Source organism: Monodon monoceros, unplaced genomic scaffold (assembly GCF_005190385.1).
Source record: "Monodon monoceros isolate NGI ecotype Baffin Bay Population unplaced genomic scaffold, NGI_Narwhal_1 Super_Scaffold_7, whole genome shotgun sequence".
Taxonomy (NCBI): domain Eukaryota; kingdom Metazoa; phylum Chordata; class Mammalia; order Artiodactyla; family Monodontidae; genus Monodon; species Monodon monoceros.
This window is the reverse complement of record NW_021703784.1, coordinates 105,265,238-105,395,714: the sequence shown is the minus strand read 5'-3', so window position 1 is coordinate 105,395,714 and position 130,477 is coordinate 105,265,238. Positions and strand designations below refer to the sequence as shown.

Sequence of the window (130,477 nt, the reverse complement as noted above, 5' to 3'; positions counted from 1 at the left end):
TCCGGGTGGGACCACGGCGCTAGCCGCTGGCCGCTCACCAGGAGACTCTGATGAGCAGCCTGGGCCCGGGGACCTGGGTGGGAGGGGGTACTGCCTTTGTCACAATTCCGGCCTTGGCAGGGCTCCCTGGCCAGACAGTGAGCCCAACTCCCCCGCTTCCCAAGCCCAGCTCCCTTCCACCGAATGGCTTGGTCTGAGCCCTTTCTCCTCTCCTTGGCAGCCAGGTACCTTGCTGCCCTCGTCATAACATAGGTGACGACCATCTCTCCCTTGGAGAGTTGGTGCTGGGGCAATGAGAGAGCAGTTGAAATCCTTAGCACGCGGGGCACAGAGCAGCTGCTGGTGCCACCTCTCCTCCCACTGGCTCTCCCAAGAGAGGCATGTGTTTGTTCAACAAATGCTCGCAGGTACTCTGAGCACCTGGTCTCAGAACTCAGAATACCGCAGAGTGCAAAGTGCGCCCTTGCCGCTGGCGGTCCTGGGTGTTGGTGACGCCCACCGGCATAGTTAGGCTGTGCTGCAGGAAGGGCGCTGGGGGTGCCGAGGAGCGTGGCAGGTTCGGGGTCAGCAAGGCCTCCCTGAGAAGGCGGCCCTGAGCGAAGCCTTAAAAGAGACACGGGAGCGAGCTAGCCAGTGCAAAGGCCGTGGGGCAGTAGTGGGACAAGTGCTGGAGAGGGGAGAAGGAGCTGAGCCCAGGAGTTGCTGATGGATGGGATACAGGTGTGCAAAAGACGGGGGGCTCAGGGATGACACTGCGGATTTGGACCTGAGCCCTTGGAAGGGTGGAAGCATCAACGGTGGAGCAGAGGAGCTGGTCTTGGAGGGAGACCGGGAGTCAGTTCTGGACATGCTGAGCTCCAGGTGCTTTTAGACACCACGTGCAGAGCCAGAGTAGAATGGGATTTGCCCTCGCCCATCTGAGGTGAACCCCAAAGAGGGGAAGGAGGGGCCCGCAACTGCCTGCACTGAGTACCGAGTCCCTGGAGTCTGGACCCAAAGCCCCTGTTGGGCTCCCCGCTACAAGATAAGCAGCCGGTTACCCCAGGGCCGCTGAGTGCCAGGTGCACTGCGGAGTGGTCAGAGCCAGGCCCTCAATCCCCTCCCACCCTGCTCAGGGCTACCCCTCCTACGCCCTGCCCATGGAGGACCCCAGACTACAGATGCTGGGGTCCCTCCAGGCCCTCCCCATGGACCCCGCCTATGTTTCAGTACCTGTCCCGGAGGCTGGGCCTGGACTCTGTTGCCTTCGGCTACCAGCAGACCATCTTTGGCGTGCTTCAGCTGTTGGGCGGGCCCGTGTTTGGCAGGTACCATGGGGCAGGGAAGTTTGGGGGCCCTCACCCCATGATGATCCAGGCCCGCCCTTTGGAGGTCATGGCCTGGGTTATGCCAGGTTCCCAAACCTCACACTGGGCCCCACTAGAGAGATGGCAGCCGCTGCTTCACGGACGGCCAGCCCGAAGCACAGAGCGGCTTTAGTCCCTTTAAGACTGGGTTAAGCCCCTGCTCCCAGGGTATCTCCACCCCTAACTTCCACGAATCCTGGTTTGTGGCCAGACCCAGAGAGAGGATTTAATTGGTGAGACCCTCATGGCTATAAATGCCCCGCCCCACTGAGCCGGGGGGTCCCACCAGCAACTTTTCTGGAAAAGAATATTCTGGGGACTGGAACCCCCCAGACTCCTGCTAGCCTCAGCGGGGGCACTGGGCTCAGGGACGTGACAGCAGACATCCTCTCGCAAAGCCTGCCATGGACAGATCAACGTGGCAGGAGTCAGATTTCTAGAGTTACTCCACAGAAAAGAAGGGTCTCCAGACCCGGTAACATCGGACAGAACAGAGGCCCCGGGGTGGGGGGGGGGTGCGGTTTCCCAGGCTTGAGCCTGGGAAGCACTTTCTGTAAAATAAGCACATGCCCTTGGTACATTTGCATCCCACAAGTTATTCACATAGGCGTGGGAATGACCGTGTGGGTCAGACCCCCCCCCGAGGTCACTGAAAACTGTCCCGCTGGAAGGATGGAGAAACAGGCCCTGAGAGGAGGCAGCCCAGCAGCCCAGCAGGGCCCTGGGCGCCCCTGCCCACCCTTGCAGCACCGGGCCTCCCTGATCAGCGCCGTGGGGGCACTGCGGCCCGGTTCCCCGGCAGTCCCAAGGGGTTGTTGTGGGGCCGAGGAGCGGGAAGCCTGCCTCACACCTGTGAGGGTCACAGGTGTGGGGCCCCCAGGTTCGCAGACCAGCGCGGGGCGCGGGCAGCGTTCACGCTCTCCTTCCTGGCGTCCTCAGCGCTCTACCTGCTCCTGGCTGCCGCCTGCAGCCCGGCCCTGCCCGGCGTGCCCTTACTCTTTGCCTCGCGCCTGCCCGGCGCCCTCATGCACACGCTGCCAGGTAGGGCCAGGTAGGGCGCCTTCCGGCCTGCTTGCTGGAGGACTATGAGTGGGGGGCGGGAACGGGCCGGAATAGCCAGGGCCAAGGGTGGGACCGGAGGGAGGCGGGGGAGCTTGGTGTGGGCGTGGCCTGAGCCAGGGGTCGGGGCGGAGACCACTCCCAGGGTGCCGGTCTAGTCTGGAGCACAGGACCGGGATGGAGGGGTGATGCGGGGGCGTAGCCCGCGGAAGGGGGCAGGTCCGAGGTGAGGAATAATGGGGTGTGGCCTGTGCCGCGACCAGGGTGGGGAGCACGCGGCCTGGGGACACGTCGGGGTCCCGCGGGTGATGTGGGGGGGGGGCTGGGGGGGGGGGCAGGTCAGAGGAGTGGAGTGGTGTGAGGGCGTGGCCTGTGACTTGGGTCTGGGGTGCGGGAATGGCGAGGCGTGGCCTGGGTCCGTAGGCCACAAGACGGTCGGCGAGGGGGCCGCGCTTGTCAGCACCCCCGTCCCACCCCGTAGCCGCCCAGATGGCCATCACGGACCTGTCTGCGCCTGAGGAGCGGCCCGCGGCCCTGGGCCGGTTGGGTCTGTGCTTCGGCGTTGGCGTCATCTTCGGCTCCCTGCTCGGCGGGACCCTGAGCAGCACGTGCGGGTGAGTGTCCGGGGCGGGGACCCGGTCGTGGGGGGGCGGGGCGGGCCGACGAGGCGGGGTGTGGGTACGGGTCAGGACGGCCAAGGCTGGGTCGGTTCTGCGCCGCGCTCCAGCCCTCAGCCCAGCCCCGCCACTTCTCCGGGCCTTGGTTTCCCCATGTGCACGCTGAGCGGGTGGGGTACATGGGAGGGTGACCTGCAGGAACCTACAGCTGGGGGTGGCCATCCGGGGCGTGGCCTTGCGGTGGGCGGGGTCCGAGGGCTTAGCTAGGAGTGGTGGGCAGGGCCCGCGGGGACGCGGCCCGCAGGGGGCAGTGCAGCCAGCAAATGAGGGAGTGGCCAGCAGGGGGCAGTGCGGTCGGCAGACGTGAGCGTGGCCAGCAGGGGGCAGCGCGGCCGGCAGACGGGCGTGGCCAGCAGTGGGGTTGCGGCCGGAAGACGTGGGCGGGGCAGGAAGACATGGACGGGGCAGGAAGACGTGGGCGGGGCCGTCGCCGCATGCTGCAGGGGCACCAGGTCCGTGCGCTCGGGCTGCTCATTCCTGGGAGGTCCCACACTGAACCTAAAGGAACCAGACGGCAGGCCTTGGGGGCGGGGTGATGGTGCCTTCACCTCCCTGCGATGGGGATGCTGTGGGCAGCCAGACCCCTTGCCTCCGGAAGGAGCGAGGGTGGCTTGCGGGGGGTAAAAAGCTAGCGTGTGTGAACTAAAGGTCTCTATTGCCCTCACTGCCCCCCCCCCGAGTTTTGCGCACCCAGGGGTCCGGGGGCTAAACTCAACTCCTGCCCAGCGTCCTGAGAGCCTGTGGGCGGCAGCTCTCACATGTGGTCTGCAGAGTGGACCCCATTCCAGGGACAGACCCTGCAGTGGGACTGCACAGAGCCGTCTGTTCCAGTGGCCCTAGGCGTGCATACCCTTGGACTTAGGACACCTGGCCCTGGAGAGGCCTTGCCTGGCCAGGGAGAAAGCTTCTGCTGCTGCCCCCTATGCTGCCCCACCCCCGTTCCTCCCCCAGGCGCTCCAACACCCACTCAAAGCTAGCTTCCTACATAGGAATGGACTTTGCACCTTACCTTCATTCAGGCCCAAGACCTTGGTTTTGCTCTGGGGATCCAGGTGCCCGGCCCAGCTGTGGGTGGAGGCCCTGTGCCAGCTGGTGACCCGCCCACCCTGCCTGGGCCTGGATGAGCTGCCCTGGGCCTCCATTCAGCCGAGGGGCCTTCCTGGTGTCTGAACCACACATGCACGCGCTCAGCATGAGGCCAGCACCTGGCCCTGCCATCTTGAACGACCATATGCCGGGGCCCCTGGGGGCCTGAGTTTCCCCAGGTTCCCTGAGTGCCCCCAGACCAGCCCCAGACTTGAGAGTCGATGATGGCTGAGCCCCAGGGATTGGGGGACAGGAGGGCACAGTGGCCTTGTCAAGGCAGCTCCCTCTCTCGAGGGAGGTCTGTTCAAGGCCTCCGCCCCCCACCCCCGCCCCATCATTTCCTCAGAGCTGGGTTGGGGGTGGCCGGCTCCGCTAAGTGCTGTGAGCAGGAGGGTGGGGTGCAGAGGGCAGGACTGCTTCATTCATTTCCCCATCGATGTTTATTGAACACCTATTAAGTGCCCCTGGGATTCCAGGTTCTGGGATACAGTGGTGAACAGGACAGGCGAGTCCTCAGATGAAATGAACATGATGTGTATTCCTATAACGTCAGGCTGGCGGACATCTGGGGAGGCAAAGAGATAGCAAGTGCAAAGGCCCTGAGGTTGGGGAAGCGAGAAGACCCGTGTGGCTGGAGTGGAGGAGAAGGGGTGGGCAGTGGGTCAGGCCATGGAGCCCTGGGAGGCATGAGCAGGGGCAGGGGATGACCTGGCTGCTGTGTCGAGAATGTGGAGGCTAGGGCCACCTCAGGGAGACCAGAGAGGTGGCTACTGAATCAGTCCAGGTGGGAGAGGACGGCAGGTGGACAAGGGATGGCCGTGCTGGGGAGAGGGCAGGGGCAGGTTCTGGCTTGGTTTTGCTGATGGCTGGGGTGTAAGTGTGAACTCAAGGCCGTGCCCAGACTCTGGGGCTGGCCCTGGGGGAGTCGAGGGCCTCGCTGAGGTCTGAGCTGCCAGGGTGCCAGCAGGAGTTGGGTCTCCGTCAGGATGAGTCTGGTGCTCAGCACACACTTGAAGGAACCCCAGAGTGGGTGGCTGGGTGGGGGAGTCTGAGTTGGAGGACGGTGGGGCTGTGTCCTCGAGTGGGTGGCTTCTTAGCCCTGGGAACTGCTTAAGATGGAGGCTGGTGCCCGGCACTTCATGTTAGAAGCCGGGGATCAGGAAAAGGTACCAGGAGGACCAGAAGGGAGGGCGATCCAGGCGTGTGGGTCAAGGATGGAACCCTGCGCCCGTGACGGATTCCGCCTGCACCAGGGCTGCCTCTCTCCATGTGCGATGAGGGCGGAGCCTGATTTGGTAGATGGACCAGGGTCAGGAGAAAGAGGACCTCTGTCCCCCGGGAGGAAAGAAAGAGGGTCAGCGGCTGCAGAGTAAGGAGGGGCACCAGGGGCGTGAGGAGGGTGCTGGGAAGGGAGAGACGACGCAGGGAGGAGCCCCGCTAGCTGCCCCTCACAACGGGGCTCTCAGCGCCCAGACTCGGAGTTCACCTCCCAGCCCAGCCACCTGCTACTGTGGGCCGTGGGCAACCTTCCTCACCTTGCCAGCGCCCCTCCCGCTCCCCCCACCACCACACACAGAGGCCTCCTCTGGCCAGCCCCACCCCACGTTCCCTCCTGCCCTCTGCTCCAGCCCAGCTGCTGACCCAGAAGGCACTCTCACTTCCCTCTCCCTCCCAGTAGCCTCCAAATTCACCCCCACCCCTGCCCTCACCTTCCTGAGCATCCCACTAGCTTCCCTTCTTTCATCCCAAGATCTAAGGTGCTGTATACACTTCCTTTGACAGGTGGGGAGACCGAGACCCCGGAGAGGGTAAGACTCCCCCATGGAGCCCCCAGTCTCCATCCAAGGCCCAGGGAAGGTGGGCTCCGGGACCCTGATGCCCCAAGGCAAGGGCAGATGCCCCATCTCCCTTGTCCAGCCTCTCTGCTGGCCCACAGCCTGCTCTGCCTCTTGGCAAGGCCCAGGCAAGATGTAAAGGCCACATTCCCACCCCAGCCTTCTTCAATCAAAACTGAGGCATGGTGTGAGGTCTCCCTGGCTGTTCCTCCCTGCCCATCTCCACCCCGGCCCCCTAAAGGCCCCTAAAGTCCCAGCCGTGCCCCACCCCCTGCTGGGAAGCAGGTGGAAGGAGGAAGTGGCCTTGGCAGCCACTGCCGTGGGCTGGGTAGTGGTATAACTGGTTTGGGCCCAGTCTGGAGCTCAGGGCTGGGAGGCCTAGCTCCCATGGAGGACCCAGACCTGGGTCCTGAGTCATTTAGCAGGTGAGGGGGCAGCTCTGTGACTCATGTCCCCGAGCCTGGCACCTCACAGCCTGCGGAGGCCTCTATCATCCCCTCCCCCAAGTGGGCCGTTTGCCTCTGGGGTGGGCGGCACCAACCTGCTAAGCCCACCAGAGTTGGGTCCCGGGTCGGGGGTGCTCAGGGATTTGAGAAGTGGGGGGCCACCTGTCAGACGCCGCTGATGGTGGGGTCAGGCAGAGCCCAGGCCTGATGGCTGGACTTAGTGTGTGTGGGGGGGTCTTTGCAGGACCCCCTGCTCCTCTGAGCGCTGAGGTGCTGCACACAGGCCACAGGTACAGCTGGGCCCGCAGTCCAGCCCCCAAAGGCTCTGTCCCCCGGAGGTGGCCCACCAGGGTGGCCGCTCCTTTAGGTCCAGCCACAGACCCTTGAGGTCAGGCAAACCGGGGCCTCAGTGTCACCGGCTGGCCCTCCTGGGCACTCACTGGCCGGCTTGTGGCCCCGCTCTGACTGCAGCCCTGCGCCGCACCCAGCAGGCCCTGGTGACTCGGCTGGTGTGACCCCACTGCTTATCTGGAGGCCTGGGGGGAGCCAGTCGACCCGAGAACCGTATCTCGGCCCTTGGTCCGGGCGAGGGAATGGGAAACCCTTATCCTGCTGACGGAAGGTTTCCACCCCAGTGACACGGCAGTGTCCCTGGAGTTAATGAGTAGACATCTAGGGCTGCCCTGAGTGGCTTTGGGACAGGGGTGACTCACGGGTCACCCAGGCTGCCTACCCCACTTGGTGCTGGAGATGGCTCACCGAGGGTGCGCGGGGCCTCCTGGGTGACCCTCCACCCGAGGGCGTGGAGGTCTCCCCCCACCCCGGGGCTCGCGCCGCCCCTGCAGACAGAACCCGGGTGTTTCAGGCACTAGGAGGTCCATGGACAGGGCACAAATGGCTGAGAGCAGTGGGGCTGGGAACCTCAGCCTAGACCTGTCAGCTGGACGGTGTTCCGGGCAGAGGGGAAGCCCATGCAAAGGCCCCGGGGCAGGAAGGAGGTTGGGGCTTGCCTGGAGGCCTGTGTGGGCAGATGCTCAGGGGACACAGAGGGCTGCAGAGGGTTAGGCCGGACACAGCGTTAGGGCCTTTTTCTGGGACTCGGAAACCAGAGGGGGGCTGACGTCCCACAAGATGGGGTGGACCCACAAGACGTCCATTTTCAGACACCCTTCTAGCCACAGGGCCAGGGACTGTGGATCAGGAGAGGCAGGGGGACTTCTCCCCCGCAAGCTCAGGCTGGATGCCCGGTGCCTCTCAGGATCCCCGCACGGCCAGACATCCCATGAAGCCAGCTGACCCCAGCCTGCCCTTCAGTTTGGACAGGACAGGGGTACGCAGCCCAGGAGGCCCTGAGCCCCACCTGCGGCCAGGCCTGGGGACCTTGGCCGAGTGCCATCCCCTCTGGGAGCCCCGGAGCACGCGGGGAGACAGGGCAGCTCCAGCTGCAGGAGGAGTTGTCCCCTCCAAGCCGGGCAGGAGATGGACGGCGTCCGGCTCAGAGTCCGCACCGGGTGGGCAGATGGCCAGGCCTGCCACCCTCCTGATAACGTCACGTCGGCAACTTCCGGGCCCTCGAGATAAGGATAAAAGTGGCGTCTGTGTCCGCTGCCATTTGACCAGCGCCGGTGGCAGCCGTGGTCAGTTCCACATGCCTCCCATCGGCTGGACTCGGGGTGGGCTGCCTCCAGGACAGCCTTGGCGTGGGACAGGGGGTCCCTGGAGGGTGACCCCTGTGAGTCTAGCCCTCATTTGCATCTGAGGAAAGGAGGTCACCCAGCAGGGTAGCTACAGAGAAGGGACAGAGAATTCGGGTGCCCTGAGTCTGGCCCGGGGCCCTTTCAGGGTGTCCATGGGTCCATCCGTCCAGTCTCCCGTCCATGCATTCAACCAAAAATAAAAGGGGGTGGGTAGACAAAGACACGCTAACAGTGCCTGCCTCATGGTCAGTGCCCAGTTTGTAAAAACAGTCCAGTGAGCCAGTGGACAGGTGGCCCAGAGCCCCATCCTGCGCGATTGGCGTCCCAGAGGTCCCCAGGGCCAGAGGCAGACTCTGGGGGTGGGCTGACTGGAGGCCCCCGGGGAGGGGCTCCCGAGCTGTGTCTCGGACGACAGAGCAGCAGTGGGTAGGGGCACGAGGCTGGAGGGCGTCCCCACCGAGAAGGCCCCCGTGTGGGACCCGGGGCTGCCACGCTTTGCTGCCGTCTGTCCACTTTCCTTTCTGCCATTTTGTCTGGGGGAGTCGGAGAGCACTCTGGGTGGGGAAGGACACCCAAGCCTCCCCTGGGGCAGCTGTGGGCCCCGACACCCTCCCGGGGCCCCCGAGGGTCCCCGTGTCCCCTTCGGTTCACTGGCCGCCACACAGGGACAGGAGAGGTCTCTGGAGAAGGGGCCTGGCTCCCTGCCACCACCCCTCACTTGTCACCAGCCTCCCAAAATAGCCATCTAAGTGTCCGCCTCTGCTCTCACGCACTTCCGGGGCATCTGGCAAAGAAAGCTGGTTTTGTCCCTGCCCAGGCAGGCCCGGAGCAGTGACGTGCGGGCCTGTGAGGCCACAGTCCTGAAGAAAGGGCCCCTCTCTCTGACGGTGGCCTGTGGGGCCCGTACCCGGCCTCATGCCTCCCCTGGGTCTGAGCAGAGGCCTCACTCTGGGGTCCAGTGCCCTCTGACCCTTCCCACCTGGCAGCCAATGGACTCGCCCACTTGTCCGGAACCCCTGCCGCCAGAAAGCCCAAATGTCCAGCATCCTGGGCAGTGGGTATCGGCTTGGGGGCCAGAGATGGGCCCGTCTGGGAGGGGAGAGGTCGGTGGCACATGCAGACTGGACAGTGCCGGCTGCAGCACTGACCAACTGTGTGAGCCCGGGCAGGTCCCAGCCCCAGAAACAAGGGGCTGCCGAGGCCCATTCTCTGGTGCTAGAGTCCCCACTGGCTTCCCTGCCTGGGGTTCCCGCAGGAGCCATGCATGTGTATGTGTGCAGGTGTGTGCGCGTGTGTGCACCTGTGGTGGAGTGGGGGCGGGGGAGTCCTCTCCTTGAACTCGGAGGAAGGTCACAGGCAGCTTATGGCTGCCTCACGTGAAAGTGCGGAGGGCGTCTCCCAGGACACTGACAAGGTCTGGGGCAGGACTTTTGTCGTCCATTTAGTCCACGCTCTGATGCCCACTGGGGTCTCCGCACAGGGTCCCACCCAGGCCCACCTGCCCTCGGGGGTGGATACTGGCCCTGGAGTAGAGCAAGCCCTTCTCAGAGGACAGGGCGCCCACTGGGGAAGAGGGGCAGGGCCTCACAGAGAGGGCCTTTGCAGGATGTATAGGAGTTTTCCGTGCTTCAGAGGGGCAGGGTGTTCGGCTGTGCACAGGCCTGGCGGTCGAAGCAGCCCGGCTCAGTATGAATCTTCTGTTTCACTCTTTGTCTTCCTCCAGCCCTCAGGGGGAAACGGTGACAATCAGAGGGGCTGGGCCCCAGTGCCTTTGTCCCCAGGTGACACGGGCTGCCTGGAGCTGGAGGCCGAGAGGTCTGCCCGTGCGGTCCAGAGAGGTTGAGGGCTGAGTTTCCATGTAGTGACTCATGGAGGGGAAATGCTCCCTCAGAAGTGACAGCTGAGTGCCTGAGTCACAACCCTTGGTGCCGCTGTGGGCAGGCGGGAAGGCACCCTGAGGGCTGTGTCCTAGGTTTATCGGGGGGCCAAACGCCCCCCTACCCCATGGGCCCAGCCTGCCCCGCCCCCTCCAGGAAGTGGTGGTGGGGTGCTCCTGAGGCCCCCTAAGGGCAGGCCTGTCCTCCCCCAGGAGGAGAAAGAGGCATGACAATCCCCAGGACGCAGATGGGGCTGCAGGGGGTCCCACAGTCTTCCATGTGGGTGCGTGGAGCTGAGATTCAAACCCAAGCCCCTGCCCACCGGGCACGTCAGCCCCCGTCTCTCCAGCCCCTCTTGGCGCCCTGGCCCCAGTGCCACCTGGCATTTTGCTCACCGTGAGCCAGCACCCTACCTCACCTGAGCCACTGAGGGCAATGGTCACTTTCTCAGCTGCCCTCCTCCACCCCAGGCGGCCCCTCCAGTCCCACCAGAGCCCGGAGGACTGAGGGTTCTGGGGACGGGGCCCTTTCCCCCGGGAGCCTCAGTCTCCTGCTCTACAGGGTGCGGAGGACCCTTGGCGCTGCCAGGGCTGTCTGGGGAGCATCCTCCCTGCTGGTTCCAATTCCGCGGAACACAGCCCCCAGGCCTCTAACACCCCCGTCCAAGCCGGGAGCAGTGGGTGCACACCACACAGCAGCCCGGTCCTTCGGGGGCCTTTCTCACCCCTCAGCAGCCTGGGAGCCAAACGTCCCCTGGAGAATCGCCACCCGCCCCAGGCCCCTGCCCAGCCCTTCTGGGGCTCACATTCTGGCTCCCACTGCCACCCATGCTCAGAGGCCGCCAGGACGCATATGCTGTATCCACAGCCTGAGGGTCGGGAAGGCAAGAGCTTCCTCTGTTTCTTCATCCATCACCTCATTGATGTGCCCTGAGGGTCCCGTGGCCTGGCTTCCAGTTCGAAGCCTGCGAGGACATGAGTGGTGGGGTTTGAGCTGTCCTCAGCTGTCAGAGCCTGAGTGTGCCTGAAGGGGCAGGTGGGGGAGATGCCGCAGGCGACACCTGTGCCCTGGGGCCTGAGCCCTGTGTGACCACAACTGTCGCTCACAGGATTCAGTGTCCGGTCATCGTGGCTCTTGTGGTCAACCTCCTGGGAGCCATCCTCAGCTTCACCTGCATCCCCACCAGCACCAAAGGGGCCAGCGCCCGTGCCCAGGCTGCCCTGCCAGGTAAGCTACACCAGACACACCCCAGCAGATACACACAAGTAGGCCCCACCAGGTACATCCCGCTGGGTCTACCCTACCAGACACACCTCACCGGTTACACCCCACCAGGTATGCCACTTCCGGATGCTTGGCCAGAGTGAAGTGTGAGCCCTCCCCTCCCACCAGCCAGCACCCTGGACCTCAGGCTAGGCCTCCCCCAGCCCGGCCCACCCTTCAGGGAGGCTTTGCCAAGACCACGATGTGCCAAAGCATCCCCGGTGGCTTCTCATCTGCGGGGGGCAGAGGGGATGTGCTCCAGACAATGGGCCTGGGGCATTCGGGGCCACTCAAGCCGTCTTTCCTTCCTTGGGCCCCTCCAGGATGCTGGGCATCTCCCACTGGAGCTGAGCCTGGAAAGGACCAGGAGGGACCTGGGGTGGGGCGGGCATGGTGAACCAGGATCCTGAGGCCCAGAGCAGTCGGTCACTGAGCTGTATGGGGGGACGTGAGGGTGCCGGCTTCAGGAGCACAGCTCCCGGGGCGGGGTGCCGAGGCGGGGGGCAGAGCACAGTCAGGTTAGAGCTTGTGGGCTCAACGTGCCTCCCAGGCCCCACGAGGAGCGGTCAGGGCTCGAGAGGGGGGTCCCCTCCAGGGCGTCCCAGCCCAGCCACTTTGGCCTGGCACAGGGACCCCATGCCTCCTGGCCGGGTGACCGAGAGCTCTGGAGAGACCCACCTGGGACAGGAGGCCCCTGAGCCCTGGCTGTGATGGAACAGCCCAGAAAGAGTCAAGAGGGAGGGCCTGGGTGGGGGCCTGGCCTGCAAAGAGACAGAGGAAAAGGGCCGAGGCATAGGAGAACCTGGGAGAGGCAAGCAGGGGGCACCGCCGCACCCAGCTGGGAGGCTATGACGTGGCACCCAAGCGTCCTCCGGATCAGGGTAAGGTGGCCGCTCGCAGCCACCAAGAGCGGCCGCTCCTGGCCGACGGCTGCCTCACCAGCCTTGTCATGCCGTCGCCCAGATCCAGGGCCAGGCAGGCAGCAGCTGCCCTGGTCATGCGGGTTTGGGGAGTGAGAGCCTCCATCACTTGGAGCCCGGGTCCAGGCCAGGCCGCCCCCTGAATTCAGAGGTCCCCAGGGTCAGCAGGGCCCGAGGCCCAGTCCTGAGTGTGATGAGCTGCCCGGGGCTCACGGTGGGGGGGGGGGGGAGGGTGCTGGTGGGAGGCACGCTGAGCACGAGCTCACATCCCCGGTGGGTGTGGGGCGCCGGGCAGCCGGAGTGCTTCCTCCGCACCCAGTGGGCCCTGGGGCGCGGGCTGTCCGGTGCTACCGTGGCCTCTCCGGGTGCCTCAGGGAAACCCAAGGCCAGCGTGTTTGACCTGAAGGCCATCACCTGCCTGCTGCTGCAGCCCGGCGTCCTGCCGGTGTTTCTGGTCAAGGTCATCTGCGGCTTCCCCTCAGGTGAGTCCCGGCCGCCCGGCCAGCGTCCAGAGCCCTGTGTGGCTGAGAATTCGGGGCCGCGGAGACGGAGGTCTGCAGCCCGCGCGTCACCCCTTCGCGCTGCCTTGTGCCCCACGCTCCGAGACTCCACTGGGCCCTGTCCAGTCACATCTGTCCCAGAGAGGGTGACAGCCCACTGGTTCATGCAGATGTGGCTGCACAGGCCAGAAGGAGGAAGAAGTGAGGGTCTCCGTCCTTCCCTCCTGCCCCCCAGGGCCCTGCTCGGGTCCCAGTTACCCCTGCTCTACAGAAGGTCTCGCTGCCCCGGCCTGTGGCTTCCAGGGCCTCTCAGGACAGTCCGGGAGGTGGGAAAGACGGTACGTCTGCAGGTGGACGCACACATTCTCGGTGGAACTGAGGGCAGCCCTGACCACAGTCATGCCCAGTAGTGACTGCTCAGAGCCCCCATCTGGGGTCCTCCAACCAGGGGAGCAGTGCAGAGGACAAGTCAGCGAGGCAGGGTTGACAGGCGCTCAGGTGCCCCCACACTGGCGCTAAAGGGTTAGTCCCTCAGCCCAGGAAGTTCTCTGTCCAGGCAAACTGGGCAAGCCCCCCGTCCAGCTCCATCTGTGACTCAGGATGGCTCAGTGGGGCACAGTGACGGGAACCCAGGTCACCGACGTCAGTTCTGGGGCCAAATCCTCCTACATTATCAGCCCAGGGTCCCCCATCTCCCAGCCTCCACCCCCAGACGGCCTTGGGCTGTGGCCACCCTGTGCATGGGGCAGCTTCCGGCACCTTCCTGTTCACGGCCCACAGCAGCTGTGTGGGGTGGACCTGCCAGGGGCAACCTCGGAGAGGGTTCACGTTGGTCTTCCCTGAGCCGGTCACCGCGGCCAAGCCCCGGCACCGTGATGGTCACCTGATGGGGGGAGCAGGTGTGGGCACAACTGCGCAGCCCTGACCCCTCACCCCTGACCCCCCACCTCGCCCAGGGCTCTTCATGGTCATGTTCTCCCTCATCTCCATGGACTTCTTTCAGCTGGAGGCCGCCCAGGCCGGCTACCTCATGTCCTTCTTCGGGGTCCTCCAGATGGTGAGTGGATGCTGGGCGCACAGGGTGGGCGGGGGTTCGGCACTCCACGCTCTGTGGGCTCCCTGCCCTCCCAGGGTCCTCTGGGCAGTCGGCCTGTGTTGGGGTCCCAGGACCTCACAGACCACCGGCACCCGGTTTCTCCGCAGCGCAGGTGCCGTCCTGCATGCCCGCCTTTTGGGTGTTGCATCCACACCTTAGCTTCTGGCTTGTCCTCCTCTCCCTGCTCGCGGCTCCCACGCCTGGGTCTGTCTGCCCACCCATCTGCCCGGAGGTCCCGTCTGAGAGGGGAGAGGGGAGACCCATCCGCAGTGGAGGCTGGCGAGCCCTTGGCCTCCCATTGGGAAACACGGCGGAGGCCCGTGGTCCGCCGCGTGTCCATCTGGGCGCCGGCGGTGGACAGGTCGGGAAGGGGGCAGACCCCAGTGGTGGGGCGCGTTACAAGGAGAATGGCCGGGCTCTGCGTCCCACCCGCCTGCCCGCCAGTCGCGTGAGCATGGCGGGGACAGGTGGCGACGTGCAGCCGCCACCCGGGACATCTGCCTGACAGCCGGAGCGCAGGAGGGGCTATTCCGGGACCTGCCTGGGCGGGGGAGAGAGCTCACGCTCTCCGGAAGCGAGTGGCATTCCCAGCACCTCCAGGCCATCTGCTGCCCGTGCCTCTGGGCCCAGGACTGGTCTAGACTCTGGTTCTAAAATAGCCACTCCTGGGAGGGGCTGGCCCCCCACCCCACCGTGGGCCAAGATGGCCTAGCTGGGTGGGCTGGGAAGTGCCAGCCTGGTGGAGGAAAAGAGATAAACAGAAAGCAACAACAACAATAATAGTACTCTAAATTGGGGGCCACTGGAGCTTTCTTCTAAACGGCTCCTCCTGGGACGTCCCTGGAGGTCCAGTGGTTAGGACTCCATGCTTCCACTGCAGGGGGCACGGGTTCGATCTCTGGTCAGGGAGCTAAGATCCGCGCAGGCGGTGCATTGCGGCCAAAAAGAAATAAATAACAATCTTAAAAATAAAAAATAATTTTTAAAATAAAATAAACGGCTGCTCCTGCCTGCCTGGGACCAGAGCACCAGCCTGAGCTTGTCCTGGGCTCCCTGGGACCAGGAGACCAAGCCTATACCCTGGTTGAAGCCGGCAGACCCCTCGAGGCCCTCAGGGACAGACCCTGGTAGCCTCTGGCCTGGTCAGGCATGAGGGTGGGCCTGCCCGAGACGGACCTGGGCTCCAGCACCTGTGAGGATGGTGGTGGACAGGGTTGGAGAGCAGCGGTGGGATTCGGGAAAGTGCCTGGGGGTGGGGGGCTGGGGACCCCAACACAGGCCGACCGGGTGGAGGAGCCTGGGGAGGGCAGGGAGCCCACGGAGCGGTGTGGGGTGCCAGGCCCCAGGCCCTAAGTCCAGCGGAGGGAAGGTGGAGGCGGCTGAGGGCCTGAGATGCGTCTGCAGGGGAGGCCCAAGCCACCTTCGTCGGGTGCCTCCCTCCCCGCCCCGCCAGGGTAGAGCTGGTCACCGAGGGTCTGGGGAGGCGGCCCTGCCGCTGGGTGAGCCATGCCTCCCACCTGGCCCCCCACAGCGGCTCTTGCACCTGCTGCTTCCGTTGCAGACCATTTCCTGCCCCACCTGAGGTGTGGTTGCCACCTGATCCCAAGGGCGACCCCCCACCAGCATCCCCTTCCAGCCCCCTGGGTACAGGGATCATTGGGGTTGGGGTCTCAGGGGGTGGCAGCCCGGATGGTCCTAACACGAGGGGATGGTGGTCACCCTTCCCCCGGGGGGCTGGCAGCCCTCTGTCCCTCTAGGACCCTCCTGTGAGGGCCCCCCACTCGGCCTTCATCTGTGCCCCAGGCACAGCGCCACTGCAGTGATAGGGAGCTTCCGTCGTATGGGGTGGGGGAGACGGAGGCAAGCCCCCAACCACTGGCGCATCTGGTGTGTCAGGGGCGACAAAACCTCAAAGGAGAATCAGGGCCCTTGGAGGGGCAGAAATGCTGCTTCAGATGGGGTAAGGGTTGGGGTTAGGGTTAGGGCTGGTAGGCTCTCCACTGGCCCATGGAGAGGCTTGGAGGGAGAGAACTTCAGACAGGGAGGGGCTGCAGGTGCAAAGGCCCTGGGGTGGCTGGGCCGGCCTGAGGGGAGAGGACTGCCCTCTGAAGACGTGTGGGGCATGGTCTGCAAGGCCAAGAAGGACCCAGATTTACTCAGATTTACTTGGAGTGGGTGGAACCATTTGGAGGCTGGATGTGGTCTTACTAGCCCCCTGCTGGGGAACTGGGTGCTTGTGGCCGATGTGACCTCCGGGGAGGTGGAGGTGGCTCGGGCCAGGGCAGCGGGGAGCAGGACAGGTGAGCAGACAGGGTCTCCAGATGGGAGGGTTGGGAGAAAGTGAAATTTCTGGTGTGCTTGGTAGCTCTAGTTTCATGTAATAACCCGTAAGGCACGAAAGTTTAGGCTTTGTTTAAGTTAATGGGAAAATGGAAAGACGACCCCAGTCCATTAGGGTCCTGGTCTCTGGCTCTGTATGAAAAGCTGAGGCAGATTGAAACCTCTCTCCTGGTTTGGTGGTTTCCTCTCGGGGTGTAGGGCACTACAAGACGCTTGCCAAGTAGATCTTCCCTTTAAACAAACGAAAACGAAGATAAGCAAGTGTGAAAGTAGGATTTTTTTTTTTAAAGAAGGACATCTTTGGTGCTGGTTTGAGACAGTTTCGTTTTGCCAGGCAGGCAGCTCGGAGTGGCCCGTCCTGTTCCGCAGGGGTGGGCCCGCCCCGTCACAGGGTGAAGCCCCGGCCTGACCCGAGCCCCAGGGGGTGCTGCTCCAAACCCACTGTGCCCCGGGCACTTCCTGTCTGCCTGGTGGAGGTGGCAGGGGACCAGGTAGGGAGCCTCCTCCCCCTGGCCTGGGGATGGCCGAGGGCTGGGTTTGCCCTCTGAGTCACATCCCCAGCGTCAAGGGTGTCCCTGCTCTGGGCCGTTCCTCCCACCCCCACGAGGGCAGGAAGGGGAGCCTTAACCTTAACCTGGCTCCTGGCTGGCTGACCCTGGGGCCGGGGGAGGGGGCTGCGGCCAGGAGGACAGAGCTGGGAGTGGAGGGCGGAGCAACAGTGGGGGTTATCTGGGGAGACTGGTTGCCCCCTGCTTACCTGCCCAGGCTCAGGACAAGCCCACTGCCCTGGGCTCCAGCCCCACTCCTGGCCAGCTCTGGGACCTCAGGCAAGTGACATCCACCCTCTGGGCCTCAGTTTACCCAGTTGTAACTGGAGCTGTGGCCTCCTGAGATGTGGAGGACACAAGGCTCCTGGCCCAGTCCCTGGCCCCAGTTGACAGTAGCTGGTGTGCCCGCCTGCTGGGGCCAGGCCTCCACAGGGCCAGCTGGGAGGGCGACCCCACATGGGCACCAGGGCTCTGAGCTCGGGTTCCAATCCAGCCCCCCTCTCCTCTGTGCCCTGGTCTCCCCATCTGTGAATGGGGCAGGTCCCACCTCCCAGAGGAGACAGCCAAAGAGGGGGCTGAGGACGAGTGATTGGCCAGGATGGGGCACATGGGGGCCAGGTGACACGGTAGGGGGCTTCCCAGGGCCCCAAGGGTCCCCAGGGTTGGAGTCGGGGCCACACTGGGAGCATTTTCCTATCAAAGAAGCTTTTTGCACCGTAAGCCGTGGCCTCCCCACCCCCACCAGGAGTTAACCGGCCCTTCGATTAAAATGCGTTTATCACGCCTGAAACTGCAGGGATTAGTTTTGAATGTGGAACTCGGACCTCTGAGTGGCTGGCTGTGCACGCGTGTGTGCGCGCAGGTGCATGTACATGTACGTATGCGTGTGCGTGCATGTATGCGTGCACGTGCGTGGGTGCGTGTGCGTGCGCGCGTGTGTGAGAGGCGCCCAGGCTGCTGGCCCCGTCTCCCCTGGGACTTTGAGGCCATCGTGGGTACCACAGGCTCACCCCTGTGCCCTGCGCCTGGAGCCTGCTGTGGCTGGTGGCAGCGGCCCCAGGGGCTGCAGGTGGTGGGGGAGGTCCCGCAGCTGGCCGCAGCCCAGCCCCCCTCCCCAGGCCCGGCTGCGCCCACCTCCACCCTCTCGCCCTCACCTAGGTCTTCCAGGGTCTGGTCATCGGGTGGCTGAGCAGCCACTTCTCTGAGGGAGCCCTGCTCCGGGCCAGCGTGCTGGTGTTCAGCGTGGTGGGACTGGCCATGGTGAGAGCTCCCGCCTCTGGCTGCCCCGCAAAGAGCAGGGTCCCAGGCCCGCTCCCCTGACCCTCTGCCGGTGCCCAGTTTGCACTTGAGCCCCTGGGACCCCTGGCCCCCTCTACCCCAACCCAGGGCCACCTCAGTGGGACCTCAGGGATGGGCAGTTCCACCCTGGTCCCGCGAGGCCCTGCAAGGCCCCCGTGACCGTGACCCCTGCTCTGCCCCTCGGCAGGCGCTGATGGCCAACGTCTTCCACTTGTGCCTGCTCATGCCCGGCCTGGTCTTCAGCCTGTGTGCCCTCAACGTGGTCACCGACAGCATGCTGACCAATGCCGTCTCGGCCTCAGACACGGGTGAGTGCGGCATCCCGGGCCGGGTGACGGGCAGGCCCTGGGGAGACCCCGGCCCTCCTCTCTGGGAAGCTTGCTGAGCAGTTTGCGGCAAAGCAGCTGCCTTAATGTGGGACCTGCCTGGACTCAGTGGGCATTGAGTAGGGTGGGCGGCTGGGGGTCTGAGTGGGCAGGATGGGGATGGCGGGCTGCAAGAGGGCTCAGGAGAGAATCCTGCCCACCACCCAGCCCAGCCAGACCCAGCCAACCCTGCACCAGGCCCTGCTGATCGGTCCAGGGCCAGGCCTGGGGGACGGGAGGAGGGCTTCCTGGAGGTGGCGTCTGGCTTGGCTCTGAAGCATGGGCAGAGAATGGCTAGAGGCCAGAGGGGGTGGCTAGCATGGGGAGCACCTCCTGTTCCCTCCCTGCGCACGGGATGTGCAGGTGCCTCCTGAGTGAACGAGTGAGGGAGTGAGTGCTGCCCCCGGGCCACCCAGTGGGACTCAGGCGCCCCCAGAGGTGGACCCGCAGTCCCCCCACTCTGCACCTGGCCTTCTTTCTTGAGGCCAAGGAGTCTCGCATCCAGACTGGGGGTCCCTGGGCCCGATGCTGCCCAGGCTTCTGCCCCCGTGCTGCCCCGGGCATGGTGCAGGTCAAGGTCAAGGGCTCCTGTGGGCCGGTTGAGGTCAAGGACCTCCCTCCTTGGCAGCAGGGCCAGAAAGTTCAGGGCCCTGGCTGACCCTCCGTCCATCTACCTGCCTGTCTGGGAAGGTCAGACTGAGGTCTAGAGGCCCTGATGAAAATGGGGAGGCTGCTGGTCAAGACCTCTTCTCAGGACTGCCTTGGGGACCCCAAGGCCGGCCAGACCTGCGTGCGGCTCTGTGGTCCTGGGAGGCTAGACTGGTCCTGGAGGGCTTCCTGGAGGCTGTGGGCTGGCAGATGTGAGAGGCCAGGAGGGGAGAGGAGGGGAGCAAGGCCTCGAGAGATGAGGGCAGGGCCTGAGAGGGAGGAGGGCGGAGCCTGAGAGGGAGCAAGGCGGGGCAGATCCAGTCCACCAGGGCCCCATGTGCCAGAGGCACCATCCCTCAGCTTGGAAGGAGCCAAGAGCCGGTTCCCAGCACCAGCCTGGGAACCGGAAACCACAGAGGGGGCGGTAATTGCTCCCTGGTGTCTGCAGGGCATGTGGGCGTTGGGAGAGGCTGCTCTGAAGGAGAGAGGGCATGTGGGCGTCGGGAGAGGCTGGCCACGCCCAGCTGACCCAAGGGCAGGCCTTTCCAGCTCCCAGAGCGAGGGCTGTGAAGCCCTTGGAGCCTGGGGCCCTCGGGGCAGACGGCAGTGTTGACAGGAGCCACACGCTTGGTGGCCCTCATAGGGCACAGCTGACAAGAGGGGCGTGGAGGTAGGGGTGTCAGGTAAGAGGGGTGCAGGCAGCGAGGCGAGCCCGGGAAGTGGGTGCAGAGAAGCAGGTGCGGGCCCTTCGAGCGCCCTAAAGCCCCTCCCCCGCCCTGGGGGGAGTTCCCTGCAGTCCACGTGAGGGCGGGAGCCAGGTGACAGGGGTGTGTGGTGGCCCAGCCCTCACCGCGGTGCTTCGGGAGGCCCCTGGCTGGGATGCCACCTCTCAGGCAGGCCTGGTGCGGGGGGGGGGGGGGGGGCCTGGCCCACAACCTGGAGCAGGGCAGAGGCTCAGATCCTCATCCGAGAGGGCCCCGCGCTCCCCCTGCGTGGCTGGGGGCTCTGCAGGGAGGGAGCGGGCGGGGGCGTGGAGGGCGGCGGGGGAGACAGGGAGGCTGTAGCTGTGTCAAGGCCGTGGGCGGCTGGGGCAGTGATGCTGAGAGACCCTCCCCTCCCCTGCCGTAGGAACCATGCTGGGCCTCTGCGCCTCTGTGCAGCCGCTGACCAGAACCCTGGGGCCCACCCTGGGAGGCCTCCTGTACCACAGCTTCGGAGTCCCTGTTTTCGGCCACGTGCAGTTCGCCGTCAACTTCCTTGTCCTGCTGGTCCTCTGGAGGCAGCCTGTGCCCCCAAAGATGGACAAAGCCTGGTGACCGTGGCCCCCAGGCACAGACTGGCAATAAACTCCCTTAGGACCTCTTCCAGCCTGATTTCTATCAGTTGGGCAGGGGGCCTGGGGACGAGGGCAGGATGGAGCCTTGGATGCTGGAGGGCTTCCTGGAGGAGAGGGCCTGCAGCTGTGCCCCAGGGCTCCAGGGAGAGCAGAATCGCCCAAGTTCATCCCCGTGGGAGGTGGGTCCTGCCCCCCGGAGTCCGCCACCAAGGCCAGTGAGGAGTACCCCCTGCTGCCACCCAGATAGCTCTGCCCATGACGTCCCCAGAGACAGGGAGCTCCGTGCTCACCCCTTCACACCCCCCACCCCACACCAACCCCCGGCCTGGGGCCGAGCACGCGCTGCCCGCACCCTCCTCAGGCCTTGAAATTGCTTCCACTCATGAACAGAAGGAGGACGTGGTTGTTTGAAAAGATCAGGACTTTTGAGGCTTGGGAAGAGATCTAGGAAAAGAACCCTCATTTCACTGCTGGGGAGCCCAGTGGGGAGGACCAGGCATCCAGGCTTGAGAACTGGGGAGCTGTGCCTCCCCCTCCCCCCGCCTCCCAGCTCAGGTGCTACAGAGAAGGGGTACCAGACACAGGGAGGCCAGCAGGCTGCCGTGCCCCATGACCAGTATGGAAAGGACAACCTTGTCAGGTGTCTACAGACGCCCTTGAGACCAGGAAGGCTACCCCTCCCCCACAGGCTGCCTTTAAAAGAAGCTGTTAAACTCAGAAACCCCAACCTCAGAATTTCACGTCCCAACTGGAGGGGCCTCAGAGAGCCAAGGTCCGCCCACCCTCCCGGCCCAAGGGCTCAGGCCAGACCCTGACTCCACTTGAGCCCCGCCAGGAACTGGGGTCCCACCCTCTGACTTTGGTCATTCACCCAGAGGGTCTGGTGGGAGGGGTCTCCAGGGTAGGGCAGCATGGGGGTGCACCCTGGGGTTGGTCTTTTCTACTCTCTGAAGAAGCCCCCTCCCCATTTGCACAGGGGCTTCACAGTGCTGTTCAGGAGAAAATTCATGGCAGGAATGGTTTCTTCTCTGGACCCAGCACCCAGGCTCCTGCAGGCCTCCCAGCAGAGGGACTGCCCCTCCCCAGTCTGACCCCTGCCACCCGGTTAGGAGGCCTGTAATGGTGCCCCCCCCCCTCCGCATCAAGGGTAAGTGACTGACATTAGGGCCCAATTTTGGTCCTTCACTCCCCTCACCTCTGCCCCCTACACCTGGCTCCCTCCAGCCACAAAGGTGAAATGAAGGTCCCCTGGCTAGGCCAGGATCAGCGTCCTGTCCCTTTCTTCCATGCTAGGCTTCTTCATCACCCACAGCCCTTCCAGGTGGAGGGGCACACCTCCCCTCCGGAGCCTGGGGGTTTGGGGGCGACCCTGGATGCACAGGGTCCCAGCGGGCAGGAAGGGCAGAAGCTGGGCCTCCCCATCCTGATGTCACATCCTGGGCCACTCGGGGGCCTCAGCCTCCTGCCACGCCGGCAGAAATGGTGCAGGCCTGTCTCCCGTTGGCCCAGAAGCACTGCCCACCTTGCTGGCCCAGCACGTCAGGCACTGGCTGGCAGCATGTTAAGAGGAGTGCGGCCGGTGGGCAGCCAGAGGCCTGAAGGCTTCCTTTCAGGGGGCTGGGCAGGGGCGGGAGGGGGCAGCTAGGGTCGGGTACCCCACCGAGGGCCAGAGCAGCTCAGATGGGGGAGGCGTGATGACCTCACAGGGGCATTTTGTGAGTGGCTTCCGGGAGCAAGCCGGGGGCCCTGTCCTCCCCATTCCACACCCCGGAGCGGAAGTCAGAGCCACTCCCAGGGCACTTCCCCGCCTCCAGCGATGGTGCGGCCAGGGTCCAGCGGATAACGGTGTTCATTCAAAGAGCATTTCCTTGCCCTTCGGACACCTGGGGCGGCCTGGCCGCTCCCCCCAACTAACACACACCGAATGAAGGGGCCACCCACTCGCCTCCCACAGGAAGCTCACTGCACCACACCGGCTGGTAGAAAAGAGAACAAGTCAGGTAGTTTATTTGGAATGGACACATTGATTACACACACACACACACACACACACACACACACACATATATATATATATATACACACACACATATATACACATATATATATGTATATATATTAAGACAGATGGTTTTAACACAAATACCATCAAAATAAATACATAGATAGTCCAATAATTTAATGCACCCGCACAGCGGGGGCGAGGCTCTGCGGCTCCGCACGGGAGGGTCCTTCTCTGCCGGGCAGGACGCAGCCCCGGCCTTTGTCCTCGCCGTGGTCAGTGGCTGGGCGCCGCCGGGGCTTCTGCCGCTCCGGGCATTCCCTGAGCTCCTGCCGGCGCGGCCCGCGTCCGGCCCGACCCGTCCAGTGTGTGGTTCCTGTGGGGAGAGCGGGGAGGTTCAGGGAGCTGTGCCCGAGCCCGGTGGCTGAGCGAGCCGGTCCAGCTGGTGGGTCTCCCGAGGCCCGGACACGGAAGGGGCAAGCGACGGCTCCTGCCGCGCGCCCCAGCCGCGCCGCGTTGTCGAGGCCCCCAGTCCCCTCTCGACAGCGTTCCCTAGACGGGGCAGGACCTCCCCCCGACGTCCGAGGTCGACATCAGCCTCGCCGAGGACCGCGTCCAGCGGGCGGGCGGGCGGGCGGCACTCACCGCGGCGGCGCTCAGGGCGCGCGGGCCGTCCCGGCCTCGGGCTGCCCGACGGGCGCGGCGCGCTCCTGGCGGCTGCGGAAGTCCTCCAGGGCGCGGCGGTTCTGGAAGTCGATGAGCGCCAGTGTGATGGCCGCGTTCCAGCAGCTCTCGCCCGCGCAGCGGAAGTCGATCTCCTTGCGGTCGGTGGTGACGATGGTGAAATAGACGTACTTGCCCGTACGCTCCACGCAGTCCACCTTGAGGATGGAGTGGAAGCGCAGCTCCTTGGGGCGCGCGCCGGGACCGGTGGGGAACAGGCTCAGGCAGTCAGGGGTGAGCACGCCGCGCTTCTTCTTCCACAGCTGGAACAGGCTGTCGCTGCGCTTCTCCAGCTCGCCCTCGCGCAACACCTCCCCGGGGGTCTTCATGTCGGCCGGGTGCAGCTCGCAGAAGCGAAGGCGCTCCGCTGGTGGCAGCCTCTGCAATGCGCCCCGGCGCCCCGGCGCCGTCTTTATAGCGGCCCCGCCCCACGCGCTCGGTCCGGCCCGCCCCGGGCACGCCCCCTCTCGGCCACGCCCCGCGCCCCCTTCCTGGGCCCAGCCCGCCCCGGTCCCCCCAGCCTGGCCACCCCGGTGCTGCGCGCCGCACCCTCACCCCGGGTCGCCGTGGTCGCCCCCCCTTCGCCTTGTCTGCAGCCCGTTCCCCCGGCGCCCCAGACCCGTGGCCCCGTGGAGCGACTCAATGGCCCCCACCCCGCCCCGGACGCCGGCCCCACGGAGGAATGCGCTGCGGCCCGCCCTGCCCGCGGTGACTCACTGCCGGGGAGCCGCGGGAAGCGCCCGAGGCCGGGGACGGGGCTCAGACCCCCACCCTCCAGGCGCGCCGACACCCAGCCCTGCCGCTCGTGGGGCAGATGCAGTCGCGGCCCCAGTTCCTCCCAGGCCCCCGGGGAGACCCTTCGGTGGCCCTGCCCCAGCCGGCCTTATCTCCCATCTTGCCACCCGCCGGCCGGCGCGCCTGGGACGACCTGCCCTCTTCCCCCTGGGTCGTCGGGCCGACCGGGAGAGCAGATGTTCTGAACTTCAGTTTTCTCTTCTGTAAAATGGGGGACGATGACACTTGTTGGATTAGGCAACGCACGGAAAATGCTAGAACAGCTCCCCTTAGTGTTCAGTAAGTGTGAGGGCCGCTCCCAGCTCCCTTCCCGGGGGCCTGTCCCGCTCCCTGGGCCCTCCTGGCGGCTGTACGTGGGGGGAGGGAGGACGCACCGGCGGACCCGCCAGAGGTACTGGGAGCCGAGGGGGCGCGGAGCGCGCTGGTGCGTGGGGGGCAGAGGGGCCTTCGGCCTGGGCCGGGCCGGGGGCGGCTGAGTCATGCCCTGCCAGCAGGACAAGTCTTTTTATTTACCCTCTTCCTTTTTTTTTTTTTTTTACCCTCTTCCTTTAAAGGGTTTGACAGGAAGTGATCGCTGGCTCCTCCAGGGTTCCCGGGGGGCGGGGGGCGGTGGCGGCAGAAGGGAATCTACGGGGGCCCCAGCCGCTCCGGGGCCAGCACCTTCCAACACCCCGCCGGGCTGTGACCTGGGCAGGTGGTGCAAAGCAAGGGGGAGCAAGGAGGGCACGAGTCCGTTGGGGCTGTGAGAGCCACGCCCCCTCCTGGTGCAAGATGGAAACGCAGGTACCCTGGTTCAAAAAGTATTAATGATATTTTCAGGACTGTGAAGGCAGAGCATAAAGCCAATGTGGGACCTTCTGGGTGCGGGCCCGTCCGGCCGGCCGTGGAGCCAACCCTGCCCCACCTGCCCCCGCTCTGAGGCCTTGGGCAAGTCCCAACCCTGGCGCTTCAGGGTCACCGTGAGGAATAAGGTGCACCGCTAGCTCAGACGAGTGGCTTGGGCCAGGCCTCTGCAGATGGACACACCCACCTGTGCATCCAGGGCAACTGTCAGCGGTGTGGCAGAGGGCAGGGGGTGCCCAGGACTCTGGCCTGCGGGAGGGAGCACAGGACAAGCATAGGGATGCTGGTCAGTGTTGGGGGAAGGGGCGGAGCTGGAATCGGCAGGCCCGTGGGGTGGCAGGCCAGAGGGTGAAGGGAGCACAGGGTGGGTGGGTGGGGAGACAGATCTCCCCTCAAGGCAACACAGGGCAGACTTATAAGGGGGCGATCTCCCCATCACTACAGGCATCCCAGCAGAGCTGGTAAAGGGGTTTCCAGCATCAGGCAGGGTGAGACTGCTGACCCGCCTTCCCGCAGGCTCTCTGTCCTGAGGGGGCCCTGGGCTGTCGGGGCCACGGGAGAGGCAGCCCAGGGGCCAGGCTGCTGCCTCTAGGAAGCCACTGTGAGCCCCCTGGGTGTCCAGCGCTCTGCCGGGACCCCTCCGAGGCCCACCAGCCCGTTTCCCCCACCCGGGGGCCAGTCATCGGAACCTCAGGGCCAGGCAAACCACAGACACTCAGCACTGCTTAAGCACCTACTGTGTGCCTGTAAGCCTGGCTGGTGCTAGGACCCCGAGGAGAGGGGAGAGGGGAGAAGCCCTGCCTGCCCTGGGGAGTACGGGGTTGGGGGTGAGCAAGAGGACAGCTTGGAGGTCTCCATGGGGAGGGCGGGGTGCCACAGGGGGATTCCCAAGGAGCCCAGGTGAGCGAGGCCCAAGGTGGGCATTCTTCCAGCCCCCTTTCACAGACGTGGTAGCGGAGGCCCCAGGGAGGGCGGGGCAAGAGAGACAGGAAGGGATGTGAGAGGCCTTGAAAACCAGGTGAGGCCAGGTGAGGTGCACTTCGCCATGCCCACCCAGCACTCCTCTCTTTGTCCCCAACAGCCAGGCCTTTCTGGGGAGAGTCAGTCGGTGACCAATGACCTGGGGGGGCGGGGCGTGGCCTGACAGGTGGGCGTCCGCGGGAGCTGGGAAAGCAGGTCACAGGGGGTGGGGAGCCCACTGCCACTCTCCCCGGAGGATGGGGATGGGCTGGTGGAAATCCCCCCCAGGCAGCTTCACCACCAACGCCCCTGCCCCGGGGGGCCTGGAAACCCCTCCAGCCAGAGGCCCGTGGGCCGCCTGGCCAAACCAGCAGGAACCCAGAGCAAGGAGGGGACCCTGTCCCCACGCCTGAAGCAGGCCCGTCTGAGGGTCCCTCTGGAACATGAGGAGGAAGCAAAGCGCTGACCTTGCAACCCCAGCGAAGGCCTCTCGGGGAGACACCCCTGAGCCATTTGATAGCTAGGAGCCCAGAGGACCCACCAGACTGGCTTCCTGCAGGGGACCGAGGCCCCGGGTGCGGATGCGGGCTGCGGCCCATCAGGGTGCCAGGCCAGGTTGGTGCTGGGGAGGGAGGAGCCCCAGCCTGAGGGTCAGGGGCCTGGCACCCTCGGGGAGGCCCGTGTGGGCCCTGCTTTCGTCCTCAGGGTCACCCCATGAGGCGGGGGCCGCTGGGTTGCTTTCTTGGTGTTTGCAAGGAACGGGTGGGGCTCCTCAGAGAAGTTAAGTGGCTCAGCAGAGGTCACCCAGCCCGCCAGTAGGATTCAGATTCATCCTATTGCATCCCGAGCCTGGGGGCAGGAACCAGCCTCTGCCTGAAGGGCTGAGCAGGTTCTGGGCTGGGGATGTTCGGTGGCTGCTTCTCAGACGGGGAGGGGCCAGTGCGGGGCCTTGCCTCGAGACAGTGGCATCAGAGAGCGTAGGTCTGAGCCAAGTTTACTAATATTTATCCAAGGGCCGCATCCGGGATTCACGCGGAGCCTGAGGAGACCCCCTCCCCCCACCCCCCATCCCACCAGGCAGACGAGACTGGTCCCCAGACATCCGGCTGGGGACACCTGTCATCCCTTCCAGCTGGGTGAGGATGTCAGGCAGCTGGGGCAGAGAGAGGACACCTCTTCGAAACTCCCCGAGTGAGGTCATTTCCCCAGCGGTGACGAGGCCAGGCCCTCCAGGCTCTGGCCCAACCAGCCTGGCGAAAGAAAGATGAGGAAGCTGTGCATCACGGGCAGCCCCTGTGCCTGGGGCTCTTCCTGTGAGTGGCAGTGCTCAGGGACAGCCCTGAGGACAGGCCCCCTGCTCCCCTGCCTGGAAGACACCCCCCCCCACCTCTTGCCTCTTCCAGGAAGCCTTCTGGGATTGCCGGGGCACACCCTCGGGCCTGCTCCCAACAGCCACGTGACTGCCAGGCCTTGGAGTTCCATTGCCTGCTCCATGCAAGCCTGGGGAGGGCCGGGGGCAGCGGGGATGGGGGGGAGGCCCCAGCTGCCCGGAGTTGCAGCACCTGAGAAGTGGCCTGATGTCACCTGACCTGAGCCCAACATAGCCCATTGGCCGTGGCCTGTGACTCAGGCCTGCCCTCAGTCCCTCTCCCCAAAGCTGCAGCCTGGGAAAAGTGAGAGGTCCAAGGGCGGGAGGCAGGCCACCTGTCCCCACCTGGTTTCAGGCTCTCACTGTCAGCCTGGCCTTGGTCTCTCAGGTTCATCCCTCTGTCTGGCTCCCTGAGCCCCTCAGCTGGAGTCCGACAGGCAGGCCCCACCTCACAAGGCGCTGGGGATCGAATGAGAAACAGTGACACACCACCCAGAGCGCCTTTACTTCTTGGGTCCTGGCAAGCGCCCATTCATCCCTCAGTACCCTGCTCAGAAGTCACTACCAGCTCCTAAAATGCAGTGACAATGTCTTAGTCTTTGGGGCCCTCAGGGCTCAGCCCAGGCACTCGCGAAGTGTTTTTGGAAATGAGTGGGCCTAAAAAGCATCTACCTCCCTGTCCAAGAGACCCAGCTCTCTGCTCAGAGCAACTGATGTCGGTGGAGACTGTTTGCTTGTCTGTGAAACCAGAACACCTCGGGGCGGGATGGGGGGGGTCTGGTGGCGGGGACAGGGCCAGGCTGGTCCAGGCCTGGGGGAGCTGAGAGGAGGGGCCTCTCCCATCATCACAGAATGCGGAGCGGGTAGGGGAGCCAGCTGTCATTCCTGTCACTCAGCAGAGACTGCCCAGGGCCTGGTTCACGGGGACAAGGGACCTTTCTGGAATCTCGGATGAATGTATGAACAAAATACAGGAAAGGGGGGAGGGCGAGTGGGCAAGGCATGGCCACCACCTTCTGGACGGTGCTCAGCCCTTGCAACTGCCTGGGCTGCGTCATCACAGGACAGAACATCTTGCTCCCGCCCACCCTGACCCCAGAGTCTGTGCAGCAGGTCTGGGGTGGGACCCTGTCATGTGTATTTTTGTTTTCTCTTTTCGGTCATGTGTATTTTTTTTTTTTCCTTAAAGATTTATTTATTTATTTATTTATTTATTTAGGCCGTGCTGTGCAGCATGCAGGATCTTAGTTCCCCAACCAGGGATCGGATCCGTGCCCCCTGCAGTGGAAGCACGGAGTCTCAACCACTGGACCGCCAGGGCAGTCCCTGTCATGTGTATTGTAATCAAGTTCTTTACTACTTTAAACATTTACCAAAATAGTTACCAATTGTTGACATAAAAAGTAAAAACTGGCTGAAATGATTTCAAAGCTCTATTTCAAAGTTCTGAGCGCTCCTCTCTCGCGACCCCACCTCAGGTCCACTCTTGATGCGGTTAAGTGACCTTTGATCCTTTTTACTGGGTTGGCCAAAGTGTTCGTTTTTTTTCCGTGAGATGGCTCTGGTAGCGCTCAGTTGTCTTTAACTGTATCCAAAACAATTTTGTTAGGTTGTATTGTGACAGCTGTCATATCAGCGTGCATTTAAAAAACTTATCAAAATTGGTGAATTTTTCTGTAGCCATTTTAATACTGAAGATGGAAGAAAAACAACATTTTCGGCATATTATGCTTTATTATTTCAAGAAAGGTAAAAATGCAACTGAAAGGCATAAAATGATCTGTGCAGTGTATGGAGACGGTGCTGTGACTGATGGAACGTGTCAAAAGTGGTTTGCGAAGTTTCGTGCTGGAGATTTCTCGCTGGGCGATGCTCCACGGTCAGGCAGACCCGTTGAAGTTGAGAGCGATCAAATCGAGACATTAATTTAGAACAAATCAATGTTATACCACGCGGGAGATAGGCGACATACTCAAAATATGCCGACAGACTCAAAATACCCAAATCAAGCGCTGAAAATCATGTGCACCAGCTTGGTTATGTGAATCGCTTTGATGTTTGGGTTCCACATAAGCGAAGAAAACCTTGACCGTATTTCCGCGTGCGATTCTCCACATAAACGTAACGAAAACGTCCCGTTTTTAAAACAAGTTGTGACGGGCGATGACAAGTGGATACTGTACGATAACGTGGAACGGAAGAGATCGTGGGGCAGCGAAATGAACCACCACCAACCACACCGAAGGCCGGTCTTCATCCAAAGAAGGTGATGTTGTGTATAGGGTGGGATTGGAAGGGAGTCCTCTGTTCTGAGCTCCTTGCAGAATGCCAAACGATTAATTCCAACAGATACTGCTCTCAATTGATGAAAAGTGTCCAAGAAGTTCTGATTCATCCGCTTTATTCACCAGACATTGCACCTTCGGATTTCCATTTATTTCGGTCTTTACAAAATTCCCTTAATGGAAAAAAATTTCAATTCATTAGGAGACTGTAAAAGGCACCTGGAATAGTTCTTTGCTCGAAAAGATAAAAAGTCTTGGGAAGATGGAATTATGAAGTTGCCTGAAAAACGGCAGAAGGTAAATGGAACGAAACGGTGAATACGTTGTTCAATAAAGTTCTTGGTGAAAATGAAAAATGTGTTTTTACTTAAAAACCAAAAGAACTTTTTGGCCAACCCAATAAAAAATGCATTGGCGTTTCCTCAAAAGATTAAGAATAGCATTATAATGTGATCCAGCAATTCCACTTCCAGGTCTGTCCCCAAAAGAAGCAAGCAGAGACTTGAGATGGTTGCACACCCGTGTTCACAGCAGCCAAAGGTGGAAGCACGTGCCCGTCCATGGATGAACGGATACACAAAACGTGGTCCATGTACACAATGGAGTATTACTCAGCCTTAAAAAGGAAGGAAATCGTGACGCAGGCTACAACGTGCATGAGCCTTGGGGACATTATGCTCAGTGAAATAAGCCAGACGTAGAAGGCCAAATTCTGTCTGATTCCACTCACACGAGGTCCCTGGAGTCGTCAAATCCATAGAGACAGGAAGCAGGACGTTGGGGGCCAGGGGCTGGGGGAGGGGAGAGGAGTGAGTGTTTCATGGGGACAGAGTGTCAGTTTGGGAAGGTGGAAAGTTCTGGAGACGGATGGTGGGGATGGCTGTCCAGTATCATGAATGAACTTCATGCCACTGAGCTGGCTAACCTTCTAGAAATGGTCAAGATGCTAAATTGTATGTAATGTGTATTCTAGCACAACTGAGAAAATGTGAATATCCATGTCTGCAGACACAAGCTTGCATTTTTAATCTGTTTGATAGAAAGGGGGACAGGTCTTGTTTTCTTCTAGGTCGTGGGTGTCCCCCATGAGTCCGCCTCCCTTCCACCGGCCACACTCTCATCTAATCACCTCCTGTGCTGGGCCTCAGGCTGCAGTTCCCGTGGGCAATGTTGCCGGAGTGTCTGTGTGACGCTGACCATACCCATGTGTGCGGCGTTTCACCAGGACAGCTGGGAGGACATGAACTGCTGAGTTAAACATGTCACAACTCTGACAAGATTGCCTGCCAACCAATTTACAGCCCTCCTGGCAGTCAGGGTGCCCGTTTCCCCAAAGCTGGCCGAACAATGGATGCTCTGTATTACCAACTGTGGCCCAAAACGGGGTCCAGTCTCCAGGGGCGTTTCTCTGAGCCCCATGTGTCTGCCGTCTTTGCTCTTCACATGCTTGTGTCTGTCTGAACAGCTTCTGTAGGGGGTGACGGTGGCCCTCCCCCAACAGATGTGTCCGTCGTCATCCCAGAACCTGTGAATGTGACCTTATACAGTAAAAGAGTGAATAGGGTCCCACTCACGTGAGGTCCCCAGAGTTGTCATTCACAGAGACAGGAAGTAGACTGTCTGGGGACAGTCTGGGGGAGCTGGGGGAGGGGAGGGGCGTGAGTGTTTAACGGGGACAGAGCGTCAGTTTGAGAAGATGGAAAGTTCTGGAGATGGATGGAGGTGATGACCTTATATGGCAAAAGATGCGATTAAATTCATGACCTTGAGAGGAGGAGCTGCTCCTGGATTATCGAGGGGCCTGAATGCCAGCACACGTGCCCTCATCAGAGACACAGGAGAAGAGGAGGCCACGCGACAACAGAGAGAAGCTGGCGGGACGCGGCCACAGCCCAGAGATGCCTGGAGCCCCAGAAGCTGGAAAGGGCAGGAGCACCCTTCCCTAGAGCCACTGGAGGGAGCGTGGCCCTGCCAACACCTTGATTTTGGATTTCTGGCCTCCAGAACCGTAAAAGTGTAAGTTTCTGTTTGTTTTAAGCCACCCAGCTTGTGGTCAGTTACAGCAGCCCCTGGACACTGATACAGCCCCCAGGGAGTCTGGTGCTGAGCCTGCCCCGCCCTCCCATCCACACCTTCTCACCCTCTCCTGGGCCTGCAGCCCAGTCTGATGGCAGATGGGGACCGGACAAGAGTGATGGGGTCGTTAGCTGACCATGGGTGGTGAGGTGCAGGCTTCCCAGGGACCACCGGTGAGCTCTGAGCTGGGTTTTCAAGGATGAGTAGAAGTTCTCCACATCACCTGGTTTCCCCAGGCATAGACAAGGAGACGGAGCTCCTCGGATGTCTGGAAATCCAGATGGAAGTACTTCCTGGCCAGGAGGAGAGCCAGAGGCCAGGAGAGCAGGTTTGGGATGTTCAGAGGGGCCTGAGCCGGTGGGACCTGGTTAGGGGGTCCCCTCGGCCCCTCCTCTGGTTAGAGACTGTGCTTTCTTTGGACAATCAGCCCCTCACCAGGCACCGCAGTCTCGGGGCTGGTCTGTGCCCGTGGCCCCTCCCATCCACCAGCCCCATCCTGGCCCCCCCACCCATGAGCTGCTGAGGGGCTGGGCGTCCTGGCCCAGGGTCTCCAGGCCCCCCTACACACCACCCCAGGTATCTCATGCTCTAAACAGTGTCCCCTTGTGCCTCCCACTTTGAAGGCCAGAGGCCAGGCACTCTCTTCCCTGCTTCCTGAAGTCCACCCTCCTGCTTCTGTACCACCACCTGCCCGCCGGCGCAACTCCTGTCCCAGCCTCTAGCCCGGCTGCCTATGGCCATCTGCACGAGTGTTCTGGGGCTACTATAACAAATGACCACACACTGTGAAGAACACAGGTCTATTACCTTCCAGTTCTGGAGATCAGAAAGGCTGTGCTGAAAGCCTGAGGAAAGACCCTGGCCCAGCCCCTTCCTCAGGGCCAGTCTCCTCCCATCGTCCTTGGAGCCCCTCAGCCCTGCCCTGTGACGGGACCCCAAGGACCGGGCCTGGGGGTGCCTCTCACGGTTCCCTCCCCCACTTCCACTGCAGAGCTGGGAAAGGTGACCTCTCTGGGTCACAGCCTGGGGGCTGGGCTCCATCCTCTACTTGGTTCTCCTCCTTCTCAGGAGGTCAGGGTCCTGGTCCCTGGGAGGGCAGCTCCAGGAGCTCTGCTGGGACCTTCCAGCCCCCTGCCAAAAACGGGGCCATGGCAGAAGAGCCCAGACTACGCTGGCCCAGTGCCTGCCCGTCCCCCGAGACGCACGCTCCAGGCTCGCTGAGGCCCAGAGCTCCCAACTGGCAGGCACTGGGGAGGTGGCGTGGGCAGCCCTACCCCGTGCCCGGGGTCGGAGTAGGAGGGCGGCTCTGGCCTCACGCACAGGCTTCCTCTCCCGTATCCCCAGGGTGGCAAGTGATGGGTCTCCTCACAGCCCAGATGCGTGAGCCGGGGAGGCTGAGGCTTGGTGGACACCCCCAGACTTGCAGAGGGGCCCTGGAGAAAGTCCCCGGCCCGAGAGGGAAGAGCCCGCAGAGGGCGTGTCTGTGGGGTCTCCTGTCCCTGTCCTCCTGGGCCTGGGCAAGGTCCACAGACCCCACGAGCCTGGAGCCCAGCTGGGGCCGGGCCAGGCCAGGCCTGTTAGGTTGCCATGGAAAGTCACATCCGGCCACCGCCCTGGAGCTGAGTCTGCGTGGCCAGGCTGGCTCAGTGACTGGCCGGGTGGAGACACCTCGGGGCGGACGGGGGCTCCACCCAGGCATACCAACGTTGACTTGGCCTCGGGGTGTGTGCGAGCCTCACCCTCCCGGCGGCCTGAGGAGGCAGGGCTGAAGGGGGTCTCCAGGGTCAGCGCCCAGTGGGAATCCACAGACAGAGGGTCCCAGGCTCCGAGGCTGTGAGGCGGATCCCAGGCAGACAAGGTACCCGGAGAATCACACCAAGTTCAGAGGGACCGAAAGCTCAGCCAGGGCCGGGCAGGGGTTCTGGAGGTCCTGCTGTCAGGGGCCTGAATGGCTGGGTTTGAGGTCATGGGCTCCCGCCCCCAACGGGGCTCTGCCCTCTGAGCTTGGGGCTGGGAGGACGTGTCCGCCTCCACAGGAAGGAAGCTGCTCGGAAGGACTCGGAAGCAGGGGCCAAAAGCCCAGGTGTGGCTGTGCCGGGCAGGCCGTTGGCAGGGAGCCGGGGGCCACCCACGCTTGGGACAGTGCCCTCCAGCAGAGCCCCAGCCCCGGAGACAGCCCCTGCTGCAACCAGGGGCTTGGCTGGTGGCCAGGGGCCCCCTCAGGGTGCAGCTGGAGGTGGCCCCTTTCCCACCGGGCCTCTGCAGCCCACCCAGCGTTGCCCAGCCCACTGGGCACTCAGAGGTGGGGGGGGGGGCGGTGCTGGGAGGTGTGGAGGAGACAGTCTGAGCAGAGGGCAGATCAGAGGTCAGCAGCACTACCAAGACAGCCCAGCTGCCCACCTCTGGGGCAAGGCTTGGAGGGAACCCCACCCCACCCCCCACGGCCCCCACAAAAGCGCTCAGGGAGCAGAAGCCCAGCTTGGCCCGTGACAGCCTGGGCTTAAAGAAGGGAGCCCTTGGGCTTCCCTGGTGGCACAGCGGTTAAGAATCTGCCTGCCAATGCAGGGGACACGGGTTCGAGCCCTGGTCCAGGAAGATCCCACATGCCACAGAGCAACTAAGCCCGTGAGCCACAACTACTGAGCCCACATGCCACAACTACTGAGCCCGCATGCCACAACTACTGAAGCCTGCACGCCTAGAGCCTGTGCTCCACAAGAGAAGCCACCGCAATGAGAAGCCCGTGCACAAGAGCAGCCCCTGCTCACTGCAACTAGAGAAAAGCCCTCGCAGCAACCAAGACCCAAGACAGCCAAAAATAAATACATAAACAAATTTTTAAAAAAAAGAAGAGAGCCCTTGGGCCTGGGGGGACTGCGGGGCCCTGGAATGGGGGGGTCGGGTCTCTGCTTGGCCCCTGCCCCACCAAGTGGGAGCCATGGACCAGCAGAGCAGGCTGGGCACTGGGGGCGGAGGGGCCTGGGAGGCTTTGTCGCCACCCCAGGCCCTAGGTGCCACAACTCCCAACTCCTAAAGGGGAAAACCAGAGTTTTAAGTGGAATCTCCCCAACTTGTGGGGCTTTTGAAAAATCAGCCTCCCTAAAGTATAATTTACATACGTAAAACCAAACGTCCCCACGTGAGGGACTTTGAGGAGTTTGACAAGCGAACACGCAACCCAGACAGCGCCCTGGACAGCCCCAGGCCCACCCCCAGGCAGCCGTGGTCACTGTGCGGCCTGGAAGGTTTGGAAGTCAGAGATACGTCGTGGAAGGCCCCGCTCAGGTGATGCTTTCGAGAGCCCCGTGCTGCTGGGCTCCTATGGCCAAGGATTAGTCCGTGTGGGGTACAGACACTGCTGCCGCCCCACCTTCAGGCAGGGAGCCCCTGCTCCCCAAGGCCGGGGCACTAGGCCACATGCCACCCGGAAGTCAGGATGCCGAGGCTAGCGGGCGGGGGGGGGGGGGGGCTCAGGATGGCAGCTGGGCCTGGAGTCGTCCCTGGTTTTTTTGGGTTTAATAAATTTATTCATTTTTGGTTGCATTGGGTCTTCGCTGCTGTGCGCAGGCTTTCTCTAGTTGCAGCGAGCAGGGGCTGCTCTTCATTGTGGTGCGCGGGCTTACTGCGGTGGCTTGTCTTGTTGTGGAGCACGGGCTCTAGGTGCGCGGGCTCAGCAGTTGTGCCACAAGGGCTCAGTAGTTGCGGCTCGCAGGCTCTAAAGCGCAGGCTCAGTAGCTGTGGCACATGGGCTTAGTTGATCCGTGGCATGTGGGATCGTCCCAGACCAGGGCTCAAACCCGTGCCCCCCACGTTGGCAGGCAGATTCTTAACCGCTGTGTGGCCAGGGAAGTCCTAGCCCTTTGGTTTTGAGCGTGTGTGACAGACAAGACCCAGGCCCTGTGGGAGAGGCATCGAACCAGGCCCTGCGGCCTGCGACAGAACAAGGGCGGCCTGGGGAGAGTAACCCAGGGAGGGGGGCAGGCAGGGGTGGCAGAGGCCACGGGAGGGAGGTGGCCCCTCACGAGCAACGTGAAGGCCAGGCCCAGAGGGGGCCCCGAAGCAGGGCTGGGGAGGCCTGGTCATCAAAGCCCTCCCCAGCTTGCGGCAGTCCAGAGGCTCAGTGGGGACGGAGGCCAAGCAGGCAGGCAGTGCTGCAGTCCCGTGGTGACAGCAGCCTGGGCCCCAGGAAGCTGCAGCTCCCAGGCAGAGCCGGCCACCAGGAGTGCTACCCTCCCGCTGCCTCCAGGCTGACGGCTCCGGGCAAACCTACTGGACGCTCCGTGACCTTCCAGCACAAGTGGCAAGGACTGATGGAGCCCTGGAGCCTGTGAGCACCCAGGGTGAAACAGGGCGCTCCGAGGCACCGGAGGGTCCAACAGGAGGGTGCATGGCTGTGGGGTCAGAGCCACAGCGCGTGGCTGGGGAGGGCACAGCCTCAGGGCTTCGTGCTGCAGCCTTACCACCAAGTGTACCCAGAACAGCTGAGTGGCAGACTGAGGCCCCAGCGCCCCAGGCGAGCGTGGCACCCTCGCCCACCCTTCTTACCCATGGGGGAAATAAACCTGGTGCCACAATGTGAGCAATCTGAACACCCCTCCCTCTGCCCCCGTTTACACTGGTCTGACGTAAAACCACTGTGTCTGGTCACTACGTCACACGGCTGCCCACAGAGAACGCAGAAAGGGGTCCACCAAAGCCTGGTATTCCCCCAGGCACACAGCTCCTCTGACTGGGAACCCACATGCAGCTGTGTTCACGCAGGTGTGCACTCACGCACAGGTGCGCTCACCATACAGGTTCTGCTCCTCTCAACACATCCCAGAAGACATTCCCCATTGGCAGGCAGGTGCGCTTGTCCTCTGTGGCCACAAAGTCCACTGTGGGCATGGGACTTTTTCCTTTTTTTAAATGTTTATCTGGCTGCATCGGGATCTTTTTATTTAGTCGCAGCACGCGGGATCTTTCGCTGTGGTGCGCGGGCTTCTCTAGTTGAGGTGTGCGGGATCTTAGTTCCCCGACCAGGGATTGAACCTGCATCCCCTGCATTGCAAGGCGGATTCTTTTTTTTTTAGATATTGGGGGTAGGAAGTTTTTTTTATTAATTAATTAATTTTTGCTGTGTTGGGTCTTCGTTTCTTTGCGAGGGCTTTCTCTAGTTGTGGCAAGTGGGGGCCACTCTTCATTGTGGTGTGCAGGCCTCTCACTATTGTGGCCTCTCTTGTTGCGGAGCACAGGCTCCAGGCGCGCAGGCTCAGTAGCTGTGGCTCACGGGCCTAGCTGCTCTGCAGCATGTGGGATCCTCCCAGACCGGGGCTCGAACCCGTGTCCCCTGCATTAGCAGGCAGATTCTCAACCACTGCGCCACCAGGGAAGCCCGCAAGGTGGATTCTTAACCACTGGACCACCAGAGAAGTCCCTGGGTGTGGGACCTGACTCATCGTGTCTCCTGGGGGGTGAGCGAGGGCCTCCCCCACCCCCTGGCCATCTCAAACTGCGGCGACACCTACCGTCCACCCGCTGGCACATGGGTGACACACGCCTCCTCTCCTGAAGCCCCAAAGACTGCTGGGCGGAGGCCCCAACAGTCTCCTCAGGCTCTCGTCACACCACCTGCCAAACCTTCACTGCCCCCGACCGATCGGCGCGAAGACAGCCAGCCTCTCACCTGACTCGCCAGCACCCTGCACGTGCCTGAGTGCAGGGTCACTGCCCTGGGCATGAACCCGGCACCGCCACCCGTTGGTGACAGTCAGGAGAGGGACAGGCGCTCCCGGCACTAAACTGTCCCCGCTCTCCCCCTGCAAGTTACCTGCGCACGTCACTTTGTGCAACCGTATCTGACCCCATAGGTACCTGTCAACTCCGCTGTCCTAAACGCGGTCACTCTGAGGGCCTGGGGTCAGCAGGGATGGTAGCTCTGCTGGAGGCCCGAGGGGACTGGGTGGGGGGCGTGCAGGCCTCCGAGCACCCTCCAAGGATGGGGTTTTTGTTGCGTGTCTGCAGGAACGAGGCCCCCCTGGTGCCCCCGTCTCTTCTCGGTGGCCGTCGGGGCAGGCCCGGGAGAGGCTCACCACCGCCCACCTCTGGGGGGTCTTGACCCGGCCGGCCCGGGGGCCTCAGGAGTGGACGACGTTCTGGCTCTATGGTCGTCTTGGACACCCCGAAAGCACGTTTCTTTCTAAGCCTTGCTTGGCCCTTCTCGTGGCCCCCGGTGTGCTCTCTCTGACCGCTCCCGGGAGAAGCCAGCCCCGCCGGCAGGAAGCACCGGGCGAGCTGGGCACCGGCTTCTGTGCTGCATGCGGGTTGGGCCGATCCCCAGATGGGCAGCTGGAGCGAGAGCCCGGGCACCAGGTGTCTCCCCACTAATGAAGGGAAGCAGGGAGGGCGCAAGCACCAGAAGAGCGCCAGCGAGAAGACACGCCGAACGTGGCCAAGGCGCAGCAGGTGTCCCTCCTGGAACCTTCTCATCGGAAAGGCCCAGCCCCGCACACGTGGAGAAACGACTCTGCTGGGGGAAGGAGCAGACGCTCTCTCGGGGCAGCAAAGGGCCGACCCGGGGACCCCAGACCCACCCCGACGGTGAAGTGGGCCTGCAAGCCTAACTCAAGATGGGCTTTAAAGCCTCAAAATCAAAACAGAAGACCAGGAGCCCGGAAGTCCCGGATCTGCCCACGCCCGGGGCTCCAGAGACCCGACCCGGGGTCTGGGAGGCTGCGCAACCACATCCAAGCCCCACCCGCCCCAAGTGCCCCAACCCGCCGGGCCTCCTGCAATGAAGACACACACAGCACTGGGCTCGCAGTTCACAACTTTAATAGAATATTCTAACTAGTCTGTACAAATTGAAAACACCGTGTTCAGTTACAAATGTATCTTAAGTAAGGCTGAGCAGTCTACAGCCTGGCCACAGCGTGGATGCCCCTGGGGCCAGAGGTCACACACTCGACACCCACATTCCAGCCAAGAACGGGTCGCTCGGAACCCAGGGCTTTTAAGACAAGGTGAATGTGAGGCTGAGAAACTGGAGCTACCGAGAAAGCAAGACATTTTACACACTACGTGGGAAAGCTGTACTTTCCTGCCCGAGCCCCTCCCCGCGAAGCCTGGCAAACCTGGCTCTGCCCATAGCCCCACCCCCCCGTCCTCAGCGCCAAGCATGGTCCGTGCGTCCCGAGAACCAGCCCTGGCCCACGGCTGGCAGGAGGGAGGCCTTCTTCCATGCGGGCGGACCACCAACTCTTGCTCGGGGCACCGGGTCTCTGGTGCCCACAGGGTCTCAGAAACTCGAAGGACAGCTCACGTCCCAAGCCCTCACAAGCGTGAGAGAAATAAATACGAGATGAATCACACAAGCTCGCGCCTCAGGCTCAGTGGGCGCCGCGACCCTCACCCCAGCCCCGAGGAAAATAAAGCCAAAGGGCGAGCGGGATGAGTGCCAACCCCGGCCGGCTCTCCCGAGACAACTGGAAACTGCATGTGGGTTTCTTCCAAAGAAACAGGAATCCCGTCTGATGGCGGGAGGGGTGAACTGGATCTACACACCCTGGAACTGCGCCCTGGACACGTGCCCCCAGCGTCAAGTGATCCGCCCCCACCCCACCGCCCCAGCGGTCTGCGAGGCCCTCCCTAAGGCAGGGCTGGGCGGGTCCACTGAGCTGCACCCAAGGCCGTAGGGCGTGCTGGAATTAAACCTCCTATTTCTGAAATGCATCTGAGTTGCCACTGTACAGGTTAAGCAAAATAATAAAGTAAAAGGAGAAGTTAAAGTGAAAATCATGCACTTGAAAACAAGTTAGGCGTAAGCACTTGTCCACACGAGCGAGCGGCGCCTCACTGCTGCTTGCACTCCGAGGGCTGGCTGGGCTCCTTCTGTCAATGAGAGAGAACAAGACTTGTAGAGAACCGAGCAATTCCATCAACCAGGCATCTCCAACCAACAATGAAAACAAAGACTCAAGTATTCACTTGTTCTTGCTGAAAACATGGCCACTACAAATACACTTTAAAAATAGTAACAAATAAGCAGCTAACTTCCCAGTAACAAGGTCACAGCGGGGCTGCCTCTCTCTATATAAAGACATTCTAATTCTCAGTGGGAGGGTCTCCGGGTGAGGGAGGTCCTCGGGTGGCAGACAGTAATTAAACGCACAGCAGTGCCCTCGTCCCAAAGCTGGCAGGCGCCTCAGCTCTGGGGTGAGCAGGCCGGGAACAGCGCTGGCTCCCCTCCATCCCCGAGGTGAACAAGGCTCCCGGCGCTGCCTGGAGCACACCTGCCCCAAGGTCGGGCCCTGAAGCAAAGCCTCTCCTGCACTGGCCCGTGGCGCCCCGACAAAGGATGAGAGGCCACCAAGAACTCCACAGCCAGGCCCCAGTCCTCCCAGGAGCCCCCTCGGCTGGGAATTCCGTCCTTTCAGAGAAGGCGCGAGCGAGACAAGGAGGAGACGCACTTCCGTGTGGTCTGGCAGCTGCGTCTCCTGTCGCTGAAACCCACTTAGCGACCCCATGAATGCTGTGTGGAGGCCAACAGCAGCCTGAGAGACAGGTAACGATTTACCAGTACTTCTTAGCAAATGAATTTACTCGTCAGTCACCTATGGTCTTGGCTGCGAAGACGACAGATTACTCTTGAATACAACTTGGCACATCTACGGAGTCTTAAGAAAAACCCGCACCACACAGTTCAGAAGAACCATCTGGGATAACACAACTGACACCTTGCATGGAATAAGCTGGGCTACAGTTCATTCCTTGGGAAATCACACCTAAGGGATGAAAAAGATGATGTGTAAAGGGTGCATAAAGACAAAACAATAATCTGGGGCCCTGGGCTAAGCTCCTTGTTTGTAAGTGTAACAGCACAGGGACAAGCTGGGACTTCCAGGTCTGGCTCGGGTCTCGGCCCAGCACTGCCCAGCACTGGGCCAATGGCACCGGCCCATCACACGCTCACCGGAAACACTGCTGAAGAAAGAGCCTGGGCACCAAAACAAATACCCCAACGAGAAATCCTAGTTGAAAGAGACCTAACTCAAACTCTGTCGTCTCAAGGGGAGACCTGGAGGTGGCCCAGACTGTGGCCCCAGACTCTCTGGGGAGGTGCAGAGGTGCCCCAGGACTGGGACATTACTGGCAGGGGCTCGGGCAGTGGCGTGCAGCCTTTTGTGGACGGGGGAGAAGTGTGTGGGTTTCCATAACTGGATCTGCAGAAAGGAAGGAGGTGAGAGAAGCTGAAGCTGAGGGAGTGGGACGGTGTCATGGCTGTGGTATGGCGGGGCGGGCGGCACAGGGCGGTGGGCTTGCTGCTCTACAGCCTCTGGGTAAATACATACGCGGGACGTACAGGACGCCATGAATGCAGAGTGGCACACGGTTTACAATGTGCTGTCTCAGTGACATCACATCTATCTTTAACCAGGAGAAGGCATCAACCATCTGTCTGTTGACAACGAACTCCTTCCTCGGGTGCTGAAGACTGCTAGAGGGACGGGTCCTCGCCAAAACCAAGACCAGGACGGGCTGTTGTGAGGGTGGGAGCCGGGTGGGGACGCTGTGTTTAGAAGGAGGCAGAAGGTGGGGCTTGCCAGGCAGCATCCCACCTCCCGAGGGCCACGTTCAGCCCAGCCTGGCACCAGCGCAGAAGCCTGGAGCCACGCATGTGAGCTTCATCACCGGGACACCACAGTTTCGGCCCGTGACAGAGGGCAGAGCAACACTGCACTAAACCCGAGCGCCCTCTGCCCCACGGCACGAAGCTGTTGGAAGCCCAGTCTCTCACGCTGCCGCTCGTCAAGGGACGGGAGTCGGTGCTTCAAAGGCACAAACTAACACTCAACACCCTGCCTGGTGGGGGCAGGCACTGAAAAGAAGGGCTTGCACTGATGGTAGCAAGCACACGCCACCACCATGGCCTCAGGGCTGGGGGCCCGAGGCCCGAGCGCCTGCCCAACAGCCCATGACACGACCCCCTCCACGGGGCGCCTGACGACACAGGCGAGACGGCACGGCTGTGGTTCTGCCACAGAAGAGTCCTCCTCGCCCAGAGGTACAGGCTGGACCATTTATGGATGCTTCGCAGTCACGGGTAGAGTGGGGAGCAGTGGGGCTTCGGGCCAAACCAGCCTGGCTGACACGTTCTTCAGACACACAGGGCAGCAGGAATCAGACAGTAAGCAGACACAATTCTAAATGATCAGATCTGACCCTTTAAAACAGAAAAGATCCCAGGTGTACATTCACTTCATCTAATTAAAATGCTTCCTTTAGCCCAAGTCTGCCCACCTGCCCGTTAGTCTTCTAAGAAAGCCAGCCGCCCGAGTAAGACAGGAAGGCGATGCAGATGGACCCTCGAAGGCATGGGGCTAACAGACCCCCAGACCACGGCTCTGCGGTGCAGAGACACAGCTCTGCTCTCCCAGGAGCCGCTCCCACACTGCTGGCCTGCTTAGCTCAACGCGGGCAGCCCCTGCTCTCTCCTAGATGCTAACACTGCCGCCCTGGCTTCTCACAGGCTCTCCTGTTTGCACCTTCCTCCGTTGCTCCACAAAAGCCGACGGTGTCGTACGAGAGGGACTTAATGACTGGGGCAGAGCTACGAGGACCCATGACCCCCGGAGGGGGACAGGGCGGCTCCTGGGACTTGCAGCGCTCACTTGGATCTACAACAGGTCCTTTGCTTGTTCGAGCAGTACGCCCCTCAGCAGCACTTACTAACGCTGCTGTGAAAACCGGTGCCAGCAGCTTCTGAGAGAGAAGATCCTGGCGCGTTCAAGTTACCCCTTTATTATCTATCGGTCTGCAAAGCACCTGAATTTAAAAAGTATAAACAAGCAACAGACACACGTCGAGAAGAATCACAGCAGGCAGCAGACCTCGTCCTGCTGAGGCCAGCATGGCTGGGGGACCTGTGCATCCTGGTCCCAGGGCCCTCCTGTTCTGTCCTCTTCCCGGGTGTGGGGGGTGTGGGGAGGGGGGCGGCAGCCCCATCACCAACAAAGCTTTCACACCAGTTACATCTCTGTTACTTGGTCAGCGACAAACACTGGGCTCAGCAAGTAGGAGCCAGACGTGGTTTCTGTCGGTTTTAAAAGCACACACGACAGACACCTGCACAAAAACACTGCTCTTCAGAAAGCCCTTGTCCAGGCCCGCACGTGCTGAGTGCGCCCGGACGCTCCACCGAGTCACGACAACATGGCATTGCTACAAAGCACAGACCAGAAGTTTGGAAGTTAGGAATGAATGGAATTCCACCTTACCTAGAAACGTATGAATGATTAACAGACAAAAATTACACCTAAATGGGGAAAAAAATTGAAAGGAACTGTCAGCATGAAAGAAAATGAAATGCACAAAATTATACAGGAGGAAAGGAGCCACCATTTCTCATGATACAAAGGGCTGCAAAAATATCGACCTCGAGATGGGAAACCTCAACACCCAGATCTGTACCTTTAATACCGCAACACTTCTTCCTGATCTTCCTGTGCTTGTACAGACTGTGATGTGACTGCGCCCTCTGCGGAGGTGCACATGGAGGAACAGAAGTGTCACGTCACGACCCCAGGGGACAGGACTAGGGCATTTCGACTGCACGTGGCTGACCGAAGGGCCCTCCTCAGGCACCTCGCCCACTCCCAGCCAACACAACAGACCGAAGGCTTCACGAAGGCTTACTACTGACATGTCTCTACTTTCTGTTAAGCTATCTGTGATCACTTGGTGAGAATTCTCTTCTAGAAAACCCAGACGTGAGAGGAGACAGAAGGTTTGGCAAGGGGAGAGAGAGGACAGACAACAGGAGGAAACAACAAGAAATGGGGAACAGAGCAGCCGCTGTCAGTGAGACAAGCGACCAGAGACAGGGCGCTTGAGTCCAGCAGTGGACGCGGTAACCAGCCGTCTCTGCTCTAGAAACCCCACCGTGAGCGTGTGCATCAGTGCCCCCAGCGCAGAGCCGCCAGATACAGACACCTGGGGCCGGGCACGGCGCGGTTCTGTCACTACCCGACAGCGAAGGGCGACCCCCTCAAAGCAGGGCCCTAGGCTCGCAGCCCAGGAACTGAGCACAGGTGCGCCGTCCATACGGCGACGCCCCGACAGACAGGCTGGCTTTGAAAACATGAACATGCCCGAGCCCACTCCCAGAGCAGTATCTATAAGGCACACTGAGGATTTAAACCCACCACGAATTCTTCCCCAGAAGGAACTACTGCTGTAAGCATGCATTCATAGGAACATCTGGTGCTATAAAGTGATCAGACCCAGCTATACAATGACAGCTTAGTGCACGGTCCACTTCAGGCACAACGGGGGTAAACAAACAAACAAACAACGTCTACTTAAATAGAGATAAAGATTCTACAATGCCAAGTGATGTTAGTATTCTGACAGCCCGTGATACATTTGGTCCTAAGAGTCAGGTGAACTATAAATTTCACGTGAGCAATTACAGCTTCAGGACAGCGTTAGAACAGTTCTGTATTTAAAATATGTGTCAAGTGGCAAAAAGTCCCTGATGTACGCTCAGCTGAGTCCGTAAGTAAAAACTCAGACAGGCGTAAGATTAATGGGACCGCCCACTCATCCTAATTGGTTGTTTTGTTTTGTTTCTTTGCAAAGCTTCCTAATTTATTTCAAATTATCTGAGCTATCGAGCCATGTCTTTTGAGTATTCTCAGCCCATGTACAATTGTAAAATTATGCCTACAACTCCATTATCCTATCATTAACAAAACAAAACAAGCCCCCCACCAGGCCCCGTCTCTGTACCTTTTCCAAAAACAAACACACAAAACAAAAAAGCTTATTCACGTTGTCAGTTAAATCATTATCCTAAGAGTTAAAGATATGGAATGTAGAGCCGCTCTACTGAGCAAGTTTATACAAGTGAGATGCAGCTTGGGCGAGCAGTTTAGCACTCATATAACGCTCAAATTATATGCCAGGTGTCTAAATGGCTCCCCATTCAAGTGTTTTCCTGGTACATTTTAACTTTCCTAATTAGAGAATGACAGGTACATATTTGTAACACCACTACCTCAAAGCGGGGAACGGGTTTTAAGAGGTCCACAGTGTAGCATACACAGGCGTGGGAAGCCCCAAATAACTAACCTTGGGGTTAATTTCGGCATCGTCCTCATCTTCTCCCTCCTCATCACCTTCTAATTCCTGCATTAAAAGGAGTGAGAGCTAGTTGAACAGACAGGACTTAAGTTCTTGTGGATCCACCAGCCACAAATAAAGCAATACTCTGATTCTGAAGGAAAGCAATTACAATCATTGCTAGCCATACTTCTTTAAATCCCCTCCTTTGGACACTTCTTGTTCTAGCAAATAACCCTGAAATAAACATACTGCTGAAAGAGTGGATTTGGTTTGCTAAATGGTTATTTTCTAAGATGCATTTTCATAAGCCAACTGCAGGGTCAAACCGGACACTGCTACCCATCTGCCGTGTCTTTCCATAGTATTCAATAGGGCTGAAAGCTTCAAAGGCAGCTTCCCACGAGACGAGTCTAAAGTGGTCCCCTGACTTCAAAACCTTCATCCACTCAAACAGAGAAGGCCTAAAGCAACCTCGGGGTATGATGTCTCACAAAAACCATGTCTTACCTCCTCCTCTCCTTCCTCACCTTCTTCAAACTGAAAAGAAAGGAAACAGGTTTTTAGGTTTTGGGGTTTTTTTTTGCGGTACGCGGGCCTCTCACTGTTGTGGCCTCTCCCGTTGCGGAGCACAGGCTCCGGACCCGCAGGCTCAGCGGCCATGGCTCACGGGCCCAGCCGCTCCGCAGCACGTGGGATCTTCCCGGACCGGGGCACGAACCCATGTCCCCTGCGTCGGCAGGCGGACTCTCAACCACTGCGCCACCAGGGAAGCCCGTTTTTAGGTTTTATAAAGCGTGATGGCAACCTGACCCAGACACAGCCCGTCAAGCGCCCACAGGGGGGTATAGGGCCTAAGGAGAGCGGGAAGTGGCCTGGCCTCTCAGCAGAGGCCAGTCTGCCGCCGGCACCTCTGCTCCAAGCCAGGGCCAGAACTGCGGGGCCGCTTGCTCACAAGCCCTGCCATGTTAATAGGATACCAGGTATCCGAAAACCACTCAAAACGAAGACTACCGATGGAGATGGGGTGAAGAAAGGAAACCGTTGGCTTGGGTGTGCGCTGGGTCCAACTGGGAAACTGGTTGATCTAAGCAAACCAGTAGCGTAATTTTATCACATACTGGACTTTCAATGTCATTTTATAACTCAGACAAGGGGAAATCTTTAATCTGCATTTAGAAATGTAATAAAATCTTGGTGTTTAATCTTTAAAATAAGTCAGAAAAAGTGTGCATGGGAGAAACTCCAACACTGTAGCTGAACGAACGTCTCAATTCAATGTCTTGTGTGTCCAAAGACACTGCTGGCCAGGCTCTCAGCCAAGTCCCGAATATCAGACTACTGTCAAAAGCTAAACAAAACGAAATAACCCTCGTCCCTGGTGGCTGCACTGACACACACACATGAAGAGTCAGCAAGCTTTCTCTTATAACCCTTTCTTCTTGGAGCCCCCCGCCCCCCCCCTCGTCAGCAACGACTCAAAGGGAACTCAGAAGAGCGCAGTGTGGGCAGGGCCTGGTGCGGTCGGCCTGGGATCTGACCGTGTCTTGGCACCTTTTCCTCCAGGCCTCTGACAAAGAAGACCTTTCAGTGTCTTGCAGTCGACAAGACTCTCACTGCAGCATTTCAGGTCGCACTGGAATCAGCCTCACACAGGCTCAAGTGCCCATTTTCTGAGGTTCTAAGTCCATCATTTCACCCTGGCCCCATCTTCTGAGCGAGCTCTGTGCGGGCATCTCACACTCGGGCAGAGCAGAGGCTCCAGAGTGGGGTGTGCAGCCCGTGGGACGAGTGAGGTGACCCACGTTGAGTGTGGAAGACGAAACCGGGACTCCTCCTCCGCCCACTTCACCCCATAACGATGCCCAGTGTCCACATCGTCCCTAGCGTGTCTGACGTCAGTGCACTCATCTCTGTCCCAGTACCACCGAGCCTCCTCTGCCGGAGCCTGAGGAGCAGCTGGAGTGACGACCACCAGCCCCGGTCCACGCGTGGCAACTGGCAGAGCTGGGGCTGCAGCAGACGCAGGCTGACGTGAGCCCCTGGACCACACTGCGCACCTGCGGTGCCTGCACCTGCGGTACCTGCACCAAAGGCATTATGAATGAGCATGGACACGGATGTTACAGGCAAACACACTGTATTGCTCACCAGGAGTTGCTATGCTGCCTACACTATAAATAAATATACATGAGCTGCTAATTAAGTTTTTACACTGATGGGTGTATGATCAAAAAAGTTTGAGACCACTGGTCTAGAGCTGAGTTTCCCATTGTGTGTAGCCACTCGATCTTTTTTGGTCAAATTAGATAAATGCAAACCCTGGTTCCTCAGCTGCCAAGGGCCGCACCTTCAATCTCCCAGCGTCACGTGGTGCCAGTCCTGCTGCAGCAGATGGGGCAGAGCACAGCTCCCTCATCACAGAAGGTGCGCTGGACAGCGCTGGTCCAGAATTTGCTGCATAACCAGCATTTCCTAAAACTTAAGTCTGAGCAACTACCTGAGCGCTAAGATGACCCCAAACTGCGCTGTGCTGTGTGTGTCCGTGTTCCCGGATTCCCACAAGTACCTCCCAGCCCGGGGATGGACAGGCCGCACCTGAGAAGCTCACCAGTGTCAGGCGATGTAGCCAGTACGCCCTGGGCTGGCCCACTCCCGCTGCGTGGGGGCCTTCAGCACAAAGGAGGGCACGAAGCAGCTCGGACCTGTCCAGCAGCCACAACAGACCTCGCCAGAAAGGAACCTCAGAGCACTCAACACAAGGGAGCAAACAGCACCTAAGCACACTTCCAGCAACACGCCACAGGACAGACCTTTATCTCCACACAAGAGGGCCCGCGGCAACCGGGCCTTGGTCACGATGGAGAACCATTTCAGGTGACAGCCCGGGGCAGCTGGCCAGGCTGTGCTCAGGGGTCCTGCCCCCAAGTTCTGACTGTGGGAGGGCGAGTTCCTTCAAGCAGAGGGGAAGGTGGCCTGCGCAGCCGGGCTGTTTTTCTGTGGAGTGTGGGGTTCTATTTCTTTGGGGTCGATATGCCACATGCCGGCACGACTCGGCTGTGCTGGCCGTTGCTTGGTGAACAGGAGTTTCCCCGTGTTCAGAAGTCACCCAAAGCCACAGACCTCGTGTGCAGCAGCGAACCCCTGGGTCCTTAGAGGACATTCGGAAACAAGTCACTGGCCGGGCCCACGTGGGCGTGTGGTGCTCAGATGCCTCAGAGAGACCTGCTTCTCCCGCCTCTGCCATCTCCCTGCCCAGTCTATTTCCTCCAAACTCCAGAGGGCAGTGCCCCGTGGACCTGGTGGAGGATGTCATGAAAATCTCGGCTGGGCTTCCCAAGCCAGCACCCGCTCTGACCCCAGCGGCTCCCACAGGCCACCTACGTTGTCGTCGTCCTCTATGGCCTCCCCCGTGAAGTAGAGCACAGCGCGCGGCACGATCCGCTCACGGAAGAAGTGTCCAATCTCAAAGTCGGAGGCTAACGTGAATTCGGAGTCTTCATCCTGAGGGGAAAAGAGAAGTGCTAACTTGCTTCAGCGGGGTAAACATCACATTCCCTTGCCCATGCTTGACCCCTCCCCCCCACTTCCAGTGACTCGGCTTATAAAGCACCCAGTGCGGGCACTGCTGGGTGACAGGCATCTCTGAGGTTAGGCCGCATTAAAGGAACCCTTGCAGCCAAATGGCAGGAAAGCGTAGGGCCCAGAGCCACATGTGCGAGGGGGTGAGGCTCAAGGATACGCCTGCCCTCAGGTCCACCCACGGAACATGCGCTTCTATCCCACCCCCACGGTGCAGTGAATACAAATTCACCCTTGGTTTTTAGGCAGTAAGAACAGATTAAAAAGAAAGTAGCAAACTACTCAGGAAATAAGGACCTTAACAGCAAAACAACATACTTTTTTGATAATGACACACAACTTACCAGTGATTCTCCATCCCCTGATGCTAGAAAAAAAGACAAAACACATCTGCGTTACATCGACAACCAAAACCTTCTAAAGCCCACGCAGGAAGCTCAGCTGACAAATAAAATGGAACATCTCACTAGAAATTGCCTAAGCGTTGTGCCTCCCCTTGGCCGGCTCCCCACTCCCCTACCTGCTGCAGGCTGAAGCTGTGGCCCCAGCACCACCAGGCCCCCTTCCCTCCCCCCACCCCCAATCAAGGGCCAAAGGCCAGTACCCAGTAATGCTCACAGGCCCAGCTGGAGAAGGCCACTTTCAGAAGAGAATTTACAGACATTTAAAGCATTAGCAGATGGAAAGGTGCACCGGCTGCCCAGACTGTGGCCGTTCAGGGCATTTTTGTTTTAAGCGGAGTTTTAACTCGTGTCCTACAAAACTATAAGCAACATTTCGGTAGAGAAACAGGAAGCACTTTAAGGCTGTAAGTCCTCAGTGTGACTGAGGCGCTGCATCTCAGCTAGGTGGAAGCTGCATCCCTGCTTGCTTGCAAAGGGGAAGGAGAAGGTAGTGAGGAGCCGCTCCTCCCGCAAACACTGCAGCACGCAGGGCAACGTTACTCACCGACACCCACAGCAGAGGCCCGCGCTCCACACAAAAGGTGAGCTGAGATTCGGTTCCAGCACCCACGGCCCTACAGACCTTGGTGCCGAACTACAGCCCAACACGGAACCAAGAAAACACAGACTTAAAACCACGCTCAGTGAAGCCCAGTGGCGCTTCGCCAGGCATCGCGTCCCCTTTGCCGGGCTCACCCTGCCTTTGTGTCTTCCCTGTCGCCCCTCTGCTGCAAGGTCTGTCTCCGTGGCCAGCACAGAGAGGGGCACGCGCCATCTCAGCCACGGCGGAGCGGGTGCTGGTGTGAGCACCCCTCCCCGTGGGCGGTGGGGGGCCCGAGCCTCAGCGTGTAAGAGCCCCACCTGCTGTTTAAGATGCAGGCTCGGGGCCTCTGGACTCAGGGGCGGCAACAATCACAGCAAGGACTTCCTCACCTGACTTCTGGGCCAGTTTGTAGGATTAAAGCCAAACAGGTTGCTGGACTAGCCATCTTTTATTTCCTTCATTTCAAAAAGCATTTCAGCAGTTTGGGTTTTTTTCCTTGACCACTCCATCACCCCTCCCCCACTGTCATCCTCTATTCCTTTTCATAGAGCATATCACTTGATATTATGTTTATTCAATTACTTTAAAAATAGTGATATACCATAAAATTCACCCACTTTAAGTATACAATCCAATGACTTCTCATACATTTTTAGACTTGTGCAACCACAATACAGTTTTAGAACCCCCCAAATCACCCCCAAATTCTTGAATCCATTTGATTCCATTTTAATTGTTATTAATTATTTAAAACATCCAAAAAAGCCACTGAATTTAGGAATCAAAGCCCCTTTGCTTCACAGTGAATTCACACAGGAAGCCTCCCATATGTGAGGCTCTGAAAGGGATCTTCCCAAAAAAGGAAATTTAAGAACTACATTTATGGCTGTTCTTGTCCCCAAAACTGATATACATCGGCATCTTCCAGGTTCAAAGACAAAGTCACGGAAAATAGCCACAACAGTGAAAAACGATGGACTGCATGGTGATGGGCAGCTTGATAACTCGGCACGAGAGTCAGAGTGAAGACGGAAGCCACCCCGTGGCCCCGACAAACAACCCAAAGGGCCACCAATGGCCTAGATCAGAGCTGCCATTTATCTCCAACTGTTTTTTGTTCACGGAAAATAAAGAGAAAATGTTTTCCCCTCATATCAATATTTTAACGCTGCCAGCGGGTCTGGTCTTCGAATTCTCAGGATTAGGAAATTATGTGAAGACTTCCAAGTAATTTTCCTCAAAACCAGCGGCTGAGCCATTACTACTTCCATCTCTCTTTTACTGGGGGGTGGGAGCAGGGAGCAGAGAACAAGCGTCCAAGCTATGATTCTGTCCTAAGTCTGTGTTTGTCACAATATGTAAGTTCCCAAACCCCTTGTGCTCTACACCAAGGCTCGAAGAGAAAACCAAAAACCCACCTGAGAGGGAGGGGAGAGGGAGGGGTGGGCCGACGCCCTGCAGGCTGTAGGGGTGTGAGCAGAGCAGCCACACGGACCCCTCCCCCTGGGGGCGGGGGCATGCAGCTCCGACAGCTGCCCAGGCTCACCCTCCTGCCAGGACAGGCACCCGTGGGCCCGCCCGCACAGCCACGGCTCCGCCCCTCAACGCTTGCCAGAGGACCAGAACCGCCTTCCTGATGTTAACAGTCATTCTGTGTGTAACCTGGAGTCACAACCCAGCCCACTCACCTTTCAGCGGACTGAAGAAGTTGAAAAAGGAATCGTTGGGGACTTGTTTGGTGATTGTTCTGACGGTGCCTCGGCCCTTATGTTTCTGCTTTTTCTTGATGGTTTTGACTGTTACATTTTTTCCTTTCTTCCAGTCAATGGTACACCTACAGGGACAAGACCGTGATCACGGGGGTACACACTTCATGAGAAAAACTGGTCACACGTGTGTCCAGCAAGCAAATCACAGCTCTGTGCTTAACCCCAAAACAACTTAACGACCTGCGAGCGAGCACTCGGCACACGGTGAGCTCACGCGAAGGCCAGTGAAGGCGGAGGGCCCCGCCAGGCAGGCTGTCAGCGCGGCAGCTCCCGGAGCTGCACAGCTTTAACCCCCAGACGTTTCGCAGGGATCCTCCAACATTCTTCCCGTGACCACACCCGCTCAAGGGCTTGTCACCTGCTGCCCCGTCACAGACCCCACAGCGCACAGGAAGCCACCCACTCAGGCGCCTGAATTCTCAAGACAACTAGCTAAGCGAGTGGGACAAGCTGGAGAAAGCAAGCAGGTGGCTACCGCAAATACGGGTGACTGGAGCAGGACACAATGTTCCAAGTGTGCTGAGCGGCCCTTGGTGGGGACCGCGCTCTGAATCACCCTGGACCAACAGGTAAGCCCTGGCAGTGTCTGAATAGCGTCTGCTCAAGGACATGCCTGGAAAGGCAGGCCTTCTTACCCGATGGCCTGGCCGTGGGAAACAATCTACATTACTCTGGCCATTTAAGTCTAGCAGGATTTTAAGAGAGTTCTGTATTACTCACACAGGGAGATTCATCAGGATAAGTACTTGGTTCAGTGAATAAGGATAACTGTTTCAATCAAGAATAAAACAATTTCCCAAACCGTCTCAAACCACCCAAGAGGAGTGAACTCCAAGCCACTCTCCTTGGTGGTCCACAGGCTGCAATCACCAAGGCGCTCAGCCCTGAGGCCAACCACGCTCATGCTGCCTCACCGTGGTCAGTGCTGCCCTGCACTGACTCATTCATTCACTCAACAAATACCCGCTGAGAGGAATTTATCAGTTCAATGATCACTGCTTCACTTACGGTGACTGGAGATCCCAATGCCCTCATTAAAACGAGGAAATCGGGCCACCACCCCAAACCCTGGCCCACGTAACCACATGATACATTTCCCAGCGCCAGTCATCATATTCCCAGAGAGACTCTTTAATTTCCATCTTTGTCTTTTGGGCTTTTAAACAGATTAAAGGCTTTCTGCTTTATTCCTAACTTCCATCTTACTTGTAAAGTTGTAAAACCACCTCCTGCTTTTGTTTCAGAAAAAGAAGTTGCAATGGCATTTCCTTACCCGTCACAGTCAACTATTTCAGGACCTTCAAAGGAAAAGGGATCGGCCTTATCTGGCTCTGACTTCATCTTGTACGTTTTTGTCAGGACTGAATTGGTAAAGTAGTCGTTGGATTCAAAGTGGAACTCTAATACAAAAGACTGGAAAAAAAGACAAAAACTGGGCTAAGCACCACTTAAAATCTATGACTAATTAGCGACCGACTTTATGAATCACACAGTACTTACTGGAACCCAGCTCTTCCCTAAGCATGACACCACAGGCAGAAACCATGACTGAAAAGCTCAACAGGTGTTGCCACATAAGAACTTGCTGACTGCAAAAGCACCAGCACAGAGTTAAAGCAAGGCAGCAGGCGGGCAAATACCCATCACCCTTCGGGCCCCACCACCTCCCCTCCCAGGGAGGACAAGCTCTCCTGAGGAGTGTGGCTTCTCCCTGCCGCCCCACCCTCCCTTCCCCAAGAGCACAGCAGGGCGGGGGTCTGGAGGCAGAAGGCGGCAGCAGAACCCTGTCTCCCTCTCCTTTCTCTTGGGCAGAGCAGCTCCTTCTCTGCCGCGCAGCAAAAGGGCCAAGACTCCACGTGGGGAGAGAAGGGGAGGCACTGACTGGGCCTCTTCAAACCACACCAAGGACAAGTTCACCCTTCACTCACAAAGCACTCTTCAGACCTAGAGACACGCATGGGAGGAATGGACAAACGGGTGTACAGAGCAGTAGTAACAAATCAGAAGATATTCGTGTGCACAGTAACAAAATAAATGAAAAATAAAATGAGACGGCCCCTTTCTGTGCAAAATGTCCAAAGAACACATGGTACTGGCAAGTGTTTTGGGAAGCCAGGAGCACTCATATACTGTAAAGGGCTTTGTGAAGGGCAATTTGGCAATATCAAAAAATTAACAAAATAAAAAACATTCTGGGACCCAATAATTCTGTTTTGAGGAATGTGTCCTATTTCAGGAAGATGCCTGGATGGATGCAGCAGCATGTGCAAAGATACTGACCTCAGCCCTTCTGACAAGACAACCTGGGGGAAGTAAGTAACAGTCTAAAGGACCGGCTCTGGGTCTGGCCAGCCTCTGCCTGTCAGTGCTGCGTGATTCTGGGAAGCTATTCCACGTCCCTATGCTTTCGTTTCCTCACCTGCAAAATGGAATAAACAACCCTTTCTCTCCATGAGTTCACTTGAGGATTAATCTATGGAAGCACTTAGAACAGGGCCAGGTTTACAGGCATTACTTGCTAAATGTTAGCTATTTCTATTTCTAAAAGAAGACTAAAAACAAGCCACTTCCACAAGGGGAAGTGAAATAAGAACTCCCCCAAGAGGGGGATGAGGAAAAGAAGGGCCGCAAGGGCCTGGGAAGTACAGACACAAGTGGCCAAGAGGATTGGAGGCAGTCCTGTCAGTGTTCAGAAGGGATGGCAGGGATCTGGCCAGGTCTCCACTGACCCCTGCCAGCGTGGTGTGGGCTGGAGGGGAAGGGAGGTCAACACCCACAAGTCACTAGGCTGGCAAAACCAAAGTGCAGCGAGGACAGGAAGGCAGCTATAGGGAATCAGAACATCGGCGGAATCCCTCTCCGTGGCTCTCCTGAACCTGACCCCAGGCCCCATAAACCCGATCTTTATCTTGGACTTCAGTCAGTGGAGACTGCTATTACTTGAAAACTGTTGAGGTGGTGACCACAGATGTGGATGGCCCACCTTGGGGACTGGGCTGGGCTAACGAATGGCACTGTTCTATCCCGTCCTTCACTGCGTCCATACAGATATGGACAGAATTATTTATTTCCCTCTCTCTCTCCCCATTTCCTTCTCCTGCCATTTCTCCAAACCAAGGGTGCTACTTCCTTTCTTCATATTTTCCTACTTTTCCTTCTTTCCCTAGGCCTCTTTTTAGTCAAGAACGAGTCAAACACAACTGGGGATGATTTAAAGAAAGTGTCTAACAGTCCAACAGAAAAGGGCCCAAGGACGAAGCGACCTCATTCACACCCCGCTACAGCCAAGTCAGCCATGAACATATGACAAATGCCCAGCCACACTCGCAATTAAGTGTACAATTCCATTTCTTCCGCCCAGCAAAGTAAACACGGCTGCTACTGTCTTTGCCGACACTTGTGCTGAGAAGAGAGGAGGCGGTCCCCAGGCAATGCTGCCCATGTGGTCAAAGCAGACAACTCAAGTCCAGGCAAACGACATACGGGGATTCTCTGTACTGTTGCTGCAGTGCTGCTCTAAGCTTGAAATTATTTCAACATAGAAAGAAACCAAAAAATGTTATTACAAAAAGAAAAGTGTAAAAAGATACCACTAGCATCATCAGGAGTGTAAATTGAACCACCTTTGGGACTTATAAAGGTTTGCCTCCTTCGACCCAGTCATTATACTAAAAGGAACCTAAACTGAGGAAATCATCAGAAATTTAAACAAAAGCTTGGGGCACAAGTAAGCTGATCATAACGCAACAATTTATAACGGGGTGGTGGTGGCAGTGGCATATTCTGGGGAATGTTGAACCTTTTTTTTTTTTTGCGGTACACAGGCCTCTCACCGCTGTGGCCTCTCCTGTTGCGGAGCACAGGCTCCGGACGTGCAGGCTCAGCGGCCATGGCTCACAGGCCCAGACACTCCGCGGCATATGGGATCTTCTCGGACCGGGGCACGAACCTGCGTCCCCCACGTCGGCAGGTGGACTCTCAACCACTGCGCCACCATGGAAGCCCTGTTGAACCTTTTTACAGCCAACAGATGCAGCAACTATTTTCCACCCTGCAGGGCCTACATGAGGTGAAGAGAGCAGTGCAACACTGTCCACACACTGGGATTCCACTTCGCTGAGGTACAAACATGGTGACCCTGGAGAGTGACCCTGAGGAGGGGCAAACACCCTGGCTGTGTTTCCCTCTGAAGTAAGGTGGTTTCATTTTATTTTCTTTAGACCTTTTATTTATTTGTTGATTGACTGATTGACTGCTGCGTTGGGTCTCTGTTGCTGTGCGGGCTTTCTCTAGTTGCGGTGAGTGGGGGCTGCTCTTGGTTGTGGTGCGCGGGCTTCTCATTGCGGTGGCTTCTCGTTGAGGAGCATAGGTTCTAGGCGCGCAGGCTCAGTAGTTGTGGCACACGGGCTCAGTAGTTGTGGCTCGCGGGCTCTAGAGCGCAGGCTCAGTAGTTGTGGCACAGGGGCTCAGTAGTTGTGGCTCGCGGGCCCTAGAGAGCAGGCTCAGTAGTTGTGGCTCGTGGGCTCTAGAGCGCAGGGTCAGTAGTTGTGGCGCATGGGCTTAGTTGCTCCACGGCATGTGGAAGCAGGGAAGACCCCGTTCCATAACAATTTTAAAAAGCGCAGAGACTATGGGTAAATTCACTAAGCTGCTGACAGTTATCTCTAAAAGAGTGCGCAGCGTCCTGTACGCTTCTCTGTACCGTCTAACTTTTCTTATGCAAGCACGCATGACTTTCACAATGACTCAGTCTACCACAGCTAGGGCTCCAGCCTGTCTATGGGCCACAGAAGAGACCGAGGAAAATATAAGACAGATGGGTTGAGGAAGAAAGGGAATGGACCAAGGAAATCATCAAACAGGTGCGAGCGTGTGTGTGTGCGTGCAACACACACACAACACACACACACACACACACACGGAAAGAGAATTCACACCCATCACAGCAAACTACAGCACTCTGCCACAGGAGGCCTCTAGGGGACGCTGTGGCCAAGCCTCGCACAGGTGAGGAGCGATTACTGGGAAAAAACTGACAAGAGGAAGGCGCTGCAATAACCTGGGTGCCGTAGGAAAGAAGGGGCTCCCTCAGCTACCAGAGTGACCCCCAACCTGTGAGCAGGCATCACTCTGGCTGGTGTCCACACCCCACCTGCTGCGGAGGGATGAGTGAATGTCACCTCCAGAGTGGAGCAGACCAGGAAAGGGACAGATACAGGTGTGTGTGCCCCCACCCCTTGCCCCCAGCAGACATCACCCGCAGGCCAGGGTAGAGGGAATCCCGCTCACACTGCTCTGTGGTGGGGAAGTGGGAAGAGACCGGGCCTCAGCCCCACGGCCCTCAGGCACTGTGTCTTCAAAACCTGAAACCAAGAGCCACCAGGCAGGCAGTCAGTTGTGTGGTGCTGGAATTGCTGTGGCACTGGAATGGAACCCACCAGCCACAGGCAGACTGGGAGGTCACGAACAGTGCTCCCTGAGGACCCCAGCTCAGGCACCACCGTCTCAAGGCTGCTTCACAGAAAAGGACAGGCTGGCTTAGGTCAAACTCCCCTCACTAACTGGTAGGCAGCCTACGAGAGCAAGTATTCTGGATAGATGTGTTTCAAGACAAATCAAAGAGCAGGGAAACATTTTTTCAGTCTTATCTATCCGCAGTGACTCCTGAAGGTGAAACCTAGTACATTTCCTTCACTCGTATCCTGGGTTTCTGTTAAAGTGCTGCTTATATCTGAATACGTACCAACCACCCTTTGCAGCCTGTTTTACATACATTCCACCCTCACAAACCTGGGAGACGCTTAGGAGAAGGAGGACATCGCCCCATCTGACAGAGGAAACAAATTAGCCCAGAAACCACAGCATGGCACAGTGGAGGCCGCGCCGGAGGAGGCCCCTCCTGCGCCTGCCCCCGAACAGCTGGAGGACTGAGTGACTGTCCGGCTGTGCACACTGCCGGGTGACGCCCAGGGGTGCAATGTGAGAACACACGTCTCACTCCAGTCACCCAGCAAGTGAATGGCCGGGTGTGGATTTCTGGCTCTAAGCCCTTTACCCTTAGTGGCCTGACCCTTTCTGACACCAGCCAGGAGTTCAAACAATCAGTACTCACCATAGGCTGCCCAGGGTCTGAAAACTTCACTTTGATGTCCTGCAGGTGCTTCAGAATTGGCTCATCATATTCCTAACCATGAAGAGCAGAAAAGAAAGTTCTGCTGAGCTTTTACAGACAACACACATGTTCTCACTGAGTCACTGTTGCACCTACTCCGAGACACTGGATAATTAGCCCTGTTGGAATTCTGTCCTTGTCACTCCCAGGAAGCCACCCAAATTTGTTCAGTCACTAGCAGTCTTAGGGTGGCAGCAATGAGGTGCCACCTTAGTCTGGCACGGAGCACTGGTAACCACCAATGCCAAGCCAGAAGGTCATCGCGCTCATTGCCAGGGGCAAGAGCCCTGACTGATTTCACAGCCCCACCAGCTGCCAGTATAGACAGGGTCGGAAATGCCATCAATTAAGACTGCTGGTCCTCAGCATCTCCTAAGAGACAGAATCAGAAGAAATGCCTGGACAAGCTACTGACCTTGGCAGCCAATTCCCCTCGCTTAGGGCACGTGGTGATAAATATCCCAAATCCAACAACACACACAGTCAAGGACACTCACAAAGCAAGTCTGAGACCTGATGGCAGGCACTACGGAAGAGCCTCTAACGATGGCTCTATGCCTTTACGAGTCATCGTTATGCAAACACAGTTCACCAGGGCCTGTCGTTTGAGAAAGACCAACTGAGAAAAACTCAGAAAAAAAAAAATCACAGGACCTGAAACCCAGTGACCACATACTCACGAGAGGTGCTTTATTTGTGAAACAGTCACTTCACCCTGGAAGTCTGGGGACTGGACCGAAAGGATTTTCTGAGGTTCCGCTGAGCCTGATAACTACCAACTTCCCAATTTTAAATTCTTTCTACATCACAGGCAGACCTCGTTTAATGCACTTCACTTTACTGTGCTTCACAGATATTTTGGTGGGGTTTTTGGGGTTTTTTTTGTTGTTGTTCTTGTTGCAACTTGAAGGTTTGTGACAACCCTGCATTGTCAGACAACGGTTAGGACTTTTTAGCAATGAAGTATTTTTAAATTAAGGTACGTACATTTTTGAGACATAATGCTATCGCACACTTAGTAGACAGATTACAGTATAGTGTAAACCTAACTTTTATGACGCACCGGGGAACCAAAAAATTCATGTGACTCACTTTAATGCTACATTCACTTTATTGCAGGGGTCTGGAACCAAACCCACAATGTCTCCGAGGTCTGCCTGCATAGAACAAACCAAAAAAAAGCAGTAACAAAGGCACCTTCCAAGTCTCTAGACAGAAAGTCCAAAGCAGTTTTCAAAGAAGGCCACATCAGTCTGAGATGTCAAATCCTAAATTTTAGAACCAGAAAACACTTGGCTCCAAGATCACGTGTATCACTGACTGAGCACGTATGCCTAGTTCTAGAATCACCAAGGCGAATGTATCACCAGTATGTTTTCCAAATACGCGGCACTGGGACCTTCAAGCCCACTGCAGTCAAGCTAGCAGCACCACTGGTGCCGCCCCATAGCCAGGAGACGGCCACGATGCTCTTGATCTCCTCCAACAGCCTCATGCCTTGAGGGCCAAGGACCTTCTGTGGTCCAGACCACAACGGAAAGCCCTAAGTTAGCAGGCTCAAAACTCAGGGCCAACAATGGAAGCAACTCAGGGACTGACTTAAAGCTGCTCTCCCTAAGTTTCAAAACTCTGCTTTTGGACCTATCTTGGCCACCACCAACAGAGAACCCAAGGACCTACAGCCAAACCCACCTTTGGGATTTAACATCTGACCAAAATGGAACCTACTACCATTACTTGCTTCAGGTTATAAACGGCCCGAACCAGATTTCATCACTCCCTGCATACTGCATGAGTACTCAAGAAAGGACACCTTTTGACAACTGTAAGACAAAAAGCAGCGAGACACCCTGCGGCATAAATGCTGAAGCACTGATACTAAGACAGAGGTGCTGGGAGAATGGAAGAGACATCTCATTCAGGCACAGCTGACTGTACTTGAAACCAGAGAAATGCTACAGATGAAGCAGCAGCGCCATCCCTGGGTTACTAACTGGCTGGCCGGGCAACACCAGGAGCCAGGTCTCCCAATCAAGTCGCCTAACGGCACCAAAAAGCCTACCTCATGACACCCCTGCCACCACTCACAGTGTGCCCCCAACCTGCAGCATGGGCATCACCTGGGGGACACATCAGAAACGAAGATCCTCAGGCCCCACCCAGACCTACTGACTCAGAGCCTGCACTTCCACGAGACGTCCCAGTGACAGGTACACACACCCTTCTCCATCTGCTCCGCCGGCATGGGGATTTTCAACCCTTGGGGGTACATCGGAATCATGAGAGAGCTTCTAAGAACACCTCAAACTCTCGCTGACCTGTGGGTGGGGAGGCACTGATGCTGCTATTTAGTTTTAAAAGTTGCCCAAGTGACTAACCTATAGGCAGGGTGAGAATCTGGTTCTAGCATATATTACTCAATTTTCCCAATAAATTTCTGGCTCATGGCGTTCTAGTCGTCTAGTATTCTTGGTCTAGTATGCTTTCTTTCTTTTCTTTTTTTTGGCCACGCCGCTCGGCTTATGGGATCTTAGTTCCCGAACCAAGGACTGAGCCCGGGCCCTGGCAGTAAAAGCGCCAAGTCCTAACCACTGGACCGCCGGGAATTCCCAACAGTCTAGTATTCTTAAACCGCACCTTTTCACATGAGACAAGAAAACACAGGCTATTGTTAAGTCATGTATTTTAAATGTTCCCCCCCGTCTGGAAGGGGAGTAAGAAACGCATCCCCTCCACCTTTTCTTCAGTTCTGGCTTACAGATAAGTACTGAACAAGGCAGGCAGCAGACGTAGCAACGCAGCAACTCTCTGAGCCATTCTAACTGCAGCTGTGAAACCTCTGCAAACTGCAGGAGAGTGAGCTAGCTGCACGCCACCTGTGGCCGTGCTCTGATATAAAAGCACTGTGCTGACCCGTCTGGAATAAGTCCAAATGCAGAGATGGCCCCCTCTGTGGACTTCTGAGCAGTACCTGTTTCTGAATTCTGGAAACTTCTACCATAACTGAGCTCAGGGAAAGTCACATTTGTTACCTTTTAATTGGTTCACCATTTCATTAGAGAAAGCTCAACAAGGCAAGACAAAGTTTGACCATTCCCATTAAAAAAAAAAAAAGACTTTTTCAAGGAAAATGATTAGAAATTATTAGCAACTTGTTAAATACTTGTACAACTAGCAAGGTGGCACAATAGGCCCATTTCAAATTTCAAAAATCAATCAAAACAGAAGACTGCGTGCCAGCGAGCGTGCGCCTGTGTGTAAACGCGCTCATGGGTACGTGTGTACACACACACGCACACTTCACCACTCAGTATCAACTCCTCCACTCTCGCCCTTCGTCCTCACGCTTCTCGCTTGTCCACATCACTGTGAGGTAGAGAAGGGTCTGGAATCTGTTAACAAGCTTCCTGGGGACACTTTACAGGAGACAAAGCGACCCTAAGCTCGGCTGAGGTTCCGCGTGGCAGGCCTTTCCGTGAGGGCCGCTACACGAGGGTGCACGGGGGCTCCAGCTGCAGCCAGGCCTCCCGGGGACCCTGACTCCTCTGAGTTATGGTCACAGAAGGCGCCTTTCCACCCACAATCAACAACTGCTAGACATGCGGTTGAAAGTTCACAAATAAATAATGTCTTCTTCTAAAGTGGGAATGTGCCTCTGCTTACCTGAACTAATTCACTTAGCATATCTACATTTCTGAAGATGGTAAACCAGAACTCTGGAATTCCTTTTGGGTTTGGCTCTTCTGCTGCTGCTGCTTCTTTTTCCGCTATGACTGCTTTATTCTTTATGTCTCCCTAGAAAAATAAGATGCAAAACTGGATACTTATCATGAAGCAACAACTTTACAAATAATTGAATGGCTTAATACAGACCATATTTTCAGAATCCCATGTAAACTTCTATCAAAAACCCTTGCTCTTTGAAACTGCATCTCCAAGACCACTGTGCCCATCACAGTTTCCAACGTCTCTGAGGAACAAAGCATTTAAGGCATTCCAGCCAGATGTAACTCCCGACCAAGGGGAAAAGAGCTGAAGAGCTGATACAATGCCCACCCGACTTGGGGGGCACTTGGGGGGTGGTTATCCTGGGATAACCACCAGAGGGATACTCCAGGATCTCCAGCAACAAGAAACTGCCCCGCAAGCTGCACGTCCAATGATACGGAGACGTCGGGACAGAGGCACCATGCGAAGATCAGGGGGGTGACGAGAAAGGCGATGTAGCCAAGAGGAGGGTAGTCTTTTCTAACATCACAGGCCTGACATGTGATTCTTAGGAGGACATGATGACAAGGGGCTTTTTAAGTTAACAGGGGCAGATTTTCCTCGCACAATGAAGAACTGAGTCACAACTATATCGATCCACAGATATGGCTTCAACTACGCCAGATTCTACATGTTTTTAAAAGATCAGAAAGATGTATAGCTACCAAAACTAACATACACTTAAAAAAACAAAAACAAAAAAACCCCGGAAGTTTATACTATAGGATAGAAAAGCCACTCCCAAATGTAAAATCAGGTCAACAAAGTTCACCTTGTCGTTTTGGGACTTTCCGTGGCACTGGAATGATACCCGTCACCAAAAAAAAGGCTGCAAGCAGGTGATGGACAGGGCACATCACCAAAAGGACCATTTACCAATGTAAAGTGGCGAGATGCACTGGGGCTACTTCACTGTCACTGCTGGTCCCCGAGTGGGATGGCACGGATGTTTCCAGTATGCTCTCCCCACCACAGCCCACCCTCTAGTATCTGCCCTTCTACAGACACAGCTGTGCTCTCCCTTATGGGTTTTTGCTTTCTCTCGACTAAGACTTTTTCTGATGTTTCAATCTCCACTCCCCTGATCCCTTACCTCACCGCACCACTGTGCAGAGGTGCCACAGACGGCTGAGAAAGGGGGCTGTGTCTGGCTCACCACATTAACTAACAGAACCAAGCTGTCCAGTTTCACTGTCATAAAGAAATCTAAACAACCAACCTAAGGCTGAAACCGCACCTACTGTTAGGAGCTCTTTTCTTTGTAAAAGAAAACCATCAAATTTCTTTTTTTTCCCCACCAGCCGCGCTGCACGGGGTATCAGTTCCCCAGAGCAGGGATTTAACCCAGGCCACAGCAGTGAAAGTGCAAAATCCTAACCACTAGATCACCACCCCAAACCATCTTATTTCTAACAGCATTGAAACAGAACACAAGTGGCACTCATTAAAAAAAACTTACGGCCAATTTGTCCTCCTCTTCATTCTCACTGTGCCATTCGGATTCTGCGTCTGTCGGCTCAGCATCACCAGTGATGAATTCCCTTCTCTAAGTAAAAACGAGATCTTCTTACCATTACATTCAGTTACTCAGAAACTTGAGAGTAAAGACAGTGAAACTGTAAATAATGTGTATAAAAAGACTGAAAACTGGATGCTTTTATAGCTTAAGATTCTAAGTTTTGGGGCTTAAAGAATAACATTCGGGGAGACATTCAAGATGGCAGAGGAGTAAGACACAGAGATCACCTTCCTCCCCACAAAGACATCAAAAATACATCTACATATGGAACAACTCCTACTGAACGCTGGCAGAAGACCTCAGACTTCCCAAAAGGCAAGAAACTCCCCACGTACCTGGGTAGGGCAAAAGAAAAAAGGAAAAACAAAGACAAAAGAATAGGGATGGGACCTGCACCTCGGGGAGGGAGCTGTGAAGGAGGAAAGGTTTCCACACCCTAGGAAGCCCCTTCGTGGGCGGAGACTGCAGGTGGCGGAGGGGGGAAGCTTCAGAGCCATGGAGGAGAGCGCAGCCACAGGGGTGCGGAGGGCAAAGCGGAGAGATTCCCGCACAGAGGATCAGGGCTGACCGGCACTCACCAGCCCAAGAGGCTTGCCTGCTCACCGCCGGACGGGTGGGGGCTTCGGTCAGAGTGCAGGGAGAGGACTGGGGTTGGCTGCGTGAACACAGCCTGCAGGGGGCTAATGCACCACAGCTAGCCGGGAGGGAGTCCGAGAAAAAGTCTGGACCTGCCTAAGAGGCAAGAGACCATTGTTTCGGGGTGCGCGAGGAGAGGGGATTCAGAGCACTGCCTAAGCGAGCTCCAGAGACGGCTGTGAGCCGCAGCTATCTGCGGGGACCCCAGAGACGGGCATGGGACGCAAAGGCTGCTGCTGCCACCCAGAAGCCTGTATGCAAGCACAGGTCACTATCCACACCGTCCCTCCCGGGAGCCTGGGCAGCCCGCCACTGTCAGGGTCCTGTGATCCAGGGACAACTTCCCCGGGAGAACACACAGTGTGCCTCAGGCTGTTGTAATGTCACCTCACATTCCGTATCCCTCCCTGTATCCCTCCCTCTACCCAGCCTGAGTGAGCCAGAGCCCCCTAACGAGTGGCTCCTTTAGCCCTGTCCTGTATGAGCGACACGCCCTCAGGCGACCTATATGCAGAAGCGGGGCCTAAACAAAGCTGAACCCCGGGAGCTGTGCGAACAAAGAAGAGAAAGGGAAATCTCTCCCAGCAGTCTCAGGAGCAGCAGATTAAAGCTCCACAATCAACTTGATGCACCCTGCATCTGTGGAATACCTGAACAGACAACAAATCATCCCAAAATTGAGGGGATGGACTTTGGGAGCAACTGTAGACTTGGGGTTTGCTTTCTGCATCTAATTTGTTTCTGGTTTTATGTTTATCTTAGTTTAGTATTTAGAGTTTATTATCATTGGTAGATTTGTTTATTCATTTGGTTGCTGTCTTCCTTCTTTTTTAATATATGTAGATATATTTTTTTTTTTTTTTCCTTTTTCTCCTCTTGTGAGTGTGTATGTGCTTCTTTGTGTGATTTTGTCTGTATAGCTTTGCTATTACCATTTGTCCTAGGGTTCTGTCTGTCCTTTTTTTTTTTAAAGTACAGATTTTAACGCTTACTATCATTGATGGATTTGTTTTTTGGTTTGGTTGCTCTCTTCTTTCTTGTTTTCTTCTTCTTTTTAAATTAAACATTTTTTAATTTTTAATAATTTAATTTTAATAAATCTCTCTCTCTCTGTGTGTCTCTTTCTTTTTCTTTCTTTTTTTCTCCCTTTTCTTCTGAGCCGTGTGGCTGTCAGGGTCTTGGTGCTCCAGCTGGGTGTCAGACCTGGGCCTCTGAGGTAGGAGAGTTCAGGACACTGGTCCACCAGAGACCTCACGGGCTCACGTAATATCAAACGGCGAAAGCTCTCCCAGAGATCTCCATCTCAACGCTAAGGCCCACCTCCACTCAACGACCAGGAAGCTCCAGTGCTGGACACCCTATGCCAAACAACTAGCCAGACAGGAACGCAACCACACCCATCAGCAGAGAGGCTGCCCCAAATCATAAAAAAGTCACAGACACCCCAAAACACACCACCAGATGCGGTCCTGCCCACCAGAAAGACAAGATCCAGCCTCATCCACCAGAACACAGTCACCAGTCCCCTCCACCAGAAAGTCTACACAGCTCACTGAAGCAATCCTACCCACTGGGGACAGACACCAAAAACAACAGGAACTACGAACCTGCAGCCTGAGAAAAGGAGACCCCAAACACAGTAAGCTAAGCAAAATGAGAAGACAGAGGAATACACAGCAGATGAAGAAGGTAAAAACCCACCAGACCAAACAAATGAAGAGGAAATAGGCAGTCTACCTGAAAAAGAATTCAGAGTAATGATAGTAAAGATGATCCAAAATCTTGGAACTAGAATGGGGAAAATACAAAAAACGTTTAACAAGGAACTAGAAGAACTAAAGAGCAAACAAACACTGATGAACAACACAATAAATGAAATTAAAAATTCTCTAGAAGGAATCAATAGCAGAATAACTGAGGCAGAAGAACGGATAAGTGACCTGGAAGATAAAATAGTGGAAATAGCTACTGCAGAGCAGAACAAAGAAAAAAGAATGAAAAGAATTGAGGACAGTCTCAGAGACCTCTGGGACAACATTAAACGCATCAACATTCGAATTATAGGGGTCGCAGAAGAAGAGAAAAAGAAAGAGACTGAGAAAATATTTGGAGAGATTATAGTTGAAAACTTCCCTAATATGGGGAAGGAAATAGTCAATCAAGTCCAGGAAGTGCAGAGTCCCATACAGGATAAACCCAAGGAGAAACACGCCAAGACACATATTAATCAAACTATCAGAAATTAAATACAAAGAAAAAAATATTAAAAGCAGCAAGGGAAGAACAACAAATAACATACAAGGGAATCCCCATAAGGTTAACAGCTGATCTTTCAGCAGAAACTCTGCAAGCCAGAAGGGAGTGGCAGGACATATTTAAAGTGATGAAAGAGAAAAACCTACAACCAAGATTACTCTTCCCGGCAAGGATCTCATTCAGATTTGACAGAGAAATTAAAACCTTTACAGACAAGCAAAAGCGAAGAGAATTCAGCACCACCAAACCAGCTTTACAACAAATGCTAAAAGAACTTCTCTAGGCATGAACACAAGAGAAGGAAAAGACCTACAATAACAAACCCAAAACAATTAAGAAAATGGTAATAGGAACATACATATCGATACCTACCTTAAATGTAAATGGATTAAATGCTCCAACCAAAAGACACAGACTGGTTGAATGGATATGAAAACAAGACCTGTATACATGCTGTCTACAAGAGACCCACTTCAGACCTAGGGACACATTCAGACTGGAAGTGAGGGGATGGAAAAAGATATTCCATGCAAATGGAAATCAAAAGAAAGCTGGAGTAGCAATTCTCATATCAGACAAAATAGACTTTAAAATAAAGACTATTACAAGAGACAAAGAAGAACACTACATAATGATCAAGGGATCAATCCAAGAAGATATAACAACTGTAAATACTTATGCACCCAACACAGGAGCACCTCAATACATAAGGCAAATGCTAACAGCCATAAAGGGGAAATCGACAGTAACACAATCATAGCAGGGGACTTTAACACCTCACTTTCACCAATTGACAGAAGATCATCCAAAATGAAAATAAATAAGGAAATACAAGCTTTAAATGATACATTAAACAAGATGGACTTGATATTTATAGGACATTCCATCCAAAAACAACAGAATACACTTTCATCTCAAGTGCTCATGGAACATTCTCCAGGATAGATCATATCTTGGGTCACAAATCAAGCCTTGGTAAATTTAAGAAAACTGAAATTATATCAAGTATATTTTCCAACCACAACGCTATGAGACTAGATATCAATTACAGGGAAAAATATGTAAAAAAAACCCAAATACATGGAGGCTAAACAATACGCTACTAAATAACCAAGAGATCACTGAAGAAATCAAAGAGGGAATAAAACAATACGTAGCAACAAATGACAATGAAAACACGACGACCCAAAACCTATGGGATGCAGCAAAAGCAGTTCTAAGAGGGAAGTTTATAGCAATACAATCCTACCTCAAGAAACAAGAAACAGGGCTTCCCTGGTGGCGCAGTGGTTGAGAGTCCGCCTGCCGATGATGCAGGGGACACAGGTTTGTGCCCCGGCTCAGGAAGATCCCACATGCCGCGGAGCGGCTGGGCCGGTGAGCCATGGCCGCTGAGCCTGCACGTCCGGAGCCTGTGCTCCACAACGGGAGAGGCCACAACAGCGAGAGGCCCGCGTACCACAAAGAAAAAGAAAAAGAAAAAGAAACAAGAAACATCTCAAATAAACAGCCGAACCTTACACCTAAAGCAATTAGACAAAGAACAAAAAACCCCCCAAAATTAGCAGAAGGAAAGAAATCATAAAGATCAGATCAGAAATAAATGAAAAAGAAATGAAGGAAACCATAGCAAAGATCAATAAAACTAAAAGCTGGTTCTCTGAGAAGATAAACTTGTAAAACCATTAGCCAGGCTCATCAAGAAAAAAAGGGAGAAGACTGAAATCAACAGAATTAGAAATGAAAAAGGAGAACAACAACTGACACTGCAGAATTACAAAGGATCATGAGACATTACTATAAGCAACCATATGCCAATAAAATGGACAACCTGGAAGAAATGGAAACGTTCTTAGAAAAGCACAACCTTCCGAGACTGTACCAGGATGAAATAGAAAATATAAACAGACCAATCACAAGCACTGAAATTGAAACTGTGATTTAAAATCTTCCAACAAACAAAAGCCCAGGACCAGATGGCTTCACATGCAAATTCTATCAAACATTTAGAGAAAAGCTAACACCTATCCTTCTCAAAATCTTCCAAAATATAGCAGAGGGATGAATACTCCCAAACTCATTCTATGAGGCCACCATCACCCTGATACCAAAACCAGACAAACATGTCACAGAGAAAAAAAACTACAGGCCAATATCACTGATGAACATAGATGCAAAAATCCTCAACAAAATACTAGCAAACAATCCAACAGAACATTAAAAGGATCATACACCATGATCAAGTGGGGTTTACCCCAGGGATGCAAGGATTCTTCAATATATGCAAATCAATCAATGTGATAGACCATATTAACAAATTGAAGGAGAAAAACCATATGATCATCTCAATAGATGCAGAAAAAGCTTTCAACAAAATTCAACACCCACTTTTGATAAAAACTCTCCAAAAGCAGGCATAGAGGGAACTTAACTCAACATAATAAAGGCCATATATGACAAACCCACAGCCAACATCATTCTCAATGGTGAAAAACTGAAACCATTTCCTTGAAGATGAGGAAAAAGACAAGGTTGTCCACTCTCACCATTATTCAACATAGCTTTGGAAGTTTTAGCTACATCAGAGTAGAAAAAGAAATAAAAGGAATCCTAACTGGAAAAGAAGAAGTAAAGCTGTCACTGTTTGCAGATGACGTGATACGATACGTAGAGAATCCAAAAGATGCTACCAGAGAACTACTAGAGCTAATCAATGAATTTGGTAAAGTAGCAGGATACAAAATTAACACACAGAAATCTCTTGCATTCCTATGCACTAGTGATGAAAAATCTGAAAGAGAAATTAAGGAAACACTCCCATTTACCACTGCAACAAAAAGAAGAAAATACCTAGGAATAAACCTATCAAATGAGACAAAAGACCTGTATGCAGAAAACTATAAGACGATGAAAGAAATTAAAGATGATACAAACAGATGGCGAGATATACTGTGTTCTTGGATTGGAAGAATCAACATTATTAAAATGACTATACTACACAAAGTAATCTACAGATTCAATGCAATCCCTATCAAACTACCAATGGCATTTTTCACAGAACTAGAACAAAAAATTTCACAATTTGTATGGAAACACAAAAGACCCCAAATAGCCAAAGCAACCTTGAGAAAGAAAAACGGAGGTGGAGGAATCAGGCTCCCTGGCTTCAGACTATACTACAAAGCTACAGTAATCAAGACAGTATGGTACTGGCACAGAATCAGAAATACAGATCAACGGAACAGGATAGAAAGCCCAGAGGTAAACCCACGCACCTACGGTCACCTTGTTTTTGATAAAGGAGGCAAGAATATACAATGGAGAAAAGACAGCCTCTTCAGTAAGTGGTGCTGGGAAAACTGGACAGCTACATGCAAAAGAATGAAATTAGAACACTCCCTAACACCATACACAAAAATAAACTCAAAATGGATTAAAGACCTAAATGTAAGGACAGACACTATCAAACTCTTATGGGAAAACATAGGCAGAACACTCTACGACATCAATCATAGCAAGATCCTTTTTGACCCACCTCCTAGAGAAATGAAAATAAAAACAAAAATAAAGAAATGGGACCTAATGAAACTTAAAAGCTTTTGCACAGCAAAGGAAAACATAAACAAGATGAAAAGACAACCCTCAGAATGGGAGAAAGTATTTGCAAATGAAGCAACTGACAAAGGATTAATCTCCAAAATTTACAAGCAGTTCATGCAGCTCAATATCAAAAAAAAACAGGCTTCCCTGGTGCGCAGTGGTTGAGAGTCCACCTGCCGATGCAGGGGACATGGGTTCGTGCCCCAGTCCGGGAAGATCCCACATGCCGTGGAGCGGCTGGGCCCGTGAGCCATGGCCGCTGAGCTTGTGCTCCACAACGGGAGAGGTCACAACAGTGAGAGGCCCGCGTACCGCATAAAAAAACAAAAAAAAACCAACCCAATCCAAAAATGGGCAGAAGACCTAAATAGACATTTCTCCAAAGAAGAATATACAGATTGCCAACAAACACATGAAAGGATGCTCAACATCACTAATTATTAGAGAAATGCAAATCAAAACTACAATGAGGTATCACCTCACACCAGTCAAAATGGCCATCACCAAAAAATCTACAAACAATAAATGTGGAGAAAAGGGAACCCTCTTGCACTGTTGGTGGGAATGTAAATTGATACAGTCACTATGGAAAACAGCAAGGAGCTTCCTTAAAAAACTAAAAATAGAATTACCATACGACCCAGCAATCCCACTACCGGGCATATACCCTGAGAAAACCATAATTCAAAGAGTCAGTACCACAATGTTCACTGCAGCTCTATTTACAATAGCCAGGACATGGAAGCAATATAAGTGTCCATCAACAGATGAATGGATAAAGAAGATGTGGCACATTTATACAATGGAATATCACTCAGCCATAAAAAGAAACGAAATTGAGTTATTTGTAGTGAGGTGGATGGACCTAGAGTCTGTCATACAGAGTGAAGTAAGTCAGAAAGAGAAAAACAAATACCGTACACTAACACATATATATGGAATCTAAAAAAAAAAATGGGTTCTGAGGAACCTAGGGGCAGGACAGAAATAAAGACGCAGACATAGAGAATGGAGTTGAGGACACTGCGAGGGGGAAGGGTAAGCTGGGACGACGTGAGAGAGTGGCATGGACATATATACACTACGAAATGTAAAACATAGCTAGTGGGAAGCAGCCACATAGCACATGGAGATCAGCTCGGTGCTTTGTGTCCACCTAGAGGGGTGGGATAGGGAGGGTGGGAGGGAGGGAGACGCAAGAGGGAAGAGATATGGGAACATATGTATATGTAAAACTGATTCACTTTGTTATACAGCAGAAACTAACACATCATTGTAAAGCAATTATACTCCAATAAAGATGTCAAAAAAAAAAAAAAGAGTAACATTCAACGATTCACTGGGTACATCTGGATGTTTTGCCTGAAGAACTTTCTGAAATATACTAATTAAGTTTACTGACAAGAGTTCCCTACCTTGTCAAAGAGAGGCTGGTATAATGCTGCGTACTTTCTTTCCAAGTCATGAACTTCTTCATAGAACTTGGCTTCTATATGAGCACATTTCACCTGAAGTTGTTTCAGTGCGTTGATTCTTCTTTTTACTGCTTTAGGTAAACTAAAAGAGAGGGAATAAAAAATAAAACATCCATATGCCTGCAAAATAAGGCGGCATGCTTATTTTTTACTAAAATAAATTAACATTAACATAGAATTAACACCCGTACCATGAAAAAGAGCTCCTAAAAATCATTAAGGACAAACACCACCTCCCCGCCCCCCCCACCAAAAGCAGGGTGGTGGCAGAGGAGGAAGCTGAAAGATAATTCACAAAAAATACAAATAATGAAACACGGAAGAAAGGTCCAATCTCATGAAATATCCAAAAGAATGTAAATTTAAAAGAACTGCTATCTCTTCCTTACCAAATTGGCAATTAAAAAATAATTCCCAGGGGAACTTCCCTGGCGGTCCAGTGCTAAGGACTCTGCACTGTCACTGCCGAGGGCCTGGTTCAACCCCTGGTCGGGGAAGTAAGATCCCGCAAGCCTCGAGGTGCAGCCAAAAAATTTTTTTTAAATAAAGGAGAGAAGAAAATTTTAGAAATTCCCAGGTTTGATGAGGCTGAGGGCAGAGGCCCTCTAATTGACTCATCTTTCTTAAGGGTAAACAAGAACCTTGAAAATATTCTTTGCATCTACTTCTAAGAATTTATCCTAAGGAAATAACCAAATGTTTATGTGCTAGAGTGACCACTGATGTATTATTTGTAAAAGTGAAAGACTGGAAACAATGACAAGATGAGCAGGATTAAAACAGGGCCTGTCCACAACCGTGTCCTCAAGGAATACTCAGCACCACAGGATGAGCTCCTGCTGACACAGCAAGGGAAAAACCAGAGACGACAGAGACAAGGCGTGCATTCTAGTCTAGTCAGACACGGCAAGGGAAAAACCAGAGACGACAGAGACAAGGCGTGCATTCTAGTCTAGAGTCAGACAACTACCAGCTCCTTAGCCCTTTGATACTTTTTACCTTCTAAGAAACATTTTAGTTTGTATGCCTTACTTTTATAAATCAGAAGGGAAAAAACATTTTAAACCCATTAAAATCATTTGTTTAACCTGAAGTCCTGAGTCACAATCTGGAACAAAGAGCAGACTGCTGCGGACTTCCCTGGTGGTGCAGTGGTTAGTTAAGACTCTGCTCTCCCAATGCAGGGGGCCCAGGTTCCATCGCTGGTCAGGAACTAGATCCCACATGCCGCAACTAAGGAGCCCGCCTGCCGCAACTAAGACCCGGTGCAACCAAATAAATTAATTTTTTTAAAAAAAGAGCAGACTCCTGGGCCCCACAAAGACCCACACTATCCCCCTTGGTGGGCCTGGGTCCTGCCCTCTGAGTCCTCCTCCACGTGGGCTGACTCCTCAAGGGCAGGGCTGGCATTAGTCTAATGGTATACAGTACCAGGCAGCTCCCAAGCACAGCACTGTTTAGAAAATACCATCAAGGGGGACTGGTTCCAGAACCCTGTGAATATCAAAACGCATGGATGCTCAAGTCCCTTATATAAAATGGTACAGTGTTTGCACACTAGGCACCTCCTCCCGTATACTATACCTCAGCACTAGATTGCTTACCACACCTAATACAATGTAAATGTTATGTAAATAGTTGCTGGCGTGAGGCAAATTCAAGTTTTGCTTTCTGGAACTTTCTGGAAAAGTTTTCCCCCAATATTTTTGATCCGCAGTTGGTTGAATCTGCAAATCTACAACCCAGGGAACCCGTGGATACAGAGGGTCAAGTGTAGTGGAAAAGCCCTGAATCACGAAGGACCCTGTCCTGGTAATAATCATACCCACGGCAACCTCAGTTTGGACAAAGGTCCTTCACTACAGACTGCCAACTACAGAAACCGTTCTAGAACTACTGCTAGTTAGAGAACAAGGAAAAAGCAGAGTAAGAATTTAGTAACACTGAATACATTAACATCTGTACTTCTTTTCTACATTAATTACACAACCTAACGTTATTTCCTAACTTTCTAATCTTCCTAATGGAGTAAAAATACAAGGACCTCTAAGCCAACTGAACCCAGATATCCTCTCCAGCCAGCCTCCAGACAGTAAGAGTAACTACACACCATTCTTCTCCCCACAACAGGCACGTCACGTACAGCATGGAACGTGGAACTAATTCTATCGCACAAAACCTTGTTCCCCTACCCCATTTCCTCTCAGTGAATGCCACCCATCCCATTCACCCAGTTTCTGAAGCCAGAAACTAGAAAGCACCACTTACACTCAGCTCTCCTACCTGCACCCAGCATCACCACACCCCACCTTCCCCACTAGGTCACCCCCCCGAAGAACCCTCTCTACGGGCAGAGCAGACCCCAAGCGTGCCCCCTCTGTGCCCCCTTGTCCCCAGCCCCGCGTGGGCCAGCTAGTGTGTGCGCAGGGTGACTCTCTGAGACGCAGCCGTGCACTGACCGGAGGAGGGAAGCCCGGAGCAGCTGAGGCCCCGAGACGAGCAGTCCAAGGGCCTGGAGGGCGGGCATCCTTACGGTGTTCACTGTGCAGTACAACAAAGACACAGACCTCGTCCAAATAAGCCACGTTTCGCTGTTGCAGGCTCACGTAGGTGAGCCAGGCAGGACTGGGTCTCTTAGCGAACCAGGAGCCACCATGAAGAGAAAGCACTGCCCCATCTGCCTGTACCTCCGCCCCCTGCTGACGCCCCAGTCCACCTGCTCACGGGACCTGTGAAGGCCTCTCACCCTGCAGGCTGGCACCGTACACTCGCCCATAACTTGACACACCGCACTACCCTGGCCCTCACAGGCCTGTGGCCTCTACCAGGCTCTGACCCCAGCAGTCACCTTCGGGACCCCAGAGCCTGGCTCTCAGCAGGCAAGGTCTACTGAATGAAAAACATACTTATTCCTAGTCTAAGGAACCAGGAGAGGTTTCCTCTTTGTCTCTTAAAGTTGTGTCGTCTCGCTCACAGCGCACTTACGTCTCGATGTAGCTCGAAGGAGTGTGGGAGACACTGTCAAGTCGTTCCTGCAAAGCTGCCAAAACTTGAGGATTCTGCATCACCTGGTCTGCGAGCTTTTCTATCAAGAGTTAAAAAGAAACAACATCTGTTTCAAAAACATTTACTTGTAAAGGCATTCGATCCTCCGTGTTAATCACCGAGGGGATGGTTACAAACACACCGGGGGTACCTGGAGAGTTCTGCTCCTCACCTTAGCGGCACAAGCCCCAGTCCCCGCCGAGGACACTGTCACTTGCTAAGTTCAGGCAGTCTACCTCCCTTCTGGAAGCCGAGGACGGGGACAAGGTGCCCGTGGCTCAGGAAATCAGCGCGCACTTGTGCCCCAGCTCAGGAAAGCGCGACTCCCACCAGCTCCCTGGGGGCACCAGACCTTCCAGGCGCTCTCTGCCTCCACCTTCACCCACCTTGCCCTCCTGCTCAAACCCGCCTCCTCCCAGGAGCCCCCGCCCCTCTGCCCTGCGACCTCGACAGCTCACACACACTGTACCGACTCCCGAAGAACAAACACGATGCTGAGAGGGAGGTCAGCTGTGCCGCAGACTGGCTCACACCTGGCTCGCGGCACAGGCTCTGTGTTGAAAAGATTCCCTCTCAGCGACACTGTATGGAAACCCAAACTTAGGGCCCTCGCCCAACTCAAAAGGCAGCGCAGACCTAGAGTTCTCCCCCACCTTTTACCTACAATCCCAATCATTAACATGAAGCACCGTGTATGTGTATAAAACATATGTAACTGTGTATATACAAAACTGTATGTAAATACTAAACATATACACAAACACACATCGCTAGTTCTGGCCACTGAAAGGTCTAGAAATAATGGCAGATGGGATTTATATTTTGGTTTTTAAATTTCTGTCCCAACTAAAAGATACAGGCCTCCTTGCATAAATGTAGATTCCAGGTCTGGGGAAAGGAAAGTTCAAGGGAAAATGGACCATCGCCTATGCCACAAAGCTACAGAGAACTCAAAATGGACGGGGACGCAGCAAAAGGACACAGAAGCCAGCTTACAGGGACCCCATTGGCAAATGGGACAATCTGCACACAAAAAAGAATAACGATGGACAGTGAGGGAAGATGGCGGAGCAGAAGGAGGTGCGCTCACTCCCTCCTGCGAGGACACCAGAATCACAACTAACTACTGAACAGTGATCGACAAGAAGACGCTGGAGCTCACCAAAAACACCCATATCCACAAAGGAGAAGCCACTACGAGATGGTAGGAGGGGTGCAATCACAGTAAAATCAAATCCCATAATCGCTGGGTGGGTGACTCACAAACTGGAGAACACTTATACCACAGAAGTCCACCCACCGGAGTGAAGGTTCTGAGCCCCACGTCAGGCTTCCCAACCTGGGGGTCCGGCAACAGAAGGAGGAATTCCTAGAGAATCAGACTTTGAAGGGTAGCAGGATTTGATTACAGGACTCTGACAGGACTGGGGGAAACAGAGACTCCACTCTGGGAGGCCACACACAAAGTAGTGTGCGCATCGAGACCCAGGGGAAGGAGCAGTGACCCCAGGGGAGACTGAATCAGACCTACCTGCTAGTGTTGGAGGGTCTCCTGCAGAGGTGGGGGATGGCTGTGGCTCACCAGGGGAACAAGGACACTGGCAGTAGAAGTTCTGGGAAGTACTCCTTGGGGTGAGCCCTCCCAGAGTCCACCATTAGCCGCACCAAAGAGCCTGGGTAGGCTCCAGTGCTGGGTCTCCTGAGGCCAAACAACCAACAGGAGGGAACCCAGCCCAACCCATCAGCAAACAAGCGGATTAAAGTTTTACTGAGCTCTGCCCACCAGAGCAACACCCAGCTATACCCACCACCAGTCCCTCCCATCAGGAAACTGGCACAAGCCTCTTAGATAGCCTCATCCACCAGAGGGCAGACAGCAGAAGCAAGAAGAACTACAATCCTGCAGCCTGTGGAACAAAAACCACATTCACAGAAAGACAGACAAGATGAAAAGGCAGAGGGCTATGTACCAGATGAAGGAACAAGATAAAACCCCAGAAAAACAACTAAATGAAGTGGAGATAGGCAACCTTCCAGAAAAAGAATTCAGAATAATGATAGTGAAGATGATCCAGGACCTCGGAAAAAGAATGGAGGCAAAGATCGAGGAGATGCAAGAAATGTTTAACAAAGATCTAGAACAATTAAAGAACGAACAAACAGAGATGAACAACACCATAACTGAAACGAAAACTACACTAGAAGGAATCAACAGCAGAATAACTGAGGCAGAAGAACGGATAAGTGACCTGGAAGACAGAATGGTGGAATTCACTGCTGCGGAACAGAATAAAGAAAAAAGAATGAAAAGAAATGAAGACTGCCTAGGAGACCTCTGGGACAACAGTAAATGCAACAACATTCGCATTATAGGCGTCCCAGAAGGAGAAGAGAGAGAGAAAGGACCCGAGAAAATATTTGAAGAGATTATAGTCGAAAACTTCCCGAACATGGGAAAGGAAATAGCCACCGAAGTCCAGGAAGCACAGAGGGTCCCATACAGGATAAACCCAAGGAGAAATATGCCGAGACACACGGTAATCAAATTGGTAAAAATTAAAGACAAAAAAAATTGACTGAAAGCAGCAAGGGAAAAACGACAAATAACATACAAGGAAACTCCCATAAGGTTAACAGCTGATTTCTCAGCAGAAACTCTACAAGCCAGAAGGGAGTGACATGATATATTTAAAGTGATGAAAGGGAAGAACCTACAGCCAAGATTACTCTACCCCACAAGGATCTCATTCAGATTTGATAGAGAAATCAAAGGTTTTACAGACAAGCAAAAGCTAAGAGAATTCAGTACCACGAAACCAGCTCTACAACAATTGCTAAAGGAACTTCTCAAAGTGGGAAACACAAGAGAAGGACCTACAAAAACAAACCCAAGACAATTAAGAAAATGGTAATAAGAACATACATATCGATAATTACCTTAAACGTGAATGGATTAAATGCTCCAACCAAAAGACAGAGGCTCGCTGAATAGATACAAAAACAAGACCCATATATATGCTGTCTACAAGAGACCCACTTCAGACCTAGGGACACATACAGACTGAAAGCGAGGGAATGGAAAAAGATATTCCATGCAAACAGAAATCAAAAGAAAGCTGGAGTAGCAATACTCATATCAGATAAAATAGACTTTAAAATAAAGAATGTTACAAGAGACAAGGAAGGACACTACATAATGATCAAGGGATCAATCCAAGAAGATATAACAATTATAAATATATATGCACCTAACATAGGAGCACCTCAATACATAAGGCAACTGCTAACAGCTATAAAAGAGGAAGTTGACAGTAACAAAATAGTGGGGGAATTTAACACCTCACTTACACCACTGGACAGATCATCCAAACAGAAAATTAGTAAGTAAACACAAGCTTTAAACGACACAATAGACCAGATAGATTTTTTTTTTTTTTTTGCGGTACACGGGCCTCTCACTGTTGTGGCCTCTCCCATTGCGGAGCACAGGCTCCAGACGCGCAGGCTCAGCGGCCATGGCTCACAGGCCCAGCTGCTCTGCGGCATGTGGGATCTTCCCGGACCGGGGCACAAACCCGTGTCCCCTGCATCGGCAGGCAGACTCTCAACCACTGTGCCACCAGGGAAGCCCAACCAGACAGATTTAATTGATATTTATAGGACATTCCATCCAAAAACAGCAGATTACACTTTCTTCTCAAGTGCTCATGGAACATTCTCCAGGACAGATCACATCTTAGGTCACAAATCAAGCCTCAGTAAATTTAAGAAAACTGAAATTATATCAAGCATCTTTTCTGGCCACAATGCTACGAGATTAGAAATCAATTCCAGGGGAAAAAACGTAAAAAACACAAACACATGGAGGCTAAACAATACGTTACTAAATAACCAAGAGATCACTGAAGAAATCAAAGAGGAAATTAAAAAATACCAAGAGACAAATGGCAATGAAAACATGACAATCCAAAACCTATGGGATGCAGCAAAAGCAGTTCTAAGAGGGAAGTTTATAGCTATACAAGCCTACCTCAAGAAACAAGAAACATCTCAAATAAACAATCTAACCTCACACCTAAAGGAACTAGAGAAAGAAGAACAAACAAAACCCAAAGTTAGCAGAAGGAAAGAAATCATAAAGATCAGATCAGAAATAAATGAAATAGAAATAAAGAAAACAATAGCAAAGATCAATAAAACTAAAAGCTGGTTCTTTGAGAAGATAAAAAAAATTGGTAAACCATTAGCCAGACTCATCAAGAAAAAGAGGGAGAGTACTCAAATCAATAAAATTAGAAATGAAAAAGGAGAAGTTACAACAGACACCACAGAAATACAAAGCATCCTAAGAGACTACTACAAGCAACCCTATGCCAATAAAATGGACAACCTGGAAGAAATGGGCAAATCCTTAGAGAGGTATAACCTTCCAAGACTGAACCAGGAAGAAATAGAAAATATGAACAGACCAATCACAAGTAATGAAATTGAAACTGTGATTAAAAATCTTCCAACAAATGAAAGTTCAGGACCAGATGGCTTCACGGGTGAATTCTATCAAACATTTAGAGAAGAGCTAACACCCATCCTTCTCAAACTCTTCCAAAAAACTGCAGAGGAAGGAACACTCCCAAACTCAATCTATGAGGCCATCACCATCACCCTGATACCAGAAACAGACAAAGATACTACAAAAAAAGAAAATTACAGACCAATATCACTGATGAATATAGATGGAAAAACCCTCAACAAAATACTAGCAAACAGAATCCAACAGCACATTAAAAGGATCATACACCATGATCAAGTGGGATTTATCCCAGGGATGCAAGGATTCTTCAATATACGTAAATCAATCAATGTGATAAACCATATTAACAAATTGAAGGAGAAAAACCATATGATCATCTCAATAGATGCAGAAAAAGCTTTTGACAAACTTCAACACCATTTATGATAAAAACTCTCCAGAAAGTGGGCATAGAGGGAACTTACCTCAACATAATAAAGGCCATATATGACAAACCCACAGCAAACATCATTCTCAATGGTGAAAAACTGAAAGCATTTCCTCTAAGATCAGGAACAAGACAAGGATGTCCACTCTCACCACTATTATTCAACACAGTTTTGGAAGTCCTAGCCACAGCAATCAGAGAAGAAAAAGAAATAAAAGGAATACAAATTGGAAAAGAAGAAGTAAAACTGTCACTGTTTGCAGGTGACATGATACTATACATAGAGAATCCTAAAGATGCCACCAGAAAACTATTAGAGCTAATCAATGAATCTGGTAAAGTTGCAGGATACAAAATTAACGCACAGAAATCTCTTGCATTCCTATACACTAGTGATGAAAAATCTGAAAGAGAAATTAAGGAAACACTCCCATTTACCACTGCAACAAAAAGAATAAAATACCTAGGAATAAACCTACCCAGGGGGACAAAAGACCTGTATGCACAAAACTATAAGACACTGATGAAAGAAATTAAAGGTGATACCAACAGATGGAGAGATATACCATGTTCTTGGATTGGAAGAATCAATACTGTGAAAATGACTATACTACCCAAAGCAATCTACAGATTCAGTGTAATCCCTATCAAATTACCAATGGCATTTTTTACAGAACTAGAACAAAAAAATCTTAAAATTTGTATGGAGACACAAAAGACCCCAAAGAGCCAAAGCAGTTTTCAGGGAAAAAAATGGAGCTGGAGGAATCAAACTCCCTGATTTCAGACTATACTACAAAGCTACAGTAATCAAGACAATACGGTACTGGCACAAAAACAGAAACATAGATCAATGGAACAAGATAGAAAGCCCAGAGGTAAACCCATGCACCTATGGTCAACTAATCTATGACAAAGGAGGCAAGAATATACAATGGAGAAAAGACAGTCTCTTCAATAAGTGGTGCTGGGAAAACTGGACAGCTACATGTAAAAGAATGAAATTAGAATACTCCCTAACACCATACACACAAATAAACTCAAAATGGGTTAGAGACCTAAATGTAAGACCAGACACTATAAAACTCTTAGAGGAAAACATAGGAAGAACACTCTGACATAAATCACAGCAAGATCTTTTTTGATCCACCTCCTAGAGTAATGGAAATAAAAACAAAAATTAACGAATGGGACCTAATGAAACTTAAAAGCTTTTGCTCAGCAAAGGAAACCATACACAAGATGAAAAGACAACCCTCAGAATGGAAGAAAATATTCGCAAACGAATCAATGGACAAAGGATTAATCTCCAAAATATATAAACAGGTCGTGCAGCTCAATATTAAAAAAACAAACAACCCAGTCCAAAAATGGGCAGAAGACCTAAATAGACATTTCTCCAAAGAAGACATACAGATGGCCAAGAAGCACATGAAAAGCTGCTCAACATCACTAATTATCAGAGAAATGCAAATCAAAACTACAATGAGGTATCACCTCACACCAGTTAGAATGGGCATCATCAGAAAATCTACAAACAAATGCTGGAGAGGGTGTGGAGAAAAGGGAACCCTCTTGCACTGTTGGTGGGAATGTAAATCGATACAGCCACTATGGAGAACAGTATGGAGGTTCCTTAAAAAAGTAAAAATAGAATTACCATATGACCCAGCAATCCCAGTACTGGGCATATACCCAGAGAAAACCACAATTCAAAAAGACACATGCACCCCATTGTTCACTGCAGCACTATTTACAATAGCCAGGACATGGAAGCAACCTAAGTGTCCATCAACAGATGAATGGATAGAGAAGATGTGGCACATATATACAATGGAGTATTACTCAGCCATAAAAAGGAACGAAATTGGGTCATTTGTAGAGATGTGGATGGATCTAGAGACTGTCATACAGAGTGAAGTCAGAAAGAGAAAAACAAGTATCGTATATTAACAAATATATGTGGAACGTAGAAAAATGGTACAGATGAACCGGTTTGCAGGGCAGAAATTGAGACACAGATGTAGAGAACAAACGTATGGACACCAAGGGGGGAGAGCGGCGGGGAGTGGGGCTGGTGGTGTGATGAATTGGGCCGATTGGGATTGACGTGTATACACTGATGTTTATAAAATGGATGACTAATAAGAACCTGCTGTATAAAATAATTAATTTATTAAAAAAAGAATAATGATGGCAAATGATTAAACACTGAATAAAAAGCTAATCCATGAGTCTATAGTAACATTAAAATGGGGTAGTGGGGGAGTAGGGAAGTATTTCTTTAATAGATGTAATATGTTAGTCAGATTGACAGGATTAGAAAAACACCCTTTGGTGACCACCAACGTCATCACGGATTCAGCAAGGATCATCAGTGGTGCCCGAATCCCTACATAAGAGTCTTATGGAGAACAGGATTCCCGCAGAGTGCCCAACAGCTTCTTTACTCCAAGGACCCTAAGGGCAGAGACCGGCAGACACTGTCTTCACCACGTCAGCACTCTCGGGAGCCCCGTCACAGGCCTAACTGCATTCCCACTCCATCAGGTCGCCTATGTGCTCGTCTTGCCAAGACATTTACCCTGAATCTAGTGAGGAGAAAACCACGAGACCCATCCAGAGCATTCTACAAGACAGCTGGAGCACACAGCCTGCTGATGTGTCCCTGCGAGGAAGGGTAAAAAAGGTGGGGGGATATAACTCTAGAATAAAGGGGACAGAACTAAACGTGATACATGATCCTTGGCCAGCTCTGGATTTGAGTGTGGGGTACGGAGGTAAAAGAAATGTTGAGAAAACCAGGAGAATATGAACATGACTGTACATTAGCTAATAGTATTGGACCGCCATTAAATTTCTTGGCTGTGGTAGTGGCACTGTGGTTATGAGACTTTATCCTAGTTTTTAGGAAATTTATACTAAATTGTTTTAGGAAGAAAAAGCCAGAATATCCACAACTTGCTTTCAAACAGTTCAAAGGGAAAAACAAGCATAGATAAATACTTGAAAATGGAGGAAAGGGCCTTCCCTGGAGGCGCAACGGTTGAGAATCCGCCTGCCAATGCAGGGGACACGGGTTCGAGCCCTGGTCCGGGAAGATCCTATATGCCATGGAACAACTAAGCCCGCGCACCACAACTACTGAGCCTGCGCTCTAGAGCCCGTGCTCCGCAACAAGAGAAGCCACCGCAATGAGAAGCCTGCGCACTGCAACGAAGAGCAGCCCCCGCTCTCCGCAACTAGAGAAAGCCCGTGTGCAGCAACGAAGACCCGACGCAGCCAAAAATAAATAAATAAATGTATTTAAAAAAAAAAAAGAAAATGGAGGAAAAGTAATATATCTATGAATTTATGATCATATCAAAATAATATGATATCTGGGACGTGCTTCAGAATAATCACGGGAAGAGAAGTAAAGGCACAGGTGAAAAAAGCCTAAGCGCCTGGCAATCAGCGCTAAGAGCGAGAGACGGCAGGTAGAGGAGCACTGTGCTATTCACTTGATTTCCGGGGCTTGCGTAGGAGCCTCCCTGCTCTGCACGCAAACTCTCCAACGGTTCACTTTCCCATGTGCGGTGAACTGACCTGTATTACTTGCATTTTTAGCAGCTTCCAAGGAATCTGGAGGAACCCCATCTGAAAAACTAAAACAATATATTTAAAAAGTATTACTCTAAAAAAAGTTTCACAGATAAATAGCACAATGGCGTTTTTCTTATTTAACATATTAAGAGGTGTCTCCACAGTAACTTCAGATTTGAGCAGAAGACAACTACAGACACACACATGTGTTACCTATGAAATACTTTCCTCACCATTATTAAAAAAAGCCACCTTGCCAAGCTGTTAGGACACAGTGCCCACAGTGGCTCTGTGGGACAGCCACACAAAGTCTCTAAAAACATAAAGGTTTTTAGTATCAATATATGACACACTTTTCACATCTAGAGCAAGTTCTTTATGGGCTCAAAAACACAGAGGGAAAAAAAGAGCCGTCAGCTGGAGCACCTAATGATGTTTACAGAAATAAGGCTTGCCTCTTGCTCACCAACTAAAATTTAAACTCCAATAAACAAAGTCCATTTTGGCTTACCTGTTATCTGCCATCTGAATGTTTTTATCTCCTACAAATTAAAAAAGAATTAACATTACTAAATATTCACAGACAAAAAATTTTCAAATGTACTCTTTTCACAGTGATTTTCAGTGGGGGATGAGGACCTCGTAAGGAGGGGCAGGAGGGACTGCTCTGGGGTGATGGAAATGTCAAGACCTTGAATGGGGTACTGGTTACTTGCATATACACACTTGTGAAAACTCATCAAATTAAAAACTTATACGCCTCTCAGTGCAAGCACATTTACTCATAAAAAATTTCTCTTGTTGGCACTAAAATGACCAGACTTCAGAATAAAGACAATTCATCAATTTTAACTTGCCTTATGTCTATAATAAGTTTCAGAAACAGAAACATTTATTTACGCTAGACCAATTATTTTAGAGCAATTCAAAGAACTTACTGGTGCTCACATTGCCTTTCAAACCTTAACTCAGAATGATTTTAAAATTTTGTTTATTCTGTATTCTACTACTTCTACACTGAAGATGCAGTACTTGTGTAAAAACATCATGTAATACACTCAATTATGATCCCACTTTTACAAGAGACATATAAAAAAAGATTATCTCCAGATTAGGTGACTTTCTACCTATAAATATTAAAGGTGGGTTCTAAGACATTTATGACTTAAATAGAACTTGATACTAGTACAATTTCAAAGCCCTATCTAAATGCAGAGCTAAAAACAGTCAGGTTTGGTGATCACATTTCCTTAGTCCTAAATGTAGTAAATCCACTTCAGATGCCCCTCTGAAGGGTGGTTTCAAGCTGACAACTGGTCAATGACTCATTCTTAGGTATCTGAGCAAAGCCCAAACCCCTTAATCAGTGCTTCAGGGTCAAAGAGAACAATAATGCTTCACAGTTAGGAAATATAGCTCCAACTGGAATTTATGAACTACGATTGTTTTAAGTGCATCTTTCTTAGGTAATTCTGTTTCAAAATAAAACATTGTAATTACTTTAAAAATTCGAAATACTACATAAATGTTACATTATCTTTTTCAAAAAGCTAAATGATTTAAGGAAACAAATGAAAATCAGGAGAGGAAAAACCCTCCAACGGTCCCCATCACCTTCTGCTGAGTCCAAAGTCACTCCACACAGAAACCCGAATTCCTGCACCTCCCAGCTTAGCTCCTCCGCAATCTGCTGCATGCATACAGCCGCATCCGGGCTATTCCCAAGCTTTTTTTTTTTTTTTTTAGATAAATAAATTTATTTATTTTTGGCCGCGTTGGTTCTTCGTTGCTGCGCACGGGTTTTCTCTAGTTGCGGTGAGCGGGGACTACTCTTGGTTGCGGTGCGCGGCCTTCTCATTGCGGTTGCTTCTCTTCTTGCGGAGCACAGGCTCTAGGCACGCGGGTGTCAGTACTTGTGGCACGCGGGCTCAGTAGTTGTGGCTCGCGGGCTCTAGAGCGCAGGCTCAGTGGTTGTGGCGCACAGGCTTAGTTGCTCCGCGGCACGTGGGATCTTCCTGGACCAGGGCTTGAACCCATCTCCCTTGCATTGGCAGGGGGATTCTTAACCACTGCACCACCAGGGAAGCCCAATTCCCAAGCTTATATTCTGCTTTTTCATATATTACAAATGCAAAACATGAGACAGGCAGGTCTTCAAAATAACATCTGATGACAACATTTTAAGAGCTAATACACTTACCTTTTACCAGTTGTTAAATACAACGGGTATTTCCCCCCGATATACTTCGGATAACATCTACATGAACACATCTTAGTTTACATGGCTTCCCATTCCAAGTAATTCTTTATTTGGCTATAGTAGGATTGTGACTGTAGGATTTCTGGGTCAAAGAATAGGAATGGATACTGACACCTACTGCCAAACTGGTTACACACTGAAACCAACTACAATTTGGCTATGTAATTAAAGTCTCCATTGTCTAACAATTATGTCCACCAGCACCTTCTGTGTAGACCACACACACCAACTGCTCTCTCTTGCAGCAGCTGTCACTGCCAGCTTAACGGACAAAGTCCCGTTTTCCCCACCCAGTCAAGCCACACACCTAATTCCAACACCTTCTGTACTAGCAAGGTCCCCATGTGACAGGCAATTTCCCACAATTTATACCCACAGCAACTCTGGCAGGGAGGGTGCATCCCCAGTGCACAGAAGAGGACACTGAGGATGGGAAGGGTGAGGTGACTAACCCAAGGTTACCTGGCTAGTAAGGTGTGGATTGGGGTTTCTTTCAACCTAAAAGAAAGGAGGTAAACTAAGGCAAACTCCAGTTACCAGAAATAGAGTTTATTTGGGAACAGCAGAGAAACTGCAATTCAGGACACACATACTGAAGCGAGCTACAGGTGAGTTCACTGAAGGCTTGGGGTGGGTTGCTTCTTTGGGCAAAGAGTGCAAAAGGGGAAAATCCAATTAGGGACCATGCAGCAAGTGGTTCCAAGATGCGGAGAAATTCCTGGCAGATGCTCACTGGTTGGAGGATAAATTTCGATCTCTCATAAGTCAAGCATTTATGGCAAATCAGTCCCACCATCTTTGTTTTCTGAGGGTACATGTTTTCTGAGGGTGCATGCGCAAGAGATTCTCCATTTCACATCCTTCCGTTCCATTTTAGATTAAAATCCTTTCACATCCCCCCCTTTTGATTAAACTCTTTCACAAAAAGCACCGCTCATCAGTCTCACCGTGTGGGTATCTCACTTAGTCAGAGGCACCACGAGCTGCACGTGGATTATGGGTCTCTCCGAGCTGAGGAGGACCATCCTCAGATGTCTCATCCCACGGAAGAGGAAAACAGCAAGCAGATACTTGGCCTCATTTGAACACAACAATTGAGAAATGGTGAACCTCAGTTATGTTCCTCTGACGTGGTCAGTTCAGTTTCCATGGTCAGCTGAGCTTCAGGATAAGCCTTTATTTTGCAGTTACATACAGGAAAAACAACTTTATTTTGTACACACACCTGGGAGAAAGACATTTGCCTGCTGATACAAAACAGGAGAAATTTAACCATGTGGATTATACCCATGGCCAGAAGTCCAATTATAGCTACTGACTAGAATAAACTTCTCAACCTGTTTCCCCAGCTGCCTACATTTAATAGGTCAAAAATGGCCCAGGTCCCGGGGGTATGGCCTATTTCAGTTAATAGTGTGATATTATCTTCCATTATTTTTATTATTTTTTTTAATTAATTTATTTTTGGCTGCGTTGGGTCTTCGTTGCTGCACGCGGGCTTTCTCTAGCTGTGGAAAGCAGGGTCTACTCTTTGTTGTAGTGCATGGGCTTCTCATTGCGGTGGCTTCTCTTGTTGCAGAGCATGGGCTCCAGGCGCACGGGCTTCAGTAGTTGTGGCACGTGGGCTTAGTTGCTCCGTGGCATGTGGGATCTTCCCAGACCAGGGCTCGAAACCGTGTCCCCTGCATTGGCAGGCAGATCCTTAACCACTGAGCCACCAGGGAAGCCCTCTTTCACTACTTTCAGTCCTTGTGTTAAGAACCAGGGAAGTCCCAAGACTTCTGAGCCTGTGCTCTAGAGCCACAACTACTGAGCCTGTGCTCTAGAGCCCGCAAGCCACAACTACGGAGCCCGTGTGCCACAACTACTGAAGCCCACGCACCTAGAGCCCGTGCTCCGCAATGAGGAGCCACCGCTATGAGAACCCTGTGCACCGCAACGAATAGTAGCCCCTGCTCACCGCAACTAGAGAAAGCCCGCGTGCAGCAATGAAGACCCAACACATCCAAAAATAAATAAGTAAATAAATAAAATTAAAAAAAACAAAAAAAACCCCCAGCATTCTTCCTCAAGCAGGGCACAGGTTCCCCCATGCTATGCAGTGTGGAGGTTTAGGGCTCTGCAGTTTTGTAAGACAACTTCTGCTAGGCTGTCTACTTGGGTTTGTTGATATTCAAAAGCTCTGACATAAGCATTAAGGTAGCAGCCATGAATCTGAAGAGATTCTTAACTGCCTTTTCAAGTTCTGCTACTCCAACTCAAGGGAAAAAGTCCAAAGGGCAAATCCCTTTCTATCTACCAGGAGCGTATCTGTAGGCATCCACCCAAAATTGTATCCATCCCAGCTACGATGTGCTCTCTCAAGACGGCAGGAGAAGGAACCCAGATTGGGCCCAAGGGCGATGGAAGGCAGGGTTTTCCCAACTCCAGCATCAGGAGTGAGGACAGGGCTCCAAGCACACTTCCCATTTAGGGCAAGTGTGGGGTATGCACTCCTTCCACACAGAAGGAAATACCCAGTGTTTTCTAAAGACAGGGTTTTTTCTTTTCCTGGAATAAAAGAGATCTCAGGATCAAAACCAGTCATTTATAAACAACGCATGGTAAGTGGTTCTGTTTAGCACCGTGAGGATAGTTAGAGGAATATCTTAAATTTCAACATATTTGGAGTAACAGGGGAGTTTGGTTACTGTGGGTGAGGTTCTGATGGAGGCTGGGGATCTGCCAGGGACAAGCTAGGGTGAATTAGTTCCTACCACTCAACAGATCTCTGATCAGCTCCCCATGAGGCGCCACTGAAGACAGCACATCAGCTTTCTACTCCCTGTATCGTTAAAATTTTCATCACCCCACCAAAGAGATACATGCTGGAGGAGACGTCAGTCTCCTAGATTCCAGTGGGGAATGAACCCATGGCCATCTGAATCACATACAAGTGTTACAAGGGTGCAGGAGGTAGCCTAGAGATTCACCAGTCCCATTAATGCTTCTGGAACACTGGAAAGCTTTTCGGTAAGAGGCCAGGCTTAAGTGAGAGGGATTCCTTTAGGGGTGGGGCACCCAATGGAATGCTGTAATGTCAGGTGCCAATTTAAGTATAGCCACAAAGATGCCAAAGGAAAACCTTGTATCTCTGCCAGACAGGTTTCACCACCCTTCTAAGGATAATGGCCAGGCCTCCAGTTCAGGTTCATCATCGCCAGCGATCAGTAAGGTTGGTGGAATGAGAGTTCTTGTAAGGTGGGAGCAAAGGGGTGCATTACAGCCAAACTAGAGGGCGGCAAGGAGGCCAAAGAAAGGACAATTACAACTATAGCAGCATGACTTGGCTGAGTGATACAGAATTGGCTGAAACAGGTTTCACAGGCCTGGGCCGGATATCTCTGATCTCTGGAAAGCTGTCTGCTTCAGTCCTTAGAAATTCTTAGCTTTCAGTCTTGAGTTGGGCTGCAGGTCCACTCAGGTTTGGGGTCCTTTTTAAGATGGGACACATGAATCCAGGAGTCTAACTCTGGGAGCTTCGTGGCACAGGGATTAGTCAGTAACACCTGGTAGAAGTGTCCTTCCAATGAGGGAGGAGGGAGTCTTTATGCATAGGTCTCTTCCAGCAGTTGAAGTCTCCAGGCTGTAAACTGACATCTTCATCTCCAGGAAGCACACTGTAGAAAGACTGCTCTAGTACAGCACCATTATTCTCAGTGGATTTTAGACTCCTGCAAAATGTGAAGTATGTAACCTTTTATTAGTGGGGTCAAACAAAGCAGAGGCTAAATGCTTTGGCCATCCGTGACTGTTTCAAAGGGTGAGAATTTATGAATCCCAAATGTAGATCTAAGACTCAGAAGAACCAGAGCACTACTCTTGGCCAGTGTACCTGGAGGGTTTCAACTAACTTAGCCAGCCAGCTCTTCACAGTTACATTTGCATGAACCAGCCCTGAAGACTGACGATGATAAGCCTGACGGGAGCCGCCCAGTGAAGCAGGTTCCCTGGAGTTCCAGGGCCAGGAGAGGTCCTCAAGTGGGAATGATCTTTTCTACAAGGACTTCAGCTATGGAAGAGGGAGTCACCACTCTACATGGAAACGCTTGAGTCCGACATGAAAACCGTTACTAGAGCATATTTATACCCATGAGTGGGGGCAACTGTATGAAATCCACTTGCCAGAGCGTTAGCAGTCTGGTGCATTAAAATGTCCTGAGGCGGTACAAACAGGCTTCCTTGGGATCAATTTATGACAAGTAGAACAAGCAAGACAAGTGCCTTTTGTGGTCTTGCTGGTGTTTCTCTATCAACACTGATTTATAAAGGTTACCCTTTTCTCAGTGGACCAATGGTTTAATCCATGTGCAGTGGTCAATAAGGGAAGTTTTAGATTTTCTGGCAGAAACAGCTTATTACTGGGTTCAAACCAGAGCCCCTTTTCTTCATGGGTCCAAAAGCCAGCCTTTCAGATTTCCAGTTGTGCTCTTCTCTTTCAGAGGCCAGCTGTTATCCTCCCCTGGCTAGTTCTCTTAGGTCTTTGCAGGGGGAAGAGCCTTTTGGACCATGACAGAGGTTTGGTCTATGGGTATCATAAAGGAAGTGTTTTTTTGCAGAGGTATCAGGGAGGTGGTTTCCTTTGGCTTCCAGTGAATCAGACTTGCAATGCCCAGGCCCTGTAATGATAGCTAGAGCTGCCGGCAGCAGTATGGTGTCCAACAGACTTTGGGCATAAGGGCCATTCTTAATTTTATCTCCACTGGGAGTAAGGAAACCCTGTTGTTTCCATAACATTCCAAAGCACTGCACCACTCTTCAAAGGCATACTATCAGTCAAGAGGTGTGCTGTCTTGCCTTTGGCTAAAATGCATGTTTGAGTGAGGGTATACAAGCAGACCTCCTCGGTACTACATGTTTGGTTCCAGACTACTGCAGTAAAGCGAGTCACGTGAACTTCCTGGTTTCCCAGTGCATATAAATGTTTACATTATATGGTAGTTTGTTGAGCGTGTGATAGCATTATATCTTAAAATACAATGTACATACCTTAATTTAAAAATACTTTATTGCTAAAGAGTGCTAACCATCACCTGAGTCTGCAGCGAGTTGTAGGAACATCAAAGGTCACGGACCACAGATCACTACAACAAATACAATAATACCGTGAGAATTACCAAAATGTCACAGTCAGATGAAGTGAGCAAACGCTGTTGGAAAAATGGCGCTGACCGACGCTGACACAGGGTCACAAGCCTTCAATTTACAAAAAGGCACAATACCTGCGAAGCACAACAAGATAAGGTGTGCCTGTGTGATTCAGCTCGTTGACCTGAAGCAGCCAAAGCAAGGGCGGCAGCCTCAATACTTTCACATCCCCAGCACAAAATTCACTATTTTCATTTTTCAGGCAAGAGCCATTAGTAAACCACATAAGATCAGGATTCATCAAGGAGGTTTCCTGTAAGTAGTCATGAGGTGTCATCATGGGAAGTCATGGGGAATTTTATCAGTGGAGGAGGGAAGATAGGTTGCAGGGTTGAGACTGTTACACTGAATGGGAGTGATGCGGGCACAGCGAGTAAGAAGATTTCAAAGGGGTAAAATGGCTTGCTGAAAGGTGTTGAGTGTGGTGTGAACTCAAGAGAGCCTCAACGGTGTGAGGTGCAAAGATGGTAGCCTTTACTAAGAGGACAGCAGCAGGCATAGCTCTAAGCCATGCCATATGCTCAGGCCAGGGATCTAACCGTTGGGTGTAGTAACCCAGGGGTCAGTGATAGCCCCATATTTTGGGGTAAATATCCCGAGGGCATTCCCTTCCTTCTCATATACAATAAGGAAAAGGGTAGCTGATAATTTGGGTATTCAAGGGTCGGTGGATTTATTAAACTTTCCTTCAAAGGCTAAACGATCTTGGTCATCCCAAACAATGAGGTCAGGTTTGCTGTTCTTTATAAAGGCATATAGGGTGACTTCCCCAGTGGTCCAGTGGTTAAGACTCCAGGCTCCCACTGCAGGGGGCCCGAGTTCAATCCCTGGTCGGGGAACTAAGATCCCACGTGCCGTGTGGCACGGCCAACAACAAAAGGGAGCATATGGGGGGCAGAATCATTAAAGAGAAGTTTGGAACCCAGTTGCAACAATAACCAGCTAGCCCAAGAAAACCCCGTAACTGACATTTGGTTTGGGGGTTTGGAGAGTTTAAATTGGTTTGGGGGTTTGGAGAGTTTAAAATGCCTTGAAGCCTATCGGTATCTAGGTGTAGTCTCCGTTCTGAGATTAAATGTCCTAGATATCAAACATGAGTTTGGACAAATTGCAGTCTTTCCTTCAAGACCTTATAGCCCTTAATGGCTAAGATTTTTAACAGGTGAACAATGTCTTTGTGGAAATTTTGGGAGGGCGAGCAAAGAAGCAAATCATCTACATATTACAGTAAGGTGGTGCCTCCAGAGAATTCTACGTCATTTAAGTCAGCCTTTAAAATCTGTCAGAAGAGGAACCTCAGTAAAGCCCTGACGCATGACTGTCCAGGTATATTGTTGTCCTTCCCAGGTAAAGGCAAAAAGATATTGACTCTTTATCAACAGGAGTACTAAAAAAACATACTGCCTAAGTCGACCACAGTGAAAAAGTTGCTTCCAGTAGAGATGAACACTGACAGCACGTGGGGATTACAGGTGACAGGGTGGCAAGGAATTACAATGCTGTTTATTGCCAAAGGTCCTGCACAGATCTCCCTCCTTGGCTGCTGGGTTTTTTACAGGTAAGACAGGGCTATTACAAAGACTAGTGCAAGGGATAAAGAGTCCTTCGGCCTTACAGTCTTCTATGATAGAACTTATGTCCTGGAAGACTTCTTTATTTATAGGGTATTGTACGTCTTAATAGGAGAGGCACTATGAATTCTGCCTATGTCTGTTGAGGATTCTGTCCAAAGAGTGGGGGGGAGGGGTACCTGGTTAATAGTGGGGTAAGTCCAAAGCTTGGTTTTCTTAGCTTTGCAATGTAATAAAGGCAAAAAGGGGTTTAATCTTCCTAAGTGTTGATTTGAACTGAAGGAATACTCCCTCTTGAGGGAAAAAGTGGCAGCATGCTATTTCTCCAGGAAATCTCATCCTAATACATGTATAGGAGCCACACTGCTGAGGAGAAATGGGTGTTTGTTTTGCAAAGGCCCCAGACAAAAAGGTATGGGCTGGGAAACAGGGACATGTTGCAGCGTGAGGTCCCCACTATTGGAACGTATGTAATACTGTGAGGAAGGAACTGTTTCGCTGTAGTTAGGTTGGGCGCTGACAGAGCAGCCCCTGTGCCAATTAATACTATAAGGAACTTGTCTCTGATCTGGGTAAGAGTCTTCCCCAGGCTACTTAATGGACGGACAGGGAACAGTCCCTGTGTGTCCTCTGAGTCACATCCTTGGGGTGGGTTTGGCTGTCGGTTCTTGGAGGGTTGCAAGTGTTTGGATTTCAATTTATAGCAATCCTTTTTCCAACGGCCAGATTTGCTTTGAGTCTTCATCTGCGGGAGTTGCCTTTCTTTTGGTGTCATCTTCTGGGGTACGAGCCAAATGAATGGCCAAAGTGACAAGATCAGGGTAGACGCTGTTTCCCATTCTTTACAGGTTCTTTTGACTAACAGGGTAAGTCCTTGGTTAGATCATATACAAACGTGGAATTAAAAGCCACCTGGGTGGATTCGGCATCGGTGGGAAGCCTGAAATTTTCCTTGAAAACAATCTGGAGCCTGCTGTAACAGTTATGGACAGATACAGCAGGCTTTTGGGTGCATGCCTGAATCTTGTTCCAGTCCATGGACTTGGGGAAGACTCTAGGGATGGCTTCATGCAGGCTTTTGGCTGTACTGCCAGCCTGATCACATAAAAGGGCTGGTGGTTGGTTTCGTTTAAGCCTAAGAGATCGGACTTCCCTGGCGGCACAGTGGTTGGGAATCTGCCTGCCAATGCAGGGGACACAGGTTCGAGCCCTGGTCTGGGAAGATCCCACATGCCGTGGAGCAACTAAGCCCGTGCACCACAACTACTGAGCCTGTGCTCCAGAGCCCGCGAGCCACAACTACTGAAGCCCGCATGCCACAACTACTGAAGGCCGCGCGCCTAGAGGCGTGCTCTGCAACAAGAGAAGCCACCGCAATGAGAAGCCCACGCACTTCAAGGGAGACCCCACACAGCCAAAAATAAATTAAAAAAAAAAAAGAATCCGCCTGCTAATGCAGGGGACTCGGGTTCGATCCCTGGTCTGAGAAGATCCCACGTGCCACGGAGCAACTAAGCCCGTGCGCCACAACTACTGAGCCTGCATGCTGCAACTACTGAAGCCCGCGCTCTGTAACAAGAGAAGCCACCGCAATGAAAAGCCCGCACACCACAACGAAGAGCAGCCCCCGCTCACAGCAACGAAGACCCAACACAGCCCAAAATTAATTAATTAATTAAAAATAAATAAATCAAAATTTAAATTGCGGGGAGAGGGAGCCTAAGAGATGGTTAAGGGTTTTCTCAACTGGTTGTTTTAGTCCAGTGCTGGGCTTGACTTATTTTAGACAAGCATGTGGACTGTTTGATAGAGACTGGAGGGACCAAGCTGGTAAATCAGGGTTACGATACTGAATTCCTCACCAAATCTATGAGGATCCATGTTACCTTGGGAAAGTCCTTATAACCCTAAGCCCTTTTTTTTTTTTTTTTTTAAAGATATCCTTGATGTGGACCATTTTTAAAGTCCTTACTGAATTTGCTACAATACTGCTCCTGTCTCATGCTTTTTGGTTTTCTGGCCACGAGGCATGTAGGATCTTAGCTCACCGACCAGGGGTAGAACTCGTGCCCCCTCTGCATGAAGGTGAAGTCTTAACCACTGGACCACCAGGGCAGTCCCTAGCCCTAAGCTTGACCTTTGCCCATGGGGTACAGGAAGTTTGCTACGGTTCAGCAGGATGCTCAGAAGGTCTAATTTTGAAAGGGAAGTTTTAATGGGCTTGGCAGGTGAGGGTTCAGTGACAGGACAGAAAGGAAGTTCAGAGAGAGGGGAGGGATAAGGAGGCAGCAAAGATAGAGGTACAAAGGAGATGGAGCAGTAAGGGTAGGAGGGACCTCAGCTCACACCAAGAAAGAGGCCAGTGACATTTTAAAAATCCACCTTTAGCTGCTTATTTGCTTCAATTTGGAAACAGTATTTGGTAAGGAGGCAATTTTATAATCCTGAACCCATTTAGAAGCCTCCAGATAACAATTAAAATAACTACCCTATGTGGATGGTTTAATCTGGTAACCATGGTCTTCTAACTTGGTTCGGAGAAAAACAAGTTTGGGGACATAAAAGGTTCCTTGTAACGGCCACTGAAGTTCTAAGTTATCCTTAATAAGACTGGTCCATTTAGTCAAAAATGTCTATGAGGAAAGATCATAATAAAACACATCAGGTGGGACTTCCCTGGTGGCGCAACGGTTAAGAGTCCACCTGCCAACACAGGGGATACGGGTTCGATCCCTGGTCCAGCAAGATCCCACATGCCGTAGAGCAACTAAGCCCGAGTGCCACAACTACTGAGCCTGCACTCTAGAGCCTGCGAGCCCCAACTACCGAGCCCACATGCCACCTCTACTGAAGCCCGCGCGCCCTAGAGCCCGTGCTCTGTAGCAAGAGAAGCCACCACATTGCAGTGAAGGGTAGCCCCCGCTCACCGCAACTAGAGAAAGCCCGCGCGCAGCAACGAAGACCCAATGCAGCCCAAAATTAATTAATTAATTAATTAAAAAACACCTCAGAGGGACTCCCCTGGTGGTGCAGTGTTTAAAACTCCGCGCTCCCAATGCAGGGGGCCCAGGTTCGATCCCTTCTCAGGGAACTAGATCCCACATGCATGCCACAACTAAGAGTTCACATGCCACAAATAAGGAGCCCGCCTGCCGCAACTAAGTCCCAGTACAACCAAGTAAATAAATAAATATTTAAAACAGACAAACAAACAAAAACACATCAGAGTTCCCGAAGGGAGCCACCTCTAAAACATTTAGATGACTGGTATCCCACTGTTGGATTCAGAACAAAAGAGTACTCGCCAGAAGGACAGTCTGTCCCTATCCAGATCCCAAATAAAGCCAGAGCTCTCAACCGAAACGAGGGAGCTTGAGATGCAAGAGGAGACTTGCCTAACCAAGTTACGGCAACTTGTGAAAATGAAGAGCACAAAGGGCTCAAGTGTGGGTACCCTGCTCAACTCTGGGGGTTGCCGCTCCTTGGTGGGTATCTCCTTTGGATCCCACTTCTGACACCATGTAATGGCAACCTAAAAGAAAGGAGGTAAACTGAGGCAAGCTCAAGTTACCAGAAACCGAGTTTATTTGGGAATAGCAGAAGAACTGCCATTTGGGACACGTTAAACTGCAGTGAGCGACAGGTAAGCCTGAAGGTTTAGGGCAGGTTGCTTTTACACACAAAGAGTGCAAAAGGGGAAAACCCACTTAGGAGCCACGCCAAGTTCACTGACTTGAAGATGGAGAGAGATTCTTGGAAGACACTCACCGGTTATAGGATAAGTCTCAATCTTCTGTAAAGCAGGCAATTTTGGGAAATCAGTCTCACAGTCTTCAACTTTCATTTTCCTGAGGATGCATGCATGAGAGCTACCCGTTCATACCCTTTGGTTCCATTTTAGATTAAAATCCTTTCACATTTCAGATCCAGACCCTCTTGACCTTTCCTTACCCCCACCAACCACTTCACTTCCTGCCGCCACTTCCACCTGCTCAATTCAAAATTACTGTTGCTGTTGTTGAAATAGATGACAATCAACAGCTCAGTCAGGGTCAGGATCCTGCAGTTCAGCAGCATTCCCAAGAAACCCACTGTCTAGAAGTAGAGTGTGAAACCACTCCTTCTATCCTGTTCACTATGTAGTAGTCTCTGGGACCGAAACAGCCTCTGACATAATAAATACCTGGTGAACGAATAAACACTCTATTGCAGAATAGAGGCCAAAGAGGTTCACTTTCCCACAGAATGACACCACTCCAATTTAAAAGATCCCATGGATACAATGATCCTATTTTCGGTGACATGATGACAAAGCAATTAAGTTAAACCCAACAGAACATTCTCTCCACCCCCAAAAGGAGCTAAATCAAGGAAAGAAAAACAAACAAAATAATGAGTTTAAACAATAGAAAAGAAAATACTCTGAGGTCAAAACAACACAAACCCAGAACTCAATGTTTAAAGCAAAGCACACACACTATAAACAATATGGTTTTGATCCGGGTTTGAATCCCATCTCCATCATCTCCTAGCTGTGTAACCTCGGTTTCAACATCCATAAACTAGAAGGGACCTACCTGAGAGGCTGCTGCGAAGACGATATTAAACACAGGAAGTGCCCAGTAAACGATCTACTCCAGGTCTCTCTCCACTTTTATAACCGCTTACAAATCATCCTATCTATTGCTTGATATGAAACCAACAAATCGAGTTAGTTTAAACATTGCTACCCTTATCTAAGAAAAAATAATGTAGAGTGGTGACACATCACAAACAAGCTGGAGTTCAGTTACTCAAGTTTCACGCCACAATTTATTCGCTTTTGTTTAGCAATCACTATCAAACAAAACTTTCTTAAAATAGAAAATTATAAGGAATTACCAAATTTGCAAGTGTGAGAAATATAACCATCCATTTGTTTTTAATGGTGGCATACTACGTTTCACATTAATTTTATGAAACCACAGTCCCAAGCCTCATCAAAAGGGTCTCTTACTTCTAAAAGGCAATCAAGTTGAAATATGAAAGGAATACCAGGCAAAAGAACATTCTAAAATTTCAAAAGAATACAGCTGTTCAGTTTCCCTTCCAGGGTCAAAAACTTTGAGCCTATAATTCTAAATCTGGATTGACATGCAAATTTGCATGATTACACAAATGAATGTTTTGCTTTTATTTATATAAGCTACCTCACAATCCGATTTATGGATTATTTTTACCCCAAAAAAAATTTTCCTAGGGGAAAAAAAATTTATTTTTGTAGCAAGTTATCCAATATAACTTTAAATTCTTAATTTTTAACTGAAAACATTTAGCCTACAGTTAGAGAGTAATCCTATAATTTCAAATTGGGCCACTCTCAAGAGACAAAGAAGGTGTAAATTGGGGAACATGGTCGCCCTTCACATAACCAAAAATTTTAATACATTTATTAGCTGTCTTAAGTCAGAGGTCCTCCATATCTTCCCATGAGATGATTAAAATTAATTTAAATGTGATCAACATGTTTCTGTTAAGACTTTAGAATTTCAATATAGTCTATAATACTTATTAAATTAGGGTGGCAGTTAAATGTACCCCACAGCATAATCACTTGGTTCACATAAAAGTCTGAGGGCTGGCGATCCCATCGTGGAGTCTGATCAGTCCCAGGGTACAGGTCCAAATCCTCCAGGAGTACCAGACCATACTTTGGCTTAGGACACATCAGAAAGGACAAAGAAGCCATTCATCTGCTCTAAGAAGGAATCAGGGTATCCCCACAGGACATCCCAATGTCTCTACCCACAAAACCTGGCCACTATACAAAGCCCTCATCAGGAGATTCTTTACCCAGTCTCCGTCACTGCATTCCTTAGTACTGGGAGTTAACTGCGTTGGATTCAATATGCCAGCAGGTAAGTCAAAACATCTAAAATAAACAACCAGATAACTTAGTAAATAGCTGAAATAATGGAAAATGTCCTTGTAAATCAACAAACCCTTCAATATACTTGTAACCTCTCAAAAGTTAAAAAAAAAAAAAGTGTCCAGATTCTAAACTCAAACCAGTGGTCTTAGAATTATGTTCTGATTTCAATCACGTGTAATGATTGATAATCTAATACATATGCACTTTTTCTTTTGCCATGATCGAAAAATCTATTTTAAAAATCACATATATTACATGTTTACAGATGAACTAAAGTGGCAAATAGTTAATTATTGCTGCTAAATGTTAGGTACATATGGGGGAATCACTACTTCTACATATGTTTGAAACTTTTTATTGTCATGTTTTTGAAAAAAGAATGGATGAATGATCCATCTCTGGCCTCCCACTGAAGAGTAAGTTCCATGAAGGCAGAGATCTATCTACTTGCTCAAGGCAGCAGTCCCTGGGCCTAGCACAGGACTAGGCAGGAGACAGTGGCCAAGCAATCTGCTTCACCCATTCTCTCACCGCTGCTGAGTGACGATCTGCTCGTGTGTCACCTGTATACAGCATGGTGGTGTCAGGGACCCTAGGCACACCTTAGCCGCTCCTAAGAAGGTTCGGAAGACACACAGGAAGTCACATCTGCTTAGAAGATCGAATGGTCATGAGACAACGGTGGACTGTTTTTTCAGAAGCTTGCTAGAGACCAAGCCCTCAGTTTTCAGGAAGAAAGTAAAAAAGTTTCCCTTCTTTAACCAAAACAGTCTATTTTTACTCAAGGCACACTGGTTCTTCATCGTTATAGCTCCAATTTCCTCCTCCACTCTCTTGTCCGCAATTCGTTAGTATATGACTGAATGAGTCAAATATTTGAAGGTTTTTCTTAATCCAAGGTCTTGTCACCTTGTCAGTAAGGCTTTACCCTCTCCACCCTATTTAAAACCCAAATCCCTATTCCTTCTCTCTACTTTTGTTTTCAAAAGCACCTACCACTGTCTAACTTGTTTGTCTCCCACTGTGGAAATACTTGAGGGCAAGGTCTTTTGTCTGTTTTGTTCAGTGCAATAAAATACCCCAGTACCTAGAACTGTGCCTAGCAGAGAGAAGGCATTCGTGGATGAACAGATGCCAAGCACTGAAAGCTACTTTGGATAACTGGATAAACAAGTAACGTTTTAAATTACAATACTTACACCCTTCGCACGTATTTAAATTGTATAGTCGATCTTTCTACCACACCATACAACTATGACACAGAAATCATCTTCTCTTGTTTTTGAACAGGCTTTTTGGGATAATAATAAAATGCACAGTACATACACTAAAAAAAAAAAAAAAAGTCCCACAGACCCAGAATGGAAGCACCTTTAATAACAGCTGACAGTACACTTTTAAGAGGAAAATTTCAAGGCTACACAGTGAGTGGCCAAGATCAAAAGGTAAAGTTCATTAAGTGATCTTTTGTAGTTTTCTTACTACAGAAATACACTGCCTCTCCTGTTACTAAATACTCATGAAATTTAAAATTCAATGGCAAACAGTGTAAAGCAGCCCTGCTTTCTCTGAAGAGGGCAGGGTAGAAAACCAATGGCTGTCAAACAAAAACAAACCTACGTCGTCTGTTTTGAAAATTCCGTAACAGTCAAACATAAAATTCTTCACTACCCATTAATAAGGGTTGTGCTCAAGGAAAAATCTCACAACTGCAGTTTAGGAAGGCAAGTACTCACTGAACTAGGAGAAATTGTGCAAATTAAGCTAAGGCTGGAGGAGAGCAATTTCCTGCAATAATTCCGCACCAGCTACTTTCTACTTCTGAAATCATCCCAGTGGCAGACTAGTCAAACTAAGTAATATGAGCCTTTTACTTCGGATGCCTAAACACCTTTACCTCTAGAAAACAAAACAGCACTCCTTAGACAGCAATCCCAGACCAACCTCCCAACACGCTCCTCAATGCTGCCTTGATTATTCAAAGTGCCATCACTGGGAACACTGGTTCTGAGCAGTAATGGTTCTTCCCTGTTTCATACTGGTTGGTGGCCCTTAGGGCTTTGGGAATTTAAACCACCCTCGGCCTACAGCTACCATTTATCAAAAAAAAAAAAAAAAAAAACCCCACAAAAAACAAACCAAAAAACCCCCCTGGGTTCTCCAATAAAACTTTTGGAAGTACAACATGAGCTTATCAGAACAGTTTTAAACCACTTTAAAACTGTGGACAATGAACAAGAAAAGAAAAGCCACCCTGAAAATAAGTAATTCGTTACCCCATGTACGCATTTACATTTGAGGTCACCTCCTCCTGATGCTAGAAGACTATCAACTGCTCAAAGAAAAAAGGAAAAGATTTCACTCTGAACCCTAGCTGGTCAGAGAACTGCAGATACAGGGAATTAATATGCTCTCGATATCAAGAGGCTGGTAAAAATCCTGACAGGTTAACGGAAATATTCTAACTGAAGATTCAAGTACGAATTCAGACTGTCACATACTGATGAACACATCCCAACTCCAAGCACGCAATTTCTAAAAGCTTTTGAACTATCTCACACAGATTAAAACCTCCCAACTCAGAATATCGTAGAAGGGTCCGATAATCTAAATGGTCAATTCACAAAGCTACAATGTCTGTACACTTTTAGAGGACACAACCCTAAAGCACATGTATCCTTTCCAGAATTCAGTTTACTGAGGTTATTAAACCAAGTGATAAAATCAGCTACTGCAAAGAATTCAATCAATTTCTCCAATCTCTATTCTATACAGTATTTTCAAAAGTAGTGCAAAAGTCACAAAAGCATTTATACGTTATTTTATAATACAGAGGCACAAATAACCGCAGACATTCTGAATTAGTAACACGGGTCAACCAGGGGGAAAAAAAGACTGTAAATGTATGTGTAATAACAGGTATTTAAGACAGCACTACAGCGTTGGAATTATTTATATAATTATAATTATTTTGAGAATAATTACTCTCATCATACCACGAGAAGAGGCCTCAAACTTCTAGTGAAAGTGTTCCTAAGTAAACTTGAAAAGGTCACAATTCCTATACCTACTTTATCTATAAAACGAATCCCCTTTGTCACTATAATTCTATAAGAAATTAAGTTTTGTAATGGTATTTTTATTGACCAAAAGTCTTATCTTCAATCCTTCCAAATCTCAGAATAGAATACTTTACCTTCAAAACATGAAAGAAAAAACTTTCCTTGTCACAAAACAAAAAAAAAAGGCAGCTAATAAACTGAGAAAATTCATTTTCTGGGGTTTCTTTTTCCTGTCAACTCTTAACAAGTTAACCACTAATAGATAACGCTAATTTTTAAGCCATCTCCTTTTACTTTTGTCACTCATTTAACCTTTTAAATATATCCCTACTCTATCACCACCTTTCTTTCTCAGAAGTTCATTTTACATTTGCATATCATTTATCCCTCTAGCTATTGTTAATCACCGTCTGAAATCATTTCCAGATTCTACTATGGGAAGCATTTAGCATTCTGTGGAATCACAGAATTCTGAGCTGGAAATGATCAACCAGCATCAATGATGCTCAAAAACTAGACTTCAGTGAGGCTCAGTGCAATAATAAAAACAATTTCTTATTAAAACTTCTCATCTCTTCTACAGAAACAGTAAAGCTGGGCAAAATTAAAACTGCCTGCATTTTAATCCAAGTTATGGATGAATCTTCCAGGGCCTCAAGCTTCCTGAGTGGTTAAACGGGAAAACAACAGTGCTTATCGCGTAAGTTATTAGACTATTATGAAATGAGTCAACGCAGGCAGAGATTATCGGAGTCCCTGGTGTGCAGGACAGCTATTAATCACTTGGAGATAGTTACTTTTACAGGAAGGCAGTAACTTTTGAAAAGACAACTTTTAAGTTCAACAACTCACTCTGAGAATTTTCACAAGCCTATTTTTATACTTTACAGCGACATGCAAGTAAAACAGAGGGGGCATGTGAACCAAAGCCCTGCTGGCAGGTGAGTGCAGCAGCATCCCCGCCAGGAACCCGACACGGCCTTCTTCGGGGCCCAAACGCTTCTCGCAGGACTCGGCTTAGATAGACCGGGGATAACTGCGGACGGCGGGAAGTCTGATCATTAACAGAAAGCATTCGGAAAACACAGGATCGAGGGGGTGGGCGGGGGCGGGGGAGTGGCCCAGCAGTCAGGTACAAACGCACCGATGTGACTGCTGTCACCACCTCCGGACTAAGACGCGCAAGGCAACGTCCCATCCGTGACGCTCACGGACTCCTCGGACGGCCCCACTTCCCCGTCCGCAGGATGACGTTAAGCAGTGAAGTAGCGCTGACTCGGCGGCCACCCTGCCGGGCACGCCGGGCCCGTCCGGCTCCCGGCGCGTCCGTTAACGGCTGCGAGCGCACGTCGCCGCCCGTCCCCGACAACACCCAGGACCGTGTAAGGTCCTGGTGTCTCCCCGGCACACGCTGCAGCCTCACCCACCCGTCGGACGCGGGACCGGAGCCCGCTGCAGCCGCGGCTAACGGTCACTCAGCCCTGGGAAGGCTCCGGTTCCGAAAACAAAAGGCCCCTGGGCGGCTCCGCGTTCGCCCGGGTCCTCGCGGCCCGACCCGTGGCCTTAACCTTCCCGGGGACGCCGCGGGGCCGGCGGTCGGGAGCCGCGCGGGAACAAAGCTCTCCTGACCTTCAGGCCGCCGCGGGAGGAGCGGGGCGCGACACCTGCCGCCGCCGCCGCCCGGCCCCGCCCGGCTCCCCGCGTGCCCCGGTCGCACCCGCGTCGCCCGCTCGCTCCCCGCCGCCGCTCCGGGCGCTCCGGGCCCGGCCCCGCCCCTGCCGCCCCGGCCTCCCGAGATGGCGGCCCCGGGCCTCCTCCGCGGCTCCCACCGCCCCGGCCCCGGCCCCGGTCCCCGCCCCGCCGGCCGCCACTACCACCATTACCCGGCCGAACCTCGCGTCCGCACCTCACACCTCCTGCGGCAGTGGCGGCAGCCGTCTGGGTTTCGCTCGCTCCGGGAGTGCGCCGCCGTGGCCGCCAACAACGCCGCCTCCCATTGGCTGAGTCTCCTGGCCCCGCCCTCCTCGAGCAAAGCGGGCTACGATTGGGAGGGCGCGGCGCAAGTCAACTACGCTTCGGCGCCGCCGGTGACGGCCAATCGGAGGCCGCCCAGGAGGCGCCGCGCTGAGCGGGGCTGATACCCGCGGGCCGAATGCAAATAGGGATGTGTGACGTCAGCGTGGCGCGCGCCCGCGTTCCTTCCGCCCCTTTAAGGACCGGAGGCGCGCGGAGGTCACGTGTGGGTGGCGTCTGCTGCAGCCTGCTCTCGTGTTCTCTTCGGGCGCACCCCTTTTCCGGCCCCACACTCATCCCGGTCTGCGCAGCCCATTCCCCATCCCAACAGCCCACCCCGACCGATCACCCCCGCTCGGGCACAGTCCACCCCCCGGCCTGTGCACCCCCCTTCCCCAGCCCCCCGTGGGACTGGGCGCTGTCTCGCGGCCCACCCACCTCCCGCGACCCCTGCCTGCCCCCCCACCCCAGTTGAGTTCCAGCCCCAGGGACGCGCGCGCTGACCCCGCCGACCTCCGCGACCCCATGGCCTGGGCTTCCCCCCTCAAATCCCCGGGCTTGTGCTGCCTACTGGGCTTGGCGCGTGGGGTCCCCTCTTCCTCCCCCACCCCATCCCGCGCACTCACGGGCTCTCCCGGGGCAGCGCCCAGGCCCGCGTCCCCAGCGTCTCAGCCCGGCTCGGGCCTAACAGACCCACCGGCCAGAAGGAAGGGCCGGGCCGCTGGGGCCGGGGTACCGACCCCGGCCTCACCACGTTACAGTTCCTGGAAAAGCGTTAATCTGAAAACCGCTTGAGTAAGACGACAGTTCGGTGGAAACCCACATCCGCCAGGCCCGGGCTTCTGAGAGTGTGTTTCTGGGCGCTATCTTCCGTTGAGGGGTCTTTGATTATTTTTGTCCGTTTCTTCAGAAACTTTCCTTTCTTTGAGCGGGGTCGCTTCTGAAACCCGTTCTAACTTTCAGCAAGTTTGAAGGGGGCGGGGGGGAGGAGTTTGAAAGCATCCAGAGGCTCTTGTTGGATGGGGCTGTTAAGGACATAACTGTCAGTTAACCAGCCGCAGGGTGCCCAGTAGGTGCCCAGGTGGGACCCACACGGCGGGGACCAGCCTCTGCCCCGCATCTGTACTGAGAGGGCGTGTGTGGGATCCCTGCTTGCCTTACTTGGATTTTCTGACTTTTCTGTAGTGACCTTGTTTTGCTTTTGCTGAGGATGGGGCCGAGCTGGGGGAGGAGGCAATAAACTACGAAAGAAAAGAGCACCAGCATTTTCAAGTTTGGAGGTCTGTCCTCCTCCTGTTTACTAAAGGCGCATATCCACGAGGCCACTGTATCTGGCCCTGCCTGTCTGTTCGGGGTTGGAGCAGGTGGTGCAGCACGCCGGCGCCAGTTGGGGGAGCAGCCTGTGTGCTGGCCACTGGGCCTGGCCCTTGGTGGAACGGCTGTAGTGGAGTGGCCTCTCCCCGGGTCACTTCAGTGAGTTGGTGGGAAGGTGGGCGACATTGTCCACAGCCTTTCTGTCTGCAACAGGACTGAGAATGCTGTTTTAATTTCCTGTGGCTGCCACAACAAAGGGACACAAGCCGTGGGGTTTAGAAAGTACAACAGCGTTGTGTTCTCTCACCGTTCTAGAGGCAGGAAGGCAGAAATCAAGGTGTTACAGGGCTGGGCTCCCTTCAGAGTCTCCAGGGGAGGGTCCTTCCTGCCTCTTCCAGCTTCTGGGAGCTCTGGGCCGTCTTGGGCTTGTGGCTGCATCACATGGCCTTCTCTGTGTCTCTATGGGTCCTTCCCCCACCCCCACCCCATGCCGGTCAAGCCACAGCAGGAGTTTAATTGCTAAAGGATTGATGAAGTGACATTTTCCAATAAAGGGAGACGAAGATCATTTTATATATACTTTTTAAATTATTGGCTGCGTTGGGCCTTCATTGCTGCGCGCGGGCTTTCTCTAGTTGCGGCGAGCGGGGGCTACTCTTCATTGCGGTGCGCAGGCTTCTCATTGCGGTGGCTTCTCCTGTTGCGGAGCATGGGCTCTAGAGCGCGGTCTCAGCAGTTGTGGCTCGCGGGCTTAGTTGCTCCGCGACGTGTGGGACCTTCCCGGCCCAGAGATCGAACCCGTGTCCTCTGCATTGTCAGGCAGATTCTCAACCACTGCACCACCAGGGAATTCCCCGTAGATCATTTTGAAAAATATTATAAGATCAGAATTACATTCAGGGCTCATGGGAAAGAATTGAGAAGTATTATCAGGAATCTTTTAAAAAGCGCAAAATATTTAACATGTGACCAAACAGCTCAAAATATCCCTACTGAAGTTCAGAAATACAATTATGTATTAGGAAAACATTACTCTCATTTTAGCCTGTTATAACAGGGTTAGTTGTTAATTAGTTCTGTGCTCCAAAAATGAGTATCTGAAACACTGTCTAATTACTATGCTCACAAGCTAAGCGAAGGAGTTTGTTTTGACATGTGAAATCCAAAAATGGAAAGAATTACAAGGGAGGCAACTTATTAGTTACTGACACACTTTACTGCATTTGTGTGTAAAGATTCAAATACTACTTCTGCATTAGGGTCCCTGGGTAACTTTTCATTGACTTTTGAGACGCTGGGTAATTTTACATGAAACTTTTTTTTTAACGACTGTTTTTATTTAGGACTTTTTAGTCCAAAGAGTTTTAGGTGCCAAGATGTAAACCTAAATTGCCACTGTCACCACTGAAATAATGAAGGGAAGATAAGATGTATGAATATGGCATAGAGTCTATAGGAGGTAACAGGTGAATCCATAGAAGCAGGTGAAGTGGCTTTCTCAAGGCCACGTTACTCTAGAAGCAAAACTGCCACTAGCTGAGTCTATTCCATTTGAAAAGTCAGTCATGACTCCGAATCTAAAGGATTCCCTGTGCTGACTTTTCTCGCCGTTATTCTAATAATTACCTTGCAGATGTTTTCCGCATGCATAGACTTTAACTTTAAACTACATGAGGGACTTCCCTGGCGGCCCAGTGGTTAAGACTCTGCACTTCCTCTGCAGGGGGCACGGGTTCGATCCCTGGTTGGGGAACTAAGATCCCACATGCCTCACAGCATGGCCAAAAAAACTAAATAAATATAAACCACATGAGGCTAGGACCATAACAATTTTCCGGATCCCTTATTTTCCTATTTCACATCTGTATACATTCTTGTTAAAATGGGATTACTCGTTTTCCCCACTTCCTACATGGCACTTTCAAAGAGTTTTGAGCTACCCTGGAACAAATACAGTACTCTTGGTATACCGTTAAGTGTAAATGATTATCCACATTTTAGGTTTGATGAATAGTTCCTTCTTTGTGATTACTCTTGCAGAAATCCCAAGACATAGAGCCTAGGGTGTGGAGCTTATGTTGATACTGGTTTTGCTGGTGGCTGCTTCTGGTTAAGGTTAAGACTTACTGATAACACGATCAACAGAATAAACTATAGCAGGGACAATAACAAAAATTATCCAGCGCAACAAGGACCATGCAACCCGTATGTGATATTAATACATTAAAGTGGAAATCGCAGCCATCTGAAACCCAAACATTTAAACCTTCTAAGTCACTTATTCAGTAAGGTTTCATTCTTTAAAAATGTAGCATATAAATTCCTCTCCATACACTCAGGAAAGCAAATTAAAAAAAAAAAAAAGGGCACACAATTAGGGGACAAGTAGAAGTATAAAAGAAAGATGGGCTATTCAAGTCACTTTTTCACCCAAAGAACATAACAGGGCGACTTCCTAAGTTGATCTTACTCCCCAGGTATTTCTTTTTTTTTTTTTTTGCGGTACACGGGCCTCTCACTGTTGTGGCCTCTCCCATTGCGGAGCACAGGCTCCGGACGCGCAGGCTCAGTGGCCATGGCTCACGGGCCCAGCCGCTCTGCAGCATGTGGGATCTTCCCGGACCGGGGCACGAACCCGCGTCCCCTGCATCGGCAGGCGGACTCCCAACCACTGCACCACCAGGGAAGCCCCCCGCCAGGTATTTCTTATAATGTCTTTTTTAATTTATTTTATTTTTTTTTCCCATGCAACTTGGCCCCATAAAACCAAGCCAAATGATTCATCTGGGATTCAATGGGAAAAAAAGCGATGTGTTTCCTTATTAGAGGAAAATGTTCTGGTGGACTCACTTGCTAATGCTTTGTCGCTACATTGTACGTTAGGAGTGATTTAAAGTCTTGTCAAGCGTAACTTTCACCCTCCCTGCTGACATTGGGACCACTGTCCCTTGTAAATCATTAACCATCTACAGAGTCATCCTGTCCTGGATTTATGATCTTGAGAAAGACATTCACCTTCCTGGACATTAATTCCCTCATCTGCTAGAGGAGATAAGGGATCTTTTGGGTACCTTTTAGTGCTAACGTTCTGTGATGCTAGGGAATACAGTTCAATGCAGGGAATGTACATAAAAACATTTTGCTCAATGAAAAATTACGTAGTTGCATATTCTTATTCTCAGAGCCACTACCGCCTCTTCTTACCTCATTCCCCAACCAGAGATCGAACCCACGCCCCCTGCAGTGGAAGCATGGAGTCTAAACCACTGGACAGCCAGGGAAGCCCTCTTGTGTCCTCTTCTTAAAAGGACACTCCAGTCACTGTCCTAGGGCCCAGCTAATGGCCTCATCTTAACTTGATTACATTTGCAAAACCCCAATATCTGAATGTCACATGCCCAGGTTCCGGGAATTGGAGTTGAACCTGTAATTTGGAGGCTGCCATTCAGTCCACGTCACACTAAGGCGGTGCCCCGGCAGTGGTCCTGGCCAGTAGGCCATGCAGCAAAGAGCAGGGGGAGAGGGGCAGGTGTTCCTGGGTCCAACGCCCCGGGGCTAAATCCTTGCTGTACCTGATTCCAGCCGGCAGGCCTGACTGAGAGCCTGTGCCTCAGTTCCCCCATCTGTATAATGGGAACACTTAACAGCACCTGCTTCATGGGGCTGGGGGAGACATGGAACAGCGCTGGTGAGCAGTCGCCTTGGTGCAGGTGTCTGTTCTGATGGCCCCAGCCGCCTGGCACGGGCAGGGGACTCAGCACCTGAGGACACAGGGCCGGGGCGGGGAGTGGGTAACCTGCCCTTCAGTTCCTGCTCCCCAAGGCTTACCTCTCCTCCAAGGGCTCAGCCTGCATCCTGCCCCAGATGATATCTGGTCCCTGGCAGCCACAGGCCCTGGTGCTCAGTGGGGCCTGCACACTGAGTACGGGGCCACTCGGAGCCGCCCTTTGAGGGGCCAGAAGGGCTGACTCCTGGGTCTGCTTGTGGCCCAGACGCCACCTGGAGAAAGCAGGCTGGACCTGGGATGGTGGAGTCCACCTGTCCACACCTGTGGTCGTCCACGCCCCCTGGCCTGCCCCCTTCGGGGCTCTTATGGGTCTGGAGAAAGGCCCCTTTTGGGAGGTTGTGAATGATCTAAAACAACTCTCTGTGCACATGTCCCTTTGTGGGCTCCTGCCATCATTTGGGTCCAGTCACCTCCTCTGAGGGGCCTTCCTTGAACATCCTGCCGCTGCCACCCCCGTGCTTATTACCATCAGGGCACCACTGCCAGCTTTCTTGACCACGGGCACTTGACGGGGAGCATGTTGATCCCCACCTCCTGCCCCGTCCGCACCACTAGAAGGAGTGTATCAGGGAGGCTTCCGGGAGGAAGTGGTGTCCCAGCTGACACCTGAGAACCAGCAGGAGAGGCCAGGAGGGGAGCATAGCGCATTCCAGGACCTGCAGATAGCTCAGGGTGGCTCACGGCCCTAACGATAGCACCTGGGAGCCCCATCAGGAGGTGAGCCTGGGCGGGTGCCCCCAAGGTGATGCCTGGGCCAGGCTGCCCGCCACGTCTTCATCTGCCCGTGGGCACGATGGGCGGGTGCCAGGCTCAGAGTGATGCCAGCATTGCCATCGCAAGCCCCCTCCCTGGGTCTGACGTCTTCTCGGTTCTCAGGCCTTGATTCCCAGATTCCCCAATGGAAACGGGAATAGGCCTCGTGCGGAGCTGGCCTCGTGCAGCTGGCCTCGTGCGGAGCAGCTCCTGGGAACCTGCACCACGTTCTATTCGTATCTGTTTTGAAATCAGGCAACAGTCCTCGCCTGCCTGCAGTCTGACTATATTTTCCTGCCACCCCCCCCTTATAATCACAAGTGGATTTATTTAAATGAGGCGTTAAGTCATATTAAACGTGTTTGTCTATTCAATAGGCTGAAATTACAAGGATGGAGGTCCTGTTGTTTCCTGGGGCTGTCACAACGAAGTACGCTAAACCGCACAGCTTGAACAACAGAAATGTGTTCTCTCCCAGTTCTGGAGAGTCATGTCTGAAATCGAGTTGTAGGTAGGCCCCGCTCCCCCCCCCCCGGAGGCTATAGAGGAGGATCTCTCCTGCCTCTTCCAGATTCTGGGGGCTCCAGGTGTCCCCGGGCTTGTGGCCGCGTCCCTTCAGCCTCTGCCTCTGTCCTCACGTGGCCTGTCCCCGTGGCTGTCTCCTTTTCTTTCAAAGATACAGGTCATATTGGAGTTAGAGCCCACCCTACTCCAGTGGGATCTCATCTTAAGTAATTACATTTGCAAAGAGCCTCCTATTTCCAAATTAGCTCACACTGTGGACTTCTGGGTGGACATGGATTTGCGGGGTTGCATTATTCAGTCCAGTACAACAGGGCAGCTGCTGCAGGTGTCCTTGAGTTTCTAGAGCCTCTACACGATGTGAAGGCTGAGGGGCTTGGGGAGTGGCCTCCCACTGCCCACCTCCCACTCAGGGATCTGCCCTCACCCTCCCAGGCCCCGGCAGCGTCCCCAGGGACCCGGGGCGAGTCGCCCGCCCTCCGGCAGCAGACCCACTGGCTGCCTGCGCTTCCTGCCTTGCCATATCAGCTTTAAAAACCCACTCCCAGGGGACTTCCCTGGCAATCCAGTGGTTAAGTCTATGCGCTTCCACTGCAGGGAGTGCGGGTTCGATTCCTGGTTGGGGAACTAAGATCCCGCATGCTATGGGTCAAAAAAAAAAAAAAAAAAGAAAGAAAGAAAAATACCACTCTCAGCATGTGGGGCCTTGTGTCTTTTTTTTTTTGTTTTGGCTACTGTTCCCTGACCAGGGATTGAACCTGCGCCCCCTGCATTGCAAGGGCAGAGTCTTAACCACTGGACCACCAGGGAAGTCCCTCAAGACACGTTCATTCTGACAAACACCCAAGCTTTGCTGACACCGGAGCCTTGTAGTGGCGTGTCTTATTCTGTGAGCACGATCCTTTCTGACTACCCACTGACAGCAGAAGCGCCAGCAAACGGATCTCCACTGGGCTGGTTCCTCCTCAGCCAGGAGGGTCCCAGCTCTTCACGGGCTAAGGCCACCCTCGTGCCCTTGGCTGGAGGTCACAGCCCGTCCTCCTGCCGCCCCATCCTCCGTGCTGCCCGCCAGCACACTGGTGGCATTCTGCTGCCCAGCGTCCTTCTGTGATCCCTGCTGCCCCCAGTGAACTCAGAACGGGGCAGGCACAGCGGGCATCAGTCTGTTGAAAAGTCCCCGGATGATGCTAAGTAAGACCAGGGCTGAGAGATGCTGGGATTAGAACTCCAAGGCCCCTGGCCACCTTGTGGCTTTCGTTTTCCCACCATCGTAACTTTGACACCACCGGGCTCTGAGCTCATGCACACCTGTTAACAGCCCCTCTACGCAGGTCCCCAGCCTGGCTCGCCCTCCGGCCATGGGGAACTCAGGGGGTTACCCTCCAGGGGTGGCCCTGCCCTTGGTTTCTGCTCCTTGTTCGGCCTGAGCTCCCCCCAGACTGAGCTCAGGAGGACGGGCGCCCTGTCTTCCTTCCCACCTAGAGACTGTGCCTCATCTCGGGGCCACTGAATGATGGCAAGGCCTTGGCTGAGCGATGTCCCAGGTGGACACTATCGTCCCCACCTCCAGAGGAGGAAATAGAGGTGGGCTGGATGACTCCCTCAGCCCCCCAGCTCAAAAACGGCTGGACCACAACCAACCTGGCCTTGGAGGGGCCCTGCCCCTCGCCTCTCGTGGGCACTGCTCAATGAGTAACCCCCGGGGCTGGCAGAAGAGAGGGAGCACGGGGCCCCAGAAGCACCTGACATCCCTCCCCAGGGCGGTGGCCCCCAGGTCATGATGCTCTAATGACAAGGACACATGGAGACAGGAGGAAGAAGCAGATGACATCAGAAACTAGCCACCATCTATTCCGTGCGGAGAGGGCCGCTATCTGTAAACTCAGAAGGAGGGTGTCAGGAGCCTGTCCCCAAACTGTTACAGGCTCGCTCTAGATGGCCTTAAGGGGACACTCTGTCGTTACTTTAGTCTGGTACTCTTCTGCATGATTCGATTTTTAAATAGTGAACCTGTGATTTTTTAAATAATGAAAACACGAAAGATTTCTCTTTGGGGAGAAGCACGAAGACAATTTTGGCTCTTAGCGCTGGAAAGAGGTTTCATGCACACACGCAAAAGAAACACTTTTTACAGGTGAACTGACATTTTACAAGTTAAAGGAGTTTTCCACCCCATCTTGTTCCAGAAGGTTCTGCTGCAGCCTGTAAGGGTGCAAAGGCCGAATGCAAAGGGGACAGTGAGGACGTTCCTGACCAGGAGCCCCCAGGCCACCCCCTGCAGGTGCCGCGACCCACCCTGGTCGTCCACTAAAGACGAGAGGGTTTCCTGGCGGCATGTTTTAACCAACACTTGATCACGAAGAGTCTGGAACACAGGAAGGTAGAGAGGATGACCTGGGGCACAGATAGACGCCGGCCACTCAGGTGTGACCCGAAGCATCTGTATTAATTTGCTTCATGAGTTTTCTTTGTTGAAGACTCAATTACCACGCCACGTTGTCCCAAACTAAGGACATGTGTGGACACAACTGGCACGATCGCACGAACAAAATTCACCAGATTCCTTAGCATCACACCACGCCCATGCGCACGTGTCCCCAAACATCTCTGTGGCCGGCTTGTTCAAAGCTATCAAGGTTCATACACGGGAGGTGGTGGTTTTGTTTCTCGAATCTCTCCCGAGTCACGAGGAGGGCACTGCCTTCTCGATGAGTCTGGCTGCCTCTCTGTGGCACCTCCCGCCTGTGTCTCGGTCCCCAGTACTGCCGGTGAGCAGGAAGTGAAACGGACAGTCTCCTCCTCCAGGTGGGGCCCCCGACCAGAGGCAGGGGCATCACCCTGGGACCTGGAGGAAACGCCAGAATCTCCAGCTCCACCCAGATCCGAGTCAGGGTCTGTGATTTAACAAGGTCCCGGGCAGCACGGGTCTAAAAGCTTTGTGTTCGGTACCTATTTCGTGTTTTTAGTGGAAAGACTCCTCTGTGCAGGTGAGGCCGGGCTCCCCCCTGCAGGCCACCCCTCAGGCCCACATGTCCCTCTCGGGGGATGCTGAGACTGAGTGCTGGGGGGAGGGGGTGATGGGCAGAGCTCCGAGTTGTAAGGTGACAGGTGCACCTTTCCCGGTCCCCTGTGACCGACAAGCCACCTGCGAGGGGACGCTTTGGCGTCCTGAAAACAGTCAGCTCCCGACTTTCAGCAGGGGTCTCGGCGTCCACTGCCGCCCTGGCTGGAGTCGGGGCTGCACTCGGGGCCCCAGAGCAGAGGCATTCCAACTGTCCTGTTTTGTCCACTTCTACTCGCTGGCACTGCTGCCCTTTTCAGTGGGGACATGGGTGGCTCTGAAATAGTTTCCATGGAGGGTGGGAGACGTTTAATCCTGCCACCTTTTTTTTCTGGCCATGCCACACAGCTTGCGGGATCTTAATTCCCCGACCAGGGACTGAACCCAGGGCCATGGCAGCGACAGCACAGAGTCCTAACCACTGGACCGCCAGACAAGTCCCAATCCTGCCACTTATAAATAACTAAGTCTGTGGACCAGGTGTCACCTCCAGTGGTGACAAGTTATTATGTCTTGGTCTTCTTTGCTTTTGAGAATAAGTGTGGATGCCTGGATTTCAATGATCCCTTCTTTTCAGGGCTCCAGTTTTCGCAGACTCAGCCAGGGGAAGCTCCTGAGGCTTTTTACTTTGAAATCATGAGAGGTTCCCAGGAAGCTGCGGCAGAGGGGTCCCTGTGCCCTTCACATGGTTTCCTGACAGGTACATCTTGCCTAAGATGAACCCTGGGACACCAGCCCTGGTGTCACGTGGCCACGGGCGTAGATTCCTCAGCCACCGCTGCGGTCGAAGGGTGAAGGGTCCAGACCGTCCCTAGTCAGCCCCCACCCAGCCCCTGGCACCGCTACGCCGCTCTCTCTAGTTCTGTCCTCTCGAGTCATCTCACTGGAATCTCACTGCGCGTGACCCTCTGCCCCGAAGACTCTCCTGGCTGCTGTGTGTGTTCCTGGTCTGTCCCGTGTCCTTCTGACACAACCCCTCCGTCTGGGACGCTTCCCCTCAGGGTACCGGGATGCCCTGGGCCTCCATGTGCGCTTGCCCTCGGCCTGGAATTGGCCGTTTCTCCCAGGAGAGGGGATGGCACTCAGAGCCTGGAAGCTGGCCCTGGGGGTGCTCGTGGCCACCGGGGTGGTCCCCTCTCAGCCTGCATGGCCGGGAAATACCTACTGTTTACAAGTCAAGCGTCAGTTCCTCCGTTGTCTTCTCCGTTCGTGTTTAACAGCACGTGATTCTCTGGTGCTTTTCCTCACGATGGATGAATGCGGGGCTGCTGATGTCGAGGCACGTGTCCACTGCCCGCACAGAGCCGAGGGTGACGACCACGCCAGCACCACGCCCAGCGACACAACAATGGAACCAAGTTTGACTTCTCTGCACGGCTTTGGCCTCAGGACACACCCTCCGAAAGATGTGCAGCGAAGCGGCAGGTTCTCAAATCAACCAAAGGGGCCCTTTTCTCACCGGTGTGATTTGCGGTTTTGCGGCAGGTGGCGCTTTCCTGAACAGCTGCCACCCTTTCCAGGCCCTGCCACTGCCGTCAGGGGTCTGCAGGTGGGCCCTGGGGCAGCCTCCCCTCAGGGAGGATGGAGGGGGTCCGCGTGACCTCTGAGGTTAGATCCCAAAGGGCACGTGGTGCCCAACTCTCCTGGGACCCGCAGAGGCCGCCGACCTGGAGGCCACACCCCAGCATCCCCCGCCCAGGACCCAGGCATGAGCACGCAGACCCCCCGCCCTCTGACCGCACCCGGTGTGGGGCCCTGACTCAGACCCGCCCAGAGGAGCCGGTCAACCCGGAACCCTCAGGGTCAATAATAAGGTCATTGTCACTTCAGGCACTAAATGCTGGGGTGACTAGTTAGGTAGATAACTGCCCTGGGTTTGTTCCACTTCGTTTTGGGGCCTTTTTTCTTACTGGCTTATTTTTTTTAACGTAGAACATTTACAAGGTTCAAAAGTCGAACATATGCAGGGCCTGTCCTCGTGGGGTCACAGCTGTCGTGCTCCACGTGTGGCTGGGTGGGTGGGAGCCCCCCAGAGCAGCCGGCACTGGCCAGCAGGCTGCTCCCCGCCTGCTCTGGGGGTGATGCTCCTACGAGCGGGCCGCGGGGGTGAAGGGTGAGCGTGGCCACCACTGGACAGTGCCAACCCCGACCCCAGCCCCCTGCCCCGCCATCGCCGCGAGCGAGACCTGGATGGCGTCTCCCAGCCCCGAGGGCTCCATCGCCGGTTCTCGCGGATCTGACCTGGCCCCGCGCTTCTGCAGGTGGAGCCGGTCCCGGCTCGCTGCCACCCTGCTCCATCCAGGCCTGGAGCTCAGGTGGGGATTCTCAGCCCCGGGAGTAAGAATGCGAGAGCAGGCTGGTGAGGACACGCTCTCCTGGTGGGGACATCGCTGCCCTGTGCTGCTGAGATCCCCCCTCCTCCCATCTCATCGCCAGCCGTGCTGAGCCGGCCCGCCTGCCCGCGGAATCGCTGCAGAGACAGGGCGCCGAGCTGACCCAGCAGGACCCGGGCACCCGGCCGAGCAGCCTTTGTGTGAGGCGCCAGCGGGCTCTGCCAGCTTGAGCCTGTCTTTTTCCTACTCAAATGCCTCCTAATGCGCCTACACACCACAGATTAGCCGATAGCCATCTGGGGGGGGGGGGGGGGGGGGGGGGGGGGGGGGGGGACAGTCCTCGGCTGCAGCCGCTCAGTGGCCTGAGCTCCCGTGTTGTGACCTGCTGACCACGCAGCCCGGCCGGCCCCCTCGTGCGCTAACCGTGCAGGGTGACGGCAGACAGAGCCCGGCCTCGCGTTGGGAAGACTTTATTGCTGACGCTTCAGAGCCAGAGGTGGCCCAGCCCTCTCCGGACAGAACCCTTAACTTAGGCCCCGAGGAGCACTGTAGACGCGCCTGGAGCGGGCGGCAGAGCCCCCGGGGCGGGGAGCTGGTGCCCCCGGGGCGGTGTGGAGCCTCGGCCCCGCCTTCACGGGACGCTTCCATTCTGAACCAGCTGCAGGTATTCCTGGTGCAGCTTTTCTTGGGCCTCGAAGAGCTTCTTCAGCTTCTTGGCCTGCCCTTTGCTCAGCTCTTTGCCTTCCGTGTCGTGTGTAGGCAGACCCTGAAAGGCGAGAGCACGGGCGGTCACCGCCCACTGACCAGGCCAGTCCGCCTGCCCGGCATCCACTCCCCGCCACGCTCTGGACCCAGCGCACTGCTCCGAGGTGCCCGTGCTAGCCTCTGGGAAGCGACCATCCTGGGGTGCCCCCCTGCCTGAGGGGTGAGGGGCACCGTTCCCCACCAGGGTCGACATGGTTCTGATACGAGCAAATACGTACAAGACCAGTGAGGGAGGCCTGAGGGTCTCAAGGCCAAGCGGCCATAAGTAGCCACGCTGAAGAGCCCCTGGAGCAATGGGCACACCTGTGCCATGGCCCTTCTGGATTGTCTGTGGGGTGAGTCCCTGCAAATCCATCAACCGGCCCAGGCCACGACGCCCGGCACCAGAGCCGCTGGGCCGCGGTGAGGGAGGGGCGGCCCTGGGTACTGGGCTGCACGTGCTGGACCTGAAACAGCCCCACATAAGCCCGCCTTCCTGCAAACAGCACCCTGGACAGAGAATCTTCTCAGCCAAGTTTGAAAACCCCTGTCATCCCAATTTAATGGTCTAACAATGTTCTGAAAAGAAAGAAAGGATTTCTTACGTTTTCATCGAACTTGGAATACTTGTCGCTTTCTGACAAGAACATCTCGCTGGGCGGAACCTTCATCTTGGCCAGCCTTGCCGCCTGGAACACAGACATGGGGTCGCTGCTCCGAGCCCGCGTGGGGACCCACGCCCGTGACCCCGTGTCGGCTCCCACCCCAGCCCCCAGGTTCAGGGAGCGACGGCTGGGCAGAGGGAAGTGAAAGGAGGGAGCCAGGTGTTTTCTGCAGGAACAGGGGGACGGCTGTGCACACAGCACGACCGGATCAAGGCCACAGAAGCCGTCCTGGAGCTCGCGGCCACGTCTGTCCCTGCCCAGGGCTCCTGGCCTCCCTGGGGCACTGTGTGAGGGGCCACCGCTGGGGACGGAGGCAGAGGGGGCGCCCGGCTGGGCCCCAAGGAGGCACAGGGGGTAGGGCATGGGGTCAAAGTGCGTTTCCGCCAGGAGCCCGCCCCCGAGCAGACGTTACTTCCTGCTCTTGTCTCTTCCTGGCGGCCTCCTCTTTCTTTCTTCTCTTTTCTTCTTCAGCCTGGGGGACAGCAAACGCCCCGTGAGCTGGAGCTGCCCAGGCCCCTCTTGGGTGGGAGAGGGACAGGACAAGCTCCCTGCCGTCCCCCCGCCCATTCCTGTGAGCTGGGCTCTGACCCAGCCCTGCTCTCGACGCGGGGCGGTGACTGGACACCATGCGTGAGGTCACCTGCAGCACAACCAACATGAAGAAAGGACCAGACCTGCCCGGCAGCAGGGGGGGCTGCAGTCGGGTGCGGGACCAGGGACAGCACGGCGAGGGCCAACCCTGAGGGGCCCGGGCACCTGGGGAGGGCGGGAGGGGGGCTGGCTGGAGGAGACGGGTGGGAGCCAGAGCCCACTTCCCACCAGGCAGGCAGCGTCCGGGCAGGAGGCAGGGAGGGAGGGAGGGCCTGGGGGCTGGGCTGGGTGCCCGTGAGGAGGGGCCCGAGGCTGCCTCGGGAGGTTTGGGCTCGGGCCACCATGTGGACAGCGTGTGCCCCGGACAGGAAGGAGGAACGGGTTTGGGGAATGAAGGTCACGCGTTCCCTCTTGGATGTCTTGGGTTTCGGGTGCTTCCTGGCCAAGCGGAGCCCTCAGGCAGGCGGCTGGACACAGGAGTCTGGGCCAGAGAGAACTCGGCGGTCACAGGTACACAGGTGGCAGAGGGGCCCTGGGACGGGGTGAGGTCACCTGGGTGGGGGGACGCCAGAGAGGCGGGAAATGCAGGCAGTGCAGTGCGGGAAGCAAAGGGAGGGTCCCAGAGAGCAGGGGTCAAGGGCAGGGCCACCCCAGGATGCGCCTTGTCACCGGAGAACCTGAGCAGAGCAGGAGGGGCTGAGGGTGGACGGAGGAAGAGGGACCCGGCACAGAGCTTGGGAGGTGGGAAGACGGGTGCTGAGAGCTTTTGCTTTTCCACTTAGAGACCGGAGGTGCTTATCCCGCTGGGGGAGCAGAAGACAGCCTACGAGGCCGTGGTCCCGGGCGCCTCCACACACGGGGGTTGGGGTGGGATTCCCTCGGCTGGAAAGTCGAGCTACCAGAGGGAAGGTGTATGGCAAATCCCTCCCGCAAAGGCCTTACGGCCAGTGAAGACATGGGCAGGGGTGCCTGATCCAAGTTCACTGCCCTGTCTTTACGCCCCGGGCCGCCTGGGGGGAGAGCGGGAGTGAGCCCCACGTCACCTCCGGGGAAGGGCCAGGGCGGCCCACACGCTGCGGTGTCCAAGGATGGGGAGAACCCGACCCAGGGGACGTGACGCCAGCGGGGGTGACCGAACGGGATGGAAAGGGGGGGAGGGGCCAAGAAGGGCCTGGACTGGGGTCAAAGCCCAGCTCCCGGAACCTTGCACCAGCCTGACTCCAGCCAGATCTTCCCCGGCACCCGGGCTCCTTAATTCTCATGCTCGGCCCCTCCTGGCGTCCACACCAGCGTCCCTGGCGCCCAGCGCAGCCCCGGGCCAGCCTCGCCGCTCTGCTCCCTGACCACCCACCCACCCGTCAGTTCTCCTTGTGGACACCTGTCGAGGCCCCTTCCCACCCAGCCTCCCAAACTCCTCTCCCCGGGGTTTCTTCTTAAGGCCTCTCGGGCCCTGCACCCAGCGAGCTGTGCCCAGCAGATCTGACAGGCACTGCGTCTGTTCCTGCCTCTCTCTTTCTATGGGACGTTGAGGTCCCCGAGAGCAGGGACTGTCCCACTTCATGGAGTCCCTGGCTCAGCCCTGCTCACGGAGGTGTAGTAACATCTGAGGCGTGAGAAGGACGGTGCTGGGGGCGGGAGTGGGTGGAGGTGTGACTGTGACACATTCAACCCCAGAGACAGGAAGACACCACTTCAGGTGAGAGCGAGGTATGACCACACCTGTCAGCTTCGCGGTTTCCCAGAGGTGACAAGTCTTCCCTTGTACCCCGGGTCCTTCATCAGAAGCTGGATCTCGTTGTTGTTGTTGTTAGAAAATCGCCCAGTAGTTAACCTATCTCGTCCTTCCTTCTGACGTTTATAAACGTTGGCACTTTTTACTAAGAGTACAAATGCCAACTCCTAAAGGTGAAGTATATAAACTCCAGTGATATTTACATTTTCAATAAACACCCAGCTCAGGGAGTTCCCTGGTGGCACAGTGGTTGAGAATCCGCCTGCCAGTGCAGGGGACACGGGTTCGAGCCCTGGTCCGGGAAGATCCCACATGCCGCGGAGCAACTAAGCCCGTGCGCCACAGCTACTGAGCCTGCGCTCTAGAGCCCTCGAGCCACAACTACTGAGCCCTCGTGGTACGACTGCTGAGCCTGCACGCCTAGAGCCCGTGCTCCGCAACAAGAGAAGCCACTGCAATGAGAAGCCCGCGCACCGCAACGAAGAGCAGCCCCCGCTTGCTGCAACTAGAGAAAAGCCCGCGCGCAGCAATGAAGACCAAATGCAGCCAATAAAAAAAAAAAAAAAAGTAGTAATAAGAACAACTTAAAACAAAAAACAAAACACCCAGCTCAGGTCACTGCGGTTTTACTCACCCTTTTCTTCTCTTCTCTCTCTCTCAGTAAGGTATCTCTGTCCACCAACTTGACCACAGTGGGCAGTCCTGAAAGGCCAACAGCCGTGAAACGAGGCCAAGCCCAGCGCGGCCCACACCACTCCCGCCCACAGGGCCCCCGAGAGAAGCCGGGGCCTCCTTCCTGCTCGCACAGGTCAAATGTTAATTGTGCTGCGGGGAGGCCTTGCTGCTCAAGACCAAGCACCCAGGAGTCATAAAATAAGACATTCATCTGAGTGTTTAAAATCCAATAATTTTCCATGCAGCCCAAACTCCCACCAAGTCGAAACACAAGCTGTGAAACTTGCTGACAATCCACATGACACAGGCTGCCTCCCAAGTGACAGGCCATGAGAAAAGGCGGCCAGTGGCCCCGCAAAAACAGGGCCGCCGGGCAGTCAGGCCGCAGGAGAGGAGGTGCTGGCAGTGATGCCCAAGAAGGTACAACTACAGGTCCCCCAGGACCACGCATCACGGGGGGTTCACCACGTAAAAGGCGAAGCGTCCTCGGACCCGTCCCGGAGTTCTTCCTCTCAAAAGCAATCTCCACCCTGTGTCCCTCCCCTGACCCGGTGTCACGCCCAGAGGACCCACCTTCATGGTCTTCAAACCGCACCCCCAGCTCAGGCAGGATGTCGTCCCGCAAGGCATCGCTGAGCTGCAGGACCTCGGGGACTGTGGACAGAGGAAGCAGTTCGGTCCACTGGGCCTGGAAACGCCCGGGCCCCAAGGAAGAGCCACCCCTCTGTGCCTCTGGAGGGACCGGGCTATTCCACTGGCCACAGACGCAGGAGAAGCCGAGACACAGACGTCGCGGCCACTGGTGAGCCCAGAGCAGCCCCTGGACCCGTGGCCTGTGCACCGGCTCAGGGCGCTGCTCAGAGGCGGGCACTGACCGCAGAGGCGCACGGACTGGGGAGAGCCCTGCGGGCGGCAGGCCCGGGGGCACTAGGATTCTGCTGCCTGGGAATGAGCTCCCCGGTCACTCGGGAAGGCGCCTGGGAGCGCCGCGCCCCCGCGGCCCTGGCAAGGCGATCCTGAGAGAGGCGGCCGCGTCCCACCGTCCAGGGCCCCAGCCCAGCAAGGGATCAGAAGGGGCCAAAGGCCTGGGGGTGGGACCCACGCCCCACCTCAGCGACACTCTGCCTTGGGCACTGGCGCTCCTGGCCAGCCTCGCCCCAGCCGAGGGAAGTGGCCACCCAGAGCTGGGCTTGAACGGGCAGCGGCCCGGGGAGCCTGGCCGGCCCACTGGCTTTGAAGCGCCTCTTCCAGGAGAGACGGCACACACGAAGCAGCCAGAGTGGGCAGAGCTGAGCAGACGGCTGGCGTGGCCCCTGGGCCTGACGGGACGGGCCCTGCAAGTCTGGACAGTGTTAACCTCTGCGGCACCTGGTTAGGGCCGGTGAAGGCCCAGGAGCTCGGGGGGTCCTGGGAGAGTCCTGTAACGGCCATCACGGACGGCGCCCAGGGTGTCTGATGCCCAGCCAGACCAGGGAGGGGCCAGCCCGTTTGTACTGAGCCCATATGGGCTCAACCCCAACTAAACACGATCGTGCAGACGTCAGGAGAGGCTCACCTGGACATTCCAGCTCTGAGACCCTGACCTCAGGGTTGAAGCAGATTCAGCTTTGGGCTAAGAACTGGGCCAGTGGGAACTCCTGCTGGTGCCAGGAAAGCAGACCCCTCCCGCCCTGCGCTGTCCCTCCCCGCAGCACTGACCACGGCCCACGTGGTCACTCACTCACCCGTCCTGTCTCCACTGCGTCCCCAGAACCCAGGGTGCTCCCGCAGCACTGTGCCGGTGCCCCACAAGTCCACTCACGGGTGAATGAATGAATGGACGATGCCCCACACATCTCAGGGGATGCCCGAGCCCCGGCCACACGTGCAGCGTGACGCACAGTCTCCCGCTTCCCAACGCCAGTCAAGGAAAAGCCCCGTTCCAGCCCCGCAACAGGGCTGGTGGGACGAGGCCCTTTGTATCTGGTCCCTCCCCTCATTCTGCCCCTCGGGGCCCCTTGCTCAGACGGGTCCCCCCAGAGCCCTGAGGAGACCCCAGGGCACCGGCCCAGGCAAGTGCCCAACGGATGCTTGCTCACCGTAACGGGAAGGGAAGCAGGCTGGCCCTGCCATCATTGCCACCAACTCCCCTCCACACCCTCAGGCCCAACCCCGCCTCCCCGCCATACCCCCAGGGGACGGACACCCCTCCCTGGGGCCCCTCAGGCGCCATCCTCTAGATGGCCTCCACAAGGCTGAGAGCGCGACCCTCACCTCCATCTGAGACCTGCTCTGGTCCACAGAGCTCAAACTTGCCCCCGGGATTTCCTTCCAAACCTTTTTCTCACTTTAGGAGCCGGCTTTCTCTTCCACCCTCTCCCGACTTACATTTCTGAAGAGGGTCTAGTGCCCACAATAAAGAAAGAGCTCCTACAGCTCAATAAGGCAAATGACCCAAATAAAAATGAGCAAAGGGGGACCTCCCTGATGGTGCAGTGGTTAGGAATCCGCCTGCCAATGCAGGGGACACGGGTTCGAGCCGTGGTCTGGGAAGATCCCACATGACGCAGAGCAACTAAGTCCGCGTGCCACAGCTACTGAAGCCCACACACCTAGAGCCCGTGCTCCGCAGCAGGAGAAGCCACCGCAATAAGCCCGCGCACCACAACGAAGAGCAGCCCCCGCTCACCGCAACTAGAGAAAGCCTGCGCGCAGCAACAAATAACCAAAAAACGCAGCCAAAAATAAATAAATAAAAATAAATAGATTTATTTTAAAAAATTATTAAAAAAAAAACAAAAAAAAAACGAGCAAAGGGCCTGAATAGACAACTCTCCAAAGGAGAGGTTCAGACGGCCAAGCAGCTCGTTGTCACTACTCGTCAGGGAAAATGCAAATCAAAGCCGCAATGAGATTCCCCTTCGCACCCACCAGGACGGCTATTAACAATAATAAACAGAAAATAAAACGGGCTGACAAGGATGTGGAGAAATCGGAACCCTCGCGCGCACCGCTGGTGGAAACACATAATGGTTCAGCCACCATGCAAAACACTCTGGTGGGTCTTGAAACAGTTAAACACAGAATTGCCGTATGATCCCACAATTCCTCTCCTAAGTTGTGTACCCGAAACAACTAAACAGGGGCCCAATCTGATGGTTACACATGCGTGTTCACAGCAGCCCTGTTCACCAAAGGTGCAAACAGTCCAAACACCCATCAACGGCTGAATGGATAAATGGAAGCGGTATATACGTACCTGGTGATTATTCTGCCCTAAAAAAAATGAAGCACCGCCACATGCTACAGTGTGGACAACCCCGAAAACATTCTGCTGAGAAGCCAGAGAAAAGAGGTCACACACTGTGTGACTCCATTTATGTGAAATGCCCAGAACAGGTCAATCCAGAGACAGAACACAGGTTGGTGGCTGCCAGGGGCTGGGGCAGGGGGCGTGACCCTGGAGGGTGGAAACATGCTGGGACCCGAAGGAGACGGTGGCCGCACAACGCTGGGAAGGCACTCAGCGCCACTGAATGGTTCACTTTAAAACGGCCAGGCTTACGTTACGCGAGTTCCACTTCAGTAAGTTATTTTTGTTTAAAGGGAAAACCCCAGTTGGATATTTTCGAGGAATTCAATAAACCAACTCTTAAACATATGGTACAAAGGTCTCAGAACAGCTAATGCAACCTTAAAAGAAGAGCACAGACGGGGAGCTTGCCTCCAGGGTGGGGTGGGGGGAGAAGCCCGTACATGGAGACAGAAGATGCTGCCCCCCCGCCCCGCCCACCTGCCATACCAGCAGGGTGAAGCCAAGGCTTTTGGGGTCTTCCCGACGCTGTGCAGATCAGGGTCTGAAGTTGAGGCTACTGAAGCTGGGGCTGGGATGGAACCTCATGCAAGGCCCAGACAGGAGTGGAGGCTGCCCCGTGGAGAAGAGGCACTGGGACAGCAGTGGGGATGGGCGGATCTGTGTGGACCGGCTCCCAGTGGTGGGTGCACAGAGATGGGGCGGCCGGTGGCTGGCAGGGTCCCTTCTGGAAGGAAGCAGCTGCACCACCACGACGGAGCCCAGCAAAGGAAAACAGGTTTCCCTGGACGTGGGCCAAGGCAGAGACCTTCCCAGGGCACCTGGCAAAGCGTGCTAGCCCCGGGGACCTCACAGCCCTGCAGATGCCAAGGGGCTCTGACTCCAGGCTCTAGAAGGGAAGGAGCGTGTCTCTGTGTGGCCATCTGCTGGACGCCCCTGCCAGCACCTCCCCGTACCCTGCAACTGCGGTCCGCACCCTTCCCCGTGTGTACTGTCCACAGAGCCACAAGGCTCAGGGCGGGGCAGCCTGCATCCATCAGGGCTGGTTACTGTGGGGCGGGGCTGTGACACGGGAGTGGAAAACAGATGGGCAGTGAGCAGGGAGACCTTGTCGGGCGCAGGCTTGGAGATGCTACAAAAGGAGACGGGATCCATCCACAGATGAACAGATGAGCAAAATATGGTCCATCCACACAATGGAATGTTACTCAGCCTTAAAAAGCAAGGGAGAGGCTTCCCTGGAAGGGCACAGTGGTTAAGAATCCGCCTGCCAATGCAGGGGACACAGGTTCGAGCCCTGGTCCGGGAAGATCCCACATGCCGCAGAGCAACTAAGCCCGCGTGCCACAACTACTGAGCCTGCACTCTAGAGCCCGTGAGCCACAACTACCGAGCCCGCGTGCAACAACTACCGAAGCCCATGTGCCTAGAGCCCGTGCTCCGCAACAAGAGAAGCCACCGCAATGAGAAGCCTGCACACCGCAACGAAGAGTAGCCCGCGCTCGCCTCAACTAGAGAAAAGCCCGCGTGCAGCAACCAAGACCCGGGGCAGCGAAAAATAAATAAATAAATTTAAAAAAAAAAAAAAAAAAAAGGAAGGGAATCCTGACCCAAGCTACAACGTGGATGAACCTTGAGGACATTACGCTCAGTGAAATAAGCGAGACGTAGAAGGACAAATGCTGTCTGATTCCACTCACATGAGGTCCCTGGAGGAGTCACACCCACAGAGACAGAAAGTAGACGGTGGGGATGAGGGGTTGGGGGAGGGGAGGGGAGTGTTTAACGGGGACAGTTTTTTGGGAAGATGGAAAGTTCTAGAGATGGATGGGGGTGATGGTTCAAAACAATGTGAACTACTTAAGGCCACTGAACTTTACACACTTTACAATGGTTGAGGTGGTAACTCCTACATTGTGTATATTTAACCACAATAAAAAAACAACGACAGCTAATGGCTACCATCTCTCCAGTGGCAGAGAGGCTCCTGACGCCCTGCCGGTCTCCCATTCTGACCGTGTGCCCGTCCCGGCCCTTCTAACTTCTTCCCAATTTCCCAAGCCTCTCCTGGTCACACACCCACACTCCACATCCCTGCTGGCCAGGCCTGAGCTCTCTGGCCAAATGGACTGTGGGCACTAAAGGAGAAACTGCTTCTTTCTTCTCTGTCGGTAGAGCCCCCCTGCTCTGCTGGCCCTGGGACAGGCCCCGGCCAGCTCCCGCCCCACCCCGGGGCCTGCCCACTCCCCACTGAGGCACAGCTCCCCTGGAGGCTCCCTGACCGCCTTGGCCTCTGCCGGCTCCACCCTTGGGAGGCCCCACCCGGATGAGCTCCAGGTGTGACTTCTCATCACACAGGGGACTGGGGGGGGGGCACAGCACACCAGGCGACGACAGTGGGGGTCTGCCCCGACCCCCATGTGACCCCAGGCAAGGCCTCTACCTTCCAGGGGCTTCGCTGCCCACCTCTGTCGAATCACAAACATTAAAGAAGCAACGTGAGGACAGCAGCTGGACCAGGCCCGGAACCTTGCAAGGTCAGTTTTAGCCGTGGTGGTCATTTGTGAGTCCAGACCACCACAGTAAGAAGCAGACTGCCTGCCTGAGGCCACTCACCACCCGCTTAACAACTGCTCAAAACTGGCCCCGAAGACAACACGTTTGATCCCAGCTCATCCCAAGTCCCCAGGGCCGCTGGCGAGGCCCCGAGCAGAACCTAGAACTGTCCCCAGCAGAGGCTGTGCAGTCACCACAGAGCCTCTGCAGGGCAGGGACAAGGACACCTCCAGTCCTCACCCTGCGGACGCCCCAGGGAGCAGAACTGAGTCACCACAAACAAAAGAGGTGAGGAAACGCTGGCCCCTCACAGTGTCCCCAGGCTCTGCTCGGCTGCCCTGACCGTAGGGGCACTTGGCGTCTAGACGTCTGTGTGGCTACCAGGACTTGACTGGGGTGGGGGGTGTCCCTGGATCTAGTGATCAGAGGCCAGGGATGCTGCTCATCACCTACAACACCCAGGATAACGTGCAGCAGAGGACCGGCCAGGCGTGCCCAGGCCACGGAGCGCGTGACGGCCTCACCTCTGTGCTCACGGGCGACCCTTCGCACTCCTTCCCGGAACTCCGACAACACCTGCAGGTACGGCATGACTGTGGGCTCGAGCTGCGGAAAGAACATTTTGGGTCACCGAGAGACCAGCCACCCTCGTGTTTATGAAGGACAGAGCCTAGTACACGTGCCGCAGGGCAGGGCTGCCAAGGGACGTGTGGCTGGCGGACGCCCCGTTGTGACCCGCGTCCAGGGTGCGCGTGCCCATCCCCGACGGTCGGCTCATGGACACGGGGGCGTCCCGCGTGGCGGCGCGGACAGCACGGTAAGAGGGTCCCCTTCCCCCCAGCGAACTGAGTCCTGTGGGCGGCCCCGCCCAGTGGCTCACAGGAGCTCCTTTGTCTCAGGCAGACACGGCTGTTAAAAGCCTGTCCCTAAGGTGACACTGGGCGTTCCCAGGAGGGATGGTTTTCTGAGGCTGAGGCCGTTCCTCCTGGGCTGGGGCCTCCCTTCCACTGGGGCCGGCACCACAGAGCCCGGCTGTGCTTGGGTCCGACCTGAGGCCACACACACGCCTGTGTACCATCAACTGTCTGCTGTCCACACGCACCCTCACGTCTGCGCAACACTGAACCACCCGCGGTGACTCAGAGGTGGCCATGGGACGCAAAGCCCACTGGAAAAGCAAAACCCAAGAGGGCGAATCCAAACCAGAGAAATAACAATTTCATGGAAAACCTTTTTTGTTACATCTACCGTATTTTTCCACTAGACTCCGTGCCTCCGTGCAGCTCAGCGACCAAAATCCCGACGATTAAATGCAAAGGCTGGTGAGGCCGTCAAGCCCTCAGCACGGCCTAAGCCACTTCAGGCCCAATCTTGCGCGTGGGCTGAGGACACGCCTACCCGCCCGCACACGCACACGGCCGCAGGGGAGCCTCGCTGCGGGGAGCTGGCCAGCGTGCCTGAGGTCAGCCTGGAGGAGGGTCTCAGGCCGGCACCCCCAGCGGCCCAGCTGACTACACTACCCCAGCACACGCTGTAGATCGCTCAGTACTAGGTGGTTCAAGACCCGCTCCTAAAACCATGCAGGTCTGGAAGTAAAGCCGTGAACTCTGAAAGGCGTGACTTCGGGCCTGTCCTTCGGCCCAGCCGGCACCCACCACGCTTCTCAGGGCTGCTTATTCCAGGCAGCTGTTTTCAAAGGGCGGGTGGAGGAGGCTTGGGGGCCAGAAACACCAGGCATCCGATGCTGGACGCATTTTTTTATTTTTTATTTTTGTGGTATGTGGGCCTCTCACCGCCGCAGAGGCTCAGCGGCCATGGCTCACAGGCCCAGCCGCTCCACGGCACGTGGGATCCTCCTGGACCGGGGCACGAACCCACGCCCCCTGCATCGGCAGGCAGACTCTCAACCACTGCACCACCAGGGAAGCCCTGGACACATTTTTTTAAAGCTCAAAGGCAGACTTCCTTCCAAGGTGTTTCTAGTGTGTGTTTCTCCTTAAAGAAAATACACGTCTAGTATTGCTTACACGAGAAAACAAAGCAACCGCGTGGGTTTCCTTCCTAAAAAGCACCAAGTACCACAGCAACAGCCACTTCCAAGGCTGACAAGGGGCCCGGGGACAGGGCCTGGCATTCTGTTTCCTGGGGTGAAAGTCAGCTCCTGGGAAAACACCCCTAAACTCCGTCCGCAGGAGAGAGTGCCTCACGCCGTCCCTCACTGGGTAACAGGACTTTTAAAAGGTTTTGCCTTTTTACTTTGGACTTGACCCGTTACGTGTAAGCATTTACATGTGCCTTCTAACCAAATACGTAAAGAGCGTTCCCGACCAGGGGAGGAGGGCGAGCGCGTCTCAGATGAACCTGAGTGTGTGCCTGTCCTACGTGATGTTCCTCCCGCAGCAGAAACCGTGTGTCTGCCCGGATGCCAAGTTCGAAGGAGACACCAACGACCACTGGTGAGTTTCCTCACTTGCACGGACCCACTGGACAGACGGTTTCACATGTTGTCTGCCTACAGGTGCACGCATGCCGGGAAACGCGGGCGCGGGACTCCTGACGCCCTCTGGCCGTAGTGATGCCCATGGCCGTGGTGATGCCCCGCGGCCATGGCTCAGATGCTTGGGGGCTGAGGACCGGCCCGTGCAGCCTGGTCCCCTGGGACCGAGCTCACAAAGACACAGCTGGTGGTGAGGACGGGGGCGGACTGTGCCCAACTCCCCAGCCAGGCCGAGACTCGGCCACGTGGGGCTCAGGCTGGAGGGCCCAGGGCAGGCTGGGACCTACTGCTGGTCTCAGACGCCCCAGGAGGGAACACCAAATTGGCGGGGCGGCCGGCAGGGAGCTTCTCTGGGCCCAGGTGTGCTTTACTCACATTGAGGCTGGTTCCAGGTCCTCCGACGGGGAAACCCAGGGAGCTTTCCTCTTCTATGGCCCCGAAGATCTAGGGAAGAAAGAGGCATGCAGGACAGGAGGTCCTGAGAGGTGGCAGGCGGGGACCGGTCCTCGAAACACGCCGCTGCGCCCGGGAGGGGCGGGCCGAAGTGCCGACGGCCTTGCCGGGTGGGGAGAGACGGAAACCTAGGCCTTGGTGCCCCCGCACCTGACCCAGGACGAGGTCTGGCTCCCGCTGCCCTTCCGGCCCCTTCCCAGCCTGAGCCGCTGGACCAAGGAGCCCCCTGCAGAGGACCCGGGACTTGTCAGCACGAGGTGGGCGTGGTGAACAACATGTTAGGGCCACTTGTGGGAGAAAGCCCTTGTGCTTTTCAAACCTCCAGACAGGAGGGGAAAAGCAGAGGCAAAGAGGCGAAATTGCTCGGAGCGAGGACAGGGGCGGGGGGCTTGCTGTCTCGGGCACAGGAGTGGCAGGACCCGAGAACAGAGCGGCGTGGCTCCCGTGACCCGCGGGCCCACACTGGCACCGTCGCAGGGGGCTCACCTTCAGCATGTGCGTGAGGTACCGGGCGATGCTCTCCAGCAGGGCACGGTTGGGCCTCCTCCTCGCGGCCTTCCGTGCTGCCATGTAGTGGTTGCACTGGCCGACCAGAGCCCGCATCTCCTCCATGACGGTGCGCGTGTCGACGTTATCACAGAGCGCCTCATGAACCGCGGCCTTCTTGTCGCAAAAGCTGAACGGGAAGCGGAAGAGGAAGGCGGGGGGCGTCAGATAGACGACCTTCCCGGGGCGGCCCGTTCTGAGCGTGGCTCTGCATGAGTGGGAGGGACGGCGCCACCAGCCTCCCCACTGGCGGGCGTGCTGCGGGGACCGCCCGTGGGCCCCAGAGAGAAGGCGCCGCCTCACCTCTTGTTCAGCTCTGTTTCCTTGTCTTCCCACTTCTCAAACTGACCGGCTACCTCAACGGGGGCTCGGAGGAGGTCTTTCACGTTTAAGAAAAACTCCTAAAATATGAAAATTCCTTTTAAGAGCATTCAGACCTTTCCATCCCAGAGAAACCTGGGAAAGAGCCGTCCTACTGACGTGCCTCCACTGCAGGTGCGGTCTGAACGTCACACAGGTGTAGGAAGTGAAGGGAAAGGTTTTCCTTTGAGACAAGTGGGTCCGGTTTCAGCCTTGGGGGCCCCTGAGGTGCAGCCAGCGGGTGGGGCTGAATGAGAGGCGCCACATGTGACACGAGGTGCCTTGGGAAGGTGGTGCGGAGCTGGCCTCCCCCCAGAGCTTAGTGGCCTCGGCCGCGCCCCGTTCCCTCTGGGGGACGTGGGGAGCAGGCACCGCCTCCCCCCGTGCTGGCCCAGAGCTGCCTCGGGGAGGCGGGACGCACGTTCAGGAGCTTCTCGAGCCGCAGCGCCGCCTCCATGCTGTCGGCCGAGTAATCCAGCGCGTCCTTCCACGAGTGCGTGAGGAAGGCCAGGCGCAGCTGCCGGGCTGCGGAGAGAGGCGCGGGGCTCCTTACCTCCCGAGCAGCTCCGAGCCCGTGCCTCCGACAACAGAAGCGTCCAGGCCTCTTTACCTGAGTGCTTCTTCAGTGCGTCTTTAATGGTGATGAAGTTCTTGAGCGACTTGGACATCTTGCAGCCGGCGATGGTCAGGTGGCCCGTGTGCAGGAAGTACCTGACCCAGCAGTCGTTTTCAAAGTAGGCCTGAGTGGACAGGGCGGGCGCGGGGGTCAGGGGCGCCGCTGCGGGCCAGACAGAGGGTGCCGGCCGCTTTCTGGGCGCCCTGACGTGCAGAAGGAGTGCCGCCTGGCGTGAATCCGGGCCTGCGCTGCCAAGGGCCAGGCTGCTCACACGCGAGCCGGACTAAGTAATGCGGTTCAGAGCCCCTGGCGTGGAGGCCAGGCTCTGCTGGGGAGCACCTCGCCACCCCCCGTGTGTGCCCAGGACGGCGACCTCGGCCCCTACCTCCGACTGCGCCAGCTCGTTGTCATGGTGGGGGAAGCGGAGGTCGAAGCCCCCTCCGTGAAGGTCCATTGAGGCTCCGAGGAGGGTGCCTGCCATGGCCGAGCACTCGATGTGCCACCCTGGACGCCCCTAGGGACCCAAACGTGGTGAGCGCCGTGACCGCCCCGTGACGGGCCGGGACTCGCTCCCCCGTCCACGACCCTCAGAACCCCTGAGCTCTATGGGAACGAGGGTCAAGTCCCGCACACGAAAAGACGAATAGGGCCCCAGGCTATAAAGGTCACAACAAGCTTCGCGAAGGCCAAGGAATCCCCCTCTCCCGACACCTCTTCCCGCAGCTCTGGGCCACCAGGACTGTTGTCACAGGGGATGTCGGAGGGCGGATCCGTCCCCTAGTACCCCGGGTCAGAGGCTGTTGGGACAGAGGGGCCTCCGAGGCGGTCCAGTGCCACCACCCCAGCCATGCAGCGGAAGACGCAAGTCCCAGGAAGGCAGGGAGGTGACGGCCCCAGGCCCGGGCGCCCCATCCCGGGTGCTCACCTTTCCCCAGGGGCACGGCCAGGATGGCTCCCCGGGCTTGGAGGCCTTCCAGAGGGCGAAGTCGCTGGGGGACCGCTTCTCACTCAGGCGTTCGGCCGAGATGCTCAGGTCGCCTGCGGACACAGGGGAGGCGGGTACTCGGTGGATGGAATTGTCTCGGTCCAGGGACGATTCAGGTATTTGTTTGTTAACTTGGTCAAGCACTCCTTCAAGTTGACTGTGACCAGATTTTGGAGTTGCCCAGGGTCTAGATACGAAGCCCTAACCGCAAGCTCAGAAGCCACGGCCTCACAAGCCGGCGTCCAAGGGCGACGACCCCTGGACCTGGACCCGCACCCCCTGCCTCCACTGCCGCCCCACCTCGGCCCCTCGTCTAGGACAATGACAGTGCCTGGCCCAGAGTGTGAGGCGCTGTTCTCATGGGCCTGCCTCGGGGACCCGGGCTCGTGTAGGCGGGATCTTGTACTAAGACCCGGCGGGCCTCTTGGCTGTGGTTCTGGGGGGCGTAAGGGCAACCAGGCTGCTGTGTGTGGCGCCCCCAGCCTGAAGGTGGCAAATCAGGACACTCACTGGGCCTCCCGTGTCCATACAGGGCAGCTGCGGGAAGGAGGCTATGGACCAGTCTAACCCCAAGAGCGAACGGGAGCACTGCTCCCTGGGCCAAGTTCCGTTTCCTTGGAAGACCCTCCCCCTCTCCCTCCCCACACTCGCTGAACGCAGATGAAGCCAGCCAGAAAGGGAACCCACAGCCCCACGGGAGACGTCCCCAGACCATGTGCTGGGGCCACCGACACATCGGCCTCCTGAAAATGAACACCCACAGGTCAGCCCAGCCTGCAGGCGGAGCATCCCCGAGTGGGGAGGCAGTGGGGGCTGCTTGCTGGGTGATGGGGCCTCTGCCCGGCACTCAGGCCCTAGAAGGCCTCACCAAGGCACCTGCTGGAAAACTCCAGAACAGGAATGAATCTCATTCTCCCGTCCAGGCTGCAAACGCAGGATGACTGGAAAAAGGCCACTTTGAGAGGGACACAGTGCAGACGGAGGCACCGCTGAACACAAAGACTGGGACGGTGAAACAGGCACTAAACGCAGAATACTTGGAAAACACGACCAAGAACCAGGAAAAGGTGCCACAGTTGGAAACGCAGAGGTAACTGCTGTTAACATGTTGTTGGAAACGCAGGGGTAACTGCTATTAACATGTTGT

The 130,477-nt window shown here is 54.1% G+C and overlaps 4 protein-coding genes and 2 non-coding genes across 18 annotated transcripts in view; 1 reads left to right on the top strand and 5 right to left on the bottom strand.

Moving 5' to 3' along the window:
- SLC22A18 (solute carrier family 22 member 18) overlaps positions 1-20,358 on the top strand; it is a 21,624-nt gene extending 1,266 nt beyond the window's left edge. Inside the window, exons 1-11 of one of the 4 annotated variants that reach the window (XM_029208409.1) lie at positions 40-861; positions 1,210-1,307; positions 2,286-2,387; positions 2,887-3,019; positions 11,132-11,250; positions 12,581-12,688; positions 13,663-13,763; positions 16,481-16,633; positions 17,849-17,950; positions 18,177-18,297; positions 20,131-20,358. In XM_029208409.1, coding sequence (XP_029064242.1) covers positions 710-861; positions 1,210-1,307; positions 2,286-2,387; positions 2,887-3,019; positions 11,132-11,250; positions 12,581-12,688; positions 13,663-13,763; positions 16,481-16,633; positions 17,849-17,950; positions 18,177-18,297; positions 20,131-20,318 — 1,377 coding nt within the window. In that variant the 5' untranslated portion in view covers positions 40-709 and the 3' untranslated portion in view covers positions 20,319-20,358. Of the gene's footprint in view, positions 1-39; positions 862-1,209; positions 1,308-2,226; positions 2,388-2,886; positions 3,020-11,131; positions 11,251-12,580; positions 12,689-13,662; positions 13,764-16,480; positions 16,634-17,848; positions 17,951-18,176; positions 18,298-20,130 lie in introns of those variants that run through there. The other 3 variants (XM_029208406.1, XM_029208408.1, XM_029208407.1) reach the window with 3 other exon arrangements.
- Positions 20,359-22,315: 1,957 nt separating this feature from the next.
- Positions 22,316-23,434, bottom strand: PHLDA2 (pleckstrin homology like domain family A member 2). Its single transcript, XM_029208582.1, has 2 exons — positions 22,986-23,434; positions 22,316-22,716 (listed from the first exon to the last, which is right to left on the bottom strand). The coding sequence occupies exon 1, from the start codon at positions 23,390-23,392 to the stop codon at positions 22,997-22,999; it is 396 nt and encodes a 131-aa protein (XP_029064415.1). The 5' UTR covers positions 23,393-23,434; the 3' UTR covers positions 22,316-22,716; positions 22,986-22,996.
- A 14,753-nt stretch (positions 23,435-38,187) lies between these two features.
- Positions 38,188-102,492, bottom strand: NAP1L4 (nucleosome assembly protein 1 like 4). Of its 8 annotated transcripts, none has more exons than XM_029206842.1 (16): positions 101,742-101,875; positions 82,356-82,386; positions 81,848-81,906; positions 73,242-73,341; positions 70,197-70,338; positions 62,230-62,316; positions 60,666-60,797; positions 56,943-57,014; positions 52,104-52,243; positions 50,750-50,895; positions 48,419-48,441; positions 47,877-47,996; positions 45,003-45,032; positions 44,502-44,558; positions 42,647-42,684; positions 38,188-39,260 (listed from the first exon to the last, which is right to left on the bottom strand). In XM_029206842.1, the coding sequence occupies exons 2-15, from the start codon at positions 82,367-82,369 to the stop codon at positions 42,679-42,681; spliced, it is 1,128 nt and encodes a 375-aa protein (XP_029062675.1). In that variant the 5' UTR covers positions 82,370-82,386; positions 101,742-101,875; the 3' UTR covers positions 38,188-39,260; positions 42,647-42,678. The 8 variants fall into 8 exon arrangements, with proteins under 8 accessions (XP_029062675.1, XP_029062668.1, XP_029062674.1 ...); XM_029206835.1 differs by lacking the exon at positions 101,742-101,875 and adding an exon at positions 94,631-101,532; XM_029206841.1 differs by lacking the exons at positions 42,647-42,684; positions 101,742-101,875 and adding an exon at positions 102,475-102,492.
- Positions 56,179-56,305, bottom strand: LOC114887841. The gene has a single exon (XR_003791605.1). It is a non-coding gene; the product is annotated as a small nucleolar RNA SNORA54 (small nucleolar RNA).
- Positions 102,493-108,961: 6,469 nt separating the features above from the next.
- On the bottom strand, positions 108,962-109,034 carry TRNAA-UGC. The gene has a single exon. It is a non-coding gene; the product is annotated as a tRNA-Ala (tRNA).
- Positions 109,035-113,986: 4,952 nt separating this feature from the next.
- The window catches only part of CARS (cysteinyl-tRNA synthetase), a 44,217-nt gene continuing 27,726 nt past the window's right edge, over positions 113,987-130,477 (bottom strand). The window contains exons 12-24 of one of the 3 annotated variants that reach the window (XM_029207930.1): positions 129,271-129,383; positions 128,731-128,859; positions 128,340-128,469; positions 128,151-128,254; positions 127,673-127,770; positions 127,310-127,499; positions 126,746-126,814; positions 124,398-124,479; positions 118,599-118,679; positions 117,985-118,052; positions 115,440-115,499; positions 114,968-115,051; positions 113,987-114,384 (exon numbers count right to left, since the gene is read on the bottom strand). In XM_029207930.1, the coding sequence (XP_029063763.1) occupies positions 114,250-114,384; positions 114,968-115,051; positions 115,440-115,499; positions 117,985-118,052; positions 118,599-118,679; positions 124,398-124,479; positions 126,746-126,814; positions 127,310-127,499; positions 127,673-127,770; positions 128,151-128,254; positions 128,340-128,469; positions 128,731-128,859; positions 129,271-129,383 (1,343 nt within the window). In that variant the 3' untranslated portion in view covers positions 113,987-114,249. The remainder of the gene's footprint in view (positions 114,385-114,967; positions 115,052-115,439; positions 115,500-117,984; positions 118,053-118,598; positions 118,680-124,397; positions 124,480-126,745; positions 126,815-127,309; positions 127,500-127,672; positions 127,771-128,150; positions 128,255-128,339; positions 128,470-128,730; positions 128,860-129,270; positions 129,384-130,477) is intronic. The other 2 variants (XM_029207931.1, XM_029207932.1) reach the window with 2 other exon arrangements.

Bases quoted from the DNA above. Each gene is read 5' to 3' on its own strand.
- PHLDA2 (XM_029208582.1), bottom strand. From the start codon at position 23,392: ATGAAGACCCCCGGGGAGGTGTTGCGCGAGGGCGAGCTGGAGAAGCGC.
- NAP1L4 (XM_029206834.1), bottom strand. From the start codon at position 94,706: ATGAAAGTTGAAGACTGTGAGACTGATTTCCCAAAATTGCCTGCTTTA. The intron at 50,896-52,103 runs GTAAGGAAATGC...TTGTCCCTGTAG, and splicing joins GAAATAGTTGACTGTGACGG to GTGTACCATTGACTGGAAGA. The intron at 44,559-45,002 runs GTAAGACATGGT...CTTTTAATGCAG, and splicing joins GTGAGGAAGGAGAGGAGGAG to GAATTAGAAGGTGATGAGGA.